General features: G+C 37.5%; 12 protein-coding genes and 1 long non-coding RNA gene across 17 annotated transcripts; 5 read left to right on the top strand and 8 right to left on the bottom strand.

The window, feature by feature from the left end:
- Positions 1–46,639: 46,639 nt before the first annotated feature.
- On the bottom strand, positions 46,640–49,304 carry cenpx (centromere protein X). The gene is made up of 5 exons (XM_032586608.1): positions 49,221–49,304; positions 48,534–48,585; positions 48,405–48,458; positions 48,233–48,321; positions 46,640–46,773 (listed from the first exon to the last, which is right to left on the bottom strand). Exons 1-5 carry the CDS (start codon positions 49,254–49,256, stop codon positions 46,759–46,761), a joined length of 246 nt encoding a protein of 81 aa, XP_032442499.1. The 5' UTR covers positions 49,257–49,304; the 3' UTR covers positions 46,640–46,758.
- Positions 49,305–52,058: 2,754 nt separating this feature from the next.
- LOC116735444 (transmembrane channel-like protein 6) lies at positions 52,059–56,700 on the bottom strand. Its single transcript, XM_032587364.1, has 9 exons — positions 56,695–56,700; positions 56,354–56,428; positions 56,124–56,257; positions 55,750–55,926; positions 55,585–55,663; positions 53,057–53,142; positions 52,873–52,968; positions 52,630–52,773; positions 52,059–52,541 (listed from the first exon to the last, which is right to left on the bottom strand). The coding sequence occupies exons 1-7, from the start codon at positions 56,698–56,700 to the stop codon at positions 52,941–52,943; spliced, it is 585 nt and encodes a 194-aa protein (XP_032443255.1). The 3' UTR covers positions 52,059–52,541; positions 52,630–52,773; positions 52,873–52,940.
- Positions 56,701–56,776: 76 nt separating this feature from the next.
- LOC116734893 (uncharacterized) lies at positions 56,777–58,016 on the bottom strand. The gene is made up of 3 exons (XR_004342284.1): positions 57,978–58,016; positions 56,976–57,066; positions 56,777–56,792 (listed from the first exon to the last, which is right to left on the bottom strand). It is a non-coding gene; the product is annotated as an uncharacterized LOC116734893 (long non-coding RNA).
- A 3,273-nt stretch (positions 58,017–61,289) lies between these two features.
- On the bottom strand, positions 61,290–62,991 carry LOC116734892 (transmembrane channel-like protein 6). The gene is made up of 4 exons (XM_032586436.1): positions 62,843–62,991; positions 61,841–61,931; positions 61,566–61,663; positions 61,290–61,472 (listed from the first exon to the last, which is right to left on the bottom strand). The coding sequence occupies exons 1-4, from the start codon at positions 62,953–62,955 to the stop codon at positions 61,373–61,375; spliced, it is 402 nt and encodes a 133-aa protein (XP_032442327.1). The 5' UTR covers positions 62,956–62,991; the 3' UTR covers positions 61,290–61,372.
- Positions 62,992–66,510: 3,519 nt separating this feature from the next.
- Positions 66,511–79,012, bottom strand: LOC116735443 (transmembrane channel-like protein 6). Its single transcript, XM_032587363.1, has 8 exons — positions 78,909–79,012; positions 77,907–77,997; positions 69,975–70,072; positions 69,786–69,881; positions 69,633–69,708; positions 69,403–69,536; positions 67,498–67,671; positions 66,511–67,411 (listed from the first exon to the last, which is right to left on the bottom strand). Exons 1-8 carry the CDS (start codon positions 79,010–79,012, stop codon positions 67,297–67,299), a joined length of 888 nt encoding a protein of 295 aa, XP_032443254.1. The 3' UTR covers positions 66,511–67,296.
- On the bottom strand, positions 72,806–75,636 carry LOC116734891 (polyadenylate-binding protein 8-like). The gene is made up of 5 exons (XM_032586435.1): positions 74,064–75,636; positions 73,861–73,946; positions 73,677–73,772; positions 73,430–73,573; positions 72,806–73,340 (listed from the first exon to the last, which is right to left on the bottom strand). The coding sequence occupies exons 1-5, from the start codon at positions 74,137–74,139 to the stop codon at positions 73,329–73,331; spliced, it is 414 nt and encodes a 137-aa protein (XP_032442326.1). The 5' UTR covers positions 74,140–75,636; the 3' UTR covers positions 72,806–73,328.
- On the bottom strand, positions 75,981–77,265 carry LOC116734890 (transmembrane channel-like protein 6). Its single transcript, XM_032586433.1, has 4 exons — positions 77,059–77,265; positions 76,685–76,861; positions 76,520–76,598; positions 75,981–76,138 (listed from the first exon to the last, which is right to left on the bottom strand). The coding sequence occupies exons 1-4, from the start codon at positions 77,181–77,183 to the stop codon at positions 76,052–76,054; spliced, it is 468 nt and encodes a 155-aa protein (XP_032442324.1). The 5' UTR covers positions 77,184–77,265; the 3' UTR covers positions 75,981–76,051.
- Positions 79,013–82,864: 3,852 nt separating the features above from the next.
- LOC116734885 (transmembrane channel-like protein 6) lies at positions 82,865–91,432 on the bottom strand. Its single transcript, XM_032586424.1, has 20 exons — positions 91,091–91,432; positions 90,648–90,772; positions 90,452–90,574; positions 90,230–90,373; positions 89,978–90,128; positions 89,128–89,215; positions 88,786–89,037; positions 88,532–88,689; positions 88,298–88,442; positions 86,787–86,930; positions 86,207–86,361; positions 85,212–85,302; positions 84,936–85,033; positions 84,747–84,842; positions 84,594–84,669; positions 84,364–84,497; positions 83,990–84,166; positions 83,825–83,903; positions 83,324–83,443; positions 82,865–83,240 (listed from the first exon to the last, which is right to left on the bottom strand). Exons 1-19 carry the CDS (start codon positions 91,144–91,146, stop codon positions 83,357–83,359), a joined length of 2,379 nt encoding a protein of 792 aa, XP_032442315.1. The 5' UTR covers positions 91,147–91,432; the 3' UTR covers positions 82,865–83,240; positions 83,324–83,356.
- A 1,351-nt stretch (positions 91,433–92,783) lies between these two features.
- Positions 92,784–97,812, top strand: syngr2a (synaptogyrin 2a). Its single transcript, XM_032586432.1, has 4 exons — positions 92,784–93,001; positions 95,016–95,253; positions 96,262–96,395; positions 96,504–97,812. Exons 1-4 carry the CDS (start codon positions 92,903–92,905, stop codon positions 96,684–96,686), a joined length of 654 nt encoding a protein of 217 aa, XP_032442323.1. The 5' UTR covers positions 92,784–92,902; the 3' UTR covers positions 96,687–97,812.
- A 1,256-nt stretch (positions 97,813–99,068) lies between these two features.
- cant1a (calcium activated nucleotidase 1a) lies at positions 99,069–106,920 on the top strand. Of its 3 annotated transcripts, none has more exons than XM_032586430.1 (4): positions 99,069–99,197; positions 104,087–104,749; positions 105,706–105,909; positions 105,999–106,920. In XM_032586430.1, the coding sequence occupies exons 2-4, from the start codon at positions 104,110–104,112 to the stop codon at positions 106,367–106,369; spliced, it is 1,215 nt and encodes a 404-aa protein (XP_032442321.1). In that variant the 5' UTR covers positions 99,069–99,197; positions 104,087–104,109; the 3' UTR covers positions 106,370–106,920. The 3 variants fall into 3 exon arrangements, with proteins under 3 accessions (XP_032442321.1, XP_032442320.1, XP_032442322.1); XM_032586429.1 differs by lacking the exon at positions 99,069–99,197 and adding an exon at positions 101,516–101,734; XM_032586431.1 differs by lacking the exon at positions 99,069–99,197 and adding an exon at positions 103,142–103,268.
- A 128-nt stretch (positions 106,921–107,048) lies between these two features.
- Positions 107,049–110,150, top strand: LOC116734886 (galectin-3-binding protein B). 3 transcript variants are annotated; one of them, XM_032586426.1, is made up of 6 exons: positions 107,049–107,168; positions 107,298–107,388; positions 107,599–107,802; positions 107,980–108,114; positions 108,468–108,753; positions 108,840–110,150. In XM_032586426.1, exons 1-6 carry the CDS (start codon positions 107,064–107,066, stop codon positions 109,927–109,929), a joined length of 1,911 nt encoding a protein of 636 aa, XP_032442317.1. In that variant the 5' UTR covers positions 107,049–107,063; the 3' UTR covers positions 109,930–110,150. The 3 variants fall into 3 exon arrangements, with proteins under 3 accessions (XP_032442317.1, XP_032442316.1, XP_032442319.1); XM_032586425.1 differs by having other exon boundaries at positions 108,465–108,753; XM_032586428.1 differs by having other exon boundaries at positions 107,092–107,168; positions 107,295–107,388; positions 108,465–108,753.
- A 983-nt stretch (positions 110,151–111,133) lies between these two features.
- On the top strand, positions 111,134–116,238 carry LOC116735442 (galectin-3-binding protein A-like). Its single transcript, XM_032587362.1, has 4 exons — positions 111,134–111,139; positions 113,171–113,438; positions 114,421–114,721; positions 114,808–116,238. The coding sequence occupies exons 1-4, from the start codon at positions 111,134–111,136 to the stop codon at positions 115,868–115,870; spliced, it is 1,638 nt and encodes a 545-aa protein (XP_032443253.1). The 3' UTR covers positions 115,871–116,238.
- An 8,079-nt stretch (positions 116,239–124,317) lies between these two features.
- LOC116735338 (metalloproteinase inhibitor 2-like) lies at positions 124,318–134,284 on the top strand. The gene is made up of 5 exons (XM_032587151.1): positions 124,318–124,660; positions 132,557–132,657; positions 132,742–132,850; positions 132,973–133,097; positions 133,184–134,284. Exons 1-5 carry the CDS (start codon positions 124,531–124,533, stop codon positions 133,379–133,381), a joined length of 663 nt encoding a protein of 220 aa, XP_032443042.1. The 5' UTR covers positions 124,318–124,530; the 3' UTR covers positions 133,382–134,284.
- The last annotated feature ends 1,151 nt before the right edge of the window (positions 134,285–135,435 follow it).

Raw genomic sequence — 135,435 nt, 5'->3', positions numbered from 1 at the left:
ATCGAAGAACTAAGCCCTTCTTTTGCCAATAATTCTCCTTCTGTCCTTTTTTGTCCTCTTTGTGTAGCATACACTCAAATTTACCCATGCAAGCCTGACTGGATTAATCCAAGAATTAGGTCATCTGAAAATGACCCAGCTGTTCTGATGGCAGTCCTTCAGAAGTGCCCCTGAATAGCCCCCCCACCCCAACTCCAGGCCTCCTGTGAAAGTCAAAGCTTGTCTTTCATCTCCGATCAGTTGCATGTGCCCTCACAGATTCACAGGTTTTACTGCTTAAGTCTGAGCTGGCAGCAGTGATCATGTGACTGCTAGCTGTTTGGCGTTCAGACACTTCATAGCTCTATGAGCCCCCTTTCCGTCTTTGTGCCCTACCAGGTCTGCGTGCACATCCCCATCTCCTATCGCCCCCATTGCTGTTAGCTCTGATTTGTGCAGGCTTGCTGCTGAGGGTCTGTCCGTGATCGTCAAATCCTGCTAGTTGGAACTGTTAGGTCAGGTTACATCAAAGAGATCAGGAGGGATCAGCCTCTTGAAAGGGACAAGCTCTGGCTCACATCATCAGAAACAGGTGGAGGTCCTCATTGGAAGAACAAAGAAGGGATCGCCAGCTATAAAACTTTTATAATTCATTGAAGAGTTTCTTTAAATTTCCTTAAATCACCATTTATTTTCCCACACATTATGCAAAAGCCTAAAAGTAGAAGTATAAAACATATTAAAGCATTATGGTAAGTTGAAGGCTGTGAGCCTCAAGCAAATCTCATAAAGGTCACAATACCAAAGACCAGGATTTGGCAGTATAATACCACAAAGTGTTTTAGCTTGGAAGTCTGATCAGATTCAGAACATAAAGGGATCTGGAAATGTGTGGAATACAGCTCAGGTGTGTTGAATTATTTTAAAATTTAAGGATATTTTGGGACACAGGAGAAAATATAAGTATTAGACAAATCAATAGTTTTCTCGGTAAATGTATTTTTAATAGAGTAGTTGACATGAAAATCATGCAATATGTCAGCAACAATTCAAGTAACCCAGTTATGCAAAGAAATAAGCAAAAATCAGTTAAACTATGTGTAAAAATTAATGCTAAAATAACACTGGAGACATTTGTAACATTGTTGCAACGTATAGACTGATAAAGTTGATAGAGTTACTTACAAGAGTTCTGACAGAAGACTGAAGTTATAATCAGATGAGCCACGGACCACTTGGAGAAGGCTTAAAAAGACTTGGAATTTGCTGATATATGCATATATATATATATATATATATATTTCAAGTCACTGCACAAAACGTCTCTGCTGAAAAAAACAATAATGAAGCTCATTTTAAGACTGATTCTAACATTTGGTCAAGCAAACCAAATATTGAATATACTGAGGTCAGACAAGCTCAAAACTTAACTCATTTGATTTTATTGTATACATGCCACGGTAAGAGGAGACATGGTGCTGCACATTATTCCTGAAATCACATACGGATAGTGCAGTGTAGAGGGGAGAATATCTCACTGTCAAGACAATTTTGCTAAGACTATGAAAATGGATCAGGATGCAAGACAATGATCCCACACAACCAATGAAAATCTTAATTTTTAAAGCAGCAACAACAATGGAACTGTCAACTGCTCAACAATGATCCAATTAAAAAAATCTGTTGAAAGAAAGAAAGAAATGTTGGTTTGTTTGAAGACAATTCCCTCGAAAAAATGAATCAAAATCACACTTGAGCACCCCAGCTTACAGCAGACGTTCTGAAGCATAGTTTGCCAAAGCAAGTCTCTACCAAGTATTAAATACATTTCAATACACGTTATTTATGTACTTATTTGTGTATTTTTCTTTGCAGGCATGAATTACTTGGGCTTATACTAACATTTTGTATGAATGTGATGTCAACAAACCTATTAGGAGCATATTTACTTTGGAATATTTGTCATTAAAACCTTTTCCCCCACTGCATATACCATTCGTGCTTCTTTATTTTTATTTTTTTCATTTACCAGATTTTATATTTCCTGGCACTGTGGAGTTTCCTTTACAAACATACAGTACACTGTTATAAGGTCCCTGTGGAAGCCTTTCTAACCACAGCTTCTGTTCTGCGTCACCTTGAGGCAACCCTACGGAAGCAGGAGGTCCCCCTTAATTTTAATGCTAGAACCTTTGTTTGAAACCCCAAACAACAACATGTACTGATGCTTTTGGGTGTTAATGCACAGTGGAGCTCCTTTCATGTGCCCTAACCACATGTTCCTGATATTTCCCAGAGAATCAGTAAACAACCTTGATCCTGACTGAAGTCAAGAGGTGCCATCTAAGATGTGCATGTAAACTGGGGATGGGGGGGGTAAGACAGAGTAAGAGAGGCAGGAGACATCTGTCGAGCAGGCTCTCATTTCGTAAGAGGAGAACGTCTATTGGTTGCAGATGATGCCCTCTTTGATAAAAAACAAACTCTTAAGATAGCATTAGAGATCTCATTGACACTAAATAGCAATCAAACCGTTGATTTTGCAGCTGAGCTGTTTGTTGTTGGCAGTGAAAAGGTAGCACTTGCTGCCTGCTAACATTTTTGTCACATCGTTTACCCTGAGAGAGATGGATGCGTGTGTCTGTCAGGGCGGGGTTTACATGCATGTTTTGCGTGTTTGCCTGCATGTGTGCAGGAATGTGACGGTACGCTTCAGGATGACTGGGGGTGGACCAGGGTGTGATGGAGATACTGGTGCACAAAAGTGCGTGCAACCATCCTCCGGGAGTTTTGTATTCATGCTTGGTCCCTGAATCACCCTTTACTATGCCCTCTGCCAGGTAGTCAGGAGAAAAGCAGACAACAGAGACCAATTACCTCTTAAAATGTGCTATTATTATCCCCGGAGAGGCGGCAGCCCTCCTGCCACTATGTCTAATCTCATTCCCAGTGAGAGAGGGAGAATCCGGCACTACCATCTCCAAAATGTTTATTTATGCCACACATTTGCCATAGGACATGGAAAAGCCCTTATTATAGGTCATCACAGCAGAGTCACAACACATTACTCATTTTTTGTCCTTTAACCTGCCATTCTCAATGGGGAAGCTCTTTTGAAGTCCACACCCTGTCATAAAACATGGCCATTATTCTATTATGAGAGCTGTATTTGAAGCTCTTTTTGAGCTGTAGATAAAAAAAATGCATTTTCCATTACTTTTATGATGTTGTTTTGTTTTGGTGTTGTTAACCTGCAACATATACTGTATGTCTAATAGTAAAACCACTGGATGAGTAAACATGGACTGAAACTGTTGATACAAGGATAAAGGTATAATTTACAAAAATGATTTAGAAATGGCTTCAATATATTTGGCATGTAGCACCTTCCTGTTATTGTACCACTGTAAAGTCACCAGCATGTGGTAAGGTTCTCATTTTGACACTCTTAACACCATTTGCTTTCATCCCCTCACCCGGATGTTGAGGCCATTGGTACTACAGAAAACAATGATCACTGCCAGCATCTGGGCCTGGCTTCGTACCTACTTTGATGTCACATTCTAGTGCACAGTGGGCTGTGGGTGATGCCAAAGAGCACCCATAGTCGCCAGTTTCTGACAAGCCATCTTTCATCAGAATGACATAGCCTTGCCACTTGATTACTTTCCATGGGCTCTTCCCAGCCTGGGAATTTTTTCGCCAGAAACATGAAATCATCACCTCAGCTTTTACAGCCCTCTCTCTCTCTCTCTTTCTCTAAAAAAAAGGCACATCGAAGACATTAGTTTGTGTGGTACTCCTTGGAGAAACCCGAGGAAACTTCAGTTCAGTCTGGGCTTTTGTTACCACTTTAGTTGCCGATACTCTTGTATCACCGCTTAGGATTACTTTCACAGTATTGGTATCTGTCACCTACAGGTCTGCCTGCTTTCATTTTCACATCTTGAGATTAGAAACTTCAGTCTTCAAAAACATTTGAAGAGTAAAGGCAACATGGTTTTACATTTGCAATGCTTTTACCTACCAATACCAATTGTCCCCAATTCTGATTTCTTTCTAATCATCATGTCTGAGTAGTCAAGCAGTCTGTCAAGAAAACATAGTTTTATTAAATTAAATGAAAGATGATTTTGACATGCTGCACAGTGGCGCAGTAGGTAACACTGTTGTCTTGCATCAAGAAGCCTGGGGTCTTTCTGCATAGAGTTTGCATGTTCTCCCTGTGCATGTGTGGGTTCTCTCCGGGTACTCCGGCTTCCTCACACAGTCCAAAAACATGACTGTTAGATTAATTGGTCTCTCTAAATTCTCCTTAGGTGTGTGTGTGCATGGTTGTTTGTCCTGTTAGTCTCTGTGTTGCCCTGCGACAGACTGGCGACCTGTCCAGGGTGACCCCGCCTTTCGCCCGAAACGTTCGCTGGAGATATGCACCAGCACCCCTACCAACTCCAGTGGGGACAAGGGTGTACATAAAATGGATGGGTGACTTTGACATGCTAAACTGTTTTGTGCATCTTAAATTAGCGACTAGCAAGAAAAAAATTAGCATGACTAGCTTTATTTGCCTTAAATATCGATCTCTAAATATATTCCCCAGTCATGGTTTGTAAACTAAGACAAAACTAACACTGGTGACACTGGGGTTGCCTTTAGTGGCACTCAGATTAAGTTTTTGTGAATTAAATATTTTCAAAGTAAATACAACATAACTATGATGAAACCGAAAATAGAGAACCAGAAACAAGGCTTCTTGACCACTTGTGTTATGTTCCATGTACTTATGAAGTTGTAACTTTGGAGAATTAGCTTAACCCTCTTCCAGTTCCACCATGAAGAGGAAGTGGTACCATAACAGTATATAACAGCCTGTAACATAACAACAGATTCCCTGTCTAACTTTGTGTCATATTGTGAGTGCAAGAATTTTACTGTGAAACAAACAGCCACAAGTGCAAACAAATATTTATTGAAGCTCTTTCATATACAGAGCAGCTTATTCTGGATTCTGAGGTGCCAACTTCCTGTTAATTTTCAAACGTTTTACATGTCATCTTCAAAATAAAAATAAACTCATAATTATGCTGTATCTTTAAATGTGTTTGTATGTGATATTATGGAAATTGCTGATTGAAAATAAAAGACTACATTTTTGAGTTTTCCATCAGGTGGTAACAGGTTGGGGTCTGTCACGCTTTAAGTTCACCAGTGGTGGGAACAAGTCAATTTGAATCTTATTCAACGTAGCCTTTGATGGTTTGTGTGAAAGAGCATCCTCTTACAAAAGCAGGTAGGTATTGTGGGATCTAAGTAGAAAAACAAACAAACATATTGAAACCACTTCCAACACATCCACGTGTTCCTTTTAAAATTGTGTGTCATCACCACAAATATTCTGTCGTTGGTTTGAGGTCATCTGTAGGTATATTTATTCTAAGGAATTTAACATATCTGTTTGGGAATGTACAACACCCACTTTCTTTTCTTCTGTGTCCAGAGGAAGGTGGTCATTTGTGGTTAGAGAGAAAAGCATTACTCAAGCTTAACTCACAGAGGAAGAAAAAGCAATGAGCGAAAACATCATCTTGTTTTTGTCATGACTAATAGGGTGACTGCTACCAGCACCCTCTGCTATGTCTATGAAGTTGTGATCATCACATTCCTGGAATCTTCTGTGAACTTTATAAAATACAACGACTAAAAAGAACTTTATAAATGCTTTCATGATGCTCCAGCTCCAGTTAATTTTCTTGTATTTTGGTGATTCTTCTACTAAAAGTACAAAAATGATCTATTGAAGGACTAAGCTGTTATTATGGTGGAACAAAGTTAATTTTGGGGATGAAAAAACTGGAAAACATCAGGAGAACAACTTGAAATCCCACAAAGAGAACACTGTCACATCTGGTGTGCAGGTGTAGCAGAGTGCATCTTGTATCAGAAATATATCTTTGCAATACTATTTTTAGGGAGCTCCTCGGAGTGAGACTGAAGGGGTTAGCCACTATCAGGGACACCAAGCGGAAAGCTTATCTCCTTAAAGAGATTGTTGAACAGCCGGGTTACCGCTGGGAAAGGACAACTGTAACGTGTCTGAAGCGTAACCTGTTCTCCAGCTTTACCTTTGAAACAAGATGAAGATCAGCTGTGGCTCTGAAGTCATTGCACCTTCAAAGGTAATTAACACATGGGTTCTGTTTGGGCCCGATGAACCCCAGATTATGTAGGTACAGATGGTCCGTGGGGTCGACGACAGACTCTGAGAGCAAGGTGTGCTCCGATGTGCTTTCATGTCAGCAGGAAGTGCTTGACCCCCGGCCCCTCTTGACCTCAAATCGAGACTGTCAACACCACTTTCTTGAGAGCCCTGTAAAGTTTAACATGTGGACAAAGACAGAAGGCTTGAGGAGCAAGTGGACCCAGCTGGCATCTCTGCTTTGCAATCCTCTTTGACAGTTATGCAAATGCAGAGTTATGTAAGATCAAAGGCTTGTTTTATCAGTCGTGTGACTGAAAGTCAGTCTCTAAGCATGAAAACAGAGATAAGAAAAATGTTTTCTATTTTATCCAGAATGAGTTTTTTGTGTGTGCCCTTTTTGTTTTGAGCGTGTGCCTCATATTTTTACTCTCTGAAGTTATTTTTTTTGTTTTTTTCCCTGCTGTATCAAAGGGACAGGTCCTGTTTTCACCTTGATAGATCACAAACTTAGGTTTGGAGACGGCTCAGACAAGTCACTTTTCGCTTCATCTCCTCTGATCTCTTGTTCAGTGCAAAACCCCGCAGAGATGTTGATCATCAAGTTCAGAAAGGTTTTTTGAGTCATCCATTACCAACTTCATATGTGGTCAATTCTCTTTCACTGACTCCATTTGATGGAATAGCTTTGATTTGGAGTTATCCGTTTATTCCCTTTCTTTTGAAGGTTAGCCTACGAAAATTATTCTCTTTTAGACAAAATATTAAGTTAACTTTAACTTAAAGTAGCTGACATACTGAAAATATGTAGAATATATAGTAACAGTGTGTCATAATAATAAAGGTTAAGGAACTAAAAGGAAAGGAAAGGTTGTTGTTAATAGTTTTACGGTTTGGAAATGTATAAAAAGGCTCCAGTTTTCACAGGAAGTTTTTCAGGAACCAAGGTAGATTGTTTCTCTTTCCTGTGTTTACAACTTAGTAACCAAGGCCAAGTTACGCAAAAGTGAAGAAAAATTTTCCCTGAAAGCAAAGCTGCTAAGTAAGGGACTATTTGAAGGGAGCACCATTTGCATTCAAATACATGGACACAATACAACAACTGTAGTGGAAATATTTAATTAAATGAAGTGCAGACTTCAGTTTTTAACATCTCCACAGAAATGGAGGACAAGTACTCTTAGAGAAGCTAGTCTTATAAGATGATGACAACTTATGGACTATTTCAAATAAATGAAACTAATATAGTTAACCTTTGTGATCTTCTTTGTTGACCTATAGGACAACAAACAAGATCGTGGAAAAGATGCAGAAGGTTTTAAACATTCACAACAAAAATAATGTGGAATGTCAAAAAAAAAATTGCATTCTCTTGCATTCTAAGACTGGTTTAATGGTTTGAGAAATATGCTTTTTGTTTTCTTAGAGTTCATTTTATTCAACTAAGAAGATTTGAAAGACCATTTGAAAAATGTTGCTAAAACCAAGTTACAGTGGTAAACTCTGTTGCACTTGTTCCCAGTTAGGACCGTCATAATGCAACAGATTGACTCTATCTGTGCTTCTGTTAGCACCCAACTCATCCTAGGGATCCCCAGAGCTTAATATGAATTACTTCAAGCAGACACATGGATCTGTGGGTCAGCAGCCTTTCTCAGGAGTGTTTGATGATGGCATTTTATTGTTCCAGAAGGTCAAGATCTTCAAAGCTCTCCTTCTGTTCTCCACAGGGCACCCGGGCAGCAGCTGTCAGAATACGCACAGCTTTGTGTTTTTATATGAGAGAAGAGGTTGGTCAAGCCGACTCTCACAGAAATGTTTTTACTGGGGAACGGGGGGTAAGGTCTGAGTGGACACCATAATATTGTTGTTCTGCCCCTTTGTACTCAAGAGCGGGAAGCGTGTGAATCCTGTCGGATGGTACGTCACCCAGTCCCGAGTCTGACGCTAATCAAATAGCCTTTTTGGCATAGTTCAGCAGTATGTGATGTGTTGCAAACCAAACAGAACACCACTTTGGCTTTAGATCTAATATCTTTTCTTTTATGCGTTGGTGAAACACTCTCTCTTAGAGACCAGCGCCAAACCAAAGTCTTGCACAACTAATTTTTGATGGGCTAGCATATAATATGACTGGACTTTCTGCTTGAGTTAAACAAACATAAATTTTCTCCAACCATTTATGCAGCATTGATGAACTATGTTGGACCAGCAAAATGTCAACGTTTAAATCAGTCTAATTACAGTATAATAATCTTTATGAAATCACTCAGCGACATTAAGACATGCAACACTAATAATCATTAAAAGAGCATTCAGGCTGCAGTCATTAAAAGAAACTAAAAGTTATCAAAAGTCTATTGATCTCTTCAAAGCTCTTGAGATTCTGTACTTTAGGTCATATAAAAACTGGATTGTAAATTCAGATACGGAGTCCTTAGAAATATGAAACAGCCTTCAGTAATTAATCAGAAAATTTTAAGGTGTTAATATTACATAATGCTGATTAAACAAACTACCGATTTTGACCTAAAGGCCTCTTTCCCATGGAGAGCTACCTAGCTGACAGCACTACTTTGAAACACCTCTAACACATAACTACCCCCAATAAAGGTAGCATTGCTGAGCTGAACTCAAAATTAGACAGCTTTGATTGGCATACATTGTAATGTATCGGCAATCTGAAAAGTTTGGTCAGGCCATGTGACAAGGTCAGCGCTTGTTTCTTTATTGGCCACAAGTTTCTTCAGAGTTTGTCTTGTGTGTCTCTTTGAAGATGGTACAGCTTAAAAGCAGCTGAAGTTACAAGATGAGGAGTCATCTAAGGAGACCTTTCAGCCAATCAGATTGACTTCCTTTACAGCATCTTATAAACAAAGGTTGTGCACATGTTCAAACACTGATCTTAGTGATGGTGTTTCACATACAAGCAAAACAATGAAGGTCAAAGATTAGATTTGGCAAATCAGATTATTTTTAAGAGAGGCCCGTCAGCAGCAAAATTAAGAATCACTTTGACAATACTTTAAATCCAGCTGTGTCAATTGTTTTTTTTATCTACTAATCAAAATAAAAGTTTACTACATCTTCTGTCTACAATTCAGACATGAGAAAGTGCCGCAATTCCATAACTGTACTTTATATATATGTCATGAGCACTGATAGACTTTAGCCCATTTGAAAACCCAAATCCAACAATGATTCAGAGATAAGAGGTGGATTATGTAGCCAACAAGGTTCCTTTGACCTCCTGCTCTTTCCAGCTGACCACCCTGAAACGCTGACTTCCTTTAAATCTTGCTGTGATGTCGCTACACCCTTGCCCTTCTCTCATGACAGGATATCCACAAAAAACTCCCTCTACCTGTTTTTACATCCAGTAAAGCTGAAGAGGCTCCTTTTCAGACTACATTTGAAGTGCCCTAATGCTGCTGAACATGTAGTCTTGAGATGGTCTGTGGTTTGTGTCTGGAATGCTGTTTTGGACTTTCTTACATGGGTCAAAACACTCCATCACTATCCGAAAAACCTATTTATTTTCCAGCTTTACAGTAATGCAGAATAAGGGGGACTTTGTGCAGCAGCTTATGGCAGTCAATACAACTTGATCTTTATACTGAAAATACTACTGAAGATAGCAATGGGGAAAATATATATGTTTCTCCTTTGGTGCCATTGGTATTACCGTACTCTGTCTTTTTACCATCTGTTATTTTTTTTATTTCTTTGACATTTTTGGGGTTTTTTTGCCATGTTAAATATGGACAGAAAACAGTAGCATGCATCCAGTGTATCAGAGTTTGATGTACTTTGTGTAACACCAATTTTGGTCACATATCATTAGCTCTGCTGTAAGTTCACTTGCTAAGGACACAGTAGCAGAGACAGCTTAGTGCTTAAAAAATGCCGTCACTTTGATCATTTCCTTCTGGTCTTTCATCTTGGTACTCTTGAAAGGGCTAGTAATGATGTTTAATTGATTACATAGCATAAACAAGCTTGGTTTGCTCTCATATCATTCATTACTTCCCCCCTCTCCCTCACACACACACACACACACACACCCTCACGCGCACGCACGCCCGCACGCACACACTTCATGTGTTCTCTCCAAAAGAAGATCGCTAGCATGCCATTTTGGGCCTTTCTCTTTCTTCTTCTAAAACAAATAAAGACATCAAACATCAAAGCCACCCCTGGTTAATAAAAGAAGACCTCAAATATTTTCCATTATGTTTAACATGGTTTTGGGTTTCACCAAGCATAGAAATAACAACAGGACAGAATAAAGTGACGCCTTTTTGTTGTGCTCCATTTCTGTGTTACAGAGGTTAAGCAGACCAAACTCAAGCATGTTCTTTGATCTTGTTGCCTCTTATTATTTAAAGGTAGTCTTTCTCTCCTCTACTTCTCTTCAGAGACACGAGTCCCTCCACACACTCATTTACCCCTTTCTTTTTTCTTACTGTCCCCTTTCACTCTTCTGATTATGATAGCCAGAGTTCCTGGCTAAAACAACAGTCTGTCAGAGGATCCCGTTCCTTTGAAGTTCCACGTCAGTCAGTCGAGTTTCTGTCTGGGCCCAGAGTTCTGACCCCTGACCTGCAGTGATTACTTCCGTGGCGCAACCAAGCAAAGATAACTGTAAATGGAGCCCTTTGATATCCACTTGAGAACAGTAGGCCGGGCCTGGAGGGAAAAAAACAATGATGCTCAGGCATCTAGCATGTTTGTGCAGATACTTGCACAGATACACAGACAAGGGAACCATATGGTGGAGACCAGAAAGACAGAACCGAGTCTCTGATCAAAGCTGGCCCAAAATTATCTTTAAATGTCTCCGTATCTAAACAAGAGAAGCGAGAAGCACTGAAGCCCCTGAAAGCAGAGACACTGAGCAAAATATAGTTGAATAATGTACAAAAAAATAAATAAATTGCTGGGGTTTCCAGAAATGAAAAATTGCTCCAGACTGTACTAAAAATTAAACACTAACTGCATTTTTATGCTGGCTTTCTCAGTTGGCACAGCTTAGAAGATAAATGAGGTAGAAGTAGCAAAATGTGCAACTTAAAAGAACTGGGCATAAACCTGTAAATAGTTGAATCCAAATAAATCATGCCATCTTGATCCATTTATTAATCAACAATGGACAAACTGTTTGATTTTATCAACATGTTTCTTCTGACTGAATGTAATGTTAAAGCTGCAGTATTTAACTTTTATGAACAATGTGTTTTTTTACATATTTGTTACAACTGTCACTATGTCCTGGAATTATGAGACAGGCAATCTGTGAGGGAAAAAAAGCAAGTTCTTCTGCTACAAATACACAACACTCAGTCAGAAACAACCAAGCCAAGAAGTGGAGCTTAATGCTGTCAATCAAGCTAATGTATGTGCTCCTCACACCTCCTTTTTTGATATCTGCTGTGCTACTGTTTCTTCCCCACCTGTCATGAATGCTAAGGCTAGTTAACATGGCCAACAATAATGGATACATGGATAAACAGTTTTTATGTAACAATAAGTTGTTTCTCCAACATTAACCCATCGAGTGGTACTTCCCAATTATATCCCAGTTATGTCAGTCAGATTCAATTATTAAATCCAGTTGTTTAAAAAAAAAAATATATATATATATAAATATATATATATAAGGAAACCAAACCAAGCCATCGCATTGGATCATTAACTTTGCACCAATCACTAACACTGAACAAGCATGTGGTAGCAGTGGAGAAGAATGACTTTGTTTTGACTAGGCCGTGTTTTAGCAAGACTGTTGTAATATGAAAATGTTTCCACTAGACACACGATCTAATTATTTATTTGTTGTTGGAAATTAGTGAGCTTTAAATTGTTCTTTTCCTCCCTGAGTTCTTCTGAAGAAAGGCATAAAGGCTGTTAAAAACTGGGCAAAAATACTGCAGTAAATGAATCATTCTTTTTATTCTAATAGTCCATTTGTTTCTCATCAGTTTTATGGAATTTATTTTTTATTTTTTTGCATGTATACACTCGCTTGTGTCTTTGAGGTGAGTACAAGCTCATCTGGACACATTTTCATCTGTGTCCAGATGGGAAGCGGAAATCACATCTGCAAAGGAGCCAGGATATAATTCCTCCCAATAAATTTTAACAGTTGTACGGCACATTTTTAACTCCGTTCTACACGAAGTGAAAATCAGAGGTGACTACAGGTTTGTAATGGTTGTATCAGCTGCAAAATTCTTGCGATTATGATTTGCTCCAGTAAACCAAAATGAACCTTCTGAAAAATGCTCTGACCCCAGACACATGCAGTCATTACTGGAATGACTGTTGATGTGTTCATCCAAACAAGATCGGAGCTGACCACACTCTCATGTGAAGGATGAAATGAAGATGAGCAAATGAGTACAACTGACGGCGACTCGCTCGCCTCTTTCAACCTCCACAATAATTATGGCCTTTCTTTTCTTCACTGTGTTCTTCCAGCGAACAGTGGTATTTTCTTCTCATTTCTCCGTTTTAAAAGAAAAGAAAAACAAATACCAGAAAACTAGCATGTTGCTCAACTGAATATCATGTTAAAGCTCAGAATAGTAGACACAAAGCCTTGTAATTTACAAAACGGTTTTGTCTTGTTGACCTCCAGTTCTTTTTTGTTGTTTGTTCTTCTTCGTCGCAAAGGGGCTTAGAGAAACGTGCATGACGTGTCTGGACACATTTCCCTTTTTAGTTTGATTTGACTTTTTGTTCACAGTGCAGTTCATTTACATGTACAAAGTTAGGATATATTAAAAAAGGGTTAACAAAAGCCACCAGGCAACCTTCATGATAATCCAACTCATAGACATTTTATTTCAAGTAGAATTTTTTCACAAAGATAGCCTCTTATTAAGTTTGATTCATCTTCCCATCAACTGCTGAAGAAAAGCGACCCCACAGCAATATATTGCCACCCACATGTTCCACTGTGGGGATTTTGTGTTAAGGGTGATTTGGAGTGGTGGTTTTCCACCACACACAGACTTTTGCATGAAGGCACAAAAATTCAGTGCTTTGTGTTGCCTTTTACAGAACAGCTGTAGTTATGTTGATATTAGATCACACAAAGGTGTAATCATTTTACTAATTAGTTAACTTCTAAGGGCAATCGCTTGCACTGGATTTTATTTGCGGTATCATTCCACTTTGTTATTGACAGCTTTTTATGGGGCTATAACTTAAAATCTGATTAAATTATGCTGAGGTTTGTGGTTGTAATGTGACAGAACTTGAAAACCTCTGCATAACTTATACCAATTGCAAGTCTCTGATCTGAATTTTGCCTGGATGTCTCTAAAACATTAAACTGGTGAAAAAAACCAGCTCCTTGTTCTACGTTTGCTTCGTAAAGAAGGTCCAGACCCTCTGCTATTGAGAAATGATTGCTTCCTGGAAGCGTGGACTCTGTTGAAGTTAAATGTTACCCAGTCTCTAACGTTTGGTCGAGACGTATGTAATGCGTCAGTTCGACACTAAGAAGCTTACCTGTGCTATAACCAACCATCCCCCACTGTGAACAGAGAAGTGCCAGCCCAATGGGATGGTTGTTAATGTTAATTCCATATTTGGAAGCGTGGCCAACGCAGATTGAACAGCTTCACTCGCTTCCTTCACTGCTATTGCTAAAACTACAGGACGAATGCAATTCTAAAACATAGCAGAAAATCGGCATCGTCGTTCGTAATTTCTCCTTCTGTTTGCTGATTGAAATTCTACTGGAGGAATCTAAGTAAATGGCAGAAGTTCCACACTGTTTGTGAAGTGAGATTTTAATCAAGTGCACTGGAAGGCAATGGCCAGGCTGCTAAAACATAGGATTTTTTGTTTAGTCATCAACAAACAAAAGCTGTCTCACCCTGCCATTGTTAGGGCACATTCCACATACTAACACAGATTCCATTTTATTAAAGCCTGCCTTTATAAAAGATCAGTTGAGTATTATTTACTATCACAATGTAAAGATTTTCTGACGCAAAGAAAATATGAAAAAATCTCATTTTTAACATTACGGCTAAAAGATACAAACTTATGAAGTTTGCATGCACAGATGCCAACATAAGATTCTGAGCTCACAGAAGTTGTCTGTAGCCTGTTTGATCTGCACCAGGCTGTGACTGACATTGTGTTATAGATGGATTTGATTATCAAAGCTGCAAAGCAAAAATGAAATCTAATGAACATGCGGGTTGCTTAGAGAGAAAATTTGATTCTTTCCAAAATATCACATTGTCCTGTCTCGTGCCTGTGAGGATTTTGTGTTACATGGTTATTGCTGGACCTACGTATATGAAAAAGAATATCAAAGCAAATAATTTACCTTTAAATGTGCATTTTCACGGATATTGTAGCAATTTATATTCCCAATACTACACTACTGTTGTCATACAAATGTTAAAATAGGTATTAAGACACTCCACTTGCGATCAGATACGAATAAAAGGAAACCATTAGCATTCTAATTCAGAGTAAATACGCATGGATTTTTTTTTGTATAACTTGTCCACGTTTTTTAAACTACTATAAAATGCAACGTGCACTAATGCTGTTTCAGACCTCTACCTCAGGAGGGAGCTGCAACTGCTCAGGAGTCTAAGCTGTGGACAGAAGGCCTTGTCACCTGTCACCATCTGTACACACTTTTTTAATGTAATTCTAATCCACACCTCCCTTTGGAAAACTGAATAAAGATCAGAGAGCTGTTTCTCAGTATTTTTATTCTCTCACCCCCTTTTTTCTAGTCTATCAGCACACATCCTGTGTTTTGGAGTCCAGCTTCTTTTGATGAAAAAAAGGAACAGATTATGAGAACTCGGCCCAGGTGACATTAGATGTTGTCAATGGGTAAGAATAAATGTTCCTTTTCTTTCTCTTTCTCTTTTTTTTTTTTTTTTTTACAATTTTCATTCTTTGTAAATTTTTTTATATATGTTTACCCTGTTGGAATCTGCAAAGACTTGATTTACTGGCAGAGCATTGTACCCCTTTCATGTCCCTTCTGTAATTACTTCAATTAGTCATGCGGGAGAGGAGGGTTTCAGCTGCTGTCTCTGAGATTATAATTTACTACCAAACAAAGATAAACTCCGCAGTGTCACTGGCTTATTCATCATTTTAATTTCGCCCATTTCTGTCCACGGGTAGCAGGATGAAAGACACCTAAGAAGTCAGTCCTTCATTCAAAGAAATTATATTAGCTTGTAGCTGTGATTTATTAGTTTTAAATGAAGACCCTGTTTTTTTTTCTTCCTTTCTCAAACAGTGGCATGTTGTCCACTGTCTTTGAAATGTAAATAATTTGACCACTCCCTGGTTACGCCTCCCATGTAAACAGACTCAGCTTCGCCGGCCCTTTGCCGATGCAAATTTTGTTTCAAACTTTGTGCAGAATCAGGTCAGTGAGAAGGGGCGACCACTTGAGGAGATCCAGCTCTGAAGACCTCTTTCATGTTGTAGAAAAGTGATGAACTTCGGCTGTAGTTTATTGCCGGTGTGATTTTTAAAAGCACCCCCCCTCCTGGCTCTTTGAAGTGAGAACGGCTCAGTTTTCCACCGTGCCACTGCCCGTCGCTTTCTGGAATGTGATTGGATTAGATGAAAATCCTTTTTCAAAGACCAGATTGTTTGGCTCAAATGTAATATTTATTTGAGAAATTTGAGAAAGATTTTTTATTTTGTGAGTTCGAACAACAACACAACAGTGCTCGGTTATTTTGATTGATGAACAGAATTATTTATCATTAGATGTGTAATGAAATAATCAGAAGATATATGATACGACCTTTGAGAAAACAAAATTGTTAGTTTTGTGGTAAAGCTAAAAATCTCATTGTTTCAGTTACATAAACAATGTTTTAAAGAACTTATAATCTGTAAAGTTTAGACTGCTTGTCTAACTTTGAGGTGTCCTCATGCTGGAAAAGTTATGGTACTGCTTCGAATTGTGTTTTCAAACTTGAATCAATATGTCATTTATGTAAAATTGTGCATTAATCAATCCCTGTTCAGTGAAAATTTAAAGTATTCAACATGTTGAAATAGAAAGGTTCAAATACTTTTTACAATAAAAAATTGTAAAGCATGACACGAAGCTAACTGATCAAACAATCTTGTCTTAGAACCTCTGGAACACTTGATAAAGCTCAGATTTAGATTCAATAAGTCAATTTCTACTTGATATTATGCATTTTTAAAATTACAAAATCAACATGATTATAGCCTTTTTATGACAATTTAGTGACATTAATGTGCTGATGAGTGATAAGCAAGTATACCCTTTCAAGATGTTCCATCTTTTAATGAATATTTAAGCACTGCGATTGGATAAAGCAAGATGGTTAAAGATATCTGAACAAATAAATAAAAAATATTTTGAATAAGAGCAGTGAAAACTGAAACAAGGGACAGGTTGTTTTTCTTTTTTGCAAGACTTATATAAACAAATTGAGTTGACTTCTGAAAATAGGTTGCTCCACTGAATTTTATTTAGGAGCAGCAGAGTAAAAGGGAGTTAAAAACAAATGCACACCATATTTTCAGATATGTATTTAACATTGTTAAAATCCACATATCTTTCTTTTGGTTGGTCGATCACACAAAATTCAAATAAAATACATTAAACTTTGCAGGTATGTGGTGAAATGTAAAAAAAACAACTAAAGTTTATGTAAGACACTGTGTATATATAGATAAACTTAGCTACACTGGCTGATGACTTTAATTACAAATATATAACTTAGGAACATTAGAGCAGCAGTTTGTTTTAATCTGTTTGAGCAAATGATTTAATGCTTCATGGGTTTCAATAAATGAAAGGCCTAGAAAATTCCATGATAGCTGACTAGAGTATGATTATAGTATTTTTCCTCACTTTTCACAAAATTTGCCATGGTGCCATTATGCTGCTGAGGCTTTGTTATGTTTTTACAGCATAACCTGGTCAAACTTGCACTGTGGTCGCACATGTCAAAGTCTTCTGCTGACAGCTGTCTGTAATTTTATAATAGCTACTTGGAACAGACGAAGGTTTTTATTTTCCCCCGGCACATGATTTTTACTGATTCATGTGTATTTTTATGACGTTATTTTAGCTCCAAGCAGAGTTTAAAAATAGCCACAAAATGCTATTCTCAAGCATTTGTACCCAAAGCTTATAAAGTTCTTTACTGCCTAAAAGTAATTGTGTGGGCACGAATGAGTATTGAAGACAAAAGAACTCCCATTTTTTGATTTCCTCCAAATAAATGTTTGGAATGGCAACATTACTGTCTCATGTGGGTTTTGGATATGTGTTGTTCACACTCTGTGGTGTGAGGGGCCAAGGCCCTGTTAATCTTTTAAGAGCTTCAATTGTATAATGAAGTGGTAATCTGTCTACATAGAGAATCTCCTTTAGATCCAAAGTTGAAAATGCAGAGCACCTGTAATTAAACTCTTCTTCTGAAGTCTGCAGATAAATAATTATTTTACACTCACTGTTTAAGAGTGTTTAATCAAATATAGCGATCTGTCTCTCTCTCTGTGTTCTGCCTACCACCTACCACCTCTGGGGTTTAGATGTGTGTATATTTGCTCTATCACTGATATTGGATCCTGCTGGGTTTGTTGATCTACTGATGGTCAAATGCAAATTGTCTCCTAAAGAGACAGCTGGCTGGAAAGTCCACACCAGCCAAAGGTTGCTGTTTTCAGTCTGTCTGGGGTGTATTTGTTAAGTCATTTCTCAGGCTGCTGCAGACTGTTCAGCTGTGGCACTACAGGACCATCAGAAAAAAACAACATCAACTTTTAAGTCGCAGAGGTGGGTGAAGGTGGGGGACTGAAAAACATGATCCACTCCGCAGTGTGTTTGAAATGTTAACTAAAGAAAACATGCTGGCTAATGGTTTTGTATGTATATATTTTCTTTGGTTACTTTGAAGTCTGTGCTCACATTGCCTGTCAGCCCCAGGAAACCCTGAAGAGTTGCCCAACTGTGAATATAAAGATAAAAACCAAAACATGCTTGAGTTCCCCTCTGACTTCCCTCTGGACCCATGTCTTCCTTCTCACTAGTACAAACAAACATATTTGACATTTTCATTTTCAATCAAATGGTACTCTTACTGCTTTTAATTGTGCCCGATTAAAAACGCAAATCTTTCAATTTCTCCAAAATGTAATGTGTGAAAAAATGCGCAAGCGACTTAGTGTAGAATCAAATATGCAAAGACATTATGAAATACTGTATGTTTTCAGGTCAAAGAACTGTAAATGGATGATGGATTCCATTTTTGTTCAAGGACTTGCAAGACTCCCTTGTGCTGGAGAGGAGACCTACTGCCAAAACTGCCTCCCCTTACAATAAAACTAAGAGTTGATCAAATAAGAACTGATCACTACTACAAAAGCAAGACCTGAATTCCAAAATCTTGTCTTTGGAGTCAACCTCCAACAGAGATTCTTATCATCTCTGAGCCTTTTTCCTTCTAAACTGCTGGCCAGAAATAAATAATAATTATTATTATTAATCACTACTTAAGTCAAACATTGATGCAAATTGCGATTGCCAACATTTTTGATGCTGCCGTGTGAGATTGGTGTAACAGCTTCTCTGTTGGTGCCACTGTATGAGGCTGGTACAACACAGAACTTTTAAAAGCAATGAAAATGACTAATTTCAGATGGATGTTGGTCGCAACAAATAGAATAAGCTGTAATCACCACACTCTGAAGACGATTCATTTCATCTGGCAGTGTGTATGTCTCTAATGTGTGTGTGCATGGCTCAGTGTTATGCTGGGGACCAGGGTGGAGGTTTGGGGGGTGCTATTATCGCCCCTCATTGGTTGCAGCGCAGTCCTGTCTGTTCTGTGGGACATCTGTGGGTTGCATGATGGGCTTTGTGGAGCAGCTTCTCTGTTGGTGGATTTAAACAGGCCCAGTCACGAGCTCTACCAGACGCTATGGGCACAAGTGATCTTGTCTCTTTGAGGCTTGATGTACACACACTTGGAAACATGTTGCAATGGAGAAAGGACAGAAAAAAGTATTTCTACACACATAAAGCATGTTTAGTTGTAACCACAGGGAAATATCCATGTGGATTTCAGGGAAAGCTTAATCAGGAGAAAAAAAGACTCTGAAAAACTTGTTACATAGACATTTTCTCAATCCTGCCAAGCCAACCAAGCTGTGATTGAGTTTTTGTGCAGCTGCCAGTGTTTAGTTTTTATTGGCCTAACAGAACATGTTTGATACACCCTGACCACAACAGCTTCCAACATTAATTTCTTGGTCATGCGTGCATCTAGTACTGGTTCTGAAAGACTTTACACAGCAGGCAAAATCAAAGTTTTTACTCCCACCGTACAGCTATCCAGCGCATTAACTGCTCTTTTTCATGTTTATGGATTTATCCTCTTTTAGGATGGAGTGGGTGACTGCTTGTGTTTTATCTTCATCTTGAAAAGCGAGCCATAAACCTCTCTAAAGACCAGATCACTCGTTCCAACTATGTAGAAAGCAGCACAAGATTTCACATTAGATGTGTCCTTCGGTTGGAGAGGATGTCACACTGACAGGACAATGTTTGTATTGGATTAGTCACCATAAAGATCTCGTTTACTCTCTATCTGAAAGTTGTGTGCCCCTTTCTCATGTAAGACCTGCTAAATTTAAAATGATTTTCAAGGAAAAACAAGATAATGTAAACCAGAATGTTAACAGGATGAAGCGAAGTTAAAAAAAAAAAAAGACAGAGGAAAAAACTTGGAGATCAAACAAGAAGCCTTTTGATGTTTGTCTGTTTCGTTATATGTTGCTGTTGTTCCAGACATTTTATTAGTCTTCCATGGAGTCGTTTCATGTCTTCTTCCTGCCACCTATTTTTCACACGCAAACTTTGTATTTTAGTGGCACAGTGTGCCTGATTCTCTTTTTTCACAAAGCTTTGTTTGTGTAGGATTTGCATGTCAATTGATTTTACTTTAATCTGTTGCATAGTTACAGTGGAAATTATATTAACAGCAGAAAATCCATTTTTGAAATGAAACAATCCTCATTCATTTTTGTTACAAATCAAAGAATTTGTAACTATGTGCCACTGCTATCAGTGATCTGTCTAGGCACAGTTATATTTTAAAGATGGGGCAAAAAAGAATTACATATGGTTGATCTGTGTTGTGTCATGACAATGTATGGCCAATTCATCCGTTGAGCCTTATGGCATAAGATGCACACATGTGTTCTCATGTGTTTTTGGCTTCACACTTAAGAACGCTGTTCTCCATATAAATTGCCATAGTGTTTAACTAAAGATAAAATTTTAAAAAACACGACAGCTAAAAACTGAATGAATGAATGTCACATATTATTGATGTGAATGTTTCTACAAGCTAATGTTAGATTGCCACTACAAGAGGTTAACAGGTATTGACTCCATATATTATATAGGAAGAAAAGATAATAAAATAAGTGTCATTTGTTATGAAAATGTGTGTATTTAAAAATCTAAAAAACAAGTTCTAAGTCAGACACAAGACAGACTCTATCAAAGAGCTACAAATGATAAATAAATATTAAAGATGAAATTTTGAAAGAATAAATAAAAAGAAAAAAATAATCCTAATCACAGGAGCTGTCACAATACTTCAATGCATGCTTGACACATAAGCTTTCAATACATTTTGCACAAGCCTCTTTTCAGAGTGTAAAATTGGGAAGTGACTGTGCATGTACAACTCATTTTATATTCAGAAACATTTTATAATACGTCAAAGTTGACATGCAAAATCTTAAAATAATTGTAAGCTTGGGCTATTCAAGAATGCAAAGTCTGATGTAAGAAATTCGTATTGGGAGTTTTTGTTTAAAGATATTATAGGAATTTGTATTGTTTTTCAATTGGATCCTGGTATGAAGAGTAAACCAGCAAAACTGCACCTACTGCAATGCAATAGGGCGGCCCATTTCCCCTGGCAGGCAGGCTCTGTTCATCACAAGGTTAAGACTTTTATGAGATTAGATAAAAGCGTGGGAAATGGAAAAACGTTTTGATCCCTGTAGACCAGGCTACTTTACTGGTGAACCCAACACCTTAGCTCTAATGCCACTTAGAGTTGGCACAGCATCCAACAGTTGCTTGAGAAAAAGTTAAGAATGATATGTGGCCTTCACCACACCACTCCCGCTATAAATTTACTACCACAGCTTTAGGTAAAAGCCAAACGTTTTGATCCAGTCCAACAATGCCTTTTTTATGTGAGAAACTGCTTTACTAATACAGAGAATACATGATCCCTTTATGAGCAATTTATGTACAAAATCACACAATTAACTGGTTTCTTGTAAAACTAATTAGAAACATCTGTATTTTAGTTCCATTATGTCATGATATTCTACTCCATCTTTAAAGCAGTATTACCTGAGAATTGTAAAAAAAGAAAATTGTGGTACTTGACTAATAGTGTAATTTAAGTTGGCAGTTGGCAACCTGAACCTGGCTTATTTCTGAGGCGCAGCATGTAACAACCCGTCAACAACTCTCAAGAATTTAATGGACGGCCTGCTAAAAGTAGTCCAACTGTTGTTGCCCAATCTTCAGTTACTGCAAATAGTGTTTCCTAATTCTTGCATAATGAGAACTTGCTGAGAAACAAGGATCAAAGACCAAGACCACAAAGAAAAACAACCAAATTGTGTTGCCAACGTAGCAAGAGGAGATTTATGTACCTGTTTAACTGCAAATGTTGTGCTGCAAAAGCAACACCTTTTATTGTTTGACATAAAAGTCTAATTTTCTTCGTTCTAGCAGTTAAAAGGGGCATCAATTAACAGATTACATGGTAAGTTAATATTTTCTGCCCTCCTCTGTGTGTCCGAAAGATATGCCTTTGATGAGTGAATGCTGCTGCAAGTTCGAAAAAAAGACTGGGACGCACTAGAAACCACAGTAGTCAATGGCATGCTTTAAAAGAGACAAAACATTTAACAAAGGACAGAATACCATAAAGGATGTACTTGCTTCAAAGGTCTTACTGTAAGTGTAATTTTCAAAAGGGTTGGGTTGCCCCCGTTCTGTAATTAAGTTCTTCTCATTGGGTTTGTCTGGAATTAAAAGGACTATTGCCACTTTTTCAGCACGGATGTTTTTATATGTCTATGTTTGGCTGTGGTGAAGGATGAAAGAGAGATGCCTTCCCCTGTCTCCTAAAAAGTCTTCAGCTGAGTGGGAAGTAGACAAGGAAGAGCCTCTGCTTTGTTTGAACTTCAGTCTTGTCCCTTACAACTCTTTGACCAGTCAACAGAGGTGGTTTCCTTTTTATTGTGTGCTTGACATTGTGATGTTTTTGTTTTCTCACTATAAAATTTGCCTGAATTACTCTTGATGACAATGAAGACAATGTCAACAGTGTTTGTCTGCCCAGAGATCGAAATGTCTCTTCTTCATCCTTCAAGCTTTCTTGTGGCTAGTTGATGTTTTCCCCAGTTTTCAAGCACAGTGTCTGATTTGTCATGCAAACTTATCATATGTCTAAAATACTACAAAGAAAGTTTTTAGTTTGACATTAGTGCAATGCCCTTTAGTATGACAAAAAGAACAGAGTGACAATCTATTTCAAGTATCCTACAAAGTGAAAATCTGATGACAGTACTTGAGACCAGTGGACTGTAAAGCATTATCTGTGGTTCCGTGGTTTCTTCCTCAAAGTACAGCTCCGGGGCAAGGCCCAGACTTCAATCACAACCCATGCTCTGCTTCCAGAAACGTTTGAAATGACAATGATGCACTAATGTCAGACTGAAGTGTTTTGGTACAAAAAACAGGAGGCAGACAAATATTAATGATATAATAGGACAAGACTTGATGATTTTCCTGGAAGCTCTGATTTATTGGAGCCAATGAGGTAAAGCATTGCTTTCTTAAGAGTTTTTTTTTCTTCTTTCTGCACTAGACGTTATGTCTTCCTGCTGAAGGATGGTCTGCAGCATTCTTCAAAGGCACTTAAGATGTATAATTAATAACAGAAATCAGTCATTTGAAATTACAGAAGAGGACATTCAGGTCTCTTTGAACTTGTCAAAAATCAGATGACTTGTGGTCCTATAATTAGCCAAGACTAAAGAAACTGGGTTGGGTTGGTCTACCAACCCAAGCAAAACTCTCCACCCAACAGACGAGGAGACAAATATGAAAATTGGAGTTTTTATGTAAGACACAACTTGACAGAGTGATTTCTCTATTTTGACAAATATGTACTTCATCAGACTGCTTTATTTGCAGCCTTGATGGATGCTGACAGAGTCTGTCTTGTGTCTGACTTAGAACTTGTTTTCATCATCCAAACCTATGAGGCTCACCAAGACAGTCTGATGATATCTCAGACTTTCATGTGGTGTTGGAATATCCCCTTCTGTCACAATTTGATTCTGTCACCATTATAGTAACTGAGAATAGTATGTTGCTGGGATCACATATTTCTCTGAGCTCCTCCAGCTTTGTTTATGTCTTCCTCTTCCAGCTACAACAGTTAAAGGTTTTTCAGAAAGTCAAGAGCTAAATTTAGACCAAGCCTATCATTTTCAGGATCATTTGAGAGTAAGACTTATGCTTGCTCAGACCGACATTTTCCCATAATAAGATAAGACTTAAAACTGAATACTTTGCAAGTAAGATGTATCAACATTTTTGTTTCGAATTTGATCCATTAAATGAAATTACTTTATGCTTAACAATTCACCACAATGATACTCATTGCAAGAAAGCAGCAACCTTTTGGAGGATTATGACCAACACTCTGTGTGCTTCCTGGTTTTTGGTCACGATGATAGTCCCATGAAAAGTAGAGATACATATTTTGCTTTACTCATTGTGGGTGGTCTTGTGGGGGAGTCATCTGATTATGCTGGATTGAACCTCTCATTACAGTTCAGCATGGACATATTGAAATGGTAAAAATGCTATGTACGGTATGTATTTGCATAGAGAATTACCAAGACATAGGATTCCAAGGTGGTTTACACTACAATTAGTCACCCACTCATTCATACACACACTGATGGAGGTGCCCTGAGCAGATTGACAGAAACGAAGCTGCCATTCAATTAGGCTTTTGTGCCCTAAAAAGCAAAAGACTTTGCTTTTTAGGACACAAAAGCAAAATCTGAGACTGAAAGAAAGGGTCTTTCACATCCTGAGTCACAGCTGTCCCTGAAAGAATGTGTGTTTATGAAATCAGGACTTTTCAATATTTGAGAGAACAACAAAACAATCATTTCTTTTAAATGTATATGACTTGATATGTCCTCCGTGGCTGTTTGAAGGGGGATTGATTTACTTAAAGGAGATGACGAAGAAGCTTTGGAAAAAGAAACACCCAGTTACGCAAATGCTTGATCATAGTGACGCAATTATCTACGAGGGAAATCCAAAAGAAAGTGTAGGGTTTCACATTCATCACTTGTGTAGATGTGCAGCAGCCAAATAGTTACACCCATGATCATCAACTAAAATGAGTTTAACAGCTTGGAGCATGGCCCTTTGTATTCCCTCCAAGACTTTGGGATTCACTGGCTGATGCTCTCATAGAAATGGCAGGAGGAGGCAGGTGCTTCATCGAAAGAGTGAAATTTATGTTGATGATGAATGAATATGTTCACTGGCCACTTTACTGGGTACTGGTTACATCTGTTCAATTGCTTATCAACGCAAATACCAACTCAGCCAATTACATGGCAGCACTCCAGTGCATAAAGGCATTTAAATGTGAAGATGACTTGTTAAAGTTAAAGCAGACATCAAATTGGGGAGGAAAGGGTATTTAAGCAACTTTGAACATGGCATAAAGGGAAAGCTGGCTAAAAGGAAAGCTGGTCTGACTATTTTAAAAACTGCAAATCTAATTGGATCTAATGCTTAATTTTCTCTATTTACAGGGATCCAGTGATTATAAGTTGTGTGCTGAAAAATAGCTGACGAATGTCAGATGTCAAAGAAGAACAGCCAGACTGATTTGAAATAAAAGAAAGGTAACTCAGCCAATCACCACAACCAAGTCATGTAAAAGGTGAATGGACAACACAATGAAGCAGATGGATTGCAGCAGCAGAAGACCACACTGGGTGTCACTCCTGTCAGCAGAGAGGAAACTAAAGCTACAGTTCACACAGGCTCACCAAAGTAGATTATTGGTTTGATAAGTCTTAATTTCAGCTGTAACATTTAGACAGAAGTCAGAGATGAGAAACAACATTAAAGCAAGGCTCCAGCCTGCCTTGACTTAATGGTTGAGGCGTCATGGTGTAGGGAATATTTCCTTGATCCATTTTGTGCCCCTTAGTATCAATTGAGCACCATTTAAACACCACAGTCTGCTTGAGTACTGTTGTTGACTGTGTCCATCTCTTAATGGCCACAATGTAAGCTGCTCATGGGGCCTCAAGCATAAAAGAGTGCGCAGTTTTCACACTAAAACTTTGCGTACGGAAAAAATTAGAAAAGTGCGGCACCCAAAAATCTATAAAGCCGTGCGCACGCACGTGGCCATGCACCTTTCCTTTAAACATCAAATTTCCGGGAAATAGTGCGCAGCTGATGGTCCGCCCTGTCGCCTCCATAAATACATATGTAAATTAGTATAAATACCCGGAAGTCTGCCACCAAGTGAAGCAATAACCATGACAACGTCTTTGTTTGTAGCAGTATAAGTATTTATAATAATAATAATAATTATTATATGTATTATTTGAAAGGTGCTTTCAGGGAACATAAGATAACCTCACAAAAATAAAAATAATACATTTTAAAGAAAGAAAAAAGCTAAATAATAAAAAAAGAAAATAAAGAGATTGTGCAAATGCCTGTTTGAACAGCAAAGCGTTAAGCCAAGATTTAAAGACAGACAGTCATTTCAGTTGGTAAAATGGACGTTTATTATAAATAGTGGAATCCTGTGCATAAGTTGCACATTTACAGAATAGAGATGCTTTCTGTCCAGAAAGGAGCATTCACAAAGGTGGCGGCTCCACTGAAGGATGACTGTACCGGTACAGCACGGCACGGTCTATAAGTTCTGCTAGGAGCTCCAGGATAATCAGTCTGGATTAATCTAAACACTAACAAACCATCATCAACATTTCCCAGCAGATCTATATGATCAATCGCTCCCTCTGAAGCCTTCCATTGGTGATGTTCTCCATCAGAGCCAGAGCTCTACACAGTTAGCAGCTCACCAACCATTTTTATTTATTTATTTATTTTTTTTTAGTGAGAATGAAATTACCCCATAGATGCATTTCGCACAGAACACTGCGTTACATCTTTATGAGGCAAAAATTGAGGAAATGTATTTTTTTACATTCCAGTGAGGTTTTCGCATCCTTTTATTTTTGCTTTCTTTATTTTGTGTGCGTGTTAGCTTATTGTCTGAGGATAAATGCAGTTTAGTTTCATTGTTAACTTTAAACAATAAAATATTAAAATCATGAAAAAAAACCATCGGGTTCGATGCTTCTTGGTCTAAATAACACTGAATGTAGTCAGATGTTAATGTATTTAGGTGAGTTCTGACGTTTTGTAGTTTGATATTGTCCACAGAAAAGTTTGCGTGGCTGCCGTACATTTTCACGCCAGCGAAAAAGTGTGCGTATATTTACGCAAACTTTGACGCAAAGCTAAATTTTATACATGCGGACTTGTGCGTAAAATATGGCGCCGCACATCTTTTGTGCGCACGCACTCTTTATGCAGGAGGTCCGTCATGATTACTTTTAACAGGATAATCTATAATACCGCAAAAATCAAATCACCTCAAACTGAATCCTGATAATGAAATCAAATTCATCAATGGCCATTACAGTCACAATATCTTAATCGATTAGTGCTTTGGACTGTAGTGGGATGGGAGATTCACATGAGGATGTGCAGCCAGACACCATTTTTCACAAACAATAAAGGCAGTTCTGAAGGGAAAAGTGGACCCATCCTGGTACCTTATAAAGTTTGAGGGTATATTCCTGTTTAGAAATCACTACATTCTTTTGTGCACCCTGTTCACTGTCCTCTCCATAGTGACAATGGCTCAACTTCCTCCTTTTTCATGTGAAGCCAGCTGTGTTTGATTTTTGCCTACTTGAAATTGGCCATGGGGTTAACACTGAGTCCTTTGATCAGTCCCGTCATGAATTGGAATTGTTTATCTTCTTTATCTGATGATGGCCCCTTAATAGAGGGGCACACAATTGGCAGGGGCATGCCTTGATGTGGGAATTGATAGTTGCAAGACACAGAGGGAAGAGCGAACCAGGACCCAGTAATGGTCGGAGGTGAAGGAGAGACGATTACAGATGTGACTCGAGGCTAACCTAACCTCGTCTCTCACGCCCTTCCTTATTCCAACACTTATTTGACCCCAGGCAGATGGCCCCCCTCATCATTATGAAGCACCAAAACTGCAAAATATTTTCTCCCTTCCTTTTGAACACATGCAGCTCCTTTAGCAATCTTAAAGTGAAAGAATCAATGAGTCTCTCAAATGAGACCTTAACCTTCTCCTGTGTTCATTGTATTGGTGATGGAGAAGGGAAACTGTGTGAGTAGACACCCAGACCCCATCCCATCTCTTCCCTGGCTCGACCTCAGACCCACAAAATGAAAGCTTTCCTCTCCTGCACTGCAGCTGGACTCCAGGGAGCCTGAATAGGACCTGTTTATTTGTGCTATAATGTAATCAGAGGGTCCAATGATACACGACCTTCCCTCTGCACCTTCCTTCTCTACATTCTCTCCTCTATTCCCATCAACCTCGCTTCCCTTCTTTTACCATTTACCTTTCAGTGCCCCTATTTCTTTTTTTTCCAACTTTGAGCTTCATCATTATCCAAATCTTTCTGCTGACCCCAGCTGACCTTAGAACTTGTTTGATGTGGTCTTGGCATGACGAGACATGGAGAAAAGTTGAAAGTTTATTATTGAAAGGAAAGATTTCCATGATTACAGTTTTAGAAATAAACTCTCCATGTCTTTACTTAAGAGATTGGGGAATTTGGTGTGTGTGAGACATCAGGCGTCTCAAGTCTTCCTGCATAATCAACGAGGATGCCCGCTGGTGTTGCTGGACACGTGTGCACCTTCTCCAATTCCAGTCAAGCAGAAACATCATGTTCTGCCATAACATGCTAATAATTTAGTCTGGGATGTTGTTGTTATTGTTGAAATCATAAAATTCCTGTAGTTAAAAGTCAAACACAAGTAAACAGGCTCACACATGTGGCTGCAATATTTAGGGTTTTTTTGTCCAGAAGGGTTCTCTCAGTGGAAAAAACCCCAAAACAAAACAAAAAAAAAAAACGTGTAGTATGCATTTTGCATGTAATCAGACCCCCTTACTCTGGTACCTCTAAACGTTCTTAGCAGTCAACTAAGAACGTTCATCCATGTGCTACTTAATCTCAGTCAAAACTCAACTGTTTTGTGAAGACCTCAGAGGTTTGGTAGTGAACATTAGAGAACAAAAAGCCTCATGGAAAACAAGGAATACAACACAAAGGTCAGGAGGTAATTTGTGGACAAATTGAAAGCAGAAATTCAAATATCAATGCCTCTGAACTTCTCAAAGAGCACTACAAAGAAAATTGTTCTCCACAACAATGAGGTTACCAAGACATGGTCACTCATCCAAACTAGCATGCAGGAAAGAAGAGTATTGAAAGTGCAGAAACAGCACAAGAGACTCATAGTAATGCTGGAAGATCTGCAGAGATATGCAATTTAGGTGGGAAATTGAATTATCTGGACAACTATAACACATCTATTTCACAAATTTGGCCTTTGCGAAAGAGGAACGAGAAGAAAGCCATTGCTGAAAGAAAGCCATAGTAAGTGCTGTTTGCCGCAAGTCATGCAAGGGACACAGCAAACACGTGAAAGAAGGTAATCTGGTCAGATGAGACCAAAGTCATCTGACCAGATTGACAATCTGGTCAGTTGTCCCTCTGACAGTTGTTGTCAGAGGGACAACAACTGTCCCTTGTTGTCCCTCTGAACAACAAGGGACAGTTTATGTGTGGTAGGAAACTAACATTCCATGTAACTCTGAACACGCATTCTCTACTGTTAAAAAAGTTAGAAGCAGTGCCAATCAGCAGGGACGCTTCTCTTCAGCAGGAATGCAGAAGCTGATCATAGTATATGAAAAGATTGATGGACCTAAGCAAAGGATTTAGTTATTCAGTCGTAGATTTCCCTTTTACAATCATGTCACAGCAAACATACAGCCATGCACAACAGAATGGTTTAGTCACAAGCATATTCAAGTATTACAATGGCATACTCAAGGCACAGACCTAAATTCAATTGAATATTTGTAGAGTTGAAAATTGATCTTCACAGACACTCTCCAGTCAAACTGACTGATAAGAATGTGTAGATAATTCACGATTTAAATATGACAATCTGGTAGAAACAGATCCCAAACATTTCATAGGAGGTGAATACTTTTGCATTATATGAAAATATTACACAAAACCATATATTAAAACTTTGGAAAAAAATTATAAATTAATTCATATTGCATGTATTTAGAACAAAAGTCACACCAGGGCACAAACTGTAACAACTATGTTTTCAGTAGTAATCTGAATTAAAAGTCTGGAGCTAATCCTTCTCTCTCATTGAGGATATGTTCCAGGCTCTTTGTCAAATCGCCACTGTCTCTTATTTCACTGTTTGTCTTGAGAGACAGACAGGCGGGTTAGCTTTGGGCTGGGCTGCCTTCTGAACAACAGCATCTCCAGTCGGCTCGGCTCGGCTCTGCACTGAAGAAGCATCTTGTTTTTCAACTGGTGGTTTTCTGAAACCACAGTGTTTGATGTGGGTTTCCCTTAATCACACAACATGCTCTCTAAACATGAACTACATTCATCTTCGCTCCATGACTCCTGGTCTCCCTCCCGGTTTGTCGCTGCTTTTTGGTGAGTTATTGTGCAACAGCAGTGGGACAAGAGAAATACAATGGTCTTGATCTTGCAACAAAGCGATTTTGATCTTCCAATCCAGCTATTAAGCCACTGAAGGAGAAGTGAGCCTCTAATCTTTGATTGGACACATGTTCTTTGTAGTCCTAATGTGTGTCTGTTTTTCTTATGTCCACATCTGATGGGACACAGAGTAAGTATTAAACGGATGCCTAAGATGGAAGCCTAACATTAAGACGGAGATGCTTTGCTCTTTGAGGCTGAGGACTTTTAATTATAAGCCAAGGGCACGATGTAGTTGTGTTTCCTTCATCTTGCTGAATAGAGGGTTTGCTCTGCGCTGACTGGCGACCCGGTGCCAAGCTCTGGAGTCAGTGTGTCACTGGCGGGCACTTTGCGGGTATGAGATGAGGCATGCTGCCGTGCCTCACACAACTCTGCAGGATTCTCACAAGGCGGGCAGTGATGAAAGGTTTTTTTTGTCTCTTTTTACCCTATTCCTCTCCCACCTTCCCTTCCTCATGGGGGTCTGACTGACAGCAGAACCCCATGCAGAATGTGAAGAAAAAAAAAGCAGAATAATCACATAGGTTGTTAACATATCAGCCATTGACAAACATTAAAGGGCACCCCATGAGATCAAAGCAAAGCATTCATGCCAAAAGTATGACATTGTCTTACACAACAATCCAGCAGTCTGCCAATTCAGCTGTCACAGAGTAAGGAAGTGGTCACAACCAGCAATGGAAGGCCTTTCAGCATGTCCTAATGGGCTTTGATGACCTAGCACAAAGACAGTGTTACAGTCTTAGGTAGAGTCTAACATCTTCCTTCATATGACCATTGTTGATAATGAATACCAGGAAATCTAGGTAATTTCTTTTTTTCTTTTTCTTTCTTTTCTACAGTAAAGTACCTCGTTTTTCCCTCCCTCTCCAGGGTGCTGTGGTGAATATCTCCCGTTCCCTCCGGGACTTCTTTATTTTTCGATTTTGTTTTTCAGGCACTCTGCATTTACACCCAGCAACTCTTTGATGTTGTTGCCTGGGTGCTAGTTGACAAAAGAGCCTCCATCAGCTGGACTCAAGGATGGGGCGGCGGGGGTTAGCAGAGGGGACCGGTGAATAAAGAATCAAAGTAACTGGAATGGGGCCTGAAGGCGTTGGACTCCATGTGAGACTGTGAACCATGTACCCCTCACAGTCACAGCCTAAAAGGCCTGGAGTTCATAGTTGTCACTGTTTTTTTTTTTTGGCTCTGTTCTGCTTTGAGTTACATCTCGTTGTCAATGGGTCTGCTTGTACTCATTCTTGTTTGTGTCTGTGTTGGCACTCTGTGTTCTAATATTGTATTTCGGGCACACAAGTGATGTGAAAACCTCCAGCTGTTGTTGGTGCAAGAAAAAACACTTCTCCTCCGTCTGGCTTTTCACCACTATTACAATGCCAACATACTTTACTCTGTGATACTGAAAACTAACCTTCCTATTCTGTGATTTATGTGTGCTCACCCCTACACACCAAGAGCTAAAGATATCACTACATACCTTCACAACCCCATAGTGGGGCAGAGACATCAAATCACTGCAGAACTACTCTGGTTCACTAGAGGCAAATTTGGCCAGCTACATTTGTGCCAACACAATAGTCTTGTTTCACCGAAGACCTCATTAAACCTGAACACAGCCCCTGCATTTTATTGTTTTTAGCCAACTTAAAGCTAAGTTGCAATTAAAGTCATAACCGATGTGCAGCTGTTAATAATTTTTTAGGACAAGAAAGGATATCAAGTAAAGACAACTTTATTGTAATCCAAGTTAAAGCTAGATCATTTTTTATTTCCTGCTGCACACCTGACTTAAATAACTGAGTGATTAACAAGCTCAATTAGCACTAGATGGCATGTAGAGGAGGTAATGCAATCATTGGAATCAGATGTGCTGGAACAGACATGCATCTAGTGTTGGGAAACACTTAGCATACACATTTTTGACCTATGGAAAGAAATTGGTAGCCTGATAAAAACCAGCCTTTTGTTCTACTCATTGCTTGGCACAGAGGGTCTGGACCCTCAGCTATTGAGAAATGATTACCTGGTGGAGGTGTGAACTCTGTTGGAGTTTTGGAAGACTGGACCTGATTTTACCCAATCACTAACATTTGACTGTGACATATGCAATGTGCCAACTTGATCCTGAAGAAAGCTACACTATAAAAGGTAAAGGTAAACGTAAAGGTAATTTTATTTATATAGCACATTTTCAGCAACAAGGCAATACAAAGTGCTTTACATGAATTAAAAGGAAATACAAACAAAATAACAAACCAAAGGAAAAAGCAAAAGAAGAAAAATAGTCTAATGTTGATCTAAAGTAAATAAACTAGATACTCCTATTTGGGGTTGGTAGATAAGTATAAGTAAGTATCCTCTGGTCTAATTCCTTTTCTGGTTTGGGAGAATGGGAGTCTAGTTGCTAAGGTAGTTTTTCTGGGTTCCAAGTTCTAATACCTGTTCTGGGTTGCTAAATAAGTGTAAGTAAGTATCCTCTGAACTTCTGGGTTGCTAGATAAGTAAGTAAGTAATCTCTGGACTTTCTAAGTGTGTTCTAAATTTGTAAAAAATAATGAGTACTCCACAGTTTCTAAGTAATAATAAAAACTAAATGTTAAGCCTATTGGATATTTGCATGTGATATAAATAAGCATTACCACTGTGAAGAGAGGATTGCCAAGCCAAACGCAATGGCTGGTAATGAGAACTGCAAGTCGTAAACATTGATCGTGTTCTGACTTTAATTGCTTAGTACTTGGAAGCAATTAAAGTAAAGCAAAACATAGAACATTTTAACTTCCCCTTAGTTTTAGGGACATTTGCGGCTAATTGACTTTCCTATTTTGTTCAGTATACTATATAAGATTTTCTTAAAAAGCAAAATAACCTAGTGCTCCTTGATGAACTCAAACTGCCAATTGGCAAGAGGCTGGATACACCATGGACAGATTGCCAGTCTTATGCTAAGTCAGAACAGGGACAGAGTGCATTTTAAATTGTTAGCTTAACCTAACATTCACGGTTTTGGACTGAGGAAAAAGTCTCAGTAGCCTGACAGAAACTAGCCCCATACAGAAAGGCGGTTGTCTGGCCTAGATTAACTGCCGATGAACCGCCTAGATTACTAGAACAGATCCACAGTCCAAAAACATCCATGCTTTTGGACTGTGGAAAAAAAAACTTCAATAGCCCGACAGAAACTAGCGCCATACAGAAAGGCGGTGGTCTGGCCAAGATTAACTGCTGAACACTCCAACACCAACTGTGCACCACCCAGAATATAGAGGACGTCATAAAAACATTTTGAACCACACACACACTTCTTTTACTTTCAGTTGACACAATCAGACTTTCTTTTAACCTTTTGGTAATGATCTTGATCAAAATTTTGTCAAGTTTTCTGAAAGGTCTAAAAATTTGTCTTTGGGCTTTTGAAAAAAGTTCTATACATTTCTTTAATACTGGGCTGTTGTGAGAGGAGCAAAACACAAACTACCTAAAAGTCCAATTCTTAAAATCTAGATGTATGTTTTAAATATTTTTATCAGTAACAATACTACTGGTTCAGATGAAAAATTCATTCAAAAACTAACAACATTTCTTCTGCTATGATTTTTCCTGAAGAAAATAAATATAGGTTCAAACATGTACGGTAAATTAATGTATTAAGATATATGGTGAATAAAGAACTAGTTTTTGTTACGGATGAACTGGCTCAGCAGAGGTTATTGTTATGAAGTCACAAATCATAATTTTCTTGTTTCATCCTTAGCTGCTGTCATATTTCAGTGTATTGTGTTCAGTTGAATCAAAACTATGAATCAGATTGAATCACGGTCAATCTGATTCGTGTAATTCATGTGCAAGTTTAATCTACTGTATTTATATCTTATTTGGTTGCTTTGTGTATCTTTATTGTCTTGTATCGCTGAAGTGTGTCAAGATATGGGTTACAACTCCAACAGCTAATAGAGTCTGGATCTGGCATGATCCAGACTCCAAACTGGATCATGCCTTTAGCTTGGGTGTCTTTCTTATATCTAAAGGATCCATAGCTCAGAATTCAGTGGCTTTCCAATCAAACAGATAAACAATAAGACCTTAAGTATTTGCAGGTATGCAAAAAGTATGAAGAACTATGGATCGAGACAACTGCCAAATATTACAAAAATGTTTCGTTTTTTATGGAAGTAACATTTAAAGAATTTAAGGACAACTCAATCAAATAGTTTTAATAATATTTTTAAAATCAATCAAATGTTAATATTTAATGGATTACTGGTTTGGATAAGATGAATGTTTCCAAAAAAAGTGACCAGAACAGATTTTCACCCGTTTGACCTCAAAAACCCTATCTTGAGAACTTCTGTGGCATGCAAAGTGGAAAATGCAGGTAATGCACTTGGCTTGATCACAGCCGTTTAGTTTTTAGGTTGTTTCCCGCTGCAATTATAAGATCAAAGCATAACGTTCTGTGTCACTTGTTTAACTCACCCCACATATATACAGTCATCAGAGTCTGTTTAATTCTCACAGCCACAAGGCCTGCTCCTCTATGGATTACCGTCGAGCATACATATTCCCTTTTTATTTATTTCCTTGTGTGCAGTCACGAAACAAGCAGAGGGTAAAAGAGCATGGGCTCCACATGCTGGAAGGGCCCAGCTCTGTAAACTACCAGGGCCTGCGGACAACTGCAACTGGAAATGGTCATAGCACAGATGAATGAAAAGTGTGTAAACAGTCTGTGAACCATCACGACATAGTTGAGCGAGTGGAGGGATGCAGCTTTAACATCTGTCCCGCCAGTTCAACTAGAGAGTAATTAGGCCATATTTATAGGCTGTGCAGTAAACAGATCCACAGCTTATCTTGTTGTGGTCAAGCTTGCCACAGCTGGTTTCAGAGGACAACAGAAGATCTCAGATGTTCGGGTAGAAGGCATTGCAGCAGTTAAAGCCTAAGAATCTTATCTGGCACATTTTATCATTTGGTTTTCTTTCACAAGAAGTGCAAAATCCGAAGACAGTTCACTGAGAACTCACTCTCTCACGACTTCAAACACACTGTGAAATAATAAAAGGAAGTCTGGTAACCAAATGCAGCTATGTTTTTGTCCATCTCCGTCGTTACCGCATTGGGTTTTTCATTTCAGAATCATGTTTGTAGCCATATAAGATGGACTTAAGTAGTTTACTCAGCTGTGGATGAACAAGGTCCACTTCCTTTCTCAGTGTCACAGTTGCTGAACCGAATAAAATTGTTTTGGTGGCTGTATTTTTAAAGTTGTTGCTAACCATCTGACCTTCCTTTTCACACTGAGACAATATTTCTTCAGCTAAGAAAGATGAAGGAAGGAGACTGAGCAGCTGTCAGCAAATACAATGTTTCGTAACCTCAGAAGTGCAGTAAACGTCAGCTCCAGTCCTGACTGTGTTTTCAACACCTAGGTCAGAAGCCCAGAATCCCTAAATTTCCAGGACGTGAAAAGTCCTCAGTGACGCAGAACTTACTGTTTGGTGAAGAAGAATTAGCATTTGCTTACAATGGAGCTTTTTGAAAATGTACTTTTTTCATTTTGCAAATCTGGAACAACTTAAATGGTTAAGGTCAAATACTTATGGTCATAGCACAGATGAATGGAAAGTGTGGAAACGGTTATATGCATGGTAAGTAACATGACAGAAGTTTTCTCATTATGTGTTTGTTTGCTTACTCCGTTTTGCCTGTGATAGATCGTCAACCTGTCCAGGGTGTACCTTAACACTTTCCAGGTGACTACTGAAGATAAGACACCCTTGACCTCACAAGGACCAAATCCGGTGAAGTACATTTACTGTTTTTTTTTCTTTTTTTTGTCTACTGTTATTTTTAGGCAGAATGTCTACACTTCTCACTGGAGTGTATTGTGTTTTTGGTTATGTGTGAAATGAGGTGATGATGGGGGAGAGAAGGGTTGGGATAATAGCTTTCTAGTTTTAGTTAGACTGAACACTGACACCAACCACTGCCTCAAGTTTTCTGATTTTGATACACAACAGCATGCTAAATTTAGGCGTGCTGTCATTCCCAAATCCAACTTCTAGATTAACTGAATGCATCACGCAGGCATGCTTCAAGAATAACTTCTAATCAGGTTTCATCTAGTACCATGGGCCAGGATAGCATATCTGAGTAACATCTGAACAGCAATGAAAATACATGTAAGGAGAACAATTGGCTGTCAACAAATGGTAAAATATACGAGTTGTGTAATATTATGTAATAGACATACAGATATAAGATTAAAAATAGTACTTCAAGCACTAAACTCTGTAAGACTCCATGACTCATGGAGGTGACTGATTGAGTAACATTTGCATTACATTAACAAAATGAGAAATTTGTATGTAGGCAAGTATTCCTTGTTCAGCACGATGACTTTTCATAAAAGGTATAACTTTAAAACCTGCAATATATATTTTTCCACTACAGATACAGGGGTCTGATAGAAATCTAATACTTTATTTTTGTGGCTGATCTTTCTGGTTATTATTTTTCTATGTTGTAATTTTTGTTGAATAGATTTTTGGTTTCACTATTCCAGACATTATTCTGTTGTCGCTTGTACCTTTTAAGTTAAAAATAAAAATGGTTCTGTTCTATTGAGCTTTGCTTCTATTTTATGATTTGTATTTAAAAAAACAGAAATTCTGTGAAATATGTCTTCATGATACTTTAGAACACTTTTTAAAGTTCACCATTCGGTCAAAACAGAAAAAGAGCCAGGATTTGACTTTAAAAAAATATAATCACAAACACATTTTAAATTAAATAAGTGTTGGATTCCACTAAAACCCACATGTCAAATAGTTTTGACAAGCTGGATTGAACATGGATATATTGTTATGGAGTCAAATTAATTAGTCATGGTAAATACCTTGCAGATGGCTGTAGCTCAAAAGGGTAACAATAAATCAACTGTTTCCTGTTTTGATCTAATTTCTTCATCTAAGCAGTGGTTAACTAAGTTCTCATTTCCATGCGGCTTCTTGGCTCAGTGAACCAGGGTACTGTGTAAAAGGTGGCGGACCTCTGGTGCCAATAATGAGGAACATCACCATTGGATTGTGGGGGACAGGAAGAAGTCCAGAAGACACCTGGCCTCTTCTCTTTGACCACTCAGACGTGTCATGGCTGTGCCGCCTGACAGAAGCAGGATGCAGGATATTACACATCCACTGAAGGGCGTCCTGAAGCTCCTTAATCTATGCAATGAATCAGGGCAAATTCCAACAGCTTCAGCTAGTTATCTGGTTGCAAAAGTCGGATTAGTTTTTAATGGAAGTATGCCAGTAACAATATATTTCCACCCTCACAAACATTAAAAAATGTGTGCTGTATGAGTGGGTGCGAAAAAAACTGGTCAAAACTTTGCATCCACTCATAGATTTGGATGTCATAGTGATTTTTTTAACATTAGCCATTCTGCTCGTGGCTCAAAATGATCATACAAAAACAACTTGAATAAATTGTAAAAACAGCTAGTGGATGCACAAGTTTAAAGTAATGGCATATTTTTTGTAATTCCTCAAGTTAAACTACATATACACCCCATATCCGTACACCTACACTAATATTTGGTTAAATGTACCTTTGCAAGTTGTACTTCCACCATGGATATTTTGTATCCTTCAGTTGTGATAAAGTGTCCAAGTTTCAATCATCTGTCCCAGACGGTTTTCCTCAGACGAGATTCAAATGACCAGTGAAATAAGTTTCACAAAAACTGACACCCTCAAGCTCCACTGAAATTTGAATCTGCCACAGATGTAAAAACTACCTGGTTTATGTGGAAAAGTTTTATAGTTTGCAGAAACAAAATAAGAACTGTATATCCTTAATGTTTGCAGAAGTGAAGGTGAAGTTTTTAAACTTACAAACATCTTACCAGCATGGTGGTGGCTGCATGATGCAGCTGTTTTCATATCAGTTGTACTGGTGAATTGTTCCAAAGTTGGCATTACCCTCAGCTAGAATGAACGGACAAGGCTTAAAAACTGTGGCAGGGGACCAACTGATTAAAAATGAAAAAGGCCAGAATAATGCTGGAAAATTGTCGATGGTTACAAAAAGGGCAAAGATGCGACCGATTATTTTAAATGCATTAAAGATGCAGCATGTCAAAGCGGCATTTGAGCAGCAATAAAAATATATGTTGTACTGTTGTGCATTGGTATGTAATAGAAGTACAAATATATGATTAAGATATATTAAATACATGCTTTTGATTCATTGGCCCATCATGAAAAACAAAATGGTTAAAATGCATAAATTATATCCCAACATAAATATGTTCTTAGGGGCAAAAATGAGCAAACAGCTGACTGTCACTGTATGTTCCTCCAATAAACAGGACAAGGTACTTTGAAAGCCAAATGTCTCTTAAACCTTGACCTGTATTCACGACCCCCGGCCCCTAACGCACGCATGCACACACACACACTATTTTCATTGATGCAGTAGGAAAATCACTGCATCCCCAGACATGCATTAATCATGTCTAGTTTTTATTTCTTAATTATTGCTTCAAACAGCATTAAAGACTGAATAATTCCTTTTCTTTTGAGACTTTGATGTGGATAAATCAGTAAACAGAAATTACTCACATTTCCAATGATCTGGTAAGATATTCTGTCAGGAGTATTCAAAGTGTGGCCTGGAGTCCATTCAAAGCCCTCAGAATAAATTTAGGGAGCCTGGGACTGCAGTAGGAAGGTACAAATCTGTCCCCCCAGTCCAGGTAGTTAATGAAGATAGACACTTCGAAAATTACTTTTACTTATGTGAGGTCTTTAAAACAAGGTGCAGACAACATTAAAATTTCTTTTTATAAAATTGTACATAGTAAAAATATCAAGAGATGTTTACCAAAAAGCAGACATTAATGAAGCTTGATTAAACTTGTTCATGGAAATAGTGACTACATTTTTTTCTAAACCAAGAAAATAAAGTTAAGCTCAAAATTAGTTAATGTTTTCTTTCCTGTTGCTGTCCCACTTTTCACGTTTCCACTGGTATTACAGAATGTGTCTTTGGAAACAACCTCCAAATATTTGAGTTTGGAAGGCCGCCTTGCCGTCATTTTAATCTTTGACTGCCTTTATAGATTCTTTGTTTGAATCAAGTCAGGACTTTGGCAGAGTCGCTCCAAAATGTTAAAATTACATCCAGTCAGAAAAGACATATTGGTAAATTAAAAGATTACTTTCAACTCAATTCTGGCAATGACATAAATACTTTTGGCTCACCTGTAGAAAGCGATGGAATCAGAACAGTTTAGGAAATTGTATGTCTTTCTTTTAAGAAGCCAAAGTCCAAGGCCCTTTCCATCATTTTCTACAAAATTCAGAATATCTTGTTTTATCAAAATTTCTCCATTTTTTATTAACTGGTAAAAATAGAACATTTCATGCAAAATCAATTAACATGTTTGTGACCAGGTATACATTGAACCTGACTATTTTCACTTTCATGGCAAAGACTTTGGACACAGCCAGAAAAAAGTCCCCTTTACTTTCATAACTGGAATGACATCCACAAAATGATGGATGACCAGAAGGATCTCTGTGCAATGTCATCACAAAGCTAAATGCAGAGGGACTTACTTAGATTTTTATTTTTTTTGCCTAGCAGAGCAAGCATAAGCAGAAATGGCAAAGACATTAACTCTACCGCTGCCAAAAACGATAGATGGAAATAATAAGAACACAGCATCTTCTCCCAAAACCAGAAGATTGTGGATCCAGGCCACAAACATCCACAGATTTGTTTGCATTTACTGTAGATGATGTGATTTCATCAAAACAAGAATAATATATAAATAGAGAAAACGTATGCTTGATGACTACCAGCTGCAATTTTTTACATATGGCAAAGCATGCATGCAAAAATATTGTAAGCAAGAAACTCTCATCAGCACTATGAGCAGACTGTAGTATTTATGTAAAGGGTGTGATGGACTGAAAAGTTCCCTCCTCTACTAAGGAAACATTGTCAGTTGCACTTAGACTGCTTTGTTCATCTGCTTTTTCTTCAACATGACTTGACTCAGCTCTAACTGGCTGTGACTTTTGTTTACTCATTTCCATCCAACAGTGTGGGATGCACCTGATTTGTTGACATATTCATGGTTCCTTTTATGTCCATTGCTCTAAATTATGATCATATTAAGGAGAAGATTAAGTCAGAGATTGTAAAAGATAAAAAAAAAAGACTATAAGTCTCTCAACAGTGAGTCCTCTGGACAGTAAGTCAAATTCAAAAGACTCGCCTCTCAGTGTGCTGCTTGATCACTATTTCATCAAGGTCTGAGCAACTGAGTGGTTTCTGAGCATGCCAGTGCTTTGTTTTACGCAAAGAGAAATGAGAGCACCGGCGGCCCCTTTGAAGCCCTTTCAAATTTATTGTTGATTTTCCAGGAGACGCTTTTTCAAAATAATTACCGTTCATTGGGAGTGGATCTGCTCCATTGCTGTTTTTGGCGAGAGCTCTTGTTTTATGTCTGGAAATGAGAAGTACCTTGTTCACTTTTGTAAGATGAAGGTAGAGCATTTCCAGTAGAGTTGTGCAAATACCTGCCTTGGAAAGGTCAGCATTTTCTTTTGTTCAATTTAATTAATATTCAATGATACTTTAATAATCCCAAAGGGGAATTAAATGTTGTTGTAAGTCATATTAACTAAAGTTCTTCAAAAGAGTTGGCTGTGAACAGGAAGGATCACAGCAGTCTGTATGGTCTGAAGAAGCCTCAGACTGAAGAGGAAGCTGAGAGTCATCCATAACTTTCTTGATTTCATAAAGAAGTGTTCTTTGTGCCATCATCCTGTGGTTCCCCATCCCAGTACCAGCCTTTTTTTTATCAGGTTGCTGTATGACTGTGCATGTCTAATGTCATGAAAAAGCCTTGATAAGATTCTTGAACTTTTCCACACTTTGTCACATTACTACCACAAACGTCAATTATGCAGATGTTCACGTAATGTAACTGGTTGCACTGGATTTCATTCAGAAGTGCGGACAAATACAAATGAGCACCATGTTTTTCAGGTTTTTATTTTAAAATTAAAGTAGGATTTACCTTTTGCTTAAAGATTACGCCATTTTCTATTACGTTTCAAGGAATTCCGATTTATTTTCAGTGTGACAGTAAAACACTTAAAACAAAATTAATATGCATTTTTTTTCTTTCCTTAAAGAAATTTACATGAACAATCTTTCTGTGTTTTGATTCTCCTCAGGATTTGGTTTTGCCGATCTGAAGCAGCTTCTGTCTGGCGTGTATTTACCTCAGCATTGCCTCCCTACCAAATGCAAGCAGAGCAGAGACCTGTTCCTCTACTTTGCGGAAGGGTGCGGCAAACTCTTTGCTTTGAAGTGCATCACAAGGGATTACAGCTCAGGTTTGCACAACACAGCAGAGAGGAAGCTGTTAAAGACAAGGACCAACACTGCGTGCTGACCTCTAACCCTTACGTCATGACCTTTCTTACAATCTGACAAGAGGTCTTGTCTACATTGTCCACATGAAAGTGGTTCTGTTGACTCACCGGGGCTAATTTAGAGTTCCGGTGCCCCTGACCACAGTGAGGACATACAGCTAGCATGCTGGACCTGTGGAGGAAATCTTAGACGGACGAGCTTGACCTTATGCAAAGACTTGCTTACACCGGCTTAAGATATATTTTAGATGTTTTTGAGGGAAAATATGTCAGTATTAATGTTTATTTGGCCTTGTGGTATAGTTTCTAGCCTTCTTTAAATTAAGACAGAATTCAGACACCGGCTTGTTTGTCCATCCCAGTGGTACTGCAGAGATTGCTACCCTTTCACTCAGGACTTTCCACGTCTTCTGATAAAGTCTGTTAACAAGTCTCACAAAAGCCAACCACACACTGTGCCACCAGCCAGCAGCTAAAGAGATTTCTGTCATTACTTTGGCTCCTTTTGTAACATCAGTGCTTTCATCAGTCCTAATGCGTGACCTTCATGTTCACAGCTTCTTTAATCATGATCGACAGATCTTGCGAGTATTTTTTTAAATAGCCACTTTTGAAGAGTTCTAAAAATAGAGTGCTCTGCTGACCTCTACCCCCCACACATGTTTTGACGTCACTTCGTCTGAACTGGGCCTCTATTTTTAGATGCACAAAGAAATTAATTGAACGGTCTTGTTTTGTTGAGTTTGTGCACCGTTATGTAAGGGGATTACCCTGTTTTTACCACCTATCCACCTGACCATGCCGGCCACCACACAGAGGAGTGCAAAAGGGGAGAAAAGGAGACCTGAGGTGCAGGGTGAAGATAATGAAATTCAGGTAGTAGTAGTAGTACAGTGCTCCAGAAATAACCCAGCTGCAGGCCTAATTGCACATCTCTCTTGCTCCCCTTTTCCTTCTTCAGCTGCGTGCCAAGGTCTTCGACCTTATCATCCACCTCACTGGTTCCGGAAGAATCTTTTCCGCACCCCGTGGCTACCAAAGCTCCGGCCGATACACAGAGCACAGCAGCAGACCATCCCCAGCCTCAGACTAACAGCCAAGCGCCACAACCATTTAGAAGTGATCCCAGCAGAGCGTCCAAGTGGCTCAAACTGCCAGGTATGTTCTAATCATCCCCAGCGTGGGCCTCGTGGCTCCTTAACAAAGCTTAGCCCAAGGACCCCAGGCCCCTTATAGGGGCCCAGGGCCTCCCACAAACCTACATGTCCTGAATAAATATACACATTCATCAGAGATGCTGTGTATGCATTTATATTCTCTTCACACGCAAGCTTCCTGCGAGATGCATGGACAGTAAACATCTGCAGCAGGGATTGTTTATATTTATTTTCTTAACAATAAACATTAGTGAGAGTCTAGCATGGGGCATCTAAGAGGAATGCACTAACTTCGAGTCCCCTTCAGCATTCCTCCATGGTTAGACAGTTCCATGCCCATGAGGGGGCCACAAGGGCCTCTTGTCTCCTGAGCACTAATGCATCGCAGCCCTAGATGAAGTGTAGCATTCTTACACGCACATACGTTCAAGAACAGATGCATCTTATGGCGTCATATTCACTTTCTCAGTACTTCGGAATATGTAGCTGAAACCATGGAGATTAAAGTGTCGCTTACGGTACATGGCACCTGTTTCTGCATTAGGAATTTTGACATTTTGTCTTTGTAAAAAGACAAAATTAAAAAAAACACATGGATAACTGCTCATTTCCTCCAGCTTTATACAGAGAAGGTCTCAGTCAAACAGAGCCTCAACACAGATTATTTTATGGAAACACTGTCGCTCAAAAGGTTAGGATCACCTAATAATATTTCTGTTTTCTGTGGAAACATATTAAATTGAGCTTGAATAGAAATTATTATACATGAATTGGATAGACAATCAGAGGTAGAAATTAAGATTTTAATGGAAGTGTTGAATTGGTTCAGCAGTCTTAAGTAGGTGTGTAGCCTAATTTTCAAAGGTGTTCTGACTGGATTTTGTTCAATGTTACCAGAAGCACATCCCATAAGATAGATTGGCTTCATTGACTGACTGTTCCTGTAGTATAATGTAGTGGTCAAGCTGCACCCAACAATAGGATTCAGATCAGGTAAAGAATCTGGTTTTTCTACTTCTTTACAGATTTTTAACATATTTTGGAGGTGTATTTTGTTTCATCATCTGATGTACCACTAAATTGGTTCTATAAAATGCTGTCTACAGGGTGTTCTTGCAAAAACCAATGATGGCCTTCCCTCCTCAATGTGCCTTTCAGTCTGTACAATTCCCTTTTTATTGCGCCTGAAGTACCCCCAGACCATCACACTGACTCCACCATGAGCACTGTTTCTATATATTTTCATTTGTTCTGTCTCATAAATGCCTCATACTTTGGCTCATCTATTTGCAGCATTTTCCATTCTGCTTTTTTGGCAGATCTAGCCCTTTCCATTGTCTACTTACTATTGATGTCATCACTGGTGTTTGATGGGTACCACTTCAGGACCTATGAGGTATTTTTACCTGGACTACACTCAGATATCTGGCATGTTCTAACAGGGCACTTTGCTTCTTTTTCCAGTCCTTTGAGCCAAATTGTAATACTCTCTGAAGGGACAGAAGACTCATTGCAAATGTCTTATATAATAATTTGTTTATGCACAATAGGCTGACAGCTCCTTAAAGGAAGCTCATTTCATTCTGCTGATGTGTCAAATGGTAAATGCTACTTTACTATGGTTTACAGTTGTGAGGGTCTTCTAATAATTGACTGCTTTATAAAAATTACTAACTTAAATTCGCACCCTATCAAATTTATGATAGGATGCCATGATATCATTATGATTGATGATAGGTTGCATCTGTCATTAGTCTATCATCAATCATGATGCAACAACAGGCCTCTGTCCAAAAGTGTAGCTATCTCTTGTTTATGAAATGAATAAAACTGTTCAAACTGTATTAAAATGTTTCTTATGCAAAGATATTGTTCATTAGTTTACAACGTTTTATATTTTAACCTTAAATCATAGGCATTAACTCATAGGCTTTTGCTAAAGCAAAACTCCGGCAGTCACAGAAGTGGGTGTGCTATGTTGACTTGTCACATACTGAGCTTTCGTTTGGACCCGAGAAGTTTTGAGGTGACGGAAAGTTGGAAAACTGCGTCAGAAAGAGCAACCGCAGACTAGTTAGAGGAGAATTAAGGCGAGAAATCCAATATAATCCTGACGTCTCCTCACCGGGACTCTGCACAATAATCAAGTCAACTCCACCTCAGGAAAACAATTTTATAAATCATGATTCCTGATACCAGCTTTGTATGCAATTATTCTTTTATTTATGTAAAAAGCTGGTAATTCCCGGGACTTTATAAACTGTGATGTTGCTAAACTGCCCAAAATGCAAAACCAACATGTCAGACATAATTTTGGCAGGCAAAATAGTTTAAAATCAAAACCAACATTGGCTAAAATCAGATGAGTATTTGTATGTCATATTTTAGGCTGTCCCGGAAAAAAAGAAAAAGAAAGCTGGACACAGATCAGCCTCTGTCTCCCGGGAAAAGCTTCTCACTCCGGAGCTTCTCCAAGGCGTCTGGACTGTCTGTCGACACTCCCTGCCCTTAATGCAGGATGAAGAAAAGCTTTACCTCATTACTTTTAACGCCCCTCCCCATTCTTTGTTTTAACTGTTTTCGCATGTTTAATAATACTGCCTTCAGATGTAATTTGTTCCATTAGGATGCATAAGCAGAGGAGTCATAAGGTAGTGAAAGTACAGAATTCTCACCGACAGAAGAAAGAAGTCAAGGAAAATAGTCTTCAGGACGCAAAAAAGGACATTTGCATGTGACAAATATGGCAATGACAAAGTTTGAGAGGAGTTCAAAGGTATTGTTATGCCAAAGAACTAAAATGGTTGTTTTTACTAATCAAAAATGAGGTGTCTTCCCTCTTAAACCTTATACTAGTACTCTAAAACGTCACATCACTCAACCCAAACCCGACTCTTCCTGATCGTCTTCTCTGGAGATCACTCCAGGGAAACACAAATCTAGCCTGGGCCTTTCAAATTATAAATGGTTCTGGGTCAAACTCCAGGTGCCGTGTCCTTGAACACCTATCCAAGCCTGGATTCTTGACTTTCACTTAAGTTGCTTCCAGCTGCATGCGAGTGCAGTGAGTCACCCAAGAGGCACACAAATAAACAGAGTGAGGTGTTGTACAGCTATGCTGACTCACAGTAAAGACACTTTGGTCAAACACACCGCTGGTGGAAAAACATAAGAGCCACTTGGGTTTGAAAAACCCCACATTAGCCTCTCTCCGGTAGGCCCAGCTTCCCCTCCCACCCACCTTCTCTCTGCTGTGATGAAAGCGGAGAGCACCTCTACTCCTCGCCTGTTTTGTTTATTTACCTTCAGAATTACACCCTGCTCCTCTTGGACCATGTTCCGATGTGTTTTGTTATGTTTCCTTTCAAACAGAATTTCTATGCGTGTGGTCTTCGGCCGTGTTTGGCTAACACATGCACACACACACACACTCCCATTCAACTTTCCTCCCTGTGCCAGAGGTCCCCTTTGCCCTTCCCCCTACCTCTAACCAAACATCGCAGGACAGCAAAAGGGAACTTCAAAGTGGCCAGAGGGGGTACTCCTTTTTTCCTGGCACTTGTCATCATCTAAGGGACTGGCTGCTCCCCTTATTACTCTAATTGCTTCCAACTGCTCCTGGAGGCTTTGATGAAGGGCGCCATGGAGCATGCTGGAAGCACCTGTTGTTCCATAGATGAGCACAGGTGGCCCTTATTGGTGGAAGTGGGGTTATGTCTGGACAACACTGTGGGGTTTTTAAATTTAAATCTGAAAAAAAAAATATATATATATATATAAACACATGACAGAAATATCAGTGTAACCTCAGATTTAATTTGGAAGGTATTTTTACTGAAGAAAAAAACAAATCTCAAAAGCAAAAGCTTGTAGCAACTTGTTAGCTGCCCTCTGGCTCCATCTTGTGGCTCAACTAGAAATCCAGAAGCTGCAAAAGGAAACAAGATGAAAAACCGCAAGTTAAAAACAAAACTTTTATTCAAAAAAATGCACATTTACTATTTAACAGGTTTTTGGATTGAAAAGAAATTGAATGAATTTGTTTTTACTTGATTCAAGCTACATTTGCATGACACCCCCATTTCATTTTAGTTAAAGGAGCAGTATTATGTAAAATCGACTTTTTTGAACTCCACATCATGTTATGATGTCATTCTTTAATCAAAAACACAGCTGGAGTGTGGCTTGATTTTTTCATGGATGTTTGAGAAATCCTTTAATCTCCCATGGCAACCATTAAGCTGTGCAAAACGCCTGGGTGGGTCTAGCCCCATAGCTCCTCCTCGGAGTTGCAGTTCCCAGTACCAGCGCAACGCTGGAAAAAACGCTATTAAGGGGTTAATAGAGTGATGTTGTGATGACTTCCTGAATGTGGAATTCCAGAAAGAGCAGTATTTTTTAAAGAAAAAGAGCCCCAATTACAAGGTTAATGTACTATATAATTGTATATTATACATTTCATTTTCATAACAGAAGTTAACATATTCAATTGTTTATACAATAAAATGTCACGTTGTGCCTACAAAACACACAATACTGCTCCTTTAAATCTTAACCAAAATCACAATTTCCCTATCTGATCCATTACGCATACATACATACATATAGAATAGAATAGAATTACTTTATTCATCCCAGCAGGGAAATTATTTCGCAGTTACAGCAGCATAGAGACAAGACACACAACAACCCCACTTAGTAGCAATTGTAGACAAGATAAAATAAAAATAAAATATAACATGCTGTCAATATAAAAAGCAGCTTAGAGCAGTCCTTGCAAAGATTCAAAAATGCAGAAACAGTATGTATATGTAAATATATGTACAGCAAGTGTGCCACAGTGCAGTTGTGCGAGTTGTGTGGACACACCTTTCTAATTCAATGGGTTTTCTTTATTTTCATGACTATGTATAAGGCAAGAAATCCCACTTATTAACCTGACAGGGCACACCTATGAAGTGAAAACCATTTCAGGTGACTACCTCTTGAAGCTCATCAAGAAAATGCAGAGTGTGTGCAAAGCAGTAATCACAGCAAAAGGTTGCTACTTTGAAGAAACTAGAATATAAGGAGTATTATAAGGGTTGTTTTACATTTTTTTGTTTAGTGCATATTTCCACATGTGTTATTCATAGTTTTGATGCCTTCAGTGTGAATCTACAATGTCAGTAGTCATGAAAATAAAAGAAACTCATTAAATTAAAAGGTGTGTCCAAACTTTTGGTCTGTACTGTATATATATAAGTTAAACAGATCTAACTTGAGTAGATCTGTTTATGACTAAACCAGTTCTTACTTTAAAGTTGAATAAGATTTTATTAAAGTTACAATGGCTACGTGTAAGCATGCCAAATCACAAAAATTCCTGAACCTGTTGAGCAACTTACCAGCTGAGGCAGGATCTTTTCAAAATGCTCAATCTCAACTTGGTTGCAATCCTCAGCTTCAGCTTGTTTCAGCGATCTCAAAGCAGCCTCTGGTAATGACCAAAGAATTTTATTGCTGTACAACTTAACTTGAGTACAGTAACTCATGTAATCTAGACACTGAAATCATCACCTTGCACAAACACTTTCAGCATTTCTCTCATGAGTAGCGTAGCATCACTGCCTACTATAACACAAAGATTTATTCAGTTTTGTCACCAAATTACAAATAATAAAAATAAAACACTTTTCTGAAACTCACATCTGGTTTTGTCCTCTTTAAAGAAACTGCACAGGAGTTTGCTCACGGTTTCCTATGAGATGTAAAAGAACATAACAGCACAGTGAAGGAGAGTACAAATAAATCTCACTAAGTTAGAATACTGGTGAAAACTTCAACAAGTAATTCAATGAGTTAAGTTTAACTGTGAACTACATACACGAATGAGATGCCAGGTGTTTTATTTTTTCCTGTGAATTTTCATTTAGTGATCAGACCTGTAATTCATGGAATTTGCTTTAAAGGAAGTAAGCAAATTCCTTTGCTACTAAATACTATTTAGAAGCTTTCGTTTGATGTGTAAGCTTTCGTTTGAAAGCTTCTAAATATTTTGTACTTCCTTCTCTGTAACAACCAGACTTACCTTTGAAAAATTACATTCTGTGAAACACCATGGGGATTTCCACATGTTGTCAAGCCAAGCACAGAATATTTAGGACTTTATTAAATGCTTAAGAAACGAACTTCAATTCGGCAATGCATAATTTGCATTAGCTTGGTCTAAAGTTAAACAACAAACGGTGCTTTCGTAGTTAGGTCTGTTGAAGGTGGAAGGACTTGTCGTAACGTAAGCATACAAGAAGGATACGGCACGAGTTATTTTGAGTGTATTTAAAGCTGAAACAAGTCGGTAAAAACTTAAAATTTGAGCGAAGTTCCCGCTCCTACCTTTTTGAAGCAGACTTCTTCCTCTTTCTCCGCCATGTTTTCACGCAACCAGTGTTGACGCTGTGCACCGGATTGGCTGTTAATATATGACGTAACTCATTGCGTCCAAGGTTAGTAGCTTAGTTTCCTGTTTCTGACATTAAACGTCTGTCGCTAATATTTTTTTCTTATATTTAAACAGCTTTTGCTCTATAAATTGCTATTGTTGCATGACATATCAAAATAAATTATTTACCTTGAGTAATTATTCACAAGAATTTAGTTGTTTATCAGTTTTTAGTTCATTTACCATCAAGTTGATTACAAAAAATAAAAACACAACAATATTTTCAATTTAATTTATATACATTTAATTAATATTAGAATTGTACATGTTAGAAACAAAAAAAAATGTGGCTCAAAAATGCATTTATTTTTCACAGCAGAGTTGTGTGATGATCTGATTTGTGTATTTAGTAAGACATAGGAATTTGGCTTGTATAATTTGCAAATGCACACTTTATATTTTATTCATCTATCATTGACAATGATATATTTGGACAAAATATTTCTCAAAAATACACAGGCATATCAAAGCAAAATGTGAGAAAGCCTTATGAAGAAAATGTGTCATGTCTCCATAACACATATAACAGATGTGATGGCAAATTAGGAAGAGTTTAGATGTTATTTTGAGAACATTCCTCATTGTCAAAGCCTGCAAGTCTTCTCAAAATTCCTGATTTATCTCAACACTAATTGGTTTGTTTATTCTTATCATCTTCACCTAACCACTGAGGGTCTTCCAGTCTGTAGCCCAGACCCTTTAGACGGCGAATTGAAGGTTTGTTTTGCCCTGGGAGGGGCACATTGTCTGACTCGCCTTCGACCTACAAGACAGAATTTTATTAGGTGACATGGCAATGAATGGAAAATACATACTTTGCTCTCATATGGAATGCAAATTTTACTCACCTTTGGACTAACAACCCGTCTTACTATACATTCTTTTCCAAATATAAAGTGAGGACCAGCCCAGTCTGCTTGGTCTGCTTCATCTTCTGTGGAAAACCTCACATAGGCCCGTCTATCCTTTGAAGAACCGGGACTATTCTTGATCTTGGATCAAATCAAAACACAAATGGCAATGTTAATATGGTTATACAATCACTTTTGCAGATAATTCAAGACAAATTTAAATAAAGGTATGAAATAACAGTACTTATAAAATGCGGGTTTGAACTTACCTTGCACATTGTGATGCAACCCCATTCTGTAAAATATGTAGCCAGATGGCTTTCACTGACATTGGAGTTCAGGTCTGTGATGAACAAGCCATGATCCTGTTCAGTCATGGAAAAATAAATAAGCTTAAGGATTCCATTAACATTTAGCTTCAGATTGCATTAGAAATTCTTTACCAAGGTATAGTATAGGGATAGACCAGCCATGTGTTTCTTTGGAAGTTTTATGAAAATTCTTTTTGGTGCCGTCCCAGCGTTATCTGAAATAAACATAATTCAGGACCCTTTTTTTATTTTGCTCCAAGGAATAAAGCCAGTCTAAAAAACACCAAAAAGACTCAGCAATATAACATAAAATCAAGAATGGAAGTTTTGCCCTACCAGACGCCATTATCCAGATGCAGATGTGAGACAAACGTCGTCCAGAAAAGAAAAATGATGTTCAACAAGCAGATGAAGCATCATTTATGCTCAAGTACAAGGAAATCTCCTCCTACTTTTAGTTTTGTTTTAATCTGAAGTTCAAAGAAAAAATGTGCTTAAACCAGTCAATGTCACAAAACCTGTTAAGCAACCAAGGTGAAAACTTTAATCAAGGGCTCACTCTTTTACTCAAACGAACAGCGATAAAAGTTTTTTTTTTTTTTGTCGCACAACATCAGTTATTGATATAAAGCAAATGAAAAAAATCTTCTCTGGAGGATATGTTAGATCAGTTTATGCAAACTTATTTTTTCAGAAAACTGCAATATGAGATGATATAAAAACAGTCACAACATGACTGACAGCTGTTAAAAGTTTATGCAACCAATTTTTGGCAATAGGCAAAAGCTCTCAGTCTTCTGGATTAAATATTCTATAACAATTCACTGGTTTACACGGACAGACAGAAGAGTATCTTTGAACAATCTTTTTTGAACAATCCCTGTCTAGATGGTTAAGGGTTTGGTTCTGGCTCTAATCTTAGGCATCACAAAGTGGCGGAAGGAGGTCAAACTTGCTATAAAGATGATTTTCAAAGTTATTCTTCTCAGAACAATCTATTTAGTTCTTTGGCCAAACCACAATCGGTGACTATTAGACTTGTTACAAAATACATACAATGCAAAACATGCTATTAGATAACAGTGGATGTAGAAGAATTCAGACTGATATGGTATTTTAATCAAAACTCGCAAAGTATATCAGAACTTGCAACTTATTTTAGTTTTGTTTTCCTTGACATTTATGAGTGATGTTCTGTCCAGGCATCTCAACTGATGAGATAACACTGTTAAACAAGATGACATCTCCATGCTTTCAGGCATGGAGGTTCCTTTGAAAAGTAAGCATGTTTTTACAGTCAGTGTTGATGCTCTGCACTGTGATTGAATGTTAATCTGTGATGTAAATCATTGCGTCCAAGGATACGTGTTCAGTAGTATTCTTTTGCATTTAAGCAAAACTTAAATTGTTAACTTTTACTTAACAATTTGCTTTTATTATTACATTAAATTACACATCAAAATAAGAGCTTTGCCTTGAGTAATAGTTTATGGTCACATGATTTTTCTTGTCTTAGCAGTTTCAAGTTCATGGGCCATCATTTTCACCACAAATGAATATACCACATCAATAAATTCAATTTAGTTTAAGTATGTTTATTGTTAGAAACAAAAAAATGTGGTTCAAAAGTACAGTTATTTTTAAAATCAAAGCTGTTTGACATTTAGTAGTATATAGGAGTTTGACTTGTTTAAAAAGTACTGTGTAGGCTCTTCTATTATTGATAACAACATACATTTGGGCAAAATATTTACCCATTAACAGGCATATCAAAGCAAAAGGGGAATGATTTTTGAAGTGTTATGTCTCCGTAACATAATAGACCTGATGGCAGATTAGGAAGCATTTACAGGTTATTTTGACAACATACAACTTTTCGAAGTCTCTGTTTTAGGTCTTCTAAAAACAATACATCTTAAAATTGGTTGGATTGTTCATTCCCTTCTTCATCTAACCACTGAGGATCTTCCAGCATGTAGCCCAGGCCCATTGGACGGCGAAGTGAAGGTTTAATTTGCACTTGAGTGGGCACACCATCTGACTCGCCTTCGACCTACAAGACAAATTTGTATATTAGCTGACAAGGTCATAGATGAAAAATTCACACTTTGCTTGCATATGTAAAGCAAATTACACCTCACCTTTGGACTGACAACCCGTCTTACTTTACATTCTGTCCCTCCTATAAAGTGAGGACCAGCCCAGTCTGCTTGGTCTGCTTCAGCTTCGGTAGAAAACCTCACATAGGCCAGTCTATCCTTTGAAGAGCCGGGACTATTCTTGATCTTTGATCAAATCAAAACACAAATGGTTATAGAATCATTTCTGTAGATAAATCAGGACAAAATGATAGAAAAAGGTAAAAAATGTGGGTTTGACTCCACCTTGCACATTGTGACACATCCAAAAGGTTTAAAATAGGCAGCTACATAACCTTCATTTATAAAGGGATTTAGGTCTGTGATGAACAAGCCATGATCCTGTTAAATTATAGAAAAACAAAGAAGCTTAAAGATCCCAATAATATTTAGCATTAAAATGATCCATGTAGCATCAAAAGTTGCTTACCAAATCATAGAATTTGGACAAGACAGCCAAGTATTGTTTTGGGAGCTCAATGAAAACTCCTTTTTTAGGTGCTCCCTCACCGATATCTGAAACAAATAGAATTCATCATCCTTTTTAAAACATTTTTCCAAGAAAAACATACCGGCAAAAAAACTACATAAATTAGAAGTTAAAATCATGAATGGAAGTTTTCCCTTACCAGAGGCCATTATCCAGATGCAGATGTGAGAAAAATGGAAAGAAAAAATAAGCCCAATAAGTGGACGAAGCCTCATTTATACTTTTTGAAATGAGTATATTTCCTTATACGTAGGAGGAGAAAGTTTCCTCCTTCTTTTAGTTTTGTTTTAATCTCAAGTTCAAAAGAAAAATGCTTTCAAACAGATCAATGTCACAAAACCTGTTAAGCAGCCAGGGGAAAACCTTAAACAAGTGATTACTTCTGTTGAACAGTTATAAAAAAAAATGTTGTCGCACGACATCTGATGCGGTAAACAGGAAATGGAGAAAAAAAAGAAAATCTTCCGTGGAGGATATGTTACATAAATTTATTTGTCCTTAAGTTCTCAATGAAATTCGCTTTGAGATTATATAAAAACAGTCAAAACATGACTGACAGTTGTTAATTTGATATTAATTACTATAGTATTTTTTGCAACCCATTTTTGCTAATATGAGAGCTTTTAGTTTTCTGCACTTTAATATTCCATAACAATTCACAAGTTTAAGCAAACAGAGAAGGATAACAACAGTAAAGCATATCTATTCTGTGAATTTTGGCATGTTTGATGAAAACAATTATCACAAATGATGGGACATCATTAAATATTACCTATTGTAATTCGGGAAAGAACAAGAGAGTAGGTTGAATTCTACACATTACAAATCTTTACTTAAAATTGTACAACATTTTAAAGCATGCACTGTCAAATAATTGATGGCCTTTTTCCTGAGATGAGTCATTTATCTTCAAAAGAACAAAATATTTTTACTGAGAATTTCTATAGTTTATCATTGCTGATCAATGCCACAACAAAATGCGTAGAAGAGAACTAAATAGAGCTTAAAGTGTCTGATAGAAATCCGGAATGACTGGAAGGCTTTTATTTGGAAGGCTTTAGAACAGAGAAGTGGGTGTTGAAAACCTTTTACTAAACAATCTCTGTCTGCAAAACACATGGACTTTTATAACAGTGGCAACAAAAATGTTTCACATATATCTAATTTATATAGTACCCAAAACATTCATTTGCACTACAAACATTATCTCAAGTTAAAAAAGGGATAATTGGGATTTATTTTTTGTAGTGAGGTTTTATGAAGTTACTATTAATGTTTCCCCTAGAAACAGTCCTATTTGTGTGAGTTATTTTAAAATGTTGACGTCTGCTAAATTGGGGAGGAGAAAATCTGTCTGGCTGTTACTTTGCACCACTCTGAGGATTGCTTTGTTTTTCTACAATCTCGCTGAGATATATCTACTTCAAATAAGGGGTTGGTAGCAACTCCCTATAACATGCCTTCGGTGTCATCTCAAGCGCTTTTGGGCAAGTGTTTGGGCACATCCTGGACAGGTAGTCAGTCCTTAAAGCTGTGTTGTAGTTAAGAGGTTGACATTTATCGAGTGACTGGATCTGCAGTTTTTGTTTTTCCACCAGGTTGACAGGAAAATTTTCCTTCATGGAAAATAATGAAGTGATACCAATATATGATTTTCTGCAGAAACCTGCAAGCACCATCTATGGAATATTTCTAGAAAGACAACGTCACAGCTCAGAGAATTACTCCTGTGGACTATCGTGTAAAGCCCCATGACACATTTGGAGAATTATAATATGTGGTAAAATTTTATTTTTGCATTTTACAAACAAAAACTTTAAAGTGAATCTAAAATTACATAGTTACAAAGTATACTATGTATTATAGTTTAGACTATTTATTGACTATTTATTTAGAATAGTCAATGGATGCAGAAGAGTTCAACCTGTTGTAAATTAATCAAATATCACAAAGTATATCAAAACTTCACAAAGCGTGTTGCTGCTTTTCCTGGGTTTTTTTCCTTTGGCATTTATGAGGGAAGTTCTCAGTGTCTAGACATCTCAGTGCTGGTAACACTATTTAATGACAAGCATGCATGACAACTCGGAGATATCATCTTCCTCTGAAAAGAAAATGCATGACAGTTCTCAGTGCAATTTATTATTTCTTTAGTAATGATGGGTGCTGCAATTACCAGAAAGGTTTCCAAAAAGGAAGTGAACCCAGTTCAACTTCGTCTCTTGGAATATTTTCCTCATACCAATAAACTACCAATATACATAAAAGCCAGGCTTAACTTACATTGTCAATTTGCTTCCAACAAATCCCTTTGTTGAGATTTAAGAGATAGATCAACACAAAATAGCTCATAATGGTGAAGTGAAAGGAAAATATATTTTGTTTTCTTTCTTTTGTTTTTCTCAGACTCCAACATGCTGGTCAGGTTTTACTTACTCTAGTCTAGACCAAAGTAGGGTTTCACTTACATCGTCAATTTGCTTGTCTAACTGTCTGATGATTCTCCTTTGGCCATCTACTACCTGAATACGGAAATATATCAACAGTCTGAAAACGAGAGAAAAGTATTAAAAACATTAGACCACATCAAGCAAATTACATAATCTGGGTTAGTTATGATTATGAGGACCTACAGAAATAGGCCAGAGGGCATGAACAAGAAGATCGGGTTATCTGTGAAAGCATTGTAAGCTCGAATGAGCCAAGAAAGAATTTGGTGATGGTCCTTCATCCTCTCAGCCCACAGCTTCACGGATTCCAACATACTGGTTAGGTTCCTGAAAGGGCCACATCCTGATGATGGTTTGATTCTGTAAAGGACAGAGATTCTGAGACATTATGGTCAAGACACATAATATACAATATTCACTTCCAAAATAGTTTTCATGTTTTTTGACACAATACACATGAAAACATTCACGGGTCCCCTCTGGGTTTCATGCCACAGATATGTAAAACGGCAATATTTCCTGTGAGCAGCATATTCAAGAAGTAACATGGCACTCACATCCAAACTGTATATGCAACAAAAACAGCAGCACCAAGAAATGAGGGGAAGAACAAGAGAGTAATGAATGCTGTTGTCATGTGAGTTGCCCTCCAGGGCTTTTTAGATGCCTGACAGTTGAGCATCAGGCTGTTCTGTGGAGACAAAAACAGAAAGATAAGAGAAAGTACGTCATCTGGATATTTATGTGTGCTTTATGGAAATGACTCAATGACATATGCTTTGCCAACCTTCTTCATGTAAAACAGCACAAACAGTTTTGCAATTTGGACAGCGGGGAGGAGAGGAGCAAACAACACCCAAGCCTGGAGGCAGAAAATGGGAAATCAGTCTAAGGCAGGTCTGTTAATGATCTGATCAATTTCAAATGTATTACAATCACCAAGTCAGCGTTTGTCCATATATGAGTTCCAGCACATATCGAGCAATGTCAAACACTGGCTTTCTGTTCTTTCTTAATATCTTTTGGGAGAAAGTCCTGGTGGGTAGACAGCATGTTGTGAATGAAAGTCATTTCCTCCAGGTGAAAACATTACAATGTATTTACATGACTCATGAAGCTCAGATTTACCTCCATACAAACTCGCCTAGAAAAGTGTAAAGCATTGTAAAGATGAAGTCCATCAGGAGCAGGCGATAAAGTTCCTGCTGCACAAAATTCTCCCAGCACTACGCAGACACACAAAGAAGAAAAATCTATTTGCATTTTAAGAAGTTCAAAAAAAAAAGAAAAAACAGCACAAGTGTTAATGAGATCACCTGCTGTCAATGTGGGGAAAGAACCACATATTTTTTTATGCTATAACTGTGTGGTGTCACATTGACAGGTTTAAGAATGAGGAGGCTAATAACCTTTGAAACTTGAGGGTCTTGTTCCACAACAATTTTTCCAAGCCAGTGGTAACACAGTATGATAACAAGGCTGATATTCAGCAGCAGGTTCCTGTGAATTCAAGACGGAAACAACATTTCCATTTAACAATGTTCCTGCATCTGTGACCAAAATACAATAACATTATACATCCTTTTACAGTAAGAATATATTTATTATCCGGTGCAAGATTAAAGTTATAATCTACGTGAAGATATTTGCTCAGTTACTCATGCCAATAAACTTTTTCAGGCTGTCATATTAAAATAAGAGTCCAAAGCACAACATAATAGTACAGTGGAAAGAAAATGATTCATTGTTTCTAAAATGTTTTAAAATATATTTTAAAAAGAGAGAAAGAAAGAGAGAAAGAAACACTAAAGCTACAACTCACATTAGTGAGAATGTGAGTGGCAAGTTGCAGCTCGCATTCTCACTAAGACCAGGAAGATTTACCATCAGGAAATTGTGCTCTGACTTCCTGTAGCTCAGAAAAGAGATTCTGAAGCACTGTTATTAGTTTATAAATCATTGAATGGTTTAGCACCAAAATACATTAAAGGTCTGCTGTTGTATCAACCTTCCAGACCTTTCAGGTCTTCTGGTTGTGGTCTGCTCTGCATCCCAAAAACCAAAACGAAACATAGAAACAGCATTCAGCTTCTATGCACCACAAATCTAGAACAAACTTACAGAAAACTGCTAAACAGCTGAAACACTGAGTTCCTTTAAATCAAGACTAAACACTCACCCGTTTAGAAATGTTTTTGGACCATAACAAATGAAGAATTGACCAATATATTCAACTTGAATTGATTTTCATATTGATTTGCACTATCCAAAATGTAATATGTATCTCTGGTTTCTATGTTGACTGCATGTTTACTTTAGGACTTTTATTTTTGTGTTTTTATGATGTAAAGCACTTTCTGCTGCCTTGCTGCAATACAAATAAGCTTAACTGATTAAATACTGCCTCTCACCTGAAGATGGAGACATAAACACGTGTGATGGCCGAGTTACTCAATCCAAGCACAGAACTTCAAGATCTCACGCAGCAGCAGGTTGAATCCAGACACCACTGCAGCCATGAACAGCAATTCAAGATTCAGTAGCACTTTACTGATGGTCTTCTGTGGAAGAAGGAGAATAATTTACAGTAATTAGCATAAAGTTCAGAGCAGCTTGTGATGGGGACAAAACAAGAATACATCAAACTTCAACTTTTATTTCTGACTAATACTTTTATTGTCCATTTAAATTCCCATTTAATGATACACTGAAACACTGCAAAGACTTCTTAGAAGAAGTCATAGTCATAATTTAATTGAAGATATCTGAAATGTGTATTTCAGATATTCACTAATTCATTGTAGATATCTTGAATTGAAGTCTCCAACTCAATTGTAAATCTGACGTCATTTCGACTAGTCAGAATATAATTAGAGATATCTTAATCGCTAAAACATCTAGTCATAAAAAAAACAACAATTTGAGATATCTGGAGTGCAAGGGCGGTACGACCGAATTTATGTTAAAACAGCTTGCCATAAGTTTCCTGTTTCTGACATTAAATGTCTGTCACTAATATTTTTTTTCTTATATTTAAACAGCTTTTGCTCCATCAATTGCTGTTGTTGCATGACATATCAAAATAATTTATTTCACTTGAGTATTTATTCACAAGAGTTTAGTTGTTTATTAGTTTTTAGTTTATTGACAATCATTTTGATTACAAAAAATAAAAACACAATATTTTCAATTTAATTTATATACATTTTATTAATAATAAAATTGCACATTTTAGAAACACAAAAAGGTGGCTCAAAAATGCAGTTATTTTTCACAGCAGAGTTGTGTGATGATCTCATTTGTGTATTTAGTAAGACATAGGAATTAGGCTTGTATAATATGGAGCCTTGGCGAAAATTCAAACTGGGAGACTCGACCAGCTTCACCACATCATCTAATCACTACGCCCGACCGCAGCCAATCCGGACCGGAGCTTCACGCCGCTCCAGCCAATCGTCGTCCAAAGACACCTTCAAAAGTCCGAGCTACCCTGGGGTCTTCCTGCTCGTCAGCCGTGCTTCGACCCACCTCCTCCCCTTCTCCACCTTCACCATGAGGGTCGTCGTCCAGGATCCCTTGTGCTCTTCCTCTCCAAGCTCCGCTCCACCACCAGTTTCGGTCCCGGGGGGAAGACTATCCCGAGCTCGCCGAGCAGACCGCCTGCTCACGGCGATCCTCGGCTCACGGTCTTCTGCCAGGTCTGAGCGCCAAAGAAATTGTACCATTAAATCTTTTTAACTGCTATTTTCTTCTCTGTGTGAGTCTCTCCAGATTGAAATGCAAATGCACACTTTATATTTTATTCATCTATCATTGACAATTATATATTTGGACAAAATATTTCTCAAAAATACACAGGCATATCAAAGCAAAATGTGAGAAAGCCTTATGAAGAAAATGTGTCATGTCTCCATAACACATATAACAGATGTGATGGCAAATTAGGAAGAGTTTAGATGTTATTTTCAGAACATTCCTCATTGTTAAAGTCTGCAAGTCTTCTCGAGATTCCTGATTTATCTCAACACTAATTGGTTTGTTTATTCTTATCATCTTCATCTAACCACTGAGGATCTTCCAGTCTGTAGTCCAGATCCATTGGAAGGCAAAGTAAAGGTTTAATTTGCACTTGAGTGGGCACACCGTCTGACTAGCCTTCGACCTACAAGACAAATTTGTATATTAGCTGACAAGGTGATAGATGAAGAATACATACTTTGCTCGCAATATGTAAAACGAATTACACCTCACCTTTGGACTGACAACCCGTCTGACTTTGCATTCTGTCCCTCCTATAAAGTGAGGACCAGCCCAGTCTGCTAGGTCTGCTTCAGCTTCGGTAGAAAACCTCACATAGGCCAGTCTATCCTTTGAAGAACCGGGACTATTCTTGATCTTTGATCAAATCAAAACACAAATGGTTATAGAATTTTTTCTGTAGATAAATCAGGACAAAATGATAGAAAAAAGGTCAAAAAAAAAATGTGGGTTTGACTCCACCTGGCACATTGTGACACATCCAAAAGGTTTAAAATAGGCAGCTACATAATCTTCATTTATATAGGGATTCAGGTCTGTGATGAACAAGCCATGATCCTGTTAAATGACAGAAAAACAATGAAACTTAAAGATCCCAAAAATATTTAGCATTAAGATGATCCATGTAGCATCAAAAGTTGCTTACCAAATCATAGAATTTGGACAAGACAGCCCGGTATTTCTTTGGGAGCTCTATGTACATTCTTTCTTTAGGTGCTCTCTCACCGATATCTGAAATAAATAGAATTCATCATCCTACTTTAATATTTTTTTTACCAAGAAAAAAATTCAGGCAAAAACAACTACATAAATTAGAAGTTAAAATCATGAATGGAAGTTTTCTCTTACCAGAGGCCATTATCCAGATGCAGATGTGAGACAAATGGAAAGAAAAACTATGCCCAACAAGTGGACGAAGCCTCATTTATACTTTTTGAAATGAGTATATTTCCTTATACGTAGGAGGAGAAAGTTTCCTCCTTCTTTTAGTTTTGTTTTAATCTCAAGTTCAAAAGAAAAATGCTTTTAAACAGATCAATGTCACAAAACCTGTTAAGCAGCCAGGGGAAAACCTTAAACAGGTGATTAATACTGTTGAACAGTTATAAAAATATATTTTTTGTTTCACGACATCTGATACGGTAAACAGGAAATGGAGAAAAAAAAGAAAGTCTTCCGTGGAGGAAATGTTACATAAGTTTATTTGCCCTGAAGTTTTCAGTGACATTCATTTTGAGATTATATAAAAACAGTCAAAACATGACTGACAGTTGTTAATTTTATATTATTTACTATGGTATTTTTTGCAACCCATTTTTGCTAATATGAGAGCTTTTAGTTTTCTGCACTTTAATATTCCATAAAAATTCACAAGTTTAAGCAAACACAGAGGGATAACAACAGAAAAGCATATCTATTCTATGAATTTTGGCATGTTTGATGAAAACAATTATCACAAATGATGGGACATCATTAAGGACTGAGTACCTGTCCAGGATGTGGCCAAACACTGATAATGGTTTGATTCTGTAAAGGACAGAGATTCTGAGACATTATGGTCAAGACACATAATATACAATATTCACTTCCAACATAGTTTTCATGTTATTTGTCACAGAAAAAACATGAAAACAGTCACGGGTCCCCTCTGGGTTTTATGCCACAGATATGTAAAATGGCAAAATGTCCTTGAGACTGGAGGCAGAAAATGGGAAATCAGTCTAAGGCAGGTCTGTTAATGATCTGATCAATTTCAAATGTATTACAATCACCAAGTCAGGGTTTGTCCATATACCAGTTCCAGAACATTTTGAGCAATGTCAAACACTGGCTTTCTGTTCTTTCTTAAGATTTTTTGGGAGAAACTCCTGGTGGGTAGACAGCATGTTGTGAATGAAAGTCATTTCCTCCAGGTGAAAACATTACAATGTATTTACATGACTCATGAAGCACAGATTTACCTCCATACCAACTCGCCTAGAAAAGTGTAAAGCACTGTAAAGATGAAGTCCATCAGGAGCAGGCGATAAAGTTCCTGCCCCACAAAATTCTCCCAGCACTACGCAGACACACCAAGAAGAAAAATCTATTTGCATTTTAAAGAAGTTCAAAAATAAAACAGCACAAGTGTTAATGAGATCACCTGCTGTCAATGTGGGGAAAGAACCACATATTTTTTTATGCTATAACTGTGTGGTGTCACATTGACAGGTTTAAGAATGAGGAGGCTAATAACCTTTGAAACTTGAGGGTCTTGTTCCACAGCAATTTTTCCAATCCAGTGGTAACACAGTATGATAACAAGGCTGATCTTCAGCAGGAGGTTCCTGTGAATTCAAGACGGAAACAACATTTCCATTTAACAATGTTCCTGCATCTGTGACAAAAATAAAATAACATTATACATCCTTTTGCAGTAAGAATATATTTATCATCCGGTGCAAGATTACAGTTATAATTTACGTGAAGATATTTGCTCAGTTACTCATGCCAATAAACCTTTTCAGAATGTCGTATTAAAATAAGAGTCCAAAGCACAACATAATAGTACAGTGGAAAGAAAATGATTCATTGTTTCTAAAATGTTTTAAAATATATTTTAAAAAGAGAGAAAGAAAGACAGAAAAAAACACTAAAGCTACAACTCACATTAGTGAGAATGTGAGTGGCAAGTTGCAGCTCGCATTCTCACTAAGACCAGGAAGATTTACCATCAGGAAATTGTGCTCTGACTTCCTGTAGCTCAGAAAAGAGATTCTGAAGCACTGTTATTAGTTTATAAATCATTGAATGGTTTAGCACCAAAATACATTAAAGGTCTGCTGTTGTATCAACCTTCCAGACCTTTCAGGTCTTCTGGTTGTGGTCTGCTCTGCATTCCCCAAACCAGAACGAAACATAGAAACAGCATTCAGCTTCTATGCACCACAAATCTGGAACAAACTTACAGAAAACTGCTAAACAGCTGAAACACTGAGTTCCTTTAAATCAAGACTAAACACTCACCTGTTTAGAAATGTTTTTGGACCATAACAAATGAAGAACTGACCAATATATTCAACTTGTATTGATTTTGATATTGATTTGCACTATCCAAAATGTAATATGTATCACTGGTTTCTATGTTGACTGCATGTTTATTTTAGGACTTTTATTTTTGTCTTTTAATGATGTAAAGCACTTTCAGCTGCCTTGCTGCAATACAAATAAGCTTAACTGATTAAATACTGCCTCTCACCTGAAGATGGAGACATAAACACGTGTGATGGCCGAGTTATGCTTCTCAATCCAAGCACAGAACTCGAAGATCTCACGCAGCAGCAGGTTGAAGCCAGACACCACTGCAGCCATGAACAGCAAATCAAGATTCTGTAGCACTTTACTGATGGTCTTCTGTAGAAGGAGGAGAATAATTTACAGTAATTAGCATAAAGTTCAGAGCAGCTTGTGATGGGGACAAAACAAGAATACATCAAACTTCAACTTTTATTTCTGACTAATACTTTTATTGTCCATTTAAATTCCCATTTAATGATACACTGAAACACTGCCAAGACTTCTTAGAAGAAGTCATAGTCATAATTTAATTGAAGATATCTGAAATGTGTATTTCAGATAGTCACTAATTCATTGTAGATATCTTGAATTGAAGTCTCCATACAACTCAATTGTAAATCTGACGTCATTTCGACTAGTCAGAATATAATTAGAGATATTTTAATCGCTAAAACGTCTAGTCATAAAAAAAGAGAGATATCTGGAATGCAAGCGCGGTACAACCGAATATCTGTTAAAACAACTTGCCATAAGTTTCCTGTTTCTGACATTAAACGTCTGTCGCTAATATTTTTTTCTTATATTTAAACAGCTTTTGCTCCATAAATTGCTGTTGTTGCATGACATATCAAAAAAATTATTTACCTTGAGTAATTATTCACAAGAGTTTAGTTGTTTATTAGTTTTTAGTTTATTGACAATCACTTTAATTACAAACAAAATAAAAACACAATATTTTCAATTTAATTAATATACATTTAAATAATACAAAAAATTGCACGTTAGAAACAAAAAAATGTGGCTCAAAAATGCAGTTATTTTTCACAGCAGAGTTGTGTGATGATCTGATTTGTGTATTTAGTAAGACATAGGAATTTGGCTTGTATAATTTGCAAATGCACACTTTATATTTTATTCATTTATCATTGACAATGATATATTTGGACAAAATATTTCTCAAAAATACACAGGCATATCAAAGCAAAATGTGAGAAAGCCTTATGAAGAAAATGTGTCATGTCTCCATAACACATATAACAGATGTGATGGCAAATTAGGAAGAGTTTAGATGTTATTTTCAGAACATTCATCATTGTTAAAGCCTGCAAGTCTTCTCGAGATTCCCGATTTATCTCAACACTAATTGGTTTGTTTATTCTTATCATCTTCATCTAAACACTGAGGATCTTCCAGTCTGTAGCCCAGATCCATTGGACGGCGAAGTAAAGGTTGAATTTGCACTTGAGTGGGCACACCGTCTGACTAGCCTTCGACCTACAAGACAAATTTGTATATTAGCTGACAATGTGATAGATGAAAAATACATACTTTTCTCGCATATGAAAAACAAATTACACCTCACCTTTGGACTGACAACCCGTCTGACTTTACATTCTGTCCCTCCTATAAAGTGAGGACCAGCCCAGTCTGCTAGGTCTGCTTCAGCTTCGGTAGAAAACCTCACATAGGCCAGTCTATCCTTTGAAGAACCGGAAGTATTCTTGATCTTTGATCAAATCAAAACACAAATGGTTATAGAATCATTTCTGTAGATTAATCAGGACAAAATGATAGAAAAAAAGGTAAAATAAAATGTGGGTTTGACTCCACCTGGCACATTGTGACACATCCAAAAGGTTTAAAATAGGCAGCTACATAATCTTCATTTATATAGGGATCCAGGTCTGTGATGAACAAGCCATGATCCTGTTAAATGACAGAAAAACAATGAAACTTAAAGATCCCAAAAATATTTAGCATTAAAATGATCCATGTAGCATCAAAAGTTGCTTACCAAATCATAGAATTTGGACAAGACAGCCCGGTATTTCTTTGGGAGCTCTATGTACATTCTTTCTTTAGGTGCTCTCTCACCGATATCTGAAATAAATAGAATTCATCATCCTTTTTTAATATTCTTTTATCCAAGAAAAAAATTCAGGCAAAAAAAAACTACATAGATTAGAAGTTAAAATCTTGAATGGAAGTTTTCCCTTACCAGAGGCCATTATCCAGATGCAGATGTGAGACAAATGGAAAGAAAAACTATGCCCAACAAGTGGACGAAGCCTCATTTATACTATTTGAAATGAGTATATTTCCTTATACGTAGGAGGAGAAAGTTTCCTCCTTCTTTTAGTTTTGTTTTAATCTCAAGTTCAAAAGAAAAATGCTTTCAAACAGATCAACGTCACAAAACCTGTTAAGCAGCCAGGGGAAAACCTTAAACAAGTGATTACTTCTGTTGAACAGTTATAAACATAATTCATTTGTTGCACAACATCTGATGCGGTAAACAGGAAATGGAGAAAAAAAAGAAAATATTCCGTGGAGGATATGCTACATAAGTTTATTTGCCCTGAAGTTTTCAGTGAAATTCATTTTGAGATTATATAAAAACAGTCAAAACATGACTCACAGTTGTTAATTTTATATTATTTACTATAGTATTTCTTACAACCCATTTTTGCTAATATGAGAGCTTTTAGTTTTCTGCACTAAATATTCCATAACAATTCACAAGTTCAAGCAAACAGGGGGATAACAACAGTAAAGCATATCTATTCTATCACTTTTGGCATGTTTGATGAAAACAATTATCACAAATGATGGGACATCATTAAGGACTGACTACCTGTCCAGGATGTGCCCAAACACTTGCCCAAAAGCGCTTGAGATGACACCAAAGGCATGTTATAGGGAGTTGCTACCAACCCCTTATCTGAAGTAGATATATCTCAGCGAGATTGTAGAAATACAAAGCAATCCTCAGAGTGGTGCAAAGTAACAGCCAGACAGATTTTCTCCTCCCCAATTTAACAGACGTCAACATTTTAAAATAACTCACACAAATAAGACTGTTTCTAGGGGAAACATTAATAGTAACTTCATAAAACCTCACTACAAAAAATAAATCCCAATTATCCCTTTTTTAATTTGAGATAATTTTTGTAGTGCAAATGAATGTGTTGGGTACTATATAAATTAGATATATGTGAAACATTTTTGTTGCCACTGTTTCAAAAGTCCATGTGTTTTGCAGACAGAGATAGTTTAGTAAAAGGTTTTCAACACCCACTTCTCTGTTCTAAAACCTTCCAAATAAAAGCCTTCCAGTCATTCCGGATTTCTATCAGACACTCTAAGCTCTATTTAGTTCTCTTCTAAGCATTTTAGCGTGGCATTGATCAGCAATGACAAACTAAAGAAATTCTCAGTAAAAATATTTTGTTCTTTTGAAAATAAATGACTCATCTCAGGAAAAAGGCCATCAATTATTTGACAGTGCATGCTTTAAAGTGTTGTACAATTTTAAGTAAATATTTGTAATGTGTAAAATTCAACCTACTCTCTTGTTCTTTGCCCGAATTATAATCAGTAATATTTAAAGCTGTGTTGTAGTTAAGAGGTTGACATTTATCGAGTGACTGGATCTGCAGTTTTTGTTGTTTTTTTTTCCACCAGGCTGACAGGAAAATTTTCCTTCATGGAAAATAATGAAGTGATACCAATATATGATTTTCTGCAGAAACCTGCAAACACCATCTCTGGAATATTTCTAGAAAGACAACGTCACAGCTCAGAGAATTACTCCTGTGGACTATCGTGCAAAGCCCCATGACATATATGGAGAATTATAATATGCGGTAAAATTTTATTTTTGCATTTCACAAACAAAAACTTTAAAGTGAATCTAAAATTACATAGTATACAAAGTATTTTATTTAGAATAGTCAATGGATGCAGAAGAGTTCAACCTGTTGTAAATTAATCAAATATCACAAAGTATATCAAAACTTCACAAAGCGTGTTGCTGCTTTTCCTGGGGGTTTTTTCTATGGCATTTATGAGGGAAGTTCTCAGTGTCTAGACATCTCAGTGCTGATAACACTATTCATACACTTTAGTGCAATTTGCCATTTCTTTAGTAATGATGGGTGCTGCAATTACCAGAAAGGTTTCCGAGAAGGAAGTGAACCCAGTTCACCTTTGTCTCTTACTAGAATTTGGATTATTTTCCTCATACCAATACTGCAGTTGGGTGATGAGGAATTTTTTGTCTTTACCTTCCTGAATACAGAGAAAACAATATTTAGGTCAACTCACATTTTACTGGTGTCTTGCATTTTTCACAAACTAAAGTCTCCAAATGTTGGGCTAAAATACACCTAGGAATTCAATGTTAAAATCCAAGACTAATATTTTCAAAAAATAGTTTCAGTCTTTTAATCTAGGCTGAAACTAGATTAAAAGCAAGGCTTAACTTACATTGTCAATTTGCTTCCAACAAATCCCTTTGCTGAGATTTATGAGATGGATCAACACAAAATAGCTCATAATGGTGAAGTGAAAGGAAAATATATTGTTTTCTTTCTTTTGTTTTTCTCAGACTCCAACACGCTGGTCAGGTTTTACTTACTCTAGTCTAGACCAAAGTAGGGTTTCACTTACATCATCAATTTGCTTTTCTAACCGTCTGATGATTCTCCTTTGGCCATCTACTACCTGAATACGGAAATATATCAACAGTCTGAAAACGGGAGAAAAATATTAAAAACATTAGACCACATCAGGCAAATTACATAATCTGGGTTAGTTATGATTATGAGGACCTACAGAAATAGGCCAGAGGGCATGAACAAGATCGGGTTATCTGTGAAAGCATTGTAAGCTCGAATGAGCCAAGAAAGAATTTGGTGATGGTCCTTCATCCTCTCAGCCCACAGCTTCACGGATTCCAACATACTGGTTAGGTTCCTGAAAGGGCCACATCCTGATGATGGTTTGATTCTGTAAAGGACAGAGATTCTGAGACATTATGGTCAAGACACATAATATACAATATTCACTTCCAAAATAGTTTTCATGTTTTTTGACAGAATAAACATGAAAACATTCACGGGTCCCCTCTGGGTTTCATGCCACAGATATGTAAAACCAGTGTTGTATAAAGTACTGAAATCTCAGAGTCAAGTAAAAGTATCGGTACCTCTCCAAAATATGACTTTGGTAAAAGTCCAAGTCACTGACTGAAATGTTACTTGAGTTAAAGTCTTAAAGTATCTGAAACTTCTTGTACTTAAGTATGGAAATTACTGTAAAAATGGATGTACTCAAGTAATGTAATGAAAAGTATAAGTAAAAAGTAAAACAAGGCAAATGCAGTTTGAATGACATTTTTTATATTTTGGTAAACTTGTCAAATACACTTGTACACAACCAAGTGCAGGCAAAATTAAACCTGCTAATAGATATACCTGCAGGCATCATTTAGTTAAGAAAATTAGGTGCTTTACCTATACCACAAGGTTAACTTAACCTGCTTTACAACTGAACCAGCTTCTTAGTATACCCTCCAGGACAGAAAATACAAAGTTTTTGTAAGCCTTAAATTTTCCCTTCAAGTAAGGTCAGTGCTGAAAATGAGAAAAAGAAATAGTACAGAAAATGCGGCCAACATGAAGAAAAAGAGCTGTTACGATTACTCTACTTCACAAATCAGTGAATCAGTCAATCCTACAGTCAGTAGGTGGTGCACACAACTGGTCATTATGCAAAAGAAAAAAAGAATTGGGAGGGAAATGCAGCTTATTGGCATCTGTAAACCTGGTTTTGAACTTGCATGCCTTTCCTATATTCGTTAAATTTAGTCTAAATTGCTATCGCTATGGCTTCTGTCCCCCTTGAACAGAGGAGTCTAGGTAGCCTGCTACAGTCAACATTAGGCCTAAGCTAAATACACCATGTGTGGAACTGAAACAATGCCAAACAAAGTTCATTTATGGTCAAGATTTCACAATACAGTAGTGCCTAGTGACCAAGCTATAGTTACTGAAACAGGAGGATTATAACCATTTCATAAGACGTTACCTCGATGTGTTTCTTCAAGTTGGACGGGGAGTTTTTGTAAGATAGAATTTCCACATCTTCGGGCAGGAATAACATACACTGCATGCGGTACGACGAATCTTTAACACCCACGAAAGAGTGTATTGTGTTTAAATAAGGCCATGGGCTCTCGTCACCAGCTGGTGGTTCCCCTGGAGCCGTGTCCGACATAGTTGCAGTCGTTGTGGTCTCCGTCTCCTCCTCCATGTGGCTGCTGCTGATTGCGAGACTTGCTTTGTGTTTAATGGGAGAAGCGAAACAGGTGTATCCTATTGGTGGTGATGAACAAGACCAGGCAGGTAGGCTACCGACTTTGTTCGGTAGCCTACTTGCTACTTGCTAATCAGTAGGTGGGGTCAAAACACTTGCGTTTCTCTCTCTCGCTTTTTTGTAACGAGTAACTAAACCACACATTGAAAATGTATCGGAGTAAAAGTATGCAATTAAGTTCGGTAATATAGTGAAGTAAAAGTGAAAGTTATCAAACATTTTCATACTCGAGGAAAGTATAAAGTACTCCAAAATATACTTAAGTAAAGTAGTGAAGTGTTTTTACTTTGTTACTATACAACACTGTGTAAAACGACAATATTTCCTGTGAGCAGCATATTCAAGAAGTAACATGGCACTCACATCCAAACTGTATATGCAACAAAAACAGCAGCACCAAGAAATGAGGGGAAGAACAAGAGAGTAATGAATGCTGTTGTCATGTGAGTTGCCCTCCAGGGCTTTTTAGATGCCTCACAGTTGAGCATCAGGCTGTTCTGTGGAGACAAAAACAGAAAGATAAGAGAAAGTACGTCATCTGGATATTTATGTGTGCTTTATGGAAATGACTCAATGACATATGCTTTGCCAACCTTCTTCATGTAAAACAGCACAAACAGTTTTGCAATTTGGACAGCGGGGAGGAGAGGAGCAAACAACACCCCAAGCCTGGAGGCAGAAAATGGGAAATCAGTCTAAGGCAGGTCTGTTAATGATCTGATCAATTTCAAATGTATTACAATCACCAAGTCAGCATTTGTCCATATACGAGTTCCAGAACATTTCGAGCAATGTCAAACACTGGCTTTCTGTTCTTTCTTAATATTTTTTTGGAGAAAATCCTGGTGGGTAGACAGCATGTTGTGAGTGAAAGTCATTTCCTCCAGGTGAAAACATTACAATGTATTTACATGACTCATGAAGCTCAGATTTACCTCCATACAAACTCGCCTAGAAAAGTGTAAAGCACTGTAAAGATGAAGTCCATCAGGAGCAGGCGATAAAGTTCCTGCCCCACAAAATTCTCCCAGCACTACGCAGACACACAAAGAAGAAAAATCTATTTGCATTTTAAAGAAGTTCAAATAAAAAAAACAGCACGAGTGTTAATGAGATCACCTGCTGTCAATGTGGGGAAAGAACCCCATATTTTTTATGCTATAACTGTGTGGTGTCACATTGACAGGTTTAAGAATGAGGAGGCTAATAACCTTTGAAACTTGAGGGTCTTGCTCCACAGCAATTTTTCCAAGCCAGTGGTAACACAGTATGATAACAAGGCTGATCATCAGCAGCAGGTTCCTGTGAATTCAAGACGGAAACTGTTAGGTACCAGGCTGGTGGGTTCTTTTCAGATCATCCACCAGATGGCGCCTGATGACAGCTGGTTCTTGGAGGGCGTGCCGGCAGGTCCTAACTAGACGCACCTGTGGGGAATTGCCATCTCCTGGTGGAGTATATGAGCAGCTGACTGCCAGCACATCTTCGCCAGAGCGTTTGCCTGAACTGGTACACTGAGCCCCTCAAGAATTGGTTCGCTGAGCACACTTGTTGATATTCGAGTTGTTTGGAGATCTAATACTCCCTTTGTGATCCCTTTTCCAGGAAGCCTTCAGGAGAACTCGAGTCATCCCGTTTTGGAAGATAACCTCCAGAGGCGCTGTGAAAGTTCTAACTGGGAGCCCGAGCCTCACCTTCACCTTCCCAGTTACTTACCGGTGCAGTTCTCAGTTGGCAGTCAGCTCCATTACTTCTCCGTGCGGTCTAAGCACAACCTGTCCACCCTCCGACTCTCTGCCCAGCTGTCGCCTTTGGACTTACCCACCTCCTGGTGCCTGGCCTTCCTCCTCCTCTGTTCGGACCCCGACTCCCACAAGTAAGAGCTTCATAACCAGTTCAACGGAGTTGATTCGCTGATCCTGTACTCACCATATCTCTCTCCCTCAGTGAGCGGCTGAACCCGGAACCATTTATTGATGCCAAGCCCAACTACCCGTTCTGAGTTTTTTGTGAATAAGGAAAATAAATCCTTTTGAACTTTTACACCAGTCTCTCTGTGAGTGTTTCTGCATGTGGGCAAAGAACGTTAAACCCAACATGACAGAAACAACATTTCCATTTAACAATGTTCCTGCATCTGTGACAAAAATAAAATAACATTATACATCCTTTTGCAGTAAGAATATATTTATTATCCAGTGCAAGACTAAAGTTATAATTTACGTGAAGATATTTGCTCAGTTACTCATGCCAATAAACCTTTTCAGAATGTCGTATTAAAATAAGAGTCCAAAGCACAACATAATACAGTGGAAAGAAAATGATTCATTGTTTCTAAAATGTTTTAAAATATATTTTAAAAAGAGAGAAAGAAACACTAAAGCTACAACTCACATTAGTGAGAATGTGAGTGGCAAGTTGCAGCTCGCATTCTCACTAAGACCAGGAAGATTTACCATCAGGAAATTGTGCTCTGACTTCCTGTAGCTCAGAAAAGAGATTCTGAAGCACTGTTATTAGTTTATAAATCATTGAATGGTTTAGCACCAAAATACATTAAAGGTCTGCTGTTGTATCAACCTTCCTCCAGACCTTTCAGGTCTTCTGGTTGTGGTCTGCTCTGCATCCCAAAAACCAAAACGAAATATGGAGAAACAGCATTCAGCTTCTATGCACCACAAACCTGGAACAAACTTCCAGAAAACTGCTAAACAGCTGAAACACTGAGTTCCTTTAAATCAAGACTAAAAACTCACCCGTTTAGAAATGTTTTTGGACCATAACAAATGAAGAACTGACCAATATATTCAACTTGTATTGATTTTGATATTGATTTGGACTATACAAAATGTAATATGTATCACTGGTTTCTATGTTGACTGTATGTTTATTTTAGAACTTTTATTTTTGTGTTTTTATGATGTAAAGAATTTCAGCTGCCTTGCTGCAATACAAATAAGCTTAACTGATTAAATACTGCCTCTCACCTGAAGATGGAGACATAAACACGTGTGATGGCCGAGTTATGCTTCTCAATCCAAGCACAGAACTCGAAGATCTCACGCAGCAGCAGGTTGAAGCCAGACACCACTGCAGCCATGAACAGCAAATCAAGATTCTGTAGCACTTTACTGATGGTCTTCTGTAGAAGGAGGAGAATAATTTACAGTAAGGAGCATAAAGTTCAGAGCAGCTTGTGATGGGGACAAAACAAGAATACATAAAACTTCAACTTATATTTCTGACTAATACTTTAATTGTCCATCTAAATTCCAATTTAATGATACACTGAAACATTGTGAAGACTTCTTAGAAGAAGTCATAGTCATAATTTAATTGAAGATATCTGAAATGAGTATTTCAGATAGTCACTAATTCATTGTAGATATCTTGAATTGAAGTCTCCATACAACTCAATTGTAAATCTGACGTCATTTTGACTAGTCAGAATATAATTAGAGATATTTTAATCGCTAAAACGTCTAGTCATAAAAAAAGAGAGATATCTGGAATGCAAGGGCGGTACAACCGAATTTATGTTAAAACAACTTGCCATAAGTTTCCTGTTTCTGACATTAAACGTCTGTCGCTAATATTTTTTTCTTATATTTAAACAGCTTTTGCTCCATAAATTGCTGTTGTTGCATGACATATCAAAAAAATTATTTACCTTGAGTATTTATTCACAAGAGTTTAATTTTTATTAGTTTTTAGTTTATTGACAATCACTTTGATTACAAAAAAAATAAAAACACAATATTTTCAATTTAATTTATATACATTTAAATAATACAAAAAATTGCACATGTTAGAAACAAAAAAATGTGGCTCAAAAATGCCGTTATTTTTCACAGCAGAGTTGTGTGATGATCTGATTTGTGTATTTAGTAAGACATAGGAATTTGGCTTGTATAATTTGCAAATACACACTTCATATTTTATTCATCTATCATTGACAATGATATATTTGGACAAAATATTTCTCAAAAATACACAGGCATATCAAAGCAAAATGTGAGAAAGCCTTATGAAGAAAATGTGTCATGTCTCCATAACACATATAACAGATGTGATGGCAAATTAGGAAGAGTTTAGATGTTATTTTGAGAACATTCCTCATTGTCAAATTCTGCAAGTCTTCTCGAGATTCCTGATTTATCTCAACACTAATTGGTTTGTTTATTCTTATCATCTTCATCTAAACACTGAGGATCTTCCAGTCTGTAGCCCAGATCCATTGGACGGCGAAGTAAAGGTTGAATTTGCACTTGAGTGGGCACACCGTCTGACTAGCCTTCGACCTACAAGACAAATTTGTATATTAGCTGACAAGGCGATAGATGAAAAATACATACTTTGCTCGCAATATGTAAAACGAATTACACCTCACCTTTGGACTGACAACCCGTCTCACTTTGCATTCTGTCCCTCCTATAAAGTGAGGACCAGCCCAGTCTGCTAGGTCTGCTTCAGCTTCGGTAGAAAACCTCACAAAGGCCAGTCTATCCTTTGAAGAACCGGCACTATTCTTGATCTTTGATCAAATCAAAACACAAATGGTTATAGAATCATTTCTGTAGATAAATCAGGACAAAATGATAGAAAAAAGGTCAAATAAAATGTGGGTTTGACTCCACCTGGCACATTGTGACACATCCAAAAGGTTTAAAATAGGCAGCTACATAATCTTCATTTATATAGGGATCCAGGTCTGTGATGAACAAGCCATGATCCTGTTAAATGACAGAAAAACAATGAAACTTAAAGATCCCAAAAATATTTAGCATTAAAATGATCCATGTAGCATCAAAAGTTGCTTACCAAATCATAGAATTTGGACAAGACAGCCCGGTATTTCTTTGGGAGCTCTATGTACATTCTTTCTTTAGGTGCTCTCTCACCGATATCTGAAATAAATAGAATTCATCATCCTTTTTTAATATTTTTTTTACCAAGAAAAAAATTCAGGCAAAACAAACTACATAAATTAGAAGTTAAAATCATGAATGGAAGTTTTCCCTTACCAGAGGCCATTATCCTGATGCAGATGTGAGACAAATGGAAAGAAAAACTATGCCCAACAAGTGGACGAAGCCTCATTTATACTTTTTGAAATGAGTATATTTCCTTATACGTAGGAGGAGAAAGTTTCCTCCTTCTTTTAGTTTTGTTTTAATCTCAAGTTCAAAAGAAAAATGCTTTCAAACAGATCAATGTCACAAAACCTGTTAAGCAGTCAGGGGAAAACCTTAAACAGGTGATTACTTCTGTTGAACAGTTATAAACATATTTTTTTTTGTTGCACGACATCTGATGCGGTAAACAGGAAATGGAGACAAAAAAGAAAATCTTCCGTGGAGGATATGTTACATAAGTTTATTTGCCCTGAAGTTTTCAGTAAAATTCGCTTTGAGATTAAATAAAAACAGTCAAAACATGACTCACAGTTGTTAATTTTATATTATTTACTATAGTATTTTTTGCAACCCATTTTTGCTAATATGAGAGCTTTTAGTTTTCCGCACTTAATATTCCATAACAATTCACAAGTTCAAGCAAACATAGAAGGATAACAACAGTAAAGCATATCTATTCTGTGAATTTTGGCATGTTTGATGAAAACAATTATCACAAATGATGGGACATCATTAAGGACTGACTACCTGTCCAGGATGTGGCCAAACACTTGCCCAAAAGCGCTTGAGATGACACCAAAGGCATGTTATAGGGAGTTGCTACCAGCCCCTTATCTGAAGTAGATATATCTCAGCGAGATTGTAGAAATACAAAGCAATCCTCAGAGTGGTGCAAAGTAACAGCCAGACAGATTTTCTCCTCCCCAATTTAACAGACGTCAACATTTTAAAATAACTCACACAAATAAGACTGTTTCTAGGGGAAACATTAATAGTAACTTCATAAAACCTCACTACAAAAAATAAATCCCAATTATCCCTGTTTTAATTTGAGATAATTTTTGTAGTGCAAATGAATGTGTTGGGTACTATATAAATTAGATATATGTGAAACATTTTTGTTGCCTCTGTTTCAAAAGTCCATGTGTTTTGCAGACAGAGATAGTTTAGTAAAAGGTTTTCAACACCCACTTCTCTGTTCTAAAACCTACCAAATAAAAGCCTTCCAGTCATTCCGGATTTCTATCAGACACTTTAAGCTCTATTTAGTTCTCTTCTACGCATTTTAGCGTGGCATTGATCAGCAATGATAAACTAAAGAATTTCTCAGTAAAAATATTTTGTTCTTTTGAAAATAAATGACTCATCTCAGGAAAAAGGCCATCAATTATTTGACAGTGCATGCTTTAAAGTGTTGTACAATTTTAAGTAAATATTTGTAATGTGTAAAATTCAACCTACTCTCTTGTTCTTTGCCCGAATTACAATCAGTAATATTTAAAGCTGTGTTGTAGTTAAGAGGTTGACATTTATCGAGTGACTGGATCTGCAGTTTTTGTTGGTTTTTTTTCCACCAGGCTGACAGGAAAATTTTCCTTCATGGAAAATAATGAAGTGATACCAATATATGATTTTCTGCAGAAACCTGCAAACACCATCTCTTTTAATATTTCTAGAAAGACAACGTCACAGCTCAGAGAATTACTCCTGTGGACTATCGTGTAAAGCCCCATGACATATATGGAGAATTATAATATGTGGTAAAATTTTATTTTTGCATTTCACAAACAAAAACTTTAAAGTGAATCTAAAATTACATAGTATACAAAGTATTTTATTTAGAATATTCAATGGATGCAGAAGAGTTCAACCTGTTGTAAATTAATCAAATATCACAAAGTATATCAAAACTTCACAAAGCATGTTGCTGCTTTTCCTGTTTTTTTTTCTTTGGCATTTATGAGGGAAGTCCTCAGTGTCTAGAAATCTCAGTGCTGATAACACCATTCATACACTATAGTGCAATTTGCCATTTCTTTAGTAATGATGGGTGCTGCAATTACCAGAAAGGTTTCCAAGAAGGAAGTGAACCCAGTTCACCTTTGTCTCTTACTAGAATTTGGATTATTTTCCTCATACCAATACTGCAGTTGGGTGATGAGGAATTTTTTGTCTTTACCTTCCTGAATACAGAGAAAACAATATTTAGGTCAACTCACATTTTACTGGTGTCTTGCTTTTTTCACAAGCTAAAGTCTCCAAATGTTGGGCTAAAATACACCTAGGAATTCAATGTTAAAATCCAAGACTAATATTTTCAAAAAATAGTTTCAGTCTTTTAATCTAGGCTGAAACTAGATTAAAAGCAAGGCTTAACTTACATTGTCAATTTGCTTCCAACAAATCCCTTTGTTGAGATTTAAGAGATGGATCAACACAAAATAGCTCATAATGGTGAAGTGAAAGGAAAATATATTGTTTTCTTTCTGTTGTTTTTCTCAGACTCCAACATGCTGGTCAGGATTTACTTACTCTAGAGTAGACCAAAGTAGGGTTTCACTTACATCGTCAATTTGCTTTTCTAACCGTCTGATGATTCTCCTTTGGCCATCTACTACCTGAATATGGAAATATATCAACAGTCTGAAAACGGGAGAAAAATATTAAAAACATTAGACCACATCAGGCAAATTACATAATCTGGGTTAGTTATGATTATGAGAACCTACAGAAATAGGCCAGAGGGCATGAACAAGAAGATCGGGTTATCTGTGAAAGCATTGTAAGCTCGAATGAGCCAAGAAAGAACTTGGTGATGGTCCTTCATCCTCTCAGCCCACAGCTTCACGGATTCCAACATACTGGTTAGGTTCCTGAAAGGGCCACATCCTGATGATGGTTTGATTCTGTAAAGGACAGAGCTTCTGAGACATTATGGTCAAGACACATAATATACAATATTCACTTCCAAAATAGTTTTCATGTTTTTTGACAGAATAAACATGAAAACATTCACAGGTCCCCTCTGGGTTTTATGCCACAGATATGTAAAACGAAAATATTTCCTGTGAGCAGCATATTCAAGAAATAACATGGCACTCACATCCAAACTGTATATGCAACAAAAACAGCAGCACCAAGAAATGAGGGGAAGAACAAGAGAGTAATGAATGCTGTTGTCATGTGAGTTGCCCTCCAGGGCTTTTTAGATGCCTGACAGTTGAGCATCAGGCTGTTCTGTGGAGACAAAAACAGAAAGATAAGAGAAAGTACGTCATCTGGATATTTATGTGTGCTTTATGGAAATGACTCAATGACATATGCTTTGCCAACCTTCTTCACGTAAAACAGCACAAACAGTTTTGCAATTTGGACAGCGGGGAGGAGAGGAGCAAACAACACCCCAAGCCTGGAGGCAGAAAATGGGAAATCAGTCTAAGGCAGGTCTGTTAATGATCTGATCAATTTCAAATGTATTACAATCACCAAGTCAGCGTTTGTCCATATACGAGTTCCAGAACATTTCGAGCAATGTCAAACACTGGCTTTCTGTTCTTTCTTAATATTTTTTTTGAGAAAATCCTGGTGGGTAGACAGCATGTTGTGAGTGAAAGTAATTTCCTCCAGGTGAAAACATTACAATGTATTTACATGACTCATGAAGGTCAGACTTACCTCCATACCAACTCGCCTAGAAAAGTGTAAAGCACTGTAAAGATGAAGTCCATCAGGAGCAGGCGATAAAGTTCCTGCCCCACAAAATTCTCCCAGTACTACGCAGACACACAAAGAAGAAAAATCTATTTGCTTTTTTAAGAAGTTCAAATAAAAAAAACAGCACGAGTGTTAATGAGATCACCTGCTGTCAATGTGGGGAAAGAACCACATATTTTTTATGCTATAACTGTGTGGTGTCACATTGACAGGTTTAAGAATGAGGAGGCTAATAACCTTTGAAACTTGAGGGTCTTGTTCCACAGCAATTTTTCCAAGCCAGTGGTAACACAGTATGCCAACAATGCTGATCTTCAGCAGCAGGTTCCTGTGAATTCAAGACGGAAACAACATTTCCATTTAACAATGTTCCTGCATCTGTGACCAAAATACAATAACATTATACATCCTTTTACAGTAAGAATATATTTATTATCCGGTGCAAGATTAAAGTTATAATCTACGTGAAGATATTTGCTCAGTTACTCATGCCAATAAACTTTTTCAGGCTGTCATATTAAAATAAGAGTCCAAAGCACAACATAATAGTACAGTGGAAAGAAAATGATTCATTGTTTCTAAAATGTTTTAAAATATATTTTAAAAAGAGAGAAAGAAAGAGAGAAAGAAACACTAAAGCTACAACTCACATTAGTGAGAATGTGAGTGGCAAGTTGCAGCTCGCATTCTCACTAAGACCAGGAAGATTTACCATCAGGAAATTGTGCTCTGACTTCCTGTAGCTCAGAAAAGAGATTCTGAAGCACTGTTATTAGTTTATAAATCATTGAATGGTTTAGCACCAAAATACATTAAAGGTCTGCTGTTGTATCAACCTTCCAGAGCTTTCAGGTTTTCTGGTTGTGGTCTGCTCTGCATCCCCCAAACCAGAATGAAACATAGAAACAGCATTCAGCTTCTATGCACCACAAATCTGGAACAAACTTACAGAAAACTGCTAAACAGCTGAAACACTGAGTTCCTTTAAATCAAGACTAAAAACTCACCCGTTTAGAAATGTTTTTGGACCATAACAAATGAAGAATTGACCAATATATTCAACTTGTATTGATTTTGATATTGATTGGCACTATCCAAAATGTAATATATATCACTGGTTTCTATGTTGACTGCACGTTTATTTTAGGACTTTTATTTTTGTGTTTTTATGATGTAAAGCACTTTCAGCTGCCTTGCTGCAATACAAATAAGCTTAACTGATTAAATACTGCCTCTCACCTGAAGATGGAGACATAAACACGTGTGATGGCCGAGTTATGCTTCTCCATCCAAGCACAGAACTCGAAGATCTCACGCAGCAGCAGGTTGAAGCCAGACACCATTGCAGCCATGAACAGCAAATCAAGATTCAGTAGCACTTTACTGATGGTCTTCTGTAGAAGAAGGAGAATAATTTACAGTAAGGAGCATAAAGTTCAGAGCAGCTTGTGATGGGGACAACACAATACATAAAACTTCAACTTTTATTTCTGACTAATACTTTTATGGTCCATCTAAAATCCCATTTAATGATACACTGAAACATTGTGAAGACTTCTTAGAAGAAGTCATAGTCATAATTTAATTGAAGATATCTGAAATGTGTATTTCAGATAGTCACTAATTCATTGTAGATATCTTGAATTGAAGTCTCCATACAACTCAATTGTAAATCTGACGTCATTTCGACTAGTCAGAATATAATTAGAGATATCTTAAAAGCTAAAACGTCTAGTCATAAAAAAAGAGAGATATCTGGAATGCAAGCGCAGTACAACCGAATTTATGTTAAAACAACTTGCCATAAGTTTCCTGTTTCTGACATTAAACGTCTGTCGCTAATATTTTTTTCTTATATTTAAACAGCTTTTGCTCCATAAATTGCTGTTGTTGCATGACATATCAAAAAAATTATTTACCTTGAGTAATGATTCACAAGAGTTTAATTTTTATTAGTTTTTAGTTTATTGACAATCACTTTGATTACAAAAAAAATAAAAACACAATATTTTCAATTTAATTTATATACATTTAAATAATACAAAAAATTGCACATGTTAGAAACAAAAAAATGTGGCTCAAAAATGCAGTTATTTTTCACAGCAGAGTTGTGTGATGATCTGATTTGTGTATTTAGAAAGACATAGGAATTAGGCTTGTATAATTTGCAAATGCACACTTTATATTTTATTCATCTATCATTGACAATTATATATTTGGACAAAATATTTCTCAAAAATACACAGGCATATCAAAGCAAAATGTGAGAAAGCCTTATGAAGAAAATGTGTCATGTCTCCATAACACATATAACAGATGTGATGGCAAATTAGGAAGAGTTTAGATGTTATTTTCAGAACATTCCTCATTGTTAAAGCCTGCAAGTCTTCTCGAGATTCCTGATTTATCTCAACACTAATTGGTTTGTTTATTCTTAGCACTTTCATCTAACCACTGAGGATCTTCCAGTCTGTAGCCCAGATCCATTGGACGGCGAAGTGAAGGTTTGTTTTGCACTTGAGTGGGCACACCGTCTGACTCGCCTTCGACCTACAAGACAAATTTGTATATTAGCTGACAATGTGATAGATGAAAAATACATACTTTTCTCGCATATGAAAAACAAATTACACCTCACCTTTGGACTGACAACCCGTCTGACTTTGCATTCTGTCCCTCCTATAAAGTGAGGACCAGCCCAGTCTGCTAGGTCTGCTTCAGCTTCGGTAGAAAACCTCACATAGGCCAGTCTATCCTTTGAAGAGCCAGGACTATTCTTGATCTTTGATCAAATCAAAACACAAATGGTTATAGAATCATTTCCGTAGATAAATCAGGACAAAATGATAGAAAAAAGGTAAAAAATAAAATGTGGGTTTGACTCCACCTGGCACATTGTGACACATCCAAAAGGTTTAAAATAGGCAGCTACATAATCTTCATTTATATAGGGATTCAGGTCTGTGATGAACAAGCCATGATCCTGTTAAATGACAGAAAAACAATGAAACTTAAAGATCCCAAAAATATTTAGCATTAAAATGATCCATGTAGCATCAAAAGTTGCTTACCAAATCATAGAATTTGGACAAGACAGCCCGGTATTTCTTTGGGAGCTCTATGTACATTCTTTCTTTAGGTGCTCTCTCACCGATATCTGAAATAAATAGAATTCATCATCCTTTTTTAATATTTTTTTTACCAAGAAAAAAATTCAGGCAAAACAAACTACATAAATTAGAAGTTAAAATCATGAATGGAAGTTTTCCCTTACCAGAGGCCATTATCCAGATGCAGATGTGAGACAAATGGAAAGAAAAACTATGCCCAACAAGTGGACGAAGCCTCATTTATACTTTTTGAAATGAGTATATTTCCTTATACGTAGGAGGAGAAAGTTTCCTCCTTCTTTTAGTTTTGTTTTAATCTCAAGTTCAAAAGAAAAATGCTTTCAAACAGATCAATGTCACAAAACCTGTTAAGCAGCCAGGGGAAAACCTTAAACAGGTGATTACTTCTGTTGAACAGTTATAAACATAATTTTTTTGTTGCATGACATCTGATACGGTAAACAGGAAATGGAGACAAAAAAGAAAATCTTCCGTGGAGGATATGTTACATAAGTTTATTTGCCCTGAAGTTTTCAGTAAAATTCACTTTGAGATTATATAAAAACAGTCAAAACATGACTCACAGTTGTTAGTTTTATATTATTTACTATAGTATTTTTTGCAACCCATTTTTGCTAATATGAGAGCTTTTAGTTTTCTGCACTAAATATTCCATAACAATTCACAAGTTTAAGCAAACAGAGGGATAACAACAGTAAAGCATATCTATTATGTGAATTTTGGCATGTTTCATGAAAACAATTATCAGAAATGATGGGACATCATTAAGGACTGACTACCTGACTACCAGCAGAGAGGATCATCGGGGCCCCCCTTCCCTCCATTCAGGACATTTCATCCCAGCGCTGCGTGTCTCAAGGCCGAAACATCGTCAGGGACCCCTCACACCCCCACCATGGACTCCCTGCTGCCCTCTGGGAAGAGGTTCCGCAGCATCTGGTGCAGGTCCACCAGGTTCCGAAACAGCTTTTTCCCACTTGCCATCAGACTGCTGAACTCCTAACTGGACTGCACTCAAACACTGGTCTCCACTTCATACCTTGCACATGTACATAGCTAAATAACTTCTATTTTACTGTCATTCCTGCACTTTATATTTTATATTCATATTTTATACTGTATTTTATTTTATTCTGGAGTAACCTCACAACATTGGAACCTCAAAACATTGCTCTGAGCCGTATGCAACGAAATTTAGTTCTGTATACACCCTGTGCATGCAAAATGACAATAAAGTCAGTCTAAGTCTAAGTCCAGGATGTGCCCAAACACTTGCCCAAAAGCACTTGAGATGACACCGAAGGCATGTTATAGAGAGTTGCTACCAACCCCTTATTTGAAGTAGATATATCTCAGCGAGATTGTAGAAATACAAAGCAATCCTCAGAGTGGTGCAAAGTAACAGCCAGACAGATTTTCTCCTCCCCAATTTAGCAGACGTCAACATTTTAAAATAACTCACACAAATAGGACTGTTTCTAGGGGAAACATTAATAGTAACTTCATAAAACCTCACTACAAAAAATAAATCCCAATTATCCCTTTTTTAACTTGAGATAATGTTTGTAGTGCAAATGAATGTGTTGGGTACTATATAAATTAGATATATGTGAAAAATTTTTGTTGCCACTGTTATAAAAGTCCATGTGTTTTGCAGACAGAGATTGTTTAGTAAAAGGTTTTCAACACCCACTTCTCTGTTCTAAAGCCTTCCAAATAAAAGCCTTCCAGTCATTCCGGATTTCTATCAGACACTTTAAGCTCTATTTAGTTCTCTTCTACGCATTTTGTTGTGGCATTGATCAGCAATGATAAACTAAAGAAATTCTCAGTAAAAATATTTTGTTCTTTTGAAAATAAATGACTAATCTCAGGAAAAAGGCCAGCAATTATTTGACAGTGCATGCTTTAAAATGTTGTACAATTTTAAGTAAAGATTTGTAATGTGTAGAATTGTTTTTCCACCAGGCTGACAGGAAAATTTTCCTTCATGAAAAATAATCAAGTGATACCAATATATGATTTTCTGCAGAAACCTGCAAACACCATCTCTGGAATATTTCGAGAAAGACAACGTCACAGCTCAGAGAATTACTCCTGTGGACTATTGTGTAAAGCCCCATGACATATTTGGAGAATTATAATATGCGGTAAAATTTTATTTTTGCATTTCACAAACAAAAACTTTAAAGTGAATCTAAAATTACATAGTATACAAAGTATTTTATTTAGAATAGTCAATGGATGCAGAAGAGTTCAACCTGTTGTAAATTAATCAAATATCACAAAGTATATCAAAACTTCACAAAGCGTGTTGCTGCTTTTCCTGTTTTTTTTTCTTTGGCATTTATGAGGGAAGTCCTCAGTGTCTAGACATCTCAGTGCTGATAACACTATTTAATGACAAGCGTGCATGACAACTCGGAGATATCATCTTCCTCTGAAAAGAAAACAAATTCAAAATACATGACAGTTATCAGTGCAATTTGTTATTTCTTTAGTAATGATGGGTGCTGCAATTACCAGAAAAGTTTCCAAAAAGGAAGTGAACCCAGTTCACCTTTGTCTCTTACTAGAATTTGGATTATTTTCCTCATACCAATACTGCAGTTGGGTGATGAGGAATTTTTTGTCTTTACCTTCCTGAATACAGAGAAAACAATATTTAGGTCAACTCACATTTTACTGGTGTCTTCCTTTTTTCACAAGCCAAATTCTCCAAATGTTGGGCTAAAATACACCTAGGAATTCAATGTTAAAATCCAAGACTAATATTTTCAAAAAATAGTTTCAGTCTTTTAATCTAGACTGAAACTAGATTAAAATCAAGGCTTAACTTACATTGTCAATTTGCTTCCAACAAATCCCTTTGTTGAGATTTAAGAGATGGATCAACACAAAATAGCTCATAAAGGTGAAGTGAAAGGAAAATATATTGTTTTCTTTCTTTTGTTTTTCTCAGACTCCAACATGCTGGTCAGGATTTACTTACTCTAGTCTAGACCAAAGTAGGGTTTCACTTACATCGTCAATTTGCTTTTCTAACCGTCTGATGATTCTCCTTTGGCCATCTACTACCTGAATACGGAAATATATCAACAGTCTGAAAACGGGAGAAAAATATTAAAAACATTAGACCACATCAGGCAAATTACATAATCTGGGTTAATTACGATTATGAGGACCTACAGAAATAGGCCAGAGGGCATGAACAAGAAGATCGGGTTATCTGTGAAAGCATTGTAAGCTCGAAAGAGCCAAGAAAGAATTTGGTGATGGTCCTTCATCCTCTCAGCCCACAGCTTCACGGATTCTAACATACTGGTTAGGTTCCTGAAAGGGCCACATCCTGATGATGGTTTGATTCTGTAAAGGACAGAGATTCTGAGACATTATGGTCAAGACACATAATATACAATATTCACTTCCAAAATAGTTTTCATGTTTTTTGACAGAATAAACATGAAAACATTCACGGGTCCCCTCTGGGTTTCATGCCACAGATATGTAAAACGGCAATATTTCCTGTGAGCAGCATATTCAAGAAGTAACATGGCACTCACATCCAAACTGTATATGCAACAAAAACAGCAGCACCAAGAAATGAGGGGAAGAACAAGAGAGTAATGAATGCTGTTGTCATGTGAGTTGCCCTCCAGGGCTTTTTAGATGCCTGACAGTTGAGCATCAGGCTGTTCTGTGGAGACAAAAACAGAAAGATAAGAGAAAGTATGTCATCTGGATATTTATGTGTGCTTTATGGAAATGACTCAATGACATATGCTTTGCCAACCTTCTTCATGTAAAACAGCACAAACAGTTTTGCAATTTGGACAGCGGGGAGGAGAGGAGCAAACAACACCCCAAGCCTGAAGGCAGAAAATGGGAAATCAGTCTAAGGCAGGTCTGTTAATGATCTGATCAATTTCAAATGTATTATAATCACCAAGTCAGCGTTTGTCCATATATGAGTTCCAGAACATTTCGAGCAATGTCAAACACTGGCTTTCTGTTCTTTCTTAATATTTTTTTTGAGAAAATCCTGGTGGGTAGACAGCATGTTGTGAGTGAAAGTAATTTCCTCCAGGTGAAAACATTACAATGTATTTACATGACTCATGAAGCTCAGATTTACCTCCATACGAACTCGCCTAGAAAAGTGTAAAGCACTGTAAAGATGAAGTCCATCAGGAGCAGGCGATAAAGTTCCTGCCCCACAAAATTCTCCCAGCACTACGCAGACACACAAAGAAGAAAAATCTATTTGCTTTTTTAAGAAGTTCAAATAAAAAAAACAGCACGAGTGTTAATGAGATCACCTGCTGTCAATGTGGGGAAAGAACCACATATTTTTTATGCTATAACTGTGTGGTGTCACATTGACAGGTTTAAGAATGAGGAGGCTAATAACCTTTGAAACTTGAGGGTCTTGTTCCACAGCAATTTTTCCAAGCCAGTGGTAACACAGTATGCCAACAATGCTGATCTTCAGCAGCAGGTTCCTGTGAATTCAAGACGGAAACAACATTTCCATTTAACAATGTTCCTGCATCTGTGACAAAAATAAAACAACATTATACATCGTTTTGCAGTAAGAATATATTTATTATCCGGTGCAAGATTAAAGTTATAATTTACGTGAAGATATTTGCTCAGGTACTCATGCCAATAAACTTTTTCAGACTGTCGCATTAAAATAAGAGTCCAAAGCACAACATAATAGTACAGTAGAAGGAAAATAATTCTTTGTTTCTAAAATGTTTTAAAATATATTTTAGAAAGGAAGAAACAAAGAGAGAAAGAAACACTAAAGCTACAACTCATTAGTGAGAATGTTAGTGGCAAGTTGCAGCTCGCATTCTCACTAAGACCAGGAAGATTTACCATCAGGAAATTGTGCTCTGACTTCCTGTAGCTCAGAAAAGAGATTCTGAAGCACTGTTATTAGTTTATAAATTATTGAATGGTTTAAAATACATTAAATGTCTGCTGTTGTATCAACCTTCCAGACCTTTCAGGTCTTCTGGTTGTGGTCTGCTCTGCATCCCCCAAACCAGAACGAAATATGGAGAAACAGCATTCAGCTTCTATGCACCACAAATCTGGAATGAACTACCAGAAAACTGCTAAACAGCTGAAACACTGAGTCCTTTAAATCAAGACTAAAAACTCCCCCGTTTAGAAATTTTATTGGACCCTAACAAATGAAGAATTGACCAATATATTCAACTTGTATTGATTTTGATATTGGTTTGCACTATCCAAAATGTAATATGTATCACTGGTTTCTATGTTGACTGCATGTTTATTGTAGGACTTTTATTTTTGTGTTTTTATGATGTAAAGCACTTTCTGCTGCCTTGCTGCAATACAAATAAGCTTAACTGATTAAATACTGCCTCTCACCTGAAGATGGAGACATAAACACGTGTGATGGCCGAGTTATGCTTCTCCATCCAAGCACAGAAATTGAAGATCCCAGGCAGCAGCAGGTTGAATCCAGACACCACTGCAGCCATGAACAGCAAATCAAGATTCTGAAGCACTTTACTGATGGTCTTCTGTAGAAGAAGGAGAATAATTCACAGTAAGGAGCATAAAATTCAGAGCAGCTTGTGATGGGGACAAAACAAGAATACATAAAACTTCAACTTATATTTCTGACTAATACATTTATTGTCCATCTAAATTCCCATTTAATGATACACTGAAACACTGCGAAGACTTCTTAGAAGAAAGCTACATATGTATTTATAAAAGTCTGTCATGAGTGTAATAAATGTCACATGGGAAATTCGTACCCTGCATTTGATGGTAAAATTGATGGTGTTAAAAAGTACTTCTGATAAAAACACATGGCAGAAGAGAAAAGCAGAACTAAATCAATGTGACAGGAAGTCTTTTCTCTATGCCTCAGTGGTGAGGAGACTCAAGGGAGTTCTCATGTACGCTTGAAATCTGTCAAGTCTCTGACTTTTCCTCTAACCTTTGAAAGTAAGTAGACACCCAAGGCACTGAAGAAGATGCTGGCCAGGCAAATGAACCATGCTGCCACATGCACAAGGAAGTTGCGGAACCGCTGCATGAGAGTCCTTTCCTCTTCTCTGCTGGTCAGCTCAGAAAGCTGCTCCTGTTGGAAGAGCAGTCTGCTTGAGGTGACGCCGATAACTAGTGATTAAATGTTAACCACCGTTATCAGTGGTGTTTAACAGTTTTATTCTCACACATATAGACACGAGAAAAAGAATCTTTACATTAGTGTCAGTACAGGCGAAGAGGAAATAAAATACTACACCCCAACTGTATTTGCAGGATTCAAGAGGGGAAATAATTTAATGAATTGAGCAGTACAGGGGACACTACCTCCATCAAAACAGAAGCTTCAATATTCAGTTGGTCTGGAGAGAACTTTTGTGTGATGACACGATGCCAAGAAGGACATCAGCAATACCTAATCGCCTTAGATATGATCGCTAGATTGTTAGAGAATTGATTGCTGCTGCATGTCAATATGGTAAGGATTATAACTTAAAGTCAGAGTGATCACTAATGGGAAGAAAACACTAAAGTTGGCATTCATTTCAGATGTGGGTGTCCTGGTACATTTACCTCAATGTCAATTTTTTAAAAAAGCTACATCTTTTAGGTGGTATGATAGAGACGAAAACATTTTTGTTTGTAAATGAAGTTTTCAAAGTTGCAAATGGGCCACAAGATCCTTACCAATGACAAAAGAGACTAAAGTTGAGATGTTTGGTCATAGTACGCAGTATGGGAAAAACCCAAAAAGCATATTAGCACAAATACATTTTATAGCCGTCAAACACTTGTGGAGGAGGAATTATTGGAGCTTGTTTTGTAGCTATATGGCTGAATCTTTGTCAGTGAGTAAATTGTGAACTTTGCTGTGCACTGCCTTGTAGAATTTTTCACCATCTTTGGATTTATTCACATTGCCACTGTAAACTCAGACGCATTTTGTTTGGATCTTCTGAGTCAAAGTAGTGGATAAAGGCTAGATGAAGGCTAGGCTAGGTTGTTGCTCCCCGTTTTGCAACAGCTGACACGGCTGTCATGTGAAAAAAGGAAACCTTCTGTCCAATCAAAGTCCAGACCCCAACCTGTTTAAAATGCAGTAAATTTTGCAAGGATAGGATAAAACTCCTTTGCAAAGATTGATAAAGTTATACAGAAAATGACCACTCAAACTTAACTCTTCTAAATTTGATTCTTGTGCTGTGTACAAATTATGTAAACCTTAGGGTGAAATCATTCTCAGACAAGATGTTGACCAAATTTATCTCACACAAAACACCATGCTTGACCTTTTGCTCCTGAAAAAGAGCAAGACAAAACGAGAGGTGTGAAAACGAATGAGAAATTTCCTGTGTTAGAATTACTTTCACTGAATTAATCTAATAGTCTTAGCAAGAAAACAAGCTCAGACAGCAAGTATAAATTTGTTGTTACAAACGTACTAATAAAATGATTGCATACTTTGAGCCGAGTGCTGATCTTCTCAGACTGAAGTCTGATGGAAGGCTTTTTGGTGACTTTAAAGTCCCAGGAGCAGAAAACGTTTTCTGACAGATTCCCGTCTGACTTGAACACCTGAAAGCTTTTCCCAAAAGACTTGGACATGCTGCAAGGAGGAAACTGACTGTTACATACACACAACTGATGAAAAAAAAAAAAAAGCAAAATATGTTAAAGTGAATATTGTATACCAACCTGTACACCAGAATAATGCAGATAATAAAGAAGGAAATTGTGATGGTAAAAAAATAGGCAGTTGGTATGCAATAAGGTACCATAGATGTTATGCTCGTAGTTTTAATCGTGATGTTTGAGTAGTAACCATAAAACATCAAGCTCCGAGAAAGGTAACCCTGCCAAAGATGAAACATTGAGAAAGTTTCAGATCAAATTTGTGAAATAGGATCTGTAGAAACAAATAATCTAGTAATTTAGTACAACCAACTCACCATGCCCGTGAAAATTTCAATCCAAGAGAAAGACTTGCCATGGGAATCAGGTGGAGGGTGGATGGCTTGAGGAAGAACCAGAAACAAGAAGGTAATAATGAAGAAAAGCAGGTTGATGAACAGGAGCGTTCGGAGAAAAGTGAAGTAGGAGAGAACTCCGGTTCCATAACGTCCACTCAGTTTTTTCATGGATGAGTTCCACAACTTGAGAGAGGTAGAAAATCGGGGGGTATATCTGCAATGGCGCCACATCTTTGAGGAAGCAAACAAACCACAAGTAAGTGGTCAATAGCCAATAAACAGTTCAAACCTTACAGGAGCAGTAAATCTTTTTAAACCTACCCTTGAAAGGTACATGCATGGAAGATTACGACAAGGGAAGTTCCTGTTGATGACCAAATTCTTAGCTAAAGGGCTAAAAAAATGCTTCCTTGTGAAAACAGATAAGTAGAAATAGGTTACTCCAAATGTTGGCAAAAAGCACACAACGTTTTATTCAAACTCCAAAATTAGCATGTTCAGACCTGGTATCAACAAGTGCGATAATAGCTTCATTAAACAGCAACCTTTCAAAATTAAATCCCATTCCAGAAGCCTAAAGAGTTTTCATTTTTGTTATGCGATTGGATTTCTGTAAACAAGCAATAGATCACATGTGCTTCATGAGAAGGACAGTGAGGGCCTGTAAATAACAGGAGTGATTTTACAACCTGGTGAGCACACCAGATTTACTCAGACACAAAAAGAATTCAAAACCTACAAATACCCCCCCCACTCTCTAAACTAAATAATATCCAATAATGAAAACATCCTTTACTTTAAAAAGAGCTTCCTTTTTAACTTAGAATTCTAGCCACTAAAACTATGAAAAAATTAAAGCTGTTGATGACGATTCCATGCAAAAGCTCAATTATTGGAGGTTAGCTGATCTTGTTTATACATCTTTTAAAAAGAGAATCCTAGGTAATGCAGCTGTTCAAGGGGAGTCATTTCAGAAAAGTACTTTTTTTTTTAGGAGATCCTTGGTACACATTCATCCACACTTCGCCTCATTAGTTACATCCAAATGCGATTTGTGGGAAGCTATCCCAACGTTTAGGACGTTTAATGGTCACACCCGGTTTAAAAACTGTCTGATTGGATTGCTCAGGATATTTGTGCCATATGTGAATGGGATCTTTGTTCCATTTACCTGATTTCCATCTTGTCCGCCAGGCTGAGTGGCATGGCTCGCAGCTTACGCAAGCCTTCACTCTCAGAGAGGCCTCGGAGATCTGACACCAGCTGCTCCTTATTGGTTTCAGTGCACCACAAGCCTGAACCAGCCAAATTATTTGCTTCGTCTGTGGATATCATCAATATAGAAACAGTTTCACCTCGGCCTGAGAGTACGAGTGTTGCCTGTTTATACCTTCCATTCGGTCAATTCATATCTTCTGTTTACCTTCAGCACTAATTTCCTCAAACTCTGGTGATGTGATATCATCCTGGGTCACTCTGGGGATGTGGAGGGAGACACGGGACGAGGTCTGGTGCGTCGGTAGTGCACATGTTTCTCGCACAGCCATGCCTGCAGAACTATGTAACCCTGTGAAAGTATGGAAAGAAACCGTAAATATCTCAGTTGTGTAGATTAAAAATTGTCAAAAAGTGGGCTTTATCTAACCAATTTTACGACTGGGCATGGAGGAGAGTACCCTCCTTGTAGCGGCTGACCAGTTGTTTCTTTGCAAAGATCTCATTCGGCATCCATTAGATGATTCTTTGCTGCTGCTTGTTGACTCGCTGTCTGAAAAACATAATTTATTTTATTGGTATTTTAAACAATATTCTGAGTTGAAAACTTTGGTTGGAGTGAATACCAGATGTGTCTGAGTTTTTTGTGAACATTTCCATCTGTATGTCTCCAGGATTCCCCTGAACATTACATGCTGGTTCTTTGAAGAGTTGGAAAGGGTCCTGACTGGGTCCACTTTCGCCAAGATTTCTGCAAGCGAGTGGAAATAACACTGAGTTAATATCCCACAGTCTTTCAGCAAAGCTCTCCTGGATAACTTTCAATAATAGAGAATTTTGATTTCACTAAACTAAATTACGCCTTTAAATTAGCTTAATCCTTTGATGCTTCAATTCTGAAAAGGAGGAAAGGCTTTAAATACTGCAAGATTTTAAAGAAACATTACCTTTTGCTTAATGTCTACTTAAATTTGAGTAAAGACCTTTAATACTGTTTAACATTGAATATATTCTAAAAAAATTTAAAATAATACACATCACATGGAAAGAAAAAAAAACAAAAACTTACTCATAGTCATAATCCTCTTCATAAATGTTGACGCTGAAGCTCCCACCGTTTGCCATGGTTGATGCTGATCACCGTTTTCTGTGAAACTTACACTGGCTTAGTCCACGTCAACCGCATATAGCTGCTGGGGGTAGTAGATTATCAGAGACACTGAAAATAGATAACCAAAGCTTACCAGTTCCTTTTCTTATCATGCAAAGCTGCTTAAGGAGCAAGAAAGAGTAAAAGGTTCTGTTTCTTCCTGGAATATGCACAGAATAAATGCTTCTCTCAGGCTTTTGTATCTGCGTGGGCATCAATGTCTCACACCAATAAGTAATATGTCAAAAAGGAAAGACTTAATAAACTAGTCAAAGGGCTGAAAAATTAAACAAGAGACAAAGCCACACTTCCTCTTTCTCTCTTACAGCTGCAGCTTATCTGCAATTAGTGTATGCTTGCATCTTTGACATGTTCTGTGCAGAGGAAACTACAGAAAAACAAGTTAATATAAAATTGGTCATATTTTTTAATTAGATTGGGGTCTCTTATAGCTCTGCAGGTTTCTGTATGTCAAATATAAAGAGATTAACATTTTGTTTTTGAAGTGGCACATTTGATTTTATAATTGTAATGATCTCTATGATTCTGGCATTAAACAGGTTTGTTTAAAGTTTGAACTTTACTCAGTAATTTATGCATAAACTGATTGGGTCCTCCACCGCGACATGTTGTGGTAGTGCTAATATTATCACTAATAATATTGATAACTGTATGCAAAAATGATGACAATATATGGGTTTTTTTTAAAAATCCAATCAAATACTTTATATCTTTGTTGGTTTGTTTTCCCTTGCATTCTGAAATTCCTTCGAATCTGCTGCAATGCCTTCATACCTGAGTGCACACTGCCATCCAGTGGTCAAAATCTAGAACTGCAATTTACTTCATCACGCCAAAAGGACAAAGACCAAAATGTTATACAGCACATACCACGTGTCCATGCCAGGTTGTGGGCACATGATCTTCAGCAGTTATTAGGTGAGGTGAGGAGTAGGATGCACCCTGGACAGATTGCCAATAAATCTGGCAACACAGAGACACGCAATCATACACACCCACCCACGCACACGCACACACACCCCACGCGTACCCTCACACACACGCCTACACACATAATGGACAATTTAGAGAATGTCCACACAATCTGTTTTGTAACACACATGCAGAAAGGCCTCAGGCTGGACTTCGCACCCCGAACCTTCTTGCTACAAGCCAATAGTGTACAATTATATCACATGATATTCAATCGTAATATTAGATTAGATTTTATGGGCGGCGCAGTTGTGGCACCCTCCTGTGTTCTTCACATAGTAAGCAGTGTAAAAAAAGGGGGGGGGGCAACGCACCACAAGTGGTTGAAGAAGTTAAGGAAGCCAAAGGTCGATGCTAAAGGTCGACCTTTGTGCTGAAGTGCTATTGCAATGTTTATTGATTCCTGGAAACATTTATTGATATTTAGACCTTCCTATATTGAAAAATAAGTATAGATTAATTACAAAGATTTTTATCCGTGAATGTTTTTTGTTGTTGTTTTTGTGTTTGTTTGTTTTTTTTTTTGTTTTTTATGCAACAAAATGCAACAAATACACTTGCTAAATGATCCAATCTTTCCGAGCTAATCCTAAACGCATCAAAAAGGGGGCGGTCTTTAAAAAAAGGTTCTCAGGAAGTAGGTTGCTATAGATCGAAACTCCTCCCGAACTTTGACAGAAAGAGTTCACAACTCGTCTTAAATTTGCCTGACAACTTTTTTTTTCAGAGCGTGAAATAATGCAGAGCAATGCTTATGGTGCCTCTCTGGCCGGCGGGGCCTTTGATTTCGAGAGCTTTGTGAAGAAACCACAGACTATTCTGCGCTTCCTGAGCTGGGTGAGTGACTTGGACGTTAACGTTAGCAACTGTCAACCTTAAAGGTTATTAACATATGTCAGCTTCCAGGCTTCACAGCGAAGTAAAGATTAAACTGCTTGTTGGCTGTGTGTGCGCTTTGAATTGCACATTAAGCGTTTCTCAAGTATGAGCCGATTATAAACTTTCAAAAAGTGCCCATAATATGTTTAAGCTGTCGTTAGTTGATTGTAGCTTGTGGCTAGCATGTGCACTGCTGTGTCACTGCAGTAAAAGAGACAAATACTGTATAGGGGGACAACCTGTACCTGTGGTCCACTTAATGCTTGGAAGCTACACTAATAGTACATAACTGGGAAAGAAAAGAGTAGGGAAACAAAACATGGAGCTCTGCTTCTGCACGTATTGCTGTGTTTTGTGTTGGTAGTTCACAGGAACTGTGAAAATTTCCCAGCGTCATCTGTTGCTGCCTGCCTGCCTTCCTTCCTCCTTCTTTGCTTTTCTATACCAGTGTAGTTAAGTTTTACATAGGAGGAGCATTTCAGAGCACGTAAAAAGGTCAATCGACTTTAAACTGATTACTGACTGATCACATTTAACAGTTTAGAAAAATCTCAATATATTTCAAAGCTTCAAATGCGTTATTGTTGACGCAGGGAAAGTTGCATTATGCGAGAAATAATGTGTGGGCTCAAAATGCAGTTTTTGATTAAAAATAGGGCTGCGTGATTTTATCGATTCTACGATATTTATCAATATTCTATTCCTCAAAGTATTGATTTTTTCATCCGCGAATATCGATACATTAAATCCTACTTTGAGTTTTATGTGAGACCTGTCATGAATTGACAGCTATCAGACATGACATTTTTTTTACCCAACTTGCACATGTACATTAAAAATGACATGTAATAAAGCAGCCAGTTACAATTAATTAAAAAATTAAATTAAATAGATAATTTGCATTATCTAACATAAGTGAATAAGACAAAAAAGGTTCCTTTTCTGCATAACCAAATACACAAAGCCACACAATTAACATTTAGACAAAGCGAAGCAAATGTATAACAAAAAACAACATTTATTACACCAGTATTACACCATCAGTTCAATTAATTCAGTCCAAGTCTATGGAACAGACAAAATGTCACCAAAATCACTCTGTCCCTCTCAAATCTTTCAGAAAATCTTAAAAATGTATCGAATCATATTTAATCATATTGTTTGCTGAATATCGTGATATATATTGTATTGTGAGCAGAACATCGTGTATAATTTTTTATCGTGAGATTAGTGTATTGCTACAGCCCTAATTAAAAATGTGTGCAGTATTCACAATTGGTCACTTATACCTAAAGTCCACTTGGAGTGAATAATTAGCCCTGCAGTCATGTGCGTGGACTGAAGATAAACCATCTTTATGCTTGAAAACTCCATGCAAAAAGAGTCCAGACTGGAATTTTAACCTGGAAGGCAACAGATCTAACCACTGAGCCACCTTACAGGTTATTCATCACATAACTGGGTATTCTGTTTTAAACACAAAACAAAAAATCCCCCAAACGCTTCATCTTTTGTTTTTATATTTTATATAGGGTTATAAAAAAAATTGCATTTTGTCATTTCTCAAATGTAGGTCAGAAATGTTCAATTAAAGAAAAGGGATCACTATATAAATGATTGAAGTGAAGGGCTTTGAAAAAATATGGTCGGTGCTCTTAAATTATAAAAAAAAAAAAGCCATACTATGTACACAAATGCAGATGTGAAGAAATAGTAGAGACAGTGAGGTATGACTTTTTTTATGAGATGGGTACTACTGTAGAGTGACTTAGAGACTCGTTCCTCTTTCTTTTTAATAATATCTTTGTTAAAACCAGGCAGGAATTGAAACTTAACAAGCATGGTCTGCTGACTGTACTTCTTTGGGTCAGGGAACACACATGTTCTTTATTGGGTTTTTTGGGGACTTTTTATGGGGCTACGCAAGAGGAAGCCTAGCAGAAATTGACCCTGCTTGTTTCTTCTTTCGCAGGTATTTTCCATAGTGGTTTTTGCAAGCATTACAGCTGAAGGCTACATTAACCCAGTTACAGAGGGAGAAACCAAATGCATGTTCAACAGTAACGACAGTGCATGCAGCTATGCGGTGGGAATTGGAATCCTGGCCTTCTTGGGTTGTGTCATCTTCTTGCTACTGGACGCCTATTTCCCAAACATCAGTAATGCCAAAGAGAGGAAATACATTGTTGTTGGAGATCTATCCTTTTCAGGTGATTGTATTTTTTGTTTTTGTTTTTTTCCTTTTTATGTATTTGTATCAGATTAAACAAAAAAGGAGATGCATGTATGATGAATGGTCATTTAGTTTTTGCAAACATCCCAACAAGTTAAAGTTTATCAGCCTGGTTAAATCTACAATTTAAAGGCTTGTCCAATTACAGACCGCTACAGTTCCTTCCTACAGCCATCTGTATCCCTTCAAAGAACACATTTTATTTCCCTATGGGATTAAATAAAAGTATTTTTGAATTTAATTGAATTTCTTTCTAAGAAACTTTTCCCCCATCAATTTTATTCATGTGACTTCTAGTGTTGGCATTAAAAGCTGAAATGCATATTTTCTAACATAGCGCTACCTCTGCTGGGAGCAGGCGAACAGCCGTCCCTGGCATTGGCCATCCACTCACTCCTGTGGGCTCAGAACCCCAATAACAAGTTTAGTAGTAAAAAAAAAAAAAAAAAGTCATGTTTTTGATTTGGAAGAGAACGCCAAGAACTGTTGCATGATATTAGAAAAGATTATGTGTTAGAAAATACTCATGGCGTTGAATAGACTGAACTATATAATGTTGTCTTACTGCATTAGTTTAGTTGCAGACACAGTCCCAAGATGGATAAAATTTAATCCTTATGTCTATCCTAATAATTGGTTGTATTAAAAATTTTGCAATTTGGTTGAGAAATACCTTAGTTGACAGATGTAAATTAAGAGCAAATGTTCTTAGTTTACATCACATGCATCACACCTGCCCTCCTAAAACATCTTCTAAATTCAAAGAATTCAGAGTATAATTACCAGTCAACCAAGCAGTTATTTGCAAAACTGATATTGCATACAATTATATCAAAATAACGGTACATTTGTGACATATATGTGGTCCTAACATGGAGTGTTCTCACTGTATTTGTGTAAAACATATGGATAAAATAGAAATAAGGTGATTTTCAGGATTTTGTGCCCTACCAATAACATGATTTTTTTAAAATCTTTTAAACAGGGGCTTGGACATTCCTCTGGTTCATCTGCTTCTGTGTCCTGACCAACCAGTGGACCAAAACCGACACCGAGTTTGTCAAGGCTGACGCCGCCAGGGCCGTGATCGCATTCTCCTTTTTCTCGATTGTTACCTGGGTGAGCCTCTTGGTCCCCTCAAAGGACTTCACAGAATTTGATCTTGCTTGAATTTGGTAGGGATTGAAACCTCTTACACTTAGTAAATACAGACATCTCTCTCTACAGGCTCTTTTGTCCTATTTTGCATTAGGAAGATATCGCCAAGGAGTGAGTGAGTTTAATCAGGATTACACAGACCCCGCCCAGGACCACTCTTCTCCGTACCCGCCTGCCCCGTCGAACTACCAGCAAGCGCCTTTCACCAACAACCAAGGGCCACAGGGGGAGTATCAACCTCCAGCTTACTGAAGGACTCACACACATGAATCCTAATGGGAGGGGATTCTTCTTAAAAATATATATATATATAAATAAATTAAAAAATGTGCCAATGGTTTTGTTCCAAATTGGGATTGTCTTCAGCACTTCCATTTTCTTTTGCATATGTTTGGGCACTGAGTTTTAGTTTGCTGCATTATAGTTGCACATTGTACGGTGGATGTTTTGTTGTGCTGTTTGACAAACAAATGAAATCTGGAGAGATTTCTTTTTTCTTTTTTTTTCCATGTTCAAAGGTGATTTTTTTTTTTTTTTTTTACCCTTTAGGACAAAGTAAGATACCAATGTTTATCTTTAAACCAAGACACCTGCCACAGTTTCACAGCTCCTTCGGTTTCAATTTTGTGTACAACTGAGATGTTTTTGTGTCAAATGATAACAAAGTGATTTGAATTACATGTTTCTCGAGAAATGCATTTTGTTTTTTTAAAAATAGGAAAGTGAAGTTTTTCTTCAAATGTGTTACTGTTCAGTGCTTTAGTTTGGTATTCTGATGTTAATGTGCAGCTGTTCCACAACCATAAGTTGTCAGTTTAGCTTGGCAAATGTTGTTTAATGAATCAGCAAATGCACATGATGTAGTCACAAGTTGTTTTTTTTTTTATTTTATTTTTATTAAAATCCCTGCTCGAACTACTGTATTTTCTTTTTTATGATCAACCACTGAAAAGCTTTAATCCTCAAAGATTTATTGTCTTCGATTGGCAGTTTGAGTAATCTTCCTTTAGCTTGGTAGTCATTTTTTGTAAGTTTATCGTTTTTACGTTGATTGTTATCTTTCTTTATGTTTTGGGTTGTTTTCCATTTTGCCCAAACTGGTTGGTGAGCGTGTTTTTAGTTTAGATTAGCAATTCTTAGCATATATTTGAGGCTAAATTTGTGGGAGGTTTTTGATTTTTGGGAAAATTTGAAGACATATTTATTATTTTACCTAATCCTGTTTTAAAAACAGATACATGGCAATCCAGTTTTTTTTCTCTTCTTCTAGATTTCTTTTTGAACATGTTTATTGTTCTTATTAAAATAAATTGTTCAAGTGCCTTATACAGTGTTCTGTATCAGATGGGGTTTGCCAAATAAAAACTTTTCCAGGTTCTCCGGGTCAGCCCATAATTGATATCCTGTGCAGTTACTTTGTGCAAATATTTGAGATGGGATTGTCTTTGTGAATGTGAGGAAACTCCTAAACTGTAAAAGGACTGTCTGTTTTAATACCCGTGTTTGACTACTATAGTTTATGGCTAGAGGAACCTCTTTTGAATGAAAGGAGGCCCAGCATTATTAATAAATTGTGTTTAGAATAACACAATTGACATTGGTCCAGGCTTCAGGTTTTTTTTTTTTTATTTTGGCACATGTGCTTATATATATATATATATAATCCTGAAGTTAGATTCCTGTCAGTAACAAGGTCTTTACTGAAGTGGGTGACAGCATGATAAACAACAACTATTGTAAACTGAGCAGTGGTGTGTAGTAACTAGTTATATTTACCAGAGAAATTACATTTAAAAGTAGTTTTACTATGTCGTATTTTTACTTGAGCGATATTACCATGAAGCATTGCTAAACTAGTGTCAAATGTCTTGCTCTTTTTCACATTCCGAGCAATTTCACTGAATGAAGAGCAATATTTTAAACAAAAATGGACCAAAGACAGGTATACATACACCTACATGTTGATGAAACTTCTTGTTTGTACACAAGCTGTTATTTTTTATATCTGCTGAAGCTGTGCTATTTCTTGTGAATATACAGTACATATTGTCATTGGAAGTACTGCACCCTGTTTAACATAATAAATTACCTAAATATTAGTTTAATAAGAAGTTTGAAAAAGAAGTTTCTGCATGACATTGCTTATCTTTTTTGCAGAAAACTTCTATACGTACTTGCGTAGCGCTTCAGATGGGTAATTTTTATCTTTACTTGTAAAAATATATTGATGTAGTGCTACTTTAAATTGAGGACAATTTTTGGGTAGTCTACCCTCTCCTGAGACAAAGCAATGCACCTTGTACTACGAAGACTTACTTCCCAGATTAATATTTTCCAGAGAACCTGAACGCAACGCTAGCTCTTGTGCTACGTCATGAAATGGGATTTCCGGCCCTTCTATGAGATCTGAACAATTTGTCTCAGCTCCGTCTGCAGCTAAATGACACTTTGCTTCTGCCAACTCCTGATTTATCGTTATGAGAAATACTGGTCAGATGTTTACATCAATGGTTGAAATTATATTTGTCTTCCAGGAATATTTACAAAAATGTAATATCCAGCGCGATATAACCGAACAGGCATATTTTGTCGGCTCGGTTGAGACCGACATATCACTTGACACGTTGCTGTCGTCATCGGCAATGATAGGAAGTAGCGACAGTTTTGTCTGTGTAAGAAAGAAGGAGGAAGCGACGCGATGATGACACCTGAAGTGCTCGAAGCCGCTGATTGCTGTCACAAGGTGAAGATCTAATATCTGAGGTGAGTTTGAAGGAGGGTGTACGACTTGAAACATCTCAGGTGTCATCTGACTCGTCACAGCATCTTTGTATCTAATTGGTGACTCTGGCAGGACACAAACATAATAACCCAGCTCCAGTCATACGTGTGTGTGCGAGTGTGGCACTCGCTCAGGTCCGTCCCTTCATCTACAAACTGTAAAGGAATACAACATTAACAGACTTCCTTTCTTCCTGAGACCCTCAGTGAAGCTGTTGGAGTTCAGGTGTTGGGTTATTTAACATTAATATCCATAGGTCTGCCTATAAATAAAACGGAAATGTCTCCCGGATACAAAACCCGAAACCTCTTGGAAGCAAAGCCCTCCTATTGGACAACACCAGATCTATGAAGTTCCTTGCATCACTTCATGTGTCCGATCCTACTTTTAGGAAGTCCATCTGACTTCTTGGAATCGTCAGCTTTAGTGATGCTGCAGTGGTTGTGAATAAAAGCAAATAAAGAAAGAATGTTTACAAACCAATAGCATTGTTTATTACTTTATAGACTATGTCCTCTATTTCAACAGCAAAAATGTTTCATATGATCTAATTTTCTCAGTTTTAAACAGAAAGGCAACAACTGTTTGTTGTGTGATGCCAAAATAATGTGTTACAGTTCTAATTATGCTATCTATAACATTTTCTTACTGTTGTTTATGATATATCTTAATCTTACCTGGTTAATTAGTCAGGTGAAATATGCTTTGTCAGTCGGCTGGTTAGCAGACAGTGTTGCTGTAATAAGAGAGATGGTCATGCTCATTTAAGTTTCTGTTTTTTTGTTCTTGTTTGCATGTTTGGGAGAGTGAGGCTAAAAATAATAATAATAAAAACATTAGGTTATCGTGTGAGCAAGGGAACATTACAGGATCCTCCTTTAAGCCACCTGACATATGGTGTACAACTGAGCAATAATTATTACTTTCATTAATTACTTTTCAGCCACTTCATTTTGGCTGATAGTTACAACACACCCACACCTGCTTTTCTGTGTCATCTTAGGTAAAATAAATAAATAAATCTAATTAATCTTTACATTTTCTGTCTGCAAACAATAACAACAACAAATAAAAATGTCAATACTTGATATTTATGTACCGACATAAATGTGCTCTTAAAAAAGAAATAAAATCAAAGTCATAGGGGTTCCCAATCAGCAGCAAGATTTTTTTTTTTTAGTAGAGGGCAATATCTGAATTAATGTAAAATCACCTATAGGATTTCAGAGTTGTGCCTTTTATGCTTTTGAATCCTAAAGTTAGTTGAAGGAGGTGATCTGCAGACTGAATATGAAAAGATGTATATGTACGCAGTAACCAGTTTAAGAAGCTTTGATGGCAGAGTAGGTCCATGATGAAAGGACATTTGGATCTGTGTGACCTTCATGGGTCATGCACCGGATTATGGTATTTCAAGCTGATGGTCAAACCGCTGTCGTGTCTTGTGCTCCTAAAGGTGGGAGTGCAAACTTTTAAGTCTCAATTTGTGCGCATGACAATTTCAAATATGAATTCAGGAATTTAATTACAGATTTTAAAAAAATACATGCAGAAGTTTTGTTATATTTTTGTTTCTTTCTATATTTTGCACATGTGTCACTGCGAGTCTGCTCTGACCGGGAAGATCAAGCTTCTGCAGAACATGTCAAACCAGCACAAGTTTTGTTGCATGTTCATGTTCATGTTTTTTCTCCTAACTGGGTTCTGATTGGTCAGTTTTTACCAACAATGAAACCAAAACATTTTATTAATGTCTCTATAGCATATAAAAGTAAACAGACCAGCATGTGCATGTTGGGCTCATCCAGAGTCTCACACATACCCATATATGGATGCAACCATGTTGGAAATTTGCGATTTACTGTGTTGTAATATTGCTTGGTAAAAACTACTGCACTTGGAGGGTTTTAGCTAATAATTTATAAAAGCATTTATTGTTTCTCAGCTGCCCTTTTTCATATCAGCCTCACTGATTGTGTGTCCATTGATTATGAGCAAGAATATATTTTTTGACCCAAAGCCTAGAAGGAGTGTGTCAGTAATTAACAGAGGGTATTATAGGACAGAAACATCAGCTGTGTTGCTCCAACCCGAGTGATCTGTGGCCTCGGTCAGAGTAATGGTTGCATCACAGCAACTGCCATGTTATGTAAAATCCATTCAAAGATCTGTGTTTGTTTTCTCCTGACCGAGGTACCGCCTTTCACCTCTCACCTGGTTGTGCTCTTGTTCAGCCTGTGCCTCCCTAACTCCTGTGATTTGGATGGATTACTCTGATGAACGATAGCTGTATGAGCCAGGTTGTTCCAGTGTTGGAGTTGCCCCTTTGGACTGGTTCATAATCTTCCAAGTGTAGGCAGAGTTCACAAGCACTGTGCTGAAATGGCTGCACGTCCCGGTTGCGTAGCAGATCGTCAGTGAGCAGAGAGGGTGCTTGGAGCTCAGATTTGACTGCGAGGGCCTTCCTTAGCAGATTTAATGACTCAGGTTAAGAACTCTGGGGGACGGAGGCGAAAAGGTAAGCTGTGTTTTTCCAGCTTTCAGTGGAGGTGGGCAGATTTGTCGGTGTGGCCCCTGATGTTGAAAATATAACAGGCTGCTTTTTGGCTGAGGTCTGTATGAAAGGGTCTTTCAGGTCGGGGTCTCGTCTTGGTAAAAATGCCGCATGCCCTCAGGCTGAATTAGTACTGAAGTAAATCGAGCTTTAACGTTACAGGCTCTCTAAAATGTGAAAGCACACATGCGTTTTTGAGTTTCCTTGTCATTGTTTACCGAGATGAAAGGTTACAGTAGTTTATGGGCTCTTTCAGCAGTTTTCTGTGGTGTGTCATGCCTTGTAAATAAAAAAAACCCGAATCAAATTAAGGCTTCAACCTTTGTTCAGGTCATTACATCTTTATGCAAGTGAGAAAAAAAGAGAGCTTATTGAATGACTTTTTAAAAATCATGTCTGTGGAGGCTATGTATGTAAATGTAAGTACGGATCTATGATTTCTTTTTTCCCTGAGGTACAAATACAATGTGAAAAAGGCCTATTTCTCTTAACCATTTTTCAAAATGGGAAAGACAAGAGAACTGGTGTTAATCTTAATCCCAAGAAATTGCTATAAGAAAACAGCAACTCAACTCACCGGATCCACACATACAGATAGAGCAAGAAATAAGACAACTTAAAAGAACTATTGCTGGTGGAGAAAAGTAAGTTAAATTTTAAATAAGACAGAGATTACTTGTTATTTCGCCATTTGGTTGTAGTGTCGTAACGCACGCAATGTGTTTTGTATTGTGGATGTGTGAGGTATCCATGATTCTAAAGATAAAATGCACTTAACTTCATGTCATTCCACCTGTTCTGTGCTTTGCTCAAAGTAGGTGGCTGTATTTTTAGACGATTATTAGATGCTCTTTCTTATTTTTTTTTTTTCTTAGGTCTTTGGAAATTTTATTTTTCAGGATTGAGCAACAAACTTGATACCTAGCAACAGACTCCATACGCAGATTACAACTACGGAAGCTGCTGAGCAACAAGTTGGCGATAATTTGAGTCTCCATTTGAATATAGAAAATCAATTATTTGACGGTTTAGAATCTTTCTATATCTATTTCTCCATTCTAAAACGTCTTTGTCTTGCGTTACAAATCCATACAACAGCTGAAGAGATTCCTTGGAGAACCAGTTTTTTTTAAAACCTCAGTCTCTCTTAAATCTTTTCTTTAAATAACATTGAAAATCTTACTTAAAATTGAGTATGTATAATTGAAAAAATCAGTAAAGTCTAAGTGAAAAAAGATTAGTGTCTGCTTTGGAACCTTGTAATAAACACACCTAGAGCTGTATTTCCTGATTTTCCTGTTAGAGCCTCTGATTTAAATTATCTCTTCCTAACGTCCACGCAGACAAAGCACAATGGTGGCTATTCTGATGTTTACCCCGCCCACAGCTAGTTTTCTTCCTGCTCCTGGTTATGCTTTAACAACCACACTTGTGAGAGCGTATAATAGAGAAAAAGTTAACTGAATACAGTCTGAACTAAAGACTCAGAAAGAAGGCGGTGAGTAATTAACTCGTGTTCGTGTTTTGAAAGGATGTCTGAATGAAACGTACTTGTTAGTAACTTAATGACAACAAAATCAGTTTACTTTCCTTACAGTGGAGCAGTAAATATAGCACTTTAGAATGTAGTGATCCACTTTACGTGAAGCACATTTTATTTGTTTCTCTATTGTTATTAGTTCTAAATATGTTTTTAGGATTCATAGGAACATCTTGTCCTTTCACCTGTTGGTTGCAAATTAGAAGTTGGGCCCGGTTTCTTCCTGCCGTTGGTATTTGAATTGGTATATTTTTAAGGATGTTAAGCAAACAAAGCAATAAGAGTAAAACTTGTGGAACCAGAACAACCTACCCATTCACTAATTGTAGTGCCACCTTACACGTGCATGTTAATAAATTAGAATATCCTTGAAAAATAAAGTCATTTAAATAACTCATTTCAAAATGTAAAACTGGCATTTATTATATGTTGTGTAATATATGAAAAAGTGTTCATTTCTCTTCACTTTGAAGAATATGGCATCAGCTAATGATAGGATATGAGCAATCAGAAAAGGATTTCTAATATGCAAATGTCAGACTGCTGTTAAATCAATTTATTTTCAATCAATATGTGGTTGAGGTTCCTTTTGTGAGAATTACAATATTATTGCAGCAGGTAATCACTTCTGAAGAAACCGAATTTTTGAGTTGCATTAGCTAATTATATCTCAGTGTGATAAATCTGAGTTTTGTTTTGTTGACCTGTACATGCAGACCTTTTGATCATGTCTTTTTAATGCCAATTTCTGAATTGTAGTTTGTCTTTTTGCATAGGTCGCTCTCGGCCTCCGTCCTCCATGTCTGCTCCTCCAGGCTACACTCGACTGGAGCAGAATGAGCCCATGAACCCTTTGCGTATCTCTGTAGGAGGCCTCCCCATGCTGACTACCATGGCCAGTCCCACCGACCCTCGGTTCCGGCTCAAGTGGAGGCCCATCGTGGCCGTGGCCGCATCCCTGGCCTTGGTTCTGCTTCTCCTCATGCACTTTTTTTCAGGCCGCTCATACAGCTCGCAGGGCTCGAGAGCCTGCCACGGCAGCGCAGTCAGGGACACTGATTCACAGTACAACGACACCTACCCTCTAACTGCACCTGAGCGCACATCGCAGGGAATGCGTTACCGCATCGGGGTTATCGCGGACCTGGACACGAACTCTGCCAGTGAGAAGAAGCTGACGTGGTTCAGCTACATGCGGAAGGGGCACCTGCTGGTGTCGCAGAGTGGAGACAAGGTGGCGGTTGAATGGGACGCCGACAAAGTGGTGCTGGAGAGTCACCTGTCAGAGAAGGGCAGGGGCATGGAGCTTTCTGATTTGGTGGGGTTCAATGGAAAACTCTACTCCGTCGACGATAGAACGGGTATCATCTACCATATAGACAGAGACAAGGCTGTGCCCTGGGTTATCCTGCCTGATGGAGATGGGAATGTTGCCAAAGGTATAAGAATGGACTTTTTATCAGGCAGCACTTTGACAAGGTTTTAAACATAATCTCAGTTTTTTTTTGTTGGTACCTCCAAGAACAAATGTTGCATCCTGACCTGTTAACGTGGTCTAAATTAATAGTTCCCCAGAATTTCTAAAGTTCTTTCAAGGTTTTTGTTTGGAAGACGTCCAGAGAGTCATCAAACAAGATCACTTTAAAATTTTGCATAAAATCTCTTTGGAAGAAAGAGACTGTGCTTTACATAGAACCACATACACATTTGTACACGGTAGGCAACTTGAGACCTAGAATTAAACCTGCAACCTGCTGATTGCAAGACGGCTACTCTACCCACTGAGTCACGATTGCAGAGATATACACGTCTGAATTTATTGTTCCTTTTTTCTAATTTACAAAGAGTCAAAATGATTAATTCTGGGTCACATTCAAACATACACACTCACCCTCAAAATATTTGGTTGAATGTTGCTTAAGTTGTACCTCAGCCATGTGGTTTTTGTAGCCATCAGCAAGGATATTTGAAGAGTTTTTGCCTTTAATGTACATTTGATGGGTTCCTGACACAGTCGTGGCCTTTATCACCAGAGTCCACAAATTCTGAACAGATTGGGGGAACGTTTGATTTAGTCAAAGTTAAATTTGTCCATCATCTAACAAGTTTTGATATCAGTTTAAGATCATGTTGCAATACCCAATTTTGTCTGAGTTTATACCATCTGACCTAAGCTGTCTCCCCAAGATGAAAAAAACTGTATTCAGAAAAAAAAAACAGGAACCTTCAAGTTTCAAGCTTGCAATAAATGAAACCAGTTTAGCATTGTCATGAACTAAAGCTGCTGATCTACACTGTAATTGATACTGTGCAACTTGACTATTAACTTGCAGCTGCCCACAAGAACAATTCAATTAAATGTCAAATTAAATGTAGTTGTGCTTTCGCTTGGCAGGGTTTAAAGCTGAGTGGCTGGCAGTGAAGGATGAACACCTGTACATTGGTGGCCTGGGGAAAGAGTGGACAACCACTGAAGGCGAGTTTGTCAACAACAACCCAGAGTGGGTGAAAGTGGTGGGCTTCCGGGGTGATGTGCAGCACGAAAACTGGGTTCCCAGGTACAAATCTATGAAAGTAGCTGCGGGAATTGAGCCGCCAGGTGAGGAAACTCTTGATTTTGTTTTTTTCTTATCCAATCGACTCCTGGCTCTCTTCTTTACTTCATTCACACTTCATTCGTCTCCACAGGATATTTTATTCACGAGTCGGCCGCCTGGAGCGACACCTTACAGCGATGGTTTTTCCTCCCACGTCGCGCCAGCAAAGAGCGCTACGAGGAGACGGCGGACGAGCGCCGCGGGACCAACCTCGTCCTGAGCTGTTCGCCCGATTTCAAAGACATCAAAGTGAGCCGTGTGGGGCCACATATCCCCACGCACGGTTTCTCTTCATTCAAGTTCATCCCCAACACAGATGACCAAATCATTCTGGCGCTCAAGTCAGAGGAAGACGCGGGAAAGATCGCGACCTACATCACGGCCTTCACTCTTGACGGACGCATTCTCTTACCCGAGACTAAGATTGGTGATGTGAAATACGAAGGTTTAGAGTTTATATAGAAGGCTTAACGATGGAGACTCTTAGTCTTGAGGCCACTGCACTGTTGAAGATTGTTTACAATCCAGACACTGTTGGACTTGACACACTTGCTGCTTCCTGGAAATCCATCACTAAAGCCCTTGTAGGGTTGTCTTCATTGCAGACAAAAGACTTTAAGACTTAGTCTGCAAAAAATGTTTGTCTTGTGAGTTTGGGAATTGTGTAAGACCATTTGAGCATTGTCAGCTTGTTTTCTGGAAGATGAAATGTGGCTTTTGACAGTACTGTAGCCTTCCTTGTAATGAATGTATACATAGGATTGATTTATGAAGCTGTGAGGTTTATTTTCTTTTCAGTAAGTAATGCAAATTCATGCTCGCACTGTACACTCTGAACATTGTTTTTCTCTTCTTTGCTCCAATGTAAACACTCTGAACATATTTTTTGTGTCTCAACAAAATCTGAAGGATGTTTTTTTTATAAAACTGGAATTCGCTGTATGGGATATTTTTGTTTTATTTGTATGGAACAGGTGGGGGGGCTCACAGTAAAATATTGATTCTTCTTCCAAGAGTCTTGTCTTGTTACTTCGAGTGTGCATGTGACAGCCAGACACTTCTAGCAAGACTTGGTCAATAATAAGTTGTGTCCTCAAATAACTTTCAGATCCACTAACAGTTGTGCAACAGTTGGCTTTTTCTGTTTTGCTGCAAAATGAAACTTGGGGGAGAAGGTGGGAGTAGCCGACTGCAGCGACAGTATATATTCAACGTTCCCCCTTTAGCTGGAGAGTACAGTGGAGGCTCAGAGGTGGCAAAGGTAGGTGTTTGTATTCAATATAATGACTTGATATACGGACATTTAGCATTATATATTTATATAAGAAATTGTTTACTTAAATCCCAGTCGATAATGTGTTTATCATATTTCTATTTTTTTCGACACTAGAATATGGACGTTTTCCCACAAAATCTACTTGTTGCTTTCGTCCTTTCTCTCCTGTATGTTTCTGGAAGAGCATACAGACTTGACATTCTAAGTAAGTAATCGAAATGGTTTGTCATTCATGTTAAGAAAACATTTTTGGTAGTCATGAGAAAGGAAAAATGCTTTTGTGGGTAAATAAGTAATTGTCATGCATGTGCTGTAGGATGAAAATGCTCTGGCTATTCATGAGCAGAGGGTAAACTTCAGACACTGTGAATATTTGTTTAATGACGCTATGTGTCCTTGGACTTTTTGCTTTTAGAGAGAAACTCTGAGCCAAATGAAGGCAATGTGAGACTGTCTGGCTCTGAAAGCCCTTCAGAGGGCCGTGTGGAGATCTACCATGATGGGAAATGGGGAACAGTGTGTGATGACGACTGGGACATGGCTGAAGCCCAGGTGGTTTGTCGTCAACTCAACTTCCCTGGAGCCAAATCAGTTGTGATTGGGAAGGACTATGGAAAAGGTGTCCTGTACTTCTTTTTTTTTTTCCTCCACAAGATGGCAGTAAAATGATTCCCATCAATAGAGTGCTGTAATTTCAGTTCAATTCATTTCTCCATTTAGGTGTGTTTGGTATTGCTAAAAGGTTTATTTTAAATCTTTCTTATTTTTTTTTTTTCATTTTAAAAAATCATTTTAGCATCTGGACCCATTTGGCTTGATGAAATTGCCTGTACAGGGAAAGAAAAACAACTTGTGTCTTGCCAGTTCAGTGGCTGGGGAAAAACTGACTGTACCCATAAAGAGGATGCTGGAGTTATCTGTGAATCAAGAAGTAAGTTAGAAAATTTATTCCAAATATATGTGGAAAAATATGTATGTTTTGTATCATCTAACTGCTGCTATTCATTCTTTTAAAGACTAGGTTGAATTTAACGATATTTTCAATATTCTAGTGGGCACCATGTTTCCATTATGCTTATCAGAAAAATTTTTTGTGTTTCACAATGTGCTTTGTGAGGCTCGATGTTATGCTCAGTAGCGGTCCTGTCATTCTGTATGGGCCTGATCTTGTTTTAAAGGCAATGGAAACATTACCAGAGTCTTTAAGGCTAAAGAACAGTTAAAGAACAGCTGTATTTTCCTGCACTTCAAATGCTCTTTGTGATATCTGTTTGCTTCCAGATGATGCGACATTAAGTGGCTCTACACATTCACTGGACCACAGCATCGGCCTCTCTGGTGACCTGGGTCAAATCTTTGACAGTGGTACCGCTTGTGATTTCCTGATCGCTTTCCAGACCCCCAATGGAAACAAAAAGGATGATGGGACCGAAGAGATGATTGAGACTACAATTTGTGCACACAAAGCGATCCTCATGTTATACCCGTACTTCAGTGCTTCAGCGGGGGCAAACAACATCACAGTGACTGTCAGCAGACCCTGCCAGTCATATTTTACCTCCTTCATCAGGTATACTGAAGTTAATGTGTTATGTTTTTCTTCTTAAATCAGTTAATTCTTGTTTTAAACAGATTTCCCAATCTCTTTATTCACAGGTATCTTTACACCCGTAAGACTGAAATCACCTATTCCTCTGCAATGTGCCTCCACCAGCTTGCTTCAGAATTTGGAATTAACCAACTAATGGAGGACATAGGTCGACTGTTTTCTAATATCCTCCCAGATGATGCTTCCTTTCACTCCCAAGTTTCACTTTACAAATATGCTGTGGAGTCAAAGGACTTGGTCCTCGAGGAAAACTGTGTCCAGTACTTGGCCTGGAATTTCCAAAACCTGACCAGTTCTCCTGTTTGGCCTGACCTTCCTGTGGAGCTCCTTCGTAGCCTTCTCACTCGCTCAGATTTGGTGGTTGCCGATGAGTATTTTTTACTTCAGACACTGGAAGACTGGATCACAAACAATGGCAGCTCCCTGAGTTCAGAAAAGCAGACAGACTTGCTCCGTCTCGTTCGCTTCCCCATGATTCCTGCTGAGAAGCTGTATGAGCTGGAGACCAAATCTCTTCTCTTCAGTGCTCACAGGGATCTATATCGTGACAGTGTCTTGAAAGCATATCAGTTCAATGTTCTACTCTACAGTAATCTGACCCAATTAAAATTTGTCAAAGAGAATAATGATTACAAGCCCAGAATCTACACAGGTGAGACCTGGAGCATTTCTATTAACCCTTTGGCAAAATCTTCGTCATCTCAAAGTCGAAACCGCTACGAGAATTATGGCTACCGAGATAGTTATGGTCGTTACGGTGGTTATTACCCAAATCCTACTGCATCCCCTAACAAGCAACTGAGAACACCTCTCCACAACAGCCTTCTGTTTAAGAACAACATGATCACGTGGGAGACAAATATTTTGAAAACCCAGAATGACTGTTCATGGCGAGGTTTGCGTTGTGAATCATTTCCTGCAGCCCGACTGGCTCTCCAGAACCAGTATCAGTCTACGAGCGGTGTTCTTTTTCGGAACCGCCTCCTGCTGACGTGCCAGAGCAAGTACGTCTGTCAGATCCAAGGGTTCAAAGGCGACCTGGCTTATGTGAATACAAATGATACCCAGGTCCTTGCCTATCCCTGTCCTGATGATAAGTACACTTACACATTTGTAGTGAGACCAGAGTATGTGTGATCCAATGAAAAGGGAGTTTCATAAAATAATGACCACGAACAGAGCAATTGCCTTGTATCAATAATTATCAGCTGATTCAAAGCCAATTCAAAGCATTAAATGATTTTTTTTAGTGATTCCTATGATCAGTAATTTCTATAATAAGTTTTTATATATGTGTTGTATCAATCCATTATATATTTTTTGTTATGGAGAAAAAATAAAGCAACAACAAAACCTTTCTGAGTCTGAATTTTTTTAATGTTCTAGGAAATGTGAAAAGGAACTAAAAGCCTGGTTCATAGGTGCAGTACTGTTAACTTTTTTTTTTGTTTATTGTGGCCCTGATGCTATGCAACAATAAATCCTGGGTTTGAATCCCAACCTAGGCTTTTTCTGCATAGATCTTGCATGTTATCGCCATACATGTCTGGATTCTCTCTGGGTACTTTCACTTCCTCCTGAAGTCCAAAAGCACACCTGTTGGGTACAGCTTTTGCTGTCCGGATTCTCCCGGTACACCACATTTTCTCAGTTTGTAAACATGTGAAAAATGAAGCAGCAACACTTAGATTACAGTCACATTCATTGTTTTCCCGAAATAAAAGATATGAGACCAATACAGATGAAAATTGATTGGTTAGAGGAGAAGAACAGAACATTTAAAAGTAAGTAAGAAATATATTTTTTTACCTGTGTGTTTTGTATCGAGTGTAACAAAAACTTGCAAAAGTTCAAGTGGTCTTTAAACCAATTTGAAAGTGAAAAATAGTTTCTGTTATTCTTTGAGCCTCATCAATAATTATTAAGTGCATGTCACTATATGACATTTCCAGTAAGACTGTGTTCTGCTTGAACATAGTGTTGTTTTTTTCCTCATAAACTGAAATGTGGGATATTCCCATGGGGTTGTGTTTTCCCAACAAATTATTTTGTTTTATTGCCTTCTTACATTTTCACTTCTCATAGTCATCAATTCACAACAACATTTAGGTTTGCATGCCAGGGCAAGTAAGCAAGGAGGCAGTACACAGTGGTGGTTTTAGATGGAATGGCCTCTAGATGTGTAGCAAACTGGTCGATCACATGCAAAAAAGGATGTTGGCTCTGGGTGTTTAAAAATGACGCCACAATTATAGATCTGAGGGGGATAGGATTTTGTCCTGCAATCAGTGGGTTTTAAGTTCCTCTGCCCGTCTCTGTCATTGTGTCCTTGGGCAAGACCATGCCTGTTGGAGGGGTTTACTCAGTCAACACAGGACCAGGATTTGATTGATTTACCCTCTATGAAATATACACCATGTTATAAAGGTCTGTGAGAAACTGCTTTCCCCCTTTACAGATCAAAGTTTCTCTAGGTTTTTTGGTAATCTTGAATCTTTCACATCAGGACGGAGTATGTTTCTCAAACAGCCTCCTAACATGTTTTAACACAACCACAAATGGTAGTGGAACGTCATGATTGATCGGCTTTTCTGTGAGTAAAATTAGCAGAATATAATCAGAGTTGACAGGTGATCCAACAGGTTATATTTGAAAAACCGTAGCCATAGTTCACATAAGAAAATCCTTCCACTGTTATATTGACAACATGACTAATGACTAATATTGACAACACAATGAAACAAGGATTTGCCTTTCTAAGGGACTGACATGTTCACTGACACAGATATTTTCTTTTCAGACATGAACAGACGACTTTGAAAAAGAAACTGGTTTTTGCAAGTAATCTATGCTGTTTTTATGACTTGTTCTGAGAATGCACTTAATGTTTAGCAAATGCTGAGAATGATTAGATTAATGCACCGCAGCAAATGAGAAAAGCTTTACATTTTCATATTTGCATTTTAAGCTATATCCTATTGAAATGGTAAGACATGATAATTGAACAATTCATTTTTCTTAGTTATTTCTCTAAATTTGTTTAAGTTTTAAGAAATTTCTAGTGTTACAAAAACTTCCCCAGGTTAAAGTGGCTGTTAAACCAATCTGAAAGTGAAAATAGTGTTTGTTACTCTTTGATCCTTCTGAGTAATTATTAAGTACATGTCACTACACAACATTTCCAGTACAACATTTTAAGCAAGACTGTCATTAAACAGGTGTTGACGGCTCTAAACTGAAACATAACGGCTTGACTTTAATAAATTCACTAAAACAAATAGCTGGGAAAGCAGAGGGAGTGGCAAATCTGGTGACAGAACATATATATTTGACATCCCTCATTATTAACTACACTTTCACAGGTGAGAAGGGGAGAAGTTTGAACTGCAGAATTGAAAAGATAAGCACCTCCAGAGGATCAAAATCAGAGGGCTGAAGGTGGGTATTGTTTTATAGGGCAGCAATTTATTATTTAGTCTGGATATCCTTTGTCCAGTGCAGTAAGACATAGAGAAAAAGAATGTTGAATTTATTTTATTTTTACTTTAACTGAAATGCAATTGTCAGAAAATGTCATAGAGGTTTGTATTTGACTTTTAATTGGATTTTTTTTTTAATCCTTCTGCAAACTTCAGAAAATGATCATTTTTCATTTATAACATATGCATTAGTAGCTAATGAGCATTAGTCAAGATATTTCACTTTAAAAAATCCAAATCCAAAGAAGGTTAACGCCTCTCACAAATGCCAATTCCTTCTCAATAATAGCAGGTATGTACATCATGAATAAAGTATTCAAATTTGTTTGTCCTATTTCTTATTTTTTTTTACATTTCTTTAATCTGTCTTATGTATGTGCTACAACTTCTGCCAACCGTGCCTCTTTTTTGAAGCAAACACTGTACATATCTTAGCATATTCCTCTTGATCCAATTAAAAACATCTGAGCATCAGAAACCAATTTAAACCACCCTTTAAACCACCTTGTTTCAATATGTTTGGGGTAAAAGAAAATAAGTTTTGTGAAAGCCATATGTAATAGATCCATTTCTTAGAGATAATTTCAAAAAAATACATCTAAATGAATGATTCTCTCTCTCTCTTTTTTCTTTATAGATTTCTACATTAGAGTTTGGACATGTTCACAAAACTACTTGCTGCAATATTTCTTGCACTTCTGTATTTCTCTGAAGGAGATTGTGTGCTCAACAATCACAGTAAGTCACTTAAGTTCTTTGATGCATATTGGCTTACTAAATGACAGATATTTGTTTTTCAAACCTCTATCTGATCTTGCTAAATAGAAAGGAGCCGTGGGCCAAAGGAAGGCGATGTGAGGCTGTCTGTCCAGTCATTCACTGCCAGATGGCAGTGAAAGGAGAGCTATCTATGGAGAGTTGTAACTTCAGAACTACGTTTAAACTCATCTGTGGTCATTTTTGTCATTTCTAGAAGATTTACAATTATTAAGTACTTAATAATTGTTATTCTTTTTTTTGTCATTAATATAGCACATGGACACATTTGGCTTGATGACGTCGAATGTAGTGGCCAAGAGCAACAGCTTGTGTCTTGTAGATCCAGTAACTGGGGAGTACATAACTGCAAACATGAGGAGGATGCTGGAGTTATCTGTGACACACAAAGTATGTTAACTCTAATATGGAAAAAAAATGTCTTTCATTTCACCAAAATCTCTTTTTCCACTCGTTTAAAGAGTAAGTAGATGCAACATTTGGCCACATCCATCTTTGTGCTGCCCTCTGAGTGTGTACATAAACCGTTAATAAACAAAACTGATCCAATACTGACCCCTGGTGGACGCCATAAGTAATGTCTAAGCAAGAGGAACAGTAATCACCCAACTTGACAAACTGCGTCACAAAGATAGCTCGTCTTCCAGTTTGACATGTTGCCCCTATTGACATAACGTTCATGTTTGATTCGTGATTTATGGTGTCAAAATTACAGTTTATTTCTGTTTTTGTCAATGAATTTATCTAACTGCTAATTAAAGAGAATTTTCTAGAATTTTGGAGAACCGAGATAGTTCTCCAAGTCACACGTGGTTCATAAAGGCGTGTTAATTCCCAGTCTTATACAGAGGTACAGTACGTGTTTTGCAACTTTCATTTTGTTTGGAAATATACCAGTTTGAAACAGAAGTAATAGTTTAGAAATTCCCTCAAGAATCTTTTTAAGGTCTAGCATATATCTATATCATCACAGTCAGTACGTCTTAGGTGTAAATTTAAAAGCAGATTAAATTATCACTTTATCACTCACTGCTGTAAGGAACACTGAACTCACATTCCTGTCTAAGAAAGTGTCAACTTCCTCTGCAGATGTTGGTGGATTAAGAATTTGTTCTGCCCTCTCAGTACCAATGCTTGGAATACATTTTTCATGTAATGAAGCTAACCACTTAATTACATGTTATAATTACCATTATCTTTCAATGAAATGTATTTAGGCTGTTTTTTAACTATTTTTGATCACTGTGTTCTAGATTCCTTAAATATTGTTTTATTTATTGTTTAATATTTTATGAAAGTATTTTTTTCTAGCTGTTCTTATGATATCATAAATACATTTCTTGTATATGTTTTTTGCCTCTTTGGTTCTCAGACTACGATAGCACCCAGAGGACCCAGAGTGACTCTATACACTCTCTGGATCACAGCACCACCCTCTCAGATGATCTCGGAAAAATCTTTGACAGTGGTACCGCTTGTGACTTCCTGATCACATTCCAGACCTCAACTGGAGCCAAACAAGAAGACGGCGTCCCAGAAGAGACTATGACTACAATCTGTGCACACAAAGCTATCCTCATGTTATACCCTTACTTCAATGCTTCAGTTGGTGAAAATAACATCACAGTGACTGTTAACACAACCTGCCAGTCATACTCCACTTCCATAATAAGGTAAGCTGAACCTAATTTATGTCTGTGTGTTTATTGTGTAAGCACTTAGTTCTTTTGGAAATGTTTCATAATCTGTTCCATTACAGGTACCTTTATACTCGTCAGATCAATGTGACCTATTCCTCTGCAATGTGCCTCCATCAGCTTGCTTCAGAGTTTGGATTAAGGAAACTGTTAGAGGATGTAGGTCAGGTGATCTCTAAAAGTCTCCCAGATGATGCTTCATTTTACTCCCAAGTTTCACTTTACAAGTATGCAGTTGAGACAAAGGACTTGATCCTTAGGGACAGCTGCATCCAGTACTTGGCCTGGAACTTCCAAAACCTGACCAGTTCTCCTGTTTGGGCTGAGCTTCCTGTGGAGCTCCTTCGTGTCCTCCTCACCCGCTCAGATTTAGTGGTACCTGATGAGTATTTTGTACTGCAGATTCTTGAAGGCTGGATCACAAACAATGATAACTCTCTGAGTTCAGAAAACCAAGTCGACTTGCTCCGTCTGGTTCGCTTCCCCATGATTCCTGCTGAGAAGCTGTATAAGCTGGAGACCAACTCTTCTCTCTTCAGTGCTCACAGGGATCTATATCGTGACAGTGTCTTCAAATCATATCAGTTCAATGTTCTACTTTACAGCAGTCTGATCGAATCAGAGTTAGACAAAGAGAATGATAATTACAATCCCAGAATCTACACAGGTAACACCTGGAGTATTGCTATTGATTCATCAAAATCATCACCAAGTCAACGACTACACCAGTATCAACCACACCGCTATGGTTATGGCTCTCACTTATATTCCCAGACTCCTCCATCCTCTTCACAAAAATTGCTTCATACATCTCTCCACAGCATTGTTGTGTGTGAGGACAACAAGGTCACCTGGGCAGCAAATATCTTCAAAACCAGTAACGAGTGTTCAAGGGAAGGTGTTCATTGCAATTCAGTTCCTGCAGCAAGGCTGACTCAGCGGAACAACAATTTGAGGCGTAACATCCGCTTTGATAACCGCCTCCTGCTGACATGTCAGAATAGGTACATCTGTCAGATTCAGGCCTTCCACAGTGACATGGCTCACATTGATCAGGCTCTTGTCTATCCCTGTCCTGACGACAATTACATTTACACATTTGTGGTGAGACCAGAGTTTGTGTGATCCAATGACAGGAAATTACATAAAATGATGATTTCGGGTTGCTGTGGTGGCACAGGGGTTTAGCACAACCCACGTAAGGAGGCCTTAGTCCTTGACGTGACCGTCACAGATTCGAATCCTGGCCTGGTGACCTTTGCCGCATTGTCTTCCCTCTCTCTTATTACCTACTTTCCTGTCTGGGCACTTAAAAAAATGATGATTACAAGTTGTATGATATGTTGTGTTATTAATCTTTAACTGATTTAAATCAAATAGCAAATTTGCTTTTAAATGTTCTTTTCTGTCCCTACATTCAATCATTTCTACAATTTTCTATTGTATTTCAATGAATTTCGGTATCATATCTTTCATTTGGGGAAACAATTAAAGTGATTCAAAATGTCATCAAAGTGTTGCTGCTTCTTTTTTTACGTGCTTCAGGAAATTTGAAACTAAAAAGATTTGTTTGGGAACAACATAGTAGATTTTTGGCTCACAGCGCAGTAAGGAAGAGGTGGTGGATCAGACATTGGCTCTCAAACATGAAGCCGCCCTTTTGAAAATTTTGCAATGACCTGTTTGGAAAATCATTTTAATGCTTTTTCTGCAATGTGGTCATTTATCCTTTACAGTTCAAGTTAAGTATAAAATGATTTGAGGTTAAAAAAAAATACAATAAAAAAAAAATTAAAATAAAGCTACAACAATCGATGGGAGGAATGTGCCAAATGTGCCAACCTTCAGTCCTCTCATGTTCACACCCACCATCACCTATAGTGACTGGTACCATGTTTACCTGTCCTAATAATGTTATTATACAAAGGTATCAGTGAGGAAAATTATAAAAGGCCTGTTTCTCTATGACTGAAACACATAATCCTGCTCATTGATTTTTTTTAAAAGTGGGGAAAGTTATAAATAATACTGGTTTGTTTAGGCCCAAACACTTGATCTGTCTGCCAGAAAGCTGAAGCTGAACAGTTTTCTCCCAATGAATCATCAAATCTCCCAAGGCAGTTACGCTTTCAACAAACAGAGGATAATTTTTTTCGCATTCCTAAATTTCAGCTACACACAACCGAGTCTCACAGTCTCACATACATGCATGGACATGTGGTTTATAAAGTCAGAAAACTGTGACTAAGTTTTCTGACTTAGTCAAGATTTGTTGGCGACTGCAAAACCTTCCGTAGTTGATCACATGCAACAAAAGGTGATCCTTGTTTATGCTTAACTGTGATTCATGATGGCTCCACCAGTCTGATGTAAGCTAGCAGAAGTGAATTAGTCAGAGAGAGGAGAGAGTATTGGATGTGAGGAATTCCTGTTCAGAAACTTTTTACCATAATAAAAAGTTCAGATATTTCATTATAGGTTATCATTTGGGTATGACTAACTGTTTATCATAATTTAATTCTTTACCCACAAAATATTTCTTTCAACAAGTCATGACTGTTTATTTGTCTGATTCGCTCCAAAATTGTGAAATTCTGTTGAGTGGCATTTATGAACATGACTCTTTGCATGTAGTTTCATCACTTGAACTCCAAAATTTCTCAATTTTCCAAGCTGGCTACAACAAAACACAAACATGTGAAAGAACACACCCAATAACAAACAACACAGTTTGTAGAGATGAAAAGGACTCATAAGGCTTTATGAATCCCTAGATGCGAGTGACAAACATTCAACATATTTAAACAAAAGACAATATACTGATAAAAGAAACAGAAACAACCCAATGTTTAATGCAATAATGGCACAGTATAAAGCAAATATAAACCCCCTTTAGAGGGTCATGTCAGCAATGAATCTTTGGAACGGCAATAAAATACCAACCTGCTCATGAGAACAATAACAAGGAGAGTAACAAAATGTATTAATGCAGAAAACGTTTGCTATTCGCATTCTGTCTTGCATTCACGTGTACCAAATCTGAACACATGCGGAATGTTTATTGTAACTAAAATATGGAAATGGATGATTATTTTCAAAACGTGGCAAACAAAGATGCAAAGACTTGTCTGCAGCTAATATAATATTATATAATATTACTACATTTTTTAAAATTAAGGCTTTGTTTTCAGCTAATGCGAAGATGAAAAAATCAGACCAAACAAAAAGTTTGTTCTGATTCAACTTCAGACAGTCAGAAATAAAATTCTCTTTTTATTTGTTGTATGTAAACTTCTGATTTCAACTATAAATCACCCCAGCGCATAAATACATTACAGAGAAAGTGCTGCAAATTAGCTCCCACTATAAGCACCATTATACAGGCCTGGAACACTTGTTTTACTCATCTTGTCTATGTTAATGTGTATTGTCCCTATCAGGAAAAAGTTAATATGTAAATACACAGGGGGTTATTAAAAGTGGCACACATATCTTGCAGAGATGATGGGATCCAATCCATTCTGGACCATTGTTACAAGTGTTTTCAGAATCGCCTAAGCATATGGCAAGTTAAGAAACAGATATCAGCTTTAAATAGGTGGTCATGATGGTTTTACTGGAAAAAAATATTTCTTCTGAAATTTACAGCGTCATTTCTAGGAAAGGTAAATGTCTTTTCTCTTTGCCCATCAAAGGCTCTTTCAAACTCATTTCTAAGCTCTACAAAGTAGATTAAATTACAAGTCATTTCAAGAGCTGCCATCAACATGGCTGCAAATCAGGGACTGGTGTTATTGTGTTCTGCAGAGGAAATGACTAAGTAATCTCTTACGAACGTTTACAGATGTTCATGAGGTAAAAGTGAAAGTCCCTGTGAGCGTGCATGTGAATTGCCCAACAGATCTATTGTAACACCATGAAGACTTGCAGGAAACATTGTGAAAGCTTTCAGCATACTCACAGTGACTAATGTGGTCTGACCCTACGTTGTACCACAGGTTAAACCAGTTGACCCTTGAGTGTGTGATGTGGTTATGTTATTTATTGTTTGAGGATCTGTAAAGCAGATGTTTTCCCACCTCCATTATGTCCCTCATGAGGTTCGTAAGACTGATTCACTGTCCTGTATTGTCACTGTTCATATGTGTATGGCTGCACTGATGAATGGAAAACTCTTCGGAAATCCCCTGTGTTTATGGATGGATAATTGGTTGAAAAGCTGCAAAATGGTCAGGTCATGCACAAAGTGTGCAAGCACCCGGGAACAGGAGGCGTGAGTTAGGATGTGGGCCTCTACCACAGCACCCACCAGTTCCCCACAATGAGACCCTCTTTTTATGCCTTATTGAGCTCTTCCTTTAGAGACTATTCCTGGCTAAGAAAGTCTGTAATTTAAGGCATAAGGGCCAGCTCACCGGGCCAGCTTCAGGCCCTTTTTAGCATTTCAAGAAGGGGGACTGCTTACATTGCACTTCTTGGACAAATCCACCTCATTTCAGCAAAATTAAATCCAAATGTTGATATAATAATGCAGGTCTTGAATCATGTGAAATGCTGTGTCTAAAATGAAATCTGCAATGCGGAAAGATACACAGAATGGTCAGGTCGCGAGGTCATTTCAAATATGCCCAGAAGCTTGTTGACCCAGTGTTTCAGCATCTTTGAGAAAAGGAAGCTGAATGTTTGGAGAAGGGACAGGCGTGTTATTGCCCAGAAGGCGGCATCTGGTGCCCCTCTGCTGCCTCCAGTAAACCTCCTGAGTGAGACAGAATCAAATTCCCAACAAGGCGGGATGCGTCACTTCCTTTCGTGTTCCTTGATCTCTGTATCACACCCTGACGTATGTGTTATTGTCCCTGATACGCCTTTTGTTTCTGGTAACTTCCACGCTGTTTTCGAGTCACACGACTAACTAGGAATTTTCCTAATATAACTGGCTCCACTTTTACGGGTAAGTGAAATGGAAGTACACAAGAGGGACGATACACTGATTGTGTCATCCTTTTGCTAGTTTTTAGTCAGGCATCCAGCGAGAGACCTGTGGAAAAGAATCGAGGAAAACTGCTAAACTATGACAAACAGTGGAAATATTTGCCAGAGTGGCGAGACCACTGACAGTGAGCGGCCAAATATGTTGTCAGCGAGCAAAGCAGCCACAGTCGTTGTTCCATCTTTTCCCTTCTCTTATTTTTATTGTCAGACATCACTGCTATTAAACACAGCAATTCCTCATCTTCCACAGGCACTGTCAAAGAGGTGAAGTTTCCAATAAACGAACAGTCTATTTCTATCCATGCATCTAGAAATAAAAATAATGTAAGAATATGAGAATATGCTTCTTCTACGGAGAAATGGAGGCCTTTGGGTTGGTTACGCTAAGGGACTTACCAGATTGAATCTATTAAGCATGAGGGGATGATGTCACTGTTCACCACCATGCCAAGTCTCCTACAGATCTCTTTGGTTTTTCAGAAGTTCCTGATAGTGAGTCTACATGCATAAACACTCTCACTGAAACAAATCATTGATAACTGCTGTGTGGGATGAGCAGTTATCTTCAGCATGCTATATTGGGAAGGGAACTATTCAGGATTACAGTAAAACATTCTCAAAGATATTAGGAGAAAAAATGCAGCTGCTGCTCAGTATTGGAATGTGGAAAATAAAATCCAAGAAAATTGAATTCTTTATAGACGCTGGTAAAGAATTCAAAAATAGACATTGTTTTACTCAATAAAGTAACAGCACCAACAAAAATGTATATTCTCACTGTGGAAAGCACTGGGAAATCCTAATCCCTAATAGCTAGTCTTACCCATTTTTGGCTGGAATAGGTTCAGTGGCATTGCTTCTTGCCATCTACTAGTCTCTGACACAGTTCTAAGGAAATTTTGCTTCATGCCTCACTTTCAATTGTGAGACCTTTGAGGGGTTTTCTTGTGTGTGCACTGCAGCCTGTTTCAAGCCCCCCCACAGCATCTCAGCGAGATTAAGATCTGAGATTTTACTCCGCCTAGGACTTTCCTAGTCTCGTATTGCTCACTGGATTGAGCAATATGAGACTACGGTACTCATGTTTTATTTGAGCCATTTTAAAAGGGAATTGGTTTATGGGTGTCCTAATTACTACCTCACCAAAAGCTGGATATTATTATTATTGCATTTACAGATACTTTGTATGCTTGGTTGATTATTGTGGTTAATCTTTATTTGTAGTTTATAAAAATGATGCTGATATTTGCCATTGTTAGTATGGTTTTTATGAGAGTTTTTGAGTCCATGTTATGAAATTGTTTCTGCCCTTTACTAGCTTCATCCCTGTTAGTTGTTTGTTAGTCAACTGCATGAAGAATGACAATAACAGTTCTAAAATAATATCACCTACTTTCTTTCAATTTACATTTCAGGAGCTTTAGAGGAGCTTTAGACTATCCAGCTACACAGACCTTGTGAATTTTCCTAAAACCGCCTGGCTGAACTTTGCTCTCATTTCCCCAACGATCTCTTATAATACAATTTTTTGAAAAGTATTTGCCTCATCCAGGTCAACTCTGTAAATCTGCAGATGTAGCTATAGTCCAGTAGCTTGCCACCATCGGTGTGTGAATGTGTGTATGAACGGGTGAAACACTGAATGTTTTATGAGGCACTTTGGAGTCCTTTGTCCCTAGACAACCACAGGCCATTTACCATTAGTTTGTTTGTTTGTTTGTTTTTTGTGGCTTTTTTTCCTTTTAAATCTGCTTCAGAGCAGAATGAAGAGGTCAATGAATGACAGCTAGTTGCCCATGTTCTGAGGAAGTAACATTGTCTCATGCCATCACACTATCAGTACTGTGTTAAATTGTTTATATATTGTTTATTCTATTTTTTTCTGAAATGCTGTGATAGTTAAGCAAAATCCAATAGGACAAATAATATTGTTTCTACTGTTGAAACCTGAAGTCAGCTAATGAAACCTGCAATGCTTCAAATGTTGCTTCGAGTTCTTTGTGATGTCCTGGGCTAATTGTTACAGGTGTGCCAATCTGGTTATCCTGCTGCTCCTTGTTTTCCCCATTTGTAAATGATGAATCTCACTGTGAATTGGTTGAGTCCCATAGCCTTTGAAAATGTTTTTCAAATGAATGGATGTTAAGAACTTTGTTTCTCTGTTGTTCTTTAATTTCTTTAGATTGGGGCATGACCTACCACTTTGTATCATCTTTTAGCCTACTTCATGTAGTGAGACTAGCTCTATCTGAGTGATTTGTTGTTTCCACCGACCATTCTGGCAGTAATCAACAGGGTAATCAATAATATAATATAAAACAGCAATCAACTTGTGAAACTAAGCTTTATAATAACACGTGTTTAATCAGTTTATTCTTGGTTTAACAAGGGAGGAACTACTTTTTCACAAATGGCCAAGTTTGGTTTCTTGGGTTTTTAATCCCCTAAAACAAATTAAATTACAATTTCAAATTACTAGTTTTCTCTTTCTTGTATCTTTGTCTGGTATTACTGGTTTTTGTGAAAAGTCTGAAGGAAATAAACAACTAAACTCAAGAAAAACTACAAGCAGAAGCAAAGCTATAAGCCGAGTTACTAATCCACATATTGTTGGATGTAGCTTTGTTATAGAATTGGACAAAAATAAAAAGAATCTGAATCCACCATTTTTGTTTCTGTTTATAAATATTCACACTGCTGTAAGGTTGGCTGTTGCAGAAAGCTGAAAAACAAACAATTAAAATTTCTAAAAGATATATTACTGTTTTTTTTTACTATGCTAAAAAAAATATACTTAATCATGAAATATTAATTTTTGAAATATTAATCTTTAGTGCACAAATGGTAGGTGCATAGTTTAACTTTATAATCTTAAGAAAGTTGAAAAAGGAAAACAAGGCATTTTGGTTTAATGACGTCAAAAAGCATTAGTAAGAGAAACAAAATCCTATACTGTCTTAGACAAACATTAAATACTCTATCAGTAAGAGGCGCTGTTTCTTCTTTTCAATTCAAAAGTGTTCTGTGTATTTTTCACCACAAAAAATACCAGAAACAAGAATATATCATAAACACATGTCAAAAACTTTGAAGAGTTTAGATGAGAACATTGATGTATTTGTTTGTTTTATTTTATTATTTTTAGGGTATTTGAGCATGCACTCAAAAACTCTCAACCGCACCTTATATGGGCAGTGATGTCACGACGGATGACGCATTAGTGCCGGTTGAGGTTTGGAGGATGTCAGAATAAGAGAATTCTGGTTAGGTTGCTGGATACTTTTTAAATTTTAAATATGAAGGGAATCTTAATCTAAGTTTCTGCTCATCCAGCTTTGACCAAAAAACAGAAAAAAAAACTGTTTGTATTTCAATTTAATGTTTTGTAGTTTGGAGTAATCAGTTTCTGATAAAAATAATAATAATTAAAAAAAAATCCAACAAATCTAAATGATTCAAGAACATTTAGGATAAACACAAAATTCAATGAGACTTATCAGCGGCTATCCACTTTAATGGTTGGACTTTCACTGCATATGAGCATGATGTCAAAATCACCTTATCAAAATATGAGCATGATGTCAAAACCACCTTATCGACATATGGGCACTAATATCACATTATCAAAGAACAAACTTTACTAGAACAGGTTAAGGGTGTCAGACTTTTAGAAATCATATCTACTTTTTTTTTTTGCTGATGAGTTTGTTTAAATTTCTTTATCTTTTCTGTAGAAAACAAATACCAGAGCACATTTACAACAATTTTGCTCCGCTGCTCTTAACATGACAGAAATCTTCCTTACTGGTTGCTGACTACTAAAACTTGAGATGTCGGTCTTAAAAATATATATATTTTCACGAGTATGAGTGGACAAGAAAATGTTTCTAAAAAAACGTGTGAGCCTTACGCTAAAAACGCTCGCCCTTTAAATGGGCAGTGACGTCAGCAAACATTTACTTTGCTAGATCAAGTTCAGGTGTGAAGGGAACCTAGAATTTCACAAAAGGGATCAAATTTTTGGTTCTGTTTCCCGGTGATTTCATGTGAAAACGTGAAAAGAAATTCAAGCCAATTTAAAATGTCTAATCAATCGTTACAACCCTAAACATAATAGCTTGTAGTCATTATATTTGTGTTTCAAAAAGAAAGACAACTTATGTTTTCCACCTCAGGTGTATAACCAAAAATATATGCGCAAAGCGTGCACACTCCAGAAAGATTATCCTTATTAACATTCTTTTTCTTTTCTTTTTTCTTTTTTTTTTTTTTACAGAAGCATGGAGACCAAACCAGGCAGTCAACTACTGGACACAGGTTAAGTTTAGTTCAAGAAGTCATAGATTTAAGAAATACAGTTTTTTCTGTCTGTATGTAAAAAAGGAGAAGGTCAGACGTTGGAGTGTGACTTAATTACACTTAATTGCACAAAATCCGGCCTCTTCGTGTAACTGACGTACGTCAGATCGGAGCTGACGGAGTTCTCCCTCACATGTGAAAAACTGGGAGGCCCTGACCTCTCAGCTCGCCGCCCTGAAGAAGAGGCGGAGCCTGATGCCTGCAAATAAAACTCGCCTTTCTTCTTGTGGAAAACAGACAGGGATCAAGTGTGATCGGCTTTGCAACCGGAAAGACCCTCTGCTCGCCCCCACTGGCCGCCTCATACTTTTGACAGTCAGTTCTACAGCAGGGGATCATTTCACGTCTTTGTTAGGCTTTAGCCTTCACAGGGTACTCTCCACTGCGCAACCGCCTTCTTCTAAACCCTCTTTGTAAGTTGAAAGTTTTTAAAGATGAGCTGCACAATGAACAGCTGTTTGGTCGCTCTGGCGATCCTGTTTCTGTGGCGCGTTGAAGAAATGGCAGAAGCCTGCAGCTGCTCCCCTGCGCATCCTCAACAGGCATTCTGCAACTCAGACGTCGGTGAGTTGACTTTACGGCTAATATTTAATACAGCTGTTAAGCAAAAGATGCATCTGTTTATGTTGCACATAAGTCGTCCACTGTCTCTCGAAAGAATGTTTACTTTCTATTTACGGTAAAAATGTAGGAGGATTAAGTTTTCTTTCCATGTCCCTCCCCTTTTACCCAGCTAATCATCTGTTGATATTCCTGAATCTTGCATTTGCGTTTTCTGCACTCTCTCATACATATATATATATATATATATATATATATATATATATATATTCAAACCACATGCTATAAGGTGACATTTAAAGAAATCTCCTGAAAAGTTTTTGCTACATTTCTTTTCTCTGTCTTAATTGTGTTTATATAGCGCACACACATCATCTCTGAAGTCTGAAAACGTTGACGTATTGTAATATTTCCCTTTGATATTCTGTGCAAACATAGAGATTTGGCAACATATGAAAGATTCCTTATTGGCTATTTTTTTTTTCTTTCATTTTCCGAAGGTGAAGTAAACATTTTGCCTTTTACAAAACACTGCTCGTTTCTTCCTTTTAAGAAATACCTTGAGCTAACAGGGACCAGCTTGTGCTGTTATTTGAATTAGGGTTTCTGAGACACCCCCGCACCCCACACACACACCCACACACACGCCCTCTCTCCTTACTCCCTAGCAGCCTGAATGTGTGGCATTTATACACAAGAGAACTCATTTAGTGATTTTTCCTTAGCTGTGGGATTCCTCTGCTATGGAGATTAAAGAAACTTTTTTTTTTTTTTTTTTTCCTGAAGAATTTACTGCCAACGAAAGGCTGGTTTTGCTTCTTTCTTTTTGTCGTTTAGATAGAGCAGTTTGATAGCTGGGGAACAGGGCACGAATGTTTCAGACTATAGAGCCCAGTTTTTGCTACATCAAAAAGGCGAATATTTCAAATGATGTTGCATGAAGACGATTTTACTTCTTTACATGGTTGCATCATTCCGTGAGTGTTCCAGTGTGTGAAATGGTTGTTTTGCCATTGCTGGATAAGGTTTACAGTGGGAAAAACCCAACACCTCTAATTACAGGTATCCACCTAGCTACCTGTTGACTTTAAGTGAGCCTTCGCCCCCTCTCTCTTCCTGAAATGAGTTAGTCATGTTTAATCGTTGTGAGTAAATAGAAGAAATGCATTTTTACTCTTTAACTCACTTTGCAGCCACAGGCTTTAATATGTTTTAATAGGCTTTTATGTGGCAGAGCTACACAAAGTAGCACATCATGGTGAAATGGAATGTAAATGATTGCATGTTTGTAAAAAAGTATACAAGTACCAATAAAAATCTTACACTTGTACCCCTAAATGAAGCCAGTGATGTGGCCGGGAAGCTAATGGTAACTCCTGCGTAAGTGCCTGTGAACCGGTCAACTCTAACCCTTGCACTCCACAAATCGGACCCTTGGAAAAGTCGTGAGAAGAGAGACATTTTTGAAAGAAAGCTTCCCGTTTGCAGTTTCTTTAGGCCGTGTAGGAATCTGGTGTGCTGGAACAGAAAAACCTCAAAAACATGCAGGACAGCAGATGCCGAGGACCAGATTAAAAACCACTGCATTAAAAGTATAAACTGTTTGTTCTGTGGTAAGACTTACAAAGGCTACTGTCGGAACATGCTGGCCTTTGAATGACAAAGGTTACTTTGGTCAGATGAGAGTGATGAGACATTTTGGTCTCATCACTACAAAAGGCTGTGTAGTGAAACACCAACACTGGACATCACATTGAAGACACTACTGTCACACAAGGTGATGGCAGCATTATTCTGTTTGCATGTTTTTCTTCAGTAATTGGCTGAAATTACTAAATCCTCTAAACGTAGAGGATTTATGAAAGAAAACATTTAAATTTGGGGATGAGGTTAACCTTCTGTCAGAACAACAATCCTACTCATAAAGCCACCGCTACAGGAAGTGGTTTACTTAATAGCATTTTCATGTCTCTTATGATGCATCTGCCTAACTACAGATATAAATTCAATTATTAATCTGTAGTAAAACCTGACAAATGATGTTCACGGTCTGTCCGTATTCAATATGATTGAGTCTGAGCAGTTTTCCAAAGAGGAATTGTCAAAAACTTTGAAAACCATGTATCATTTTCCCTTCATTTCACTGTTGCACATGATTTTGTGTTGGTCTCATAAAATCCATTGACACTTGTGGCTGTAAACCAACAAAATTGTCTCTGTAAGGCACTATATGTATATTTTTTTTAAACCCAGACAGTATGGAGCTCTGACTAAGCCAGGATGCTGATAGTCACCTGAACTTCCTGACTGATTCATTGAATCAGAGTCTTTGAGGTCAGGTCCTGACACGACACTAACGCTGACACCTCCGCTGCAGCTTCAGCACCATGGATAGACCCTTAAAAAAAAAAAAAATCTAAACTTAAAAAGTCTGGGAGGTCGAACTCACTAAACAGAAGGGTTATGAATTTTTTTTAGTGCTTTGATTTAACTCATGGTCCACTTTGTGAGCTGTAGAACATTTATGTGAAGATGAAGCGTTGAGAGTAATGCATCTGTATAAAACTAGCTTGGTATGCAGATTTGCTAAATCTCAAATTTCTTAATTTGCCAAGATATAGGGAAGGTCAGAATGCCAGCAGTGCAGAACATTCTCCAACACCAGTTGCTCAACCTCCTGCGTAGAGGATCCTAAAAAATGTAGAAATGGAAACATTTCATCACAATTTCACTGTAAGATGAACTACTGCAGTGAAGTGACAGTAATGAGAGTCACAATCCACTGATACAGTCCTTGTTAGAAGCTTTGTTACCATTTTCTTATTGGAGTGTGTCATTCTTACACTATTATAGCAAACTAAATGCTTAGTTAGAAGCCCTCGTGTCTGTTTATCCTATCATATGGGAGGATGTATCAAAACAGTACAGATTAATAAAACTCCATCTCCTGGCTTTTTGCCTGAGGCAGAAGAATGTTCAGGAGCCAGATGGTGTCTTCATTATGCACTTCTGCACTTCTTTATTTCATAAAAAAAAGATAATCTCCCTTTTGTACAAGGAGGGTGAATCATTTGAGACCATGAAAGTAGAACTGAGCCTAAACTTTGCTTCCCAGATAAACACACAGCTCTTCAAGCTGTGCAAACAGTGCTGACACTGAAACCAGGAATCTTTACTTCCTTTCTTCCTTTCTCTCTCACTAAAGCTGCCCGAATCCAACGTGTCCTGCAAGCAATAAGGCACTGGATTTATTCAGGAAACTTGTTGAGAGACTTGCCTTCAAAAACAACATATGCAACCACTTGGTAACATCTGCAAAGGGCAGTTCAGGGTTAGTTTATTTTTATGCTTTATTCTTTTTACTTTGATGGTAATTGTAAATTACCAGAACGTTTGCCCAACTTGACTCATGCAGTCAAGTTGGGCAACCCTGCATTTCCTACGAAAAGCAAGTCTTGAAAAGGCTTTTCAGTTTCCACTCTTCCAGCTCTAAATGACTTTACTATGATGTATGGAAAATGTTTCTTTGCTGGACCCATGAAGCTAGGGAGACGCTGCATGATTTATTTATTTATTTTACTCAATTTTAACTAGTTAAAAATTTGCATCAGTCTGCAGATTAGGGTCAGTTGCCACTGTGCGCTGGCATGGAAAACTGTTAGTGTGAGGTTTGAAGTCTTTCAAATCTCACTGCTGTCATTTTCTGAAGAGCAGAAGAGAAACAGTCTGTCCAAATTCTGAGAACATTTTCTTCTACCTCCACTTACTGATGTGTTTGTTTATCTCTCTTGGACGTTTGACGCATTCAATGAGCTTTTGTTAGCCTGATAAAATTACATTTTAGCTTGATGTTGATTAAAAGAAATATATACATTAAAAAACCCTCAATAACTTACTTTGCAGAGGGATTTTTGTGGCATAAAAACAAACAAAAAAAGTTGTATTTTTTATGCTCACACAGAACTGAAAGAGTTGTGAGTCTCTTTCATATTTCTTTCGTTCAGCCTTTGTGACTTTTCAGAGGAAAACAGGTGCAATTACATGACATGCATGTTTCTTTTTCGCCTCTTTGTTTTTGTTTTAATCCACTCCCATAACCACGATGCCATTTTGCAAAAAGTTATGTTTATTGTTTGAGTAACTGGAAAATTCAATGCTTCCTTCAGTTCCCAGTTTTGTAAACCTCACAGCCTTCCAAGGGGCTTTGTCAGCCTCTTTCAGTAATTATCATATCCGAGGAGAGATGTATATAAATTGTGTGCCAGTAAAGGACATCAAATCAATTGCAGCAAAAGGGGTGGAGGAGAAAAAACAATGTGGTATGGGAGTGATGAAATGAACACTTTTATAGTTTTTGGTGATTATTGTGGGCAACATGGTGGTGTGATGGTTTGCATTGTCACTCCAGAACAAACGCGGACATTGTATGCATGCAGGTTCTTCCCGTTCCTGTGTGGGTTTCCTCCCACATTCTCCCTACCCAACCTTTGGGTACAAAAAACAAACCGGGATAGGAAAATGAATGATGATGATATTGGCTAAATTCATGTTATTTTGAAATGGTTGATAGGAAAGTATGCATTTGAAGTTGGGTTTTTTTTTTCTCGGTATATTTCTGTTTCTAGTGGCTACACATTTAATTATTTCCCTCAAGGCTTTCAAAACGCTTTTGCCAAGACGTTAACGCATGTCAATTGAAACTCTTATTCCTCAAAAAAATCCCCAAATCTTCAAGATGTAGGTATTTTAAGAACTTGCAATGCTGATATAATCAAAAGCTTTGTGTTTGTATGTTTGTCCATAAATTTGAAATGCACCTACCTATCAATTTTCGAAAGTTCCTGAATCTGAATGATCTTATTCAAATGGAAAAGCATTGCGGCAATCCATAATTAATTCATGATTAGACTCGACTTTAAAAAATACAAAAACGCCTGATCATCTAGCTGGATTTTGGTTACATTTTTGGTTTATTTTTTCCTTAACTCATCAATGTTCAACTTGAGTAAAACAAGTAAACCACTAGTTCCGTATAGCAGGACAACGTCTTTGTTGGAAAACAGCTGTGTGCTGAAAATCTAAGAGCATCTAATAGAATCTAGTCAGCACAATCTTCCTTGGCTAAGAAGTTGACCTGCCTAAGTGTTTTGGAAACTTGGAATTGTTTTTGTTTTTTACCTTTTCTACCCCAATTTTTAACCTCAAAATAATACAAAGTCAGTTCTAAAAAATTGAAAATCCTTCTTTTCACTACAGAAAGGAATCAAATTTCTGATTAAACCCTAAGTCTTAAAATATCTCTAATATTTTTTGAAAAATCATTTGTTGGCCATGGAAATTTTGCTTTAATTAGTGTATATTGATTAAACTCTAAGGAAGCAAGATGCAGTGTGACTTAAGAAAAAAAAAAGCCACTTGTAATCTATTTTGTGGTAAACTAATTGGTTTGTTTTGATCTATGTATAAAATCTCTTTTAAGTATGATAAATCCTTGAGCTGCAAAATATACTTCAGATTACTTTTAAAATAGAGATGAGGTGCGAGGACAGGGGTATATGCTTAACCTTGATGGAATAATATAGCTCAATCTAATTTGCAATCCACTACAACAGAATTAAATAAAAAGTTGCAGCCCACACATATTTACAACTTCATGTTTTTATTCCCTTTAGTCTTGTGCTCCAGTTTCTTTTTCTATTATGGTTTTCCTATGTGTTTTGCGTCCGTCCTACTTTGCTTTACCAGCAGTGATCTGAATAATTCTGCACATTTGAGCAAAAGAGGATTATCAATAATCCTCTGCTTGGGCAGAAAACTTCCAAGTGTTTTTCAGCACCTCAGCATGGGTTCCAGAGCGAACAGCTGGGGAGGAAATCTTCAAACAATAGTTTTTTCCTCATGATGAAAAATCTAAACATTGTTGTCAACTAGAATCTTACAGAGTAATAAATTCTATTCTGTACTTACAAGGAAGTTATTGCTGTAAGGATGACGGTTGAGTGATGTACTCCCATATGTTTTTTAATTGTTGAGCAGCAGCAAAGTTTTCTACAACTTTCAGGAGATTAGTGATCTAAGCCCTGGTTAGTGGGTTTAAAATACACTAAATTTTGTTTTGTTTTAAAAATGTATGGATAACTATTTTGTCTCTAAAAGAACTGATCTGCTTTTTGAATTCAAAGGAAAGATCCAAAACTATAATAAAACATTGACTGTGTGAAGTGAAAGGATCACAAAGCCTGTGAAGAAAGTCCAAACGTACAATAACTTCTGTCTTGGTAACTTTGAGATGCAGGGAATTTAAAGTCGTCCACGCCTTCGTACGACTGATGATCAAGTGAAGGCTTCAAGAAGTTATTTTATTAATAAGGAAAAAAAGATTTGGATATCACTCTCAAAATGATGAAAACAAGAGTGGGCTGAGAATAGAACTTTGAACTCCTTGAGTAAAAATTGTTGCTGTTGAAGGGAAAGTATGGATTGAGAAGCTCCAGTTGTATAAATAAGACCTGGCCAACCAAAGATCACTCCTCTTAATACCAAGCCCCTTAATGCTCCTGCCCTTACGCCTTCATACTACTCTCTACAGTGGCAAGAGCAGAACCAGAGTCTAAAAGCACCAAGACAGCTGACATCTCAGAGCAAACATAAAATAAGGTCATTAAACATTCTTAAGAGCTGTTTTGGTACAAAGAAAAGTTTAATGATTGCCGTTTGGCTCGAGTCTGCAACAGACTTTAAAAAGAAAATTAAAAGTTTTCTAAAAACTTGGAATAAAGAAACTTGGCTCACTTATGAGAGACGGCGTAATTTAAATAGTTGTTCTTATTTGGTAAAGCAGTAGGTAAGTGTTGATCCACGGAAATCTGCAGCTGCCACCTTGAGAAAGCATAGACCAAACTGGAATTTGAGAAAGAACATCTGGTTAGCATTAACTCTGTCGCTGGTTTCCCCCTCTTAAAAATGTAAACTGTAAGCCCTTTCCTTTTGCGGTGGTGTTAGGAATTTACAGTAATACTTTATGCATTATGCAGGTAATCCAGAGGTATTTGGTTCCAGTTGGTGCCATATTTTGCGCTGAGAATATGAGCTGCTGTTTTTTTCTTTTTTTTCTCTGAGCTCACGAGGGAGGAGCTGAGGCAACATGCATTAAAAAAATAAAGGAAGTGCTTGATTTGCACGTCAGCACCTCTATCCAGATGGCAAAGCCGGCTGATAGAAAGAGGCCTGCAGGCAGGCAAAAGGGAAGATATTTTGTTCAGCTTTTCAAAGACTGCTGACTGGCTTCCTCCTAACTAGGCCTGAGAACCTCCAAGCAGGCAGCACACATTCCTCTCTTTGACTGCAGCTGATGAAACACTCATGCGCTTCTGTCTTCTCAGCAGTTGGCACATGTGAGCCCTCAGATTTACAGTGCCTTGCAAACGTGTTTATGCCCCTTGAATGTTTATATTACTTAAAACTCTACAAACAAACTTTGATGCTTTTTAAATATTTTTATAAGTATCCAGAACTTTTCTGTGAATTGATCTCATCCTATGTTCATTATTTATAAAAATGAGCTTTCAAGTCCAATTACTTGTACAACTTTTTGGGGCTATTTCTCTACCATCTATGCATATATAGACTGAATATATTTTTTGGTCTGTTTTTCTTTGCAACTCCAACTCAGTCAGATTAGATGAGTAGCATCTGTGGAGATCAGATTTCAAGTCACTTTAATACATCTTTGATCTGAACCGACTTTGTCTTCCCTTGCCAAATGAAATGGTGGCGATGATGTCTTCAGATATGTTGTTGAAAAGGGACGAAAAATACTGTTCACATTTAGCCAAGCATTGTCAGTTTTTGTCCGTTGAAATAAAATCTGCTCATCTGGGTTGCTGTGTGTCTGTTTAGTTATTAGGGCAAAGGTTGTTGGAATGCAAGAAGTTGAGAGCGGCAACGACGTCTATGGGAATCCCATCAAACGTATCCGGTTTGATGTCAAACAGATCAAGGTATGAGGGCAAACTATTTTGATTCTCTTTATGACTACAAATAATCATTATAGTAAATCTGCTTTTTACTCTTTGAATCATCAGATGTTCAAGGGTCCCACTCAGGATATCGATGCCATCTACACTGCACCAACTTCAGCAGTGTGTGGAGTGACCCTGGACACTAACGGAAAGAAGGAGTACCTCATTACTGGTATTATGTTTGCCTCATCTCCACATATGTGTTTTAACATTTGCAACGTTTCTCAAAATGGATCTGTATGTCCCCTTTTGACGTTTAGAATTTCTTCTTCTACATTATTTCCCTAAATGTAGGTAAACTGGAGACAGATGGGACGATGCACATCACCTTGTGTGACTTCATTGAGCAGTGGGAGGCCCTGAGCGCCATGCAGAAGAAGAGCCTGACTCAACGCTATGAGACCGGCTGTGACTGCAGGGTACAAACCTTTCCCCTTATTCTGATGAACTTAAACTACATCTAAAAGTAGCTTTTCCTCACTTCAATCTCCTTTGAAACCCTCAGATCATCCGTTGCACCTCCATCCCCTGCATGATCAACAGCCCGACGGAGTGCCTTTGGACAGACTGGGTGATTGAGAAGACGGTGAACGGGGAGCAAGCCAAGCACTTCGCTTGCATCAAAAGGAGCGATGATTCGTGCGCCTGGTACAGAGGCAGCGTGCCACCCAGAAAGGATTTCCTGGACATTGAAGATCCATAACTCTTCTTTTATGGAACAATCTGAAGATGGTTGCAGTTTAAATGTTCCAACACACATTCACATACACCCCTACACACACACACACACACAAATAAAAAAAAAATCTTTGTAGACTTTTTTTATTATTAATTGTTGTGTGGGAGCTCTGGAAAGAGGAAAGCTATTAATTACTTCAGGTTGCATGTTATGAAAAACTCTGCACCTTTCCCCACTTCAACCTTTTTTTGAAGCACTTCCTCATCAACCACTTATTCTCCAGCTGAAATAACCTGTTTAGTTTACCGTTTTATAGTATTTATCCTCATGTGCTTCTCATCTGTAATGAATTAATTTTGCTTTATTTAAAGTGGGATGGAAATGTTTAATGCAGCATTCAGAAACTTGAAATTTTCTCACAGCATTCCAAGTTTATAGTGCCTCTCAACCCCCTGTCCACCTGTTAGAACAGAGAAAAAATGCACTTTGAGAACCATTTTGTTTTTACAAACACTTTCAATGGGCAAGTGACACATTTATTCAAACTTTCTAGAAAAAGAAGCGCACATTCTGATCATTCTTTTGGCAAGTAATGCCACTGATAAAAATATGGAAAAACAAATGTATTAGTTTAATATACAGATTTTGTATTAAAAAAGACAAATGAGATCAGTGTTAAATGTCTGACTAAACCTTTAGGGTTGTTACATATTGAGGTTTTGTAACCAATCATTTTTCTTGCATACATGCTGAAAATAGTTGTCACTTGACTTTAATATAAAATTGTATAATTTTTTTTCTGTGTTTTGCAATGTGATATCTTGTGCTGGTTTCACATGGGATTTTGGAGGCAAAAGAATTTTGCATGCATGTCCAGCTCAGATTGTTTTTGTACATTTGGCTATTAAAATGTAAATGCTGTGTTAATGTGCTGGATATTGATTATTTCAGTGTTGATGCATGAATTAAGCATTTGTTTGAAAGATTAAATTCTTTCATTTCAGGTAAAAGCAGAAATTAAGCATGACCTTGTGATAACTAGTTGCTCAGGAAAGCAGTTTGACTCATAATAGAACAATGGACCTCGTAGTAGCAAAATGCTGCCCCCTAGTGACAAAAACACAGAAAATCAAGCCTCACGAGGCAAATCATGTGTCCAGAAGAGCAGTTTGAGATTTTTTTTTTTTTTTTTAACTATTCATCATTTTTACTCATTTTAGTACACTAGTGCGTTAAAACTATTGGGTTTACCCATCATGTTATAAATAAACATACAGTTAACTTACAATAAACTGTAATGAACATTTAATATGTTTATAGCTATCCAACTACAAAGTCCACGGAGAACAGGAAATTGCACAGGGAATCGGAGATATTGAAGTGGTAATGAACCAGTAATGGTTGCTACTTTTCTCAGCACAATGATGCAAAGTTTATGGCAGGTCAGTGTAGAATATAATCACACCAGATTTCTGTCGAGAATTTTTCCGAATGACATTTGTATGTGTCAGAATTAAATTGGATGTATATGTAAATCAAGACTCCCAGTTGTGCAAATAGTAATTTAATGTTTCCAAAACTGAGACGGTTAGGCAAAAATCATTTGTAGGATATCTGAAAAAATCCTCAAATTTAATGCCTGTTTTCACAATATTTAATGTGTATATTACACATAGATATTGAGTTTTTAATATACATTTCAGGTCACACTTCCCATCATTCTTCCATGATATAGTATATTAATGGCTTGACATTCATCAAGCCTTCCAGCCACAGAGTATAATTTGCAGTCGGGTTACGGGTAGGTGAAGTTTGAACTCTATTTCAAGCATCAGGTACCATCTAGTACACTTCTCACACTCAGCAAAACCTTTGATATCTGCCTTTTTTACTTCAACACATGGCTGAAGTAAACATAGCAGGATTTTTTGTTTTCTGATTTGAAACATTAGTTTAAGTCAGTAACCTTTTCTATCCATAGAACCATGTTTGCTTTTATTCCTATGCAATAAAATGTGTCAAGAGCCAAAGGAGCAGGTGGGGTCCACCTTATTGTTCTGTTGGATAACCAAAGATGT

The sequence above is a fragment of the Xiphophorus hellerii genome, chromosome 16 (assembly GCF_003331165.1).
Source record: "Xiphophorus hellerii strain 12219 chromosome 16, Xiphophorus_hellerii-4.1, whole genome shotgun sequence".
Classification (NCBI taxonomy): Eukaryota; Metazoa; Chordata; class Actinopteri; order Cyprinodontiformes; family Poeciliidae; genus Xiphophorus; species Xiphophorus hellerii.
Note: the sequence above shows the minus strand (reverse complement) of the source record. Positions and strands in the feature narration are given on the sequence as shown.

What these genes read in the sequence shown, in the direction of transcription:
- LOC116735338 (XM_032587151.1), top strand. Translation starts at nt 124,531, where the DNA reads ATGAGCTGCACAATGAACAGCTGTTTGGTCGCTCTGGCGATCCTGTTT. An exon ending in TTGATGTCAAACAGATCAAG is followed by an intron (nt 132,658 to 132,741) that starts GTATGAGGGCAA and finishes TTGAATCATCAG; the next exon opens with ATGTTCAAGGGTCCCACTCA. An exon ending in AGACCGGCTGTGACTGCAGG is followed by an intron (nt 133,098 to 133,183) that starts GTACAAACCTTT and finishes TGAAACCCTCAG; the next exon opens with ATCATCCGTTGCACCTCCAT.
- LOC116735442 (XM_032587362.1), top strand. An exon ending in AGTTATCTGTGACACACAAA is followed by an intron (nt 113,439 to 114,420) that starts GTATGTTAACTC and finishes TTTGGTTCTCAG; the next exon opens with ACTACGATAGCACCCAGAGG. An exon ending in TACTCCACTTCCATAATAAG is followed by an intron (nt 114,722 to 114,807) that starts GTAAGCTGAACC and finishes GTTCCATTACAG; the next exon opens with GTACCTTTATACTCGTCAGA.
- LOC116734890 (XM_032586433.1), bottom strand. Translation starts at nt 77,183, where the DNA reads ATGCTCAACTGTCAGGCATCTAAAAAGCCCTGGAGGGCAACTCACATG. An exon ending in ATGCCCTCTGGCCTATTTCT is followed by an intron (nt 76,599 to 76,684) that starts GTAGGTTCTCAT and finishes TCCCGTTTTCAG; the next exon opens with ACTGTTGATATATTTCCATA. An exon ending in TAGAAAAGCAAATTGACGAT is followed by an intron (nt 76,139 to 76,519) that starts GTAAGTGAAACC and finishes CTCTGTATTCAG; the next exon opens with GAAGGTAAAGACAAAAAATT.
- cenpx (XM_032586608.1), bottom strand. Translation starts at nt 49,256, where the DNA reads ATGGCGGAGAAAGAGGAAGAAGTCTGCTTCAAAAAG. An exon ending in AAGAAGTCTGCTTCAAAAAG is followed by an intron (nt 48,586 to 49,220) that starts GTAGGAGCGGGA and finishes TACATCTCATAG; the next exon opens with GAAACCGTGAGCAAACTCCT. An exon ending in GCTGAAAGTGTTTGTGCAAG is followed by an intron (nt 48,322 to 48,404) that starts GTGATGATTTCA and finishes GGTCATTACCAG; the next exon opens with AGGCTGCTTTGAGATCGCTG.
- LOC116735444 (XM_032587364.1), bottom strand. An exon ending in ATGCCCTCTGGCCTATTTCT is followed by an intron (nt 55,664 to 55,749) that starts GTAGGTCCTCAT and finishes TCTCGTTTTCAG; the next exon opens with ACTGTTGATATATTTCCGTA. An exon ending in TAGACAAGCAAATTGACGAT is followed by an intron (nt 53,143 to 55,584) that starts GTAAGTGAAACC and finishes TATTTGTTTCAG; the next exon opens with ATATCGGTGAGGGAGCACCT.
- LOC116734886 (XM_032586425.1), top strand. Translation starts at nt 107,064, where the DNA reads ATGAAACTTGGGGGAGAAGGTGGGAGTAGCCGACTGCAGCGACAGTAT. An exon ending in TGGGAAGGACTATGGAAAAG is followed by an intron (nt 107,803 to 107,979) that starts GTGTCCTGTACT and finishes AAATCATTTTAG; the next exon opens with CATCTGGACCCATTTGGCTT. An exon ending in TATTTTACCTCCTTCATCAG is followed by an intron (nt 108,754 to 108,839) that starts GTATACTGAAGT and finishes CTTTATTCACAG; the next exon opens with GTATCTTTACACCCGTAAGA.
- cant1a (XM_032586429.1), top strand. Translation starts at nt 101,695, where the DNA reads ATGACTCAGGTTAAGAACTCTGGGGGACGGAGGCGAAAAG. An exon ending in AGATGGGAATGTTGCCAAAG is followed by an intron (nt 104,750 to 105,705) that starts GTATAAGAATGG and finishes TTCGCTTGGCAG; the next exon opens with GGTTTAAAGCTGAGTGGCTG. An exon ending in TGCGGGAATTGAGCCGCCAG is followed by an intron (nt 105,910 to 105,998) that starts GTGAGGAAACTC and finishes TCGTCTCCACAG; the next exon opens with GATATTTTATTCACGAGTCG.
- LOC116734891 (XM_032586435.1), bottom strand. Translation starts at nt 74,139, where the DNA reads ATGAGGCTTCGTCCACTTGTTGGGCATAGTTTTTCTTTCCATTTGTCT. An exon ending in TGTCCAAATTCTATGATTTG is followed by an intron (nt 73,773 to 73,860) that starts GTAAGCAACTTT and finishes GTCATTTAACAG; the next exon opens with GATCATGGCTTGTTCATCAC. An exon ending in GATGTGTCACAATGTGCCAG is followed by an intron (nt 73,574 to 73,676) that starts GTGGAGTCAAAC and finishes ATTTGATCAAAG; the next exon opens with ATCAAGAATAGTGCCGGTTC.
- syngr2a (XM_032586432.1), top strand. Translation starts at nt 92,903, where the DNA reads ATGCAGAGCAATGCTTATGGTGCCTCTCTGGCCGGCGGGGCCTTTGAT. An exon ending in TTCTGCGCTTCCTGAGCTGG is followed by an intron (nt 93,002 to 95,015) that starts GTGAGTGACTTG and finishes CTTCTTTCGCAG; the next exon opens with GTATTTTCCATAGTGGTTTT. An exon ending in TTTTCTCGATTGTTACCTGG is followed by an intron (nt 96,396 to 96,503) that starts GTGAGCCTCTTG and finishes CTCTCTCTACAG; the next exon opens with GCTCTTTTGTCCTATTTTGC.
- LOC116734892 (XM_032586436.1), bottom strand. Translation starts at nt 62,955, where the DNA reads ATGGCTGCAGTGGTGTCTGGCTTCAACCTGCTGCTGCGTGAGATCTTC. An exon ending in GTTTATGTCTCCATCTTCAG is followed by an intron (nt 61,932 to 62,842) that starts GTGAGAGGCAGT and finishes TTGAATTCACAG; the next exon opens with GAACCTCCTGCTGAAGATCA. An exon ending in AAGACCCTCAAGTTTCAAAG is followed by an intron (nt 61,664 to 61,840) that starts GTTATTAGCCTC and finishes GTGTCTGCGTAG; the next exon opens with TGCTGGGAGAATTTTGTGGG.
- LOC116734885 (XM_032586424.1), bottom strand. Translation starts at nt 91,146, where the DNA reads ATGGCAAACGGTGGGAGCTTCAGCGTCAACATTTATGAAGAGGATTAT. An exon ending in TGAGGAAATTAGTGCTGAAG is followed by an intron (nt 90,129 to 90,229) that starts GTAAACAGAAGA and finishes TGATATCCACAG; the next exon opens with ACGAAGCAAATAATTTGGCT. An exon ending in ATGCCCTCTGGCCTATTTCT is followed by an intron (nt 83,904 to 83,989) that starts GTAGGTCCTCAT and finishes TCCCGTTTTCAG; the next exon opens with ACTGTTGATATATTTCCGTA.
- LOC116735443 (XM_032587363.1), bottom strand. Translation starts at nt 79,012, where the DNA reads ATGGTGTCTGGCTTCAACCTGCTGCTGCGTGAGATCTTCGAGTTCTGT. An exon ending in GTTTATGTCTCCATCTTCAG is followed by an intron (nt 77,998 to 78,908) that starts GTGAGAGGCAGT and finishes TTGAATTCACAG; the next exon opens with GAACCTGCTGCTGAAGATCA. An exon ending in TATGGACAAATGCTGACTTG is followed by an intron (nt 69,709 to 69,785) that starts GTGATTGTAATA and finishes TTCTGCCTCCAG; the next exon opens with GCTTGGGGTGTTGTTTGCTC.